This window comes from Lithobates pipiens, unplaced genomic scaffold, assembly GCF_037356315.1.
Source record: "Lithobates pipiens isolate NorthernLeopardFrog02 unplaced genomic scaffold, aLitPip1_a1.2 Scaffold_25, whole genome shotgun sequence".
NCBI classification, from domain to species: domain Eukaryota; kingdom Metazoa; phylum Chordata; class Amphibia; order Anura; family Ranidae; genus Lithobates; species Lithobates pipiens.
Window position 1 is genome coordinate 214,595,171 of NW_027507787.1, and position 144,179 is coordinate 214,739,349.

Here is a 144,179-nt window from a genome sequence, read left to right on the forward strand (position 1 = left end):
TATGAATTTACGAAATTGCGATCATAACGACTGACCCGAAAAATGAAATAAAAAATGAAAAAAGAAAACAAATGAAATGAAAATAAACACATTTGTTTTGGAAACGCACATGTCTAGTCGCAATGAAGTGGTACCTGGACCGACTTCTGTGACGTCAGCAGACAGCGGATTTCAGACCGCTCTCTGCTGAAAACGAGTCATAGGAGTGCAAAACAAACTCCACTCCTGTGACCCATAGGAGAAGTACATAGGACCCATAGGACCCATAGGAGAAGTACATAGGACCCATAGGACCCATAGGAGAAGTACATAGGACCCATAGGACCCATAGGAGAAGTATAGCCAAACGAGCTCAGGCTGGACTTCTCCTTTAAGAACCTTCAACCAGAAGAGGTCAAGAAGAACATTCAACCAATACAGAAAGCAGCCGAACACTATAGGCTAAGAACATGTAACCAAAAAGCAAAATAATATGATCGAGACCTCTGCACAAAAGGTATAGAGATCCCTCTGCTCGCCACTGACAGTTTAATGAATCAACTACTGCAGAGGAAACTGCTATACAGAATTATTACAATGTTGCAGAGATGGAACTCCATTGTTCACCTTAGGCCCCTTTCACACTTGTTGCGACTTGTCCAGCGACTTGGGACTTGATTTCCAATGAGTACCGTTCATATCTGTGCGACTTCAAGTCACACCGACTTCAAAGTGCTACTTTGGCCCTACTTTGATGCGAGCTAAGGTCCATAGACCCCAAGTTTATACAGACATTCCCTGAAATCACAGCAAAATCGTGCGACTTTGAAGCCCCGGTAGTGTGAAAGGGGCCTTAGGTGGTCTGTAAAGGGTCCCAGTTGTCTCTGTAAAATTGTATCAGTTCTGTTTAGCAGTCCACTCTCTGCAGGAACTGATTTATTATACTTAAAGTGGAAGCTCAGCCTAAACTATCTAATGTTAATCACTTGCTGACCATCATTATACTGTGGCAGGTTGGCTCTATTGCGCGAATCGCCATAGCTGTACATCGGTTTGCGCAATAGCTACAGTGGGCGCACACATGGCGCAGGAGGTGCACGCGTGCCAGCGGCTCTGCGCCAGACCCGATTGCTCCACAGAGAGCCAGAAGGGGGATCTGTCAATGTAAACAAACAGATCCCAGTTCTGACAGGGGAGTTCAGAGTGATCGCCTGTTCCTAGTGAAATGGATATTTCTCCTATCCTCATATTGATTAGTGGTTCCAAATTAATAATAACTACCGCAGTAGGGAACAGACACAAAAGATACGCTCAGCATCTTTCCAAATAACCGTTCTCCCTTATTATGACGCATTTAATGGTTTTTATACACATGATTACGTAGGTATCACATTAATATTACAATTGTATGTTTATGGTAACAAGGGGCGTTACATAGGCAGGCTAATTCTAATCAGGACTCGAAAGAATGCAAAACATGTACTGAAAACATTATTAGTGCCGTGTGCACAGTGAGGGCATTGTGCAATACATATAAAATAGAATGCAATTATATACAGAACCTACAAATTTCCATTACACCAGTGATCAGGAACAGCAATCTCTCTCCTCCTCCAGTAAGTTCCCTTCCCCGACAGTTAGAAACACCTCCCAGGGAACACAAAACCCCTTGATCGCCCCCTAGTGTTACACAACTCCGAACTGTCCCTGATTTGGAGCAGTGTCCCTCTGTCCCTATTGCCTCCTAATTTTTCCCTCATTTTGGTCTGATCCTCATAGTTGTGTATAAAATGCACTTTTTATCTTTCAAAAAGTGTTTACCAGTGCGCAACCTTTCATCCAATTTCTAAATTGCTGCATTTTTAAATGTTAACAGCAAATATAAAGGAATGGTAGTGGTAAAAAGAAAAAGTCCTTGTGGATTGAATTAACCTTTTTTTTGGTTACTTCCCCTTTAAGGGGCTGTGTCAGAGGGGCGTGTTCTATGCCTACATAGGTTTGCAAGTAGATGTCCCTCATTCCCATCTCAAAATGTTGAGAGGTATGGTGTTAACCTCTTCCCTGCCAGTGTCAGTTACACAGTAATCAGTAAATTTTTATAGCGCTGATCGCTGTATAAATATCACTGGCCCCAGAAAAGTGTCAAAAGTGTCCGATCTGTCCACCGCAATGTCGCAGCCCCACTAAAAATCGCTGATCGCCGCCATTACTAGTAATAAATAAATAATAAAAATGCCGTAAATCTATCGCCTATTTTGTAGACGCTATAACATTTGCTCAAACCAATCAATATACGCTTGCTTCAATTTTTCTTTCCAAAAAATATGTAGAAGAATACATATCGGCCTATATCGGTAATGAATAAGCGATAACATTTGCGTGAAACGCGTCTACCTCTTTGTCCCCTGCTCCATCTGTCAGCCACTTGTCATATGAAGCTTCAATAAAAGGATTTTTGGTAGTGCAGCCGTGTGGAATTATTTCCTGATGTTACACAGCATGCGAGCTGGGCTAGCACCTGACTAGTGTGTGTGGGGATTACCCAGAGACTCACTCACCTGGAGAGGCTTTGCTTGTTACATATCGGCCTAAATTGAGGAAGATTGAGGAGAATTTTTTTTTATATATATATATATATATATATATATATATATATTTGGGGATATTTATTATAGCAAAAAGTAAAAAATATTGCTTTTTTTTCCAAAATTATCACTCTTTTTTTGTTTATAGTGCAAAAAATAAAAAAACACAGAGGTGATCAAATCCCACCAAAAGAAAGCTCTATTTGTGGGAAAAAATGGCTTATGTAAACAAGGCGAATCCCCGTTCTGCACAATGACATGTCAGAGATCTTCTGTTCCTAGTGATGTCTGTCATGTCCCATTGAGCCCACCCCCCCCCCACAGTTAGAACACACCCAGGGGAACACACTTAACCCCTTGATCGCCCCCTAGTGTAAACTCCTTACCTGCCAGTGTCATTTTTAAATTGATCACTGCATTTTTATAGCACTGATCAATGTAATAATGTCACTGGCCCCAAAAAAGTGTCATTTGGGGTCAGATTTGTCTGCCGCAATGTCACAGTCCTGCTAAAAATTGCAGATCCCTGCCATTACCAGTAAAAACAAAAAAAAATTCCGACAACTTTGTGCGACCGTGTTTATGCAACACAAGTTTCGGCCAAAATCCACCAGAAAAAAATCAGACGGATTTTGTGGTCGGAATGTCCAACCGTGTGTATGGGGCATTGGTCTTCAATTTTGTTTATGAACAATGTCGCACGACCGCGCAATTGTCAGTTAAAGTGACGCAGTGCCGTATCATAAAAAATGGCCTGGTCATTGAGGGGGTAAATTCTTCTGGGGCTGAAGTGGTTAAACATACCCTCAGCCACACATACCCTCAGCCACATAATCTATCTAGCCTTGTACAGAAAAAAAATCGCTATACTTACCTATTCTGCAGCTGCCCTGGTCCGGTCCCAGGCTGAGCTGTCAGTGTGTAGGAGAGGCAGCCTGATAATGGAAGCAGCATAGTAATTCTATGGGTTACGTCACTTCCCAGACATCTCCCAGCTGTTGTCGGCTTTTTCCAGACTTGTGCAATTCGTTCGGTTCCAAATTCGTTTTTTAATGAATTTTGACAAATTTGTTCATTCCGAAATTTCCAAATTTTTCCATTTCCGAAATTTCGAATTTCACAGTGGGGATGGTGTGTTCAGGGTGATGTGCAGTGTCATGCCGCGTACACACGATCAAACAAGCGGGTGGAAAAGTCCGGCAAACTCAAGTCCGCCAAACAATCCCCCCCGTGTGTAGCCTCCGGCATACTTTTTTGACCCGAAAGTACGGCGGACTTAGAATGTAGTTTTACACTCCAATCTTCCCGCTGGACTCGCATTTTGGCGGACAATCCGGCTGTGTGTATGCCAGTCCGCCGTACTTTTGAAATGAACAGACTTTTCCCGCCCGGAGAAAAGTCCGCTCATTTCAAGCGGGTCTCCAGGTAGGCGGGGCCCGCGAAGGAGACGTCGCTGCCCCCCGCCGCCTGGTATGGACTTAAAGGGGAACACCAACTCCGAAAAAAATCGGCGTGGGGGTCCCCCCAAAGTGCACAACAGACCCTTGTCCGAGCACGCTACCCGGCCAGCCAGGAAAGGAGGGGCGAGCGAGCGCCCCCCCTCCTGAGCCGTACCAGGCCGCGTGCCCTCAACATGGGGGGGTGCCTTGGGGAAGGGGGGCCGCGCGGCCCCCCCACCCCAAAGCACCTTATCCCCATGTTGATGAGGACAAGGGCCTCTTCCCGACAACCCTGGCTGTTGGTTGTCGGGGTCTGCGGGCGGGGGCTTATCGGAATCCGGGAGCCCCCTTTAATAAGGGGGCCCCCGGATACCGGCCCCCCACCCTATGTGAATGAGTATGGGGTACAATGTACCCCTACCCATTCACCTGTAAAATAAAGTACAAAAAAAACCCACAACACACAAGATAAAATACTTTATTGCACAGCTCCGGGGGTCTTCCGTCTTCGGGGGTCTTCTCGCCGGACTCCTCCGCTATCTTCTTGTAGCTCTTTTACTAGCGGAGGAGCCCGGAATTCTTCTTCGTCGCCGCGGCCTCTTCTTCCGACTTCGGGGGTCTTGTCCCCCTCTTCGGTTCTTCTGCCGGGCCACCGCGCCTTCTTATAGCTCTTTTACAGGCGGTGGCCCAGTCTTCTGTTGACTCGACGTTCTCTCTGGCCGCAATGCCAGGGACGCGCTGCGCTGTGACTTATATAGGGACAAGGGGCGGTGTCACATGGGTTGATGTCACATGGGTTGGTCACATGGGTTGATGTCACACGGCGACAGTCCCAGCATCCTCCGGGACTGTGACATCGTAAGGGGGCTGGGTCACCATGTGACACCAACCCATGTGACATCAACCCATGTGGCACTGCCCCTTGTCCCTATATAAGTCGCAGCGCAGCGCGTCCCTGGCATTGCGGCCGGAGAGAACGTCGAGTCAACATCTCCAGGAGAAGAAGAGGAAGAAGAAGAATGGAAGGCGGCGGCGGCGACAGAAGACCGGGCCACCGCCTGTAAAAGAGCTATAAGAAGGCGCGGTGGCCCGGCAGAAGAACCGAAGAGGGGGACAAGACCCCCGAAGTCGGAAGAAGAGGCCGCGGCGACGAAGAAGAATGCCGGGCTCCTCCGCTAGTAAAAGAGCTACAAGAAGATAGCGGAGGAGTCCGGCGAGAAGACCCCCAAAGACGGAAGACCCCCGGAGCTGTGCAATAAATTATTTTATCTTGTGTGTTGTGTTTTTTTTTGTACTTTATTTTACAGGTGAATGGGTAGGGGTACATTGTACCCCATACTCATTCACATAGGGTGGGGGGCCGGTATCCGGGGGCCCCCTTATTAAAGGGGGCTCCCGGATTTCGATAAGCCCCCCCCGTCCGCAGACCCCGACAACCAACGGCCAGGGTTGTCGGGAAGAGGCCCTTGTCCTCATCAACATGGGGACAAGGTGCTTTGGGGTTCCCCAAGGCACCCCCCATGTTGAGGGCACGCGGCCTGGTACGGCTCAGGAGGGGGGGTGCTCGCTCGCCCCTCCTTTCCTGGCCGGCCGGGTAGCGTGCTCGGACAAGGGTCTGTTGTGGACTTTGGGGGGACCCCCACGCCGATTTTTTTCAGCGTTGGGGTTCCCCTTTAAGTCCATACCAGGCGGCGGGGCCAGTGACGTATCCTTCACGGGCCCCGCCTACCTGGAGACACGCTCGAAATGAGCGGACTTTCCTCCGCGTGTGTGGGTGAGTCCGTTCATTTCAAAAGTAGGGCGGATAGTACGGCGGACTTAGTACGCCGTATTAGGCCGCTGAAAAAGTGCCGTGTGTGGGCAAGTAGCCCGTTCGGAAAGTCCGACGTACAGTCTGGCGGGAAGTCCGCCAGACTAAGTACTTCGAACATACGGCTACGTGTGTACGCGGCTTTAGTTTTCTGCCACACATAGCGTTTTGCTTTTAAGCCAAAAAGTTCAATTTTGGTCTCATCTGACCAGAGCACCTTCTTCCACATGTTTGCTGTGTCCCCCACATGGCTTCACGCAAACTGCAAACGGGACTTCTTATGGATTTCTTTCAACAATGTCTTTCTTCTTGCCATTCTTCCATAAAGCCCAGAATTGTGGAGAGCACGACTAATAGTCATCTGGTGGACAGATTCTCCCACCTGAGCTGTGGATCTCTGCAGCTCCTCCAGAGTTACCATGGGCCTCTTGGCTGCTTCTCTGATTAATGCTCTCCTTGCCCAGCCGGTCAGTTTAGGTGAGCAGCCATGTCTTGGTAGGTTTGCAGTTGTGCCATATTCTTCCCATTTTCGGATGATGGATTGAACAGTGCTCCATGAGATGTTCAAAGCTTTGGATATTTTTTTTTATAACCTAAACCTGCTTTAAACATCACAACTTTATCTCCGACCTGTCTGATGTGTTCCTTGGCCTTCATGATGCTGTTTGTTCACTAAGGTTCTCTAACAAACCTCTGAGGGCTTCACAGAACAACTGTATTTATACGGAGATTAAATTACACACAGGTGGACTCTATTTACTACCGTATTTATCGGCGTATAACACGCGCAGGCGTATAACACGCACCCCAAGTTTAGGAGGGAATTTAAAAGAAAAAAACTTTTAGGAGAGAAGTTTAAGGAAAAAAAAACTTACATTTAAATGCCCATCAATGCAGCCTTATCAGTGTCATTTGCAGCCTTGCATTGCGGCCTTGTCAATCATTTGCAGCCTTGTCTGTGGCTTTGCCATTTAAAAATGGCGGCGCCGCCGAGATACAGAGCAGATGTCCTGTGTATCTCAGCGCTGCTCGGTAGTTCTCGGTCGCTCTCAGCGGCTTTTCGGCTATTTTCGGCCTTTCTCTGCTATTTTCAGCCACACTCGGCCGTTTTCGGCTTTCCGAAAGCCACTGAGAACGGCCGAGTGCGGCCGAAAATAGCCGAGAATGGCCGAAAAATACCCAGAAGCCGCAGAGAGAGGCAGAAAGGGTTAGAAATAGTGGGGGATCGGTGTATAACACACACCCCCGATTTCTTCCTGATTTTAGGGGGAAAAATGTGCGTGTTATACGCCGATAGATACGGTAATTAAGTGACTTCCTTGGTTCTACTAGATTTTAGTTAGCGGTATCAGAGTAAAGGGGGCTGAATATAAATGTACGCCGCACTTTTCACATTTTTATTTGTAAGAAAATTTAAAAACATTTTCTCATTTTCCTTCCACTTCACAATTATGTGACACTTTGGGGTTTATTTACTAAAGGAAAATTCACTTTGCACTAACAGTGCACTTGGAAGTAAAGTCTCTGTAGATCTGAGGGGGACATGCAAGGAAAATAAAAAACAGCATTTTAGCTTGTATATGATTGGATGATAAAATCAGCAGAGCTTCCACTCATTTCAGATCTACCCCTTAGACCCCTTTCACACTGGGGTGTTTTTACGGCGCTTTAGCGTTAAAAAAGCGCCTGTAAAGCGCCTGAAAGAAGCCGCAAACTGCAATCCCAATGTAAAAGCCCGAGTGCTTTCACACTGAGGCGCTGCGCTGGCCGGGCGTCAAAAAAAGTCCTGCAAGCAGCTTCTTTGCATCCTACAGCGCCCCTTCCCATTGAAATCAATGGGAAGCACCTGCAAAACGCCTGAAAAGCACCTGAAAAGGGCTTTTAGCAGCAGCGCTTTGTGGGCGCTTTTAACCCTTTATTTGGCCACTAGCAGGGGTTAAAAGCGCTCCAATAGCGCTCGAAAGATGCTGGTAAAACACTGCTAGTTTAAGTGGCGCTTTACGAGCGTTTTTCGTGCGCTGACATTGTGAAAGGGCTTTTAAAGCACTCGGGCTTTCACATTGGGATTGCAGATGAGGCTTCTTTCAAGCGCTTTACAGGCGCTTTTTTTAACACTAAAGCACCTGAAAAATCGCCCCAGTGTGAAAGGGGTCTTAGCTTTAGGGCGACTGCACTTCCAAGTGCACTTGCAGTGCAAAGCGGATTTGCCTTTCGTAAATAACCCCCCAATGTGTTGGTCTATAACAGTAGAAAAAAATAATGCCGTGTAAATCTGCATATACAGTGCCTAGAAAAAGTATTCATACCCCTTGACATTTTCCACATTTTCTCCAAAATCGTAAATGTGTTTTATTGGGATTTGATGTGATAGACCAGCGATGGAGAACCTTGGCACCCCAGATGTTTTGGAACTACATATCCCATGATGCTCATGCACTCTGCAGTGTAGTTGAACATCATGGGAAATGTAGTTCCAAAACCTCTGGGGTGACAAGGTTCACCATAACTGGCTTATCACATCAAATCCCAATAAAACACATTTACGTTTTTGGACAAAATGTGGAAAATGTCAAGGGGTATGAATACTTTTTCTAGGCACTGTATATGCAGATTTACGCGGCATTATTTTTTTCTAGAAATTCATTCTTTAGTTTAGAGTTGTGTCTCTTATTATTTCATTTTCTGGTTGAAGGTTCTTAGCCTATGAAGTTATTTTCTCTATTGGTTGAATGTGAATGCTGAGATCCTCACCCTGTGAATGTGTAATAAAGAGACCCCTTTGTCTCCGGATGTGGCAGAATGACCTACACCTCCATAAAAGCCCCGTCCCTCCGCAGTGCCAGAAGGGCAGAAATTAGCGCCATCCTCTATATAGTCGAAGGGGGATTCTTATTATTTATCCCTGGATAGTTTATAGACAATGTTAATTTGTATGCTGTCCCCATTGTGAGCCCGGAGATTTATGGAGGTATATGAGACTTGTCATAATTGACTTAATTCCAGGGAGACCCCTGAAACCTTCAATTTCCTGTAATAAATTAGGTGATGAGATGAGGGATTGTGAAAACATCAAAATGACATCAACCGCATAACCCCCCCCTCCGATGACTGTGTGCTGCTCCTGCCTGATGGGAAGAGCCAGATGTGCTTCAGCCTCAACCGCGTCTGATTGATATTTACTGCAAATCCTGGTGACAGAGTAGCAGTGAGGTTTGTTCCCAGACATGTGTGCTAACAGTCTCATTTAAATGGTGAGCTGGTTTAGCTTTCTGCTATACTATACAGGGTTACCCCATATAGAGTCCTGCTTGTAACAGCCCATTCATAAAATGTAGGCCACAGTATGGAGCCTGCAGTGTCTGAGGAAGTTCTCTCTGCTTGTCACAGCCCATTCGTAAAATGTAGGCCACGGTATGAAGCCTGCTGTGTCTGAGGAGGTTCTCTCTGCTTATCAGAGCCCATTCGTAAAATGTAGGCCATGGTATGGAGTCTGCTGTGTCCGAGGAGGTTCTCTCTGCTTGTCACAGCCCATTCGTGAAATGTAGGCCACGGTATGGAGCCTGCTGTGTCCGAGGAGGTTCTCTCTGCTTATCACAGCCCATTCGTAAAATGTAGGCCACGGTATGGAGCCTGCAGTGTCCGAGGAGGTTCTCTCTGCTTATCACAGCCCATTCATAAAACATAGAGCACGGTATGGAGCCTGCAGTGTTCGAGGAGGTTCTCTCTGCTTATTACAGCCCATTCATAAACTGTAGGCCATGGTATGGAGCCTGCAGTGTCCGAGGAGGTTCTCTCTGCTTGTCACAGCCCATTCATAAAATGTAGGCCACAGTATGGAGCTTGCAGTGTCCGAGGAGGTTCTCTCTGCTTATCACAGCCCATTTGTGTCTGAGGAGGTTCTCTCTGCTTATCACAGCTCATTCATAAAATGTAGGCCATGGTATGGAGCCTGCGGTGTCCGAGGAGGTTCTCTCTGCTTATCACATCCCATTTATAAAATGTAGGCCACGGTATGGAGCCTGCTGTGTCTGAGGAGGTTCTCTCTGCTTATCACCGAGAGAGAATTCAATGATTGAGTTGAAGCCGGTCACGTGACTGACAGGTAACATGGCTTGCTTTTCCTTATCTGCTTCCGGACAGCTAACCACATATATACTGCGGCAGGGCGGGCCCGGCTGTGCAAAATCACATACCTGTACATGATTTTATGCATGTGATCTGGGGCGCGCACACGTGCTGCCATGGCGCTGCTCCTGCTGTGATTGGACACAGCGGGAGCCAATCAGCGGGTCCAGTGTCTGCGACGGCCACCGGGATCTGCCAATCGTTCTAAGGAGAGGCAAAACGGTTGTCTGCCGATGTAAACAAGGAAGACCGCCGTTCTGTGAGGGAGTAAAAGAGAGATCTTGTGTTTCTGGTAAGCAGACACACGGATCTCTCTTTTCATCCAGTGCATCCCCCCCCACCAGTTAGAAATCACTCCCTAGGACACATTTAACCCCTTGATCGCCCCCTAGTGTTTAACCCCTTCCCTGTCAGTGTCCCTTATACAGTGACAGTGCAATTTTTTTTAGCACTGATCATTGTATTGGTGTCACTGACCCCCAAAAAGTGTCACTTAGTAACTACCATTACTAGTAAAAACAATAATAATAATAAAAAAATCCATAAATCTACCCCATAGTTTGTAGACACAATGGGGGTCATTTATGAAAGGCAAATCCACTTTGCACTGTAAGTGCACTTGGAAGTGCAGTCGCTCTAAATCTAAGGGGTAGATCTGAAATGAGGGGAAGCTCTGCTGATTTTATCATCCAATCATGTACAAGCTAAAATGCTGTTTTTTTATTTTCCTTGCATGTCCCCCTCGGATCTACAGCGACTTTACTTCCAAGTGCACTTGCAGTGCAAAGTGAAGTTGCCTTTAGTAAATAAGCCCCTATAACTTTTGCGCAAACCAATCAATATACATTTATTGGGATTTTTTACCAAAAATATGTACCAGAATACATATCGGCCTAAATTGATGAAGAATTTTTATATATATATATACTGTATATATGTTTATTGGATATGTATTATAGCAGAAAGTTAAAAAAAAAAAAATTTCTTTCAAAACTGTCACTTTTTTTTTTTTTCTTGTTTATAGCGCAAGAAATTATGGTGCTCAAATACCACCAAAAGAAAGCTCTATTTGTGGGGAAAAAAATTAATAAATTGTATTTGTGTACAGCGTCACACGACCGCGTAATTGTCATTTAACCGCTTCAGCCCCGGAAAATTTTACCCCCTTCCTGACCAGAGCACTTTTTGCGATTCGGCACGGCGTCACTTTAACTGACAATTGCGCGGTCGTGCGACGTGGCTCCCAAACACAATTGACGTCCTTTTTTTTCCCACAAATAGAGCTTTCTTTTAGTGGTGTCTGATCATCTCTGCAATTTTTATTTTTTGCGCTATAAACAAAAAAAGAGCGTCAATTTTGAAAAAAACGCATTATTTTTTACTTTTTGCTATAATAAATATCCCCCAAAAATATATATATATAAAAAAAAATTCTTTCTCAGTTTAGGCCGATATGTATTCTTCTACATATTTTGGTAAAAATAACGCAATAAGCGTATATTGATTGGTCTACACAAAAGTTATAGCGTCTACAAAATAGAGGATAGATTTATAGCATTTTTATTAATAATTCTTTTTTATTGATAATGGTGGCGATCTGCGATTTTTATCATGACTGCGACATTATGGAGGACACATCGGACACTTTTGATACTATTTTGGGACCATTGTCATTTATATAGCAATCAGTGCTATAAAAATGCACTGATTACTGTGTAAATGACACTGGCTGGGAAGGGGTTAAACACCAGGGAGTGATGAAGGGGTTAAGTGTGTCCTAGGGAGTGATTCTAACTGTGGGGGGATGGGCTTTCACTGACATGACAGCGATCACCGCTCCCGATGACAGGGAGCAGTGATCTCTGTCATGTCACAAGGCAGAACGGGGAAATACCTTGTTTACATAGGTACTTTCGCGTTCTGAGGCTCCGTGACACAATTGCCGGGAGACCCGACGTCCACCGGTCCAACGGACACAGTCATGTGCACCTGCTAGCCCCGCCAATTAAAGGGGACACACAGGTATGCCCATTTGCCCACTGCTGCCATTGTGCTGACGTATATTGCGTAAAGCAGTCGGCAAGTGGATAAAATAGCACAGTGCCGTATTGCAAAAAATGGTCTGGTCAAGAAAGGGGGTAAAGTGGTTGTAAACCTTAGACATGAAATAAGAACAAAGCTTATCCCTCTATAGTGTGTACTTGTCTCAATCCAGAGCACTAAGTGTAATTTCTATCTGCTGCTCCATTCCTCTGCTTTCAGCATGAATCACTTCGGGGAAGTTTTCCTGAGACCAAGAGAAAAATGGTGACAGGGGAGGGAGCGCTATAAGATTGACACCCTCAGCTCTGTTGCTATGTGATGTGTTTTCACACAGGAGATATTTGCCAAAAGACAGGCACCGCCGTCTACAGCGCATGCTCCGTAGACAGCGGCGTGCGTGCCGCTGTTAACAGCGATGTGCCTTGAGTGGCGGCTCCCGTGCACATGCGCGGGAGTGGCGTCATCGCGGCTCCGTCTAATCGCAGCGCCGGAGCAGCGAGATGCACCAAGAAAATGGAGGCTCCGTACACAAGGGGACAGCGGTGACTTCGCTGGCTCCTGTGTCAGGTAAGTGACACATAATGGACTACTATGCGATGCAGGGTCGTTTTGGACAGTGTTACTTTAATTGACTAAAGTGACTAAAACATTTTAGTCGACTAAATGAATACTATTTTAGTCGACTAAAATACAACTAAAACAATTGAGATTACTAAAATATGGCTAAAACGAAAATGCCATTTTAGTCAAAAGCCTATGACTACAACTAAATTGCAATTACTGAAATGTACTGGAGATTTAGTCGACTAAATACCACTAAAACTGAAACAATTGCAGAAGACTAAAATGGGACTTAAACTAAAATGTCATTTTAGTCCTAAGACTAAAATTAACACTGGTTTTGGAAGCCAAACCTCCCCAAAAGATGCTGTTTGCAGGACTTTTTCTAACGACCCGCAAGCGCACCGCCCTGGGTGTGAAAGAACTCATCGCAGTGCATGGGAGGCAGTTTTTCTTTGACGCTCGTATTTCTAGCGCTTAAACGCCTGCAAACCGCCTCGGTGTGAAAGGGTATATGTCTAATAGAGGGGGAAATCTTCCAGCGGGGACACTAGTTCTGGTGACACCCAGGGATTCCCTCACTTTATAGGGATTTCCTCTGACTTCCTGTAGTGGCTATAGGAGAGGAGGTGGGGAGAAATCTCCTCAAACGAGACACAGATGTAAAAAAAAAAAATATATATAAAAAAAAAAAAAAAAAATATATATATATATATATATATATATATGTGTGTGTATATATATATATATATATATATATATATATATATATATACACATTGCAGAGGTTATAACCCTCCTTTACTCTATGTATTATTATACAGGTTTTATATAGCGCCAACAGTTTACTCAGTGCTTTTCAACATGAGCGCTATGTCTCTATGTAAAATGTAAACAAATTGTCTGTAGTTCTACTTTTATTTTGCCAATGACTGTGAAATCACCAGCAGCACCAATGCAAATCTTGCAGACCTTTTTTCCTTTGCACTGCCCGCAGAACATACTAGCAGCCATACACAAGGCTGAGCCTTACACTCATCCCCCCCCACACCCTTGGCGCCTGCAGCACTGAGATACAAACGAGCTGCTCGGCGCTCGGCTGGCCACGTCTGGCCGGTGTAGAGGAGGCGGGGCTGCGGCTTCCTTCTTCCACTTTCTAGTGGCAGCTCGATCGCTCGGCGCTCCGTCTCTTCTTCCTGGTTCCTGGGCACAGCATGGCGGCGGCGGTGCTGGAAGCCGGTTCTGTGGGTCACTTCGAGGAACTGCTCCAGAAGAGCGACAAGTACGTGTGACTGACCGGGGCCGATAATGGGGGGTGATAATAGGGTGTTGTCCTTGAAAGGAGGCTGTGTGCAGTGTAAGGGGACATGGTGGAGCACAGAGGCCTGCCATAGATCCTGACACCACCAGACACTGGAGCTGTACTGGGAGGGATGGGGGGACACCAGTACACCTCCGACCACTGGAGGGTGTGATCAGATCATGGACAAGACTACACACCTTACAATCTGATTGTACAACCCACCTTAACCGCTTCAGCCCCGGAGGGTTTTACCCCCCTTCCTGACCAGAGCACTTTTTGCGATTCGGCACTACGTCGCTTTAACAATTGCGCGGTCGTGCGACATTGCACCCGAACAAAACTGACATCCTTTTTTCCCCACGTATAGAGCTTTCTTTTGGTAGTATTTGATCACCTCCTGCGTTTTTTATTTTTGTGCTATAAAGAAAAATAATAATATTGGGACTTCAACATTATGGCGGACACATCGAACACTTTTGACACATTTTTTTGTCACCATTGTCATTTATACAGAGATCAGTGCTATAAAATTGCACTCATTACTGTGTAAATGTCACTGGCAGGGAAGGGGTTAAACACTAGGGGGTGATCAAGAGGTTAACTGTTCCCTGGGAGGTGATTCAAACTGAATCACTGGCAGGGAAGGGGTTAACACTAGGGGGCGATGCTGGGGTTAAACGTGTGGTCTAACTGTATGGGGATGGGACTGACTAGGGGAAGAACAAACGATACGTCTCCTCTCCCCTGGAAGCGCAGGGATTTGCGTGGTTCTCGTGCACGTCATCAGAGACGATCGTGCCCGCCGGCCACGCAAATCGGGTCTCCTGCCGTGCAGCAGGTGTGCCCTCTGGTGGCAGCTAAAGGTTAGGAGGTACCCATACGGGATTGTGCCCCAGTATATATGCCTCAGCCGGTTGGGAACCAGTTAAACAAAAAAATAAAATAAAAACAAGACATTAGTATAATATTAACCTCTTCCTGCCCAGACTATAGCTGAAACATGGCTACAGCATGGGCCTAAATTGCCAGGAGGGCGTCCATGTACATCTTCCCGTGCATGAGCCGCCTGCACTCCCCCTGCGGGGCCCTCTGATCAGCGGGTCAATGAGACTCGGGTGATCACAGATCGGAGTAATGAGTTGATCCCGGCCCCTTACCACATGATCAGCTGTCAGCTAATGACAGCTGATCATGTGATGTAAACAGAAGATTGTAATCACCTATTTTTTTTTTTATGCTCCCGCTGTCAGCATGAGGAGAAAACAAAAGCTGATTACCAGCTTCTGTCAGACGGACATCGGTCCCACACATGGACCTCCACTGCTGCTAACCAGTGCCCAACCAGTGCCACCTCACCAGTGCCCACCAATGAAGGAGAAAAATTACCTGTTTGCAAAATTTTATAACATACTATGTAACACTTTTTTTTTTTTTTCCCCAACATTTTCAGTCCTTTTTTTTTTTTTTTTTTTTTTTTTAATAACCCAGCAGTGATTAAATACCAGCAAGAAAAAGCTCTGTGTGGAATTTTTTTTAAAATTTTTATTTCATTATTATTTCATTTTGGGTACAGTGTTGGATGACTGCACAATTGTTATTCAATGAGTGACGGCGCTGAAAATTAGCCTGAGCAGGAAGAGGGCACCCATTAAGCAAGTGGTTAAACGATAAGTTCAGAATTAAAAAAAAAAAAATACTAACATATTTTTGCAGGTAAAAAAAACAAAATGCATTTATTATTTTACTAGGCGCCTGGAAAGCATTACACTCATGATCAGCAAATCGCTGATGCATGCAGGACTCCTGCAGACTTGTCTGTCTGCTTGTACTTCATATGGACGCTACCCACGTATGCATTCACTTCTGCACACGAGCTCGGTCAGATGGGGCGCATTTAAAAAAAAATAAAAAATAAAAATTCTTATTTTACCTTTTATTTTTACCCGGTTTAAAAAAAAAAAAAAAAAAAAAAGTGTCACTTTTATTCCTATTAGAAGGAATGTAAACATCCCTTGTAATAGAAAAAAAGCATGACAGGACCTCTTAAATATGAGATCTGGGGTCAAAAAGACCTCATATTTCATTTTTACACTAAGATGCAAAAAAATAAATATGAATAAAAAAATGGCCCTTTAAGAGCTATGGGCGAAGGTAACGCTTTGACGTCCTTTCCGCCCTGCAATGATAGGGGACGGGTGGGCGCTATCTTCCCCTTACTCCTCTCCATACCCAGCAAGGGATAAAATCCGATCACCTCCTCTACTGCCGATGGCTCCAGTAAGCGGCGGAGGGCACCTGAGCATAACGGGGGGGGGGGGACCTCTCCCTCCGCCGATTAAAAGTGATGTTGCGGTGAATCCGCCGCAGAGACCACTCTTATCAGAAACTGGACCACCGGCCAGAGAAGAGGATACCGGGCTTATGACAGCTAGCTGCTGCCATAACAATTATATTCCACTTCAAATTTAGGACGTATATCGGCATTCGGCGGTCCGGAAGTGGTTAAATAGTTCTACTTGAAGGTTAATTTTCTTTTTATTAGTTCACTGACTTAAAGTGGTTCAGAAGATTTCATGTTTATTAAAAAATAAATAAAAATCATACTTGTGTCCCCTGTGTAATGGTTTGGCACAGAACAGCCACAATCCTCCTCTTCTTGGGTCCCCCGCCAGTGGTTCTGTCCACTTCCCCCGGTTGAGTGCCCCCATAACAGGCTGCTTTCTCTGGGGGCATTTGTGCATGCTCATTCCCAAGTCACCTCTGTGTGTCTATGGGACACACACAGCGTGGCTCAGTCCCACCCTGCTCTCTTCTCACTGGCTGTGATTGGCAGCAGTGAGAGCCAATGGCTCCTGCTGCTGTGTGTCAGCCAATGAGGAGGAAGAGTCCTGGGTGAACCATTGCTCCGGTGCACATCACTGACTCGAGATCAAGCTTAGGTGAATATTCTATGCGTTAAAGTAAAAAACCTTCTGTATGAAGCTCCCCCCCCCCCTCCACCCTTATAGTTACATGAGCCCCATCTCAATCTAGGTATCCAGAGCAGCGGCACTCTCCGCTCTCTCTCCTCATTGGACATCGAGGTAGAAGCGGGAGCCAGTGAGGATTGAGAGGGGGCGGGGTACAGCAACATTCTGTGTGTCAATGGATACACACAGCCAGCTCTGGGGTGAGCCGGCATTAGTGTCCCCAGCGCAGCAGAACTCAGCAGGGAGGAGAAGCCCGGAGCTCCAGCAGGGGACCTGAGATGAGGAGGATTGGGGCTCCTCTCTGCAAAACCATTGCACAGAACAGATAAGTATAAAAAATGTGTCTTTAACCACTTCAGCCCCGGAAGATTTGGTTGCTCAATGACCAGAGCATTTTTTGCGATTCAGCACTGCGTCGCTTTAACTGACAATTGCGCGGTCATGCGACGCTTTACCCAAACAAAATGGACGTCCTTCTCCCCCCACAAATAGAGCTTTCTTTTGAAGGTATTTGATCAACTCTGTGGTTTTTATTTTTTGCGCTATAAACAATAAAAGAGCAACAATTTCGAAATTTTGTACTTTTTTGCTATAATAAATATCCACAAATAGCTTTTTTTTAGAAAAAAAATATATATATATATATTTTTTTTCTTAATTTAGGTCGATATATATTCTACATATTTTTGGTAATAAAAATCGCAATAAGCATATATTGATTGGTTTGCAAAAAAGTTATAGCATCTACAAAATGGGGGACAGTTTTATAGCATTTTTATTATTATTATTTTTTTACTAGTAATGGCGGCGATCTGCTATTTTTATTGTGACTGCGACATTATGGTGGACACTTTTGACATATTTTTGGGACAATTGGCATTTATACATCGATCAGTGCTATAAAAATGCACGGATTACTGTAAAAATTACACTGGCAGGGAAGGGGTTAACACTAGGGGGCGATCAAGGGGTTAACTCTGTTCCCTGTGTGTGTTCTAACTGTGGGGGGAGGGGACGGACTAGAGGGAGTGACAGATCATGGTTCTTAGCTATTAAAAACTCGCGATCTGCCTCTCCTCACAGAACAGAACGGAACAAGGATTTATGTATTTACACACACGCGCACACACACGCACACGCGTCCCTGTTCTGCCTCTCGTGCTGGCGGTCATTGTGACTGTAGGCCATGAGCATCAGCTCCCCCGTAGCGCAGCGGGTGCCTGCACGCCTCTGCTATCACACTTAAAGGAGCCAATGTATAGCTACTTTGGCTCGCAGGAATGTGCCGACCTGCCACACTATGACGACGGCGGCTGGTCGTTAATCTATGTAGTCTTTTTGTGTACATTACATCAAGAAGATTTATCTGTAGCGCCCTGAGGGTTTGATGGTAACGGTTGGTATTTTTGTTTTAGATCTCTGCTTGTAGTGCATTTCTGGGCACCATGGGCTCCTCAGTGTGCACAGATGAACGACGTTATGGCTGAACTGGCCAAGGTCCACCCTGAAGTCACGTTCGTAAAGGTATGATGGCACTCATGGCTTGGAACTGGATATAAACCTGGCTTTACCCAGCAGCAGTTTGCATCTCCTAACATTAAAGAAGAATTCCGGGTGTGGATATTTTAAACATAGTTACAGTGGTTATAGAAAGTCTACACACCCCTATTGAAATGTCAGGTTTCTGTGATGTAAAAAAAAATGAGACAAAGATAAATCATTTCAGAGCTTTTTTTCACCTTTTAATGTGACCTATAAACTGTACAACTCAGCTGAACAACGAACTGAAATCTTCAAGGGAAGGGAAATGAAAAAAATAAAACAATTATGTGGTTGCATAAGTGTGCACACCCTCTTATAACTGGGGATGTAGCTCTGTTCAGAATTTAGCAATCACATTCTAATTTATGTTAAATAGGAGTCAGTACACACCTGACATCATTTAAAGTGTTTCTGATTAACCCCAAATAAAGTTCAGCTGTTCTAGTAGGTCTTTCCTGACATTTCTTAGTCCTATCCTATAGCAAAAGCCATGGTCCGCAGTAATCTTCCAATGCATCAGAGGGACCTCATTGTTAAAAGTTATCGGTCAGGAGAAGGATACAAAAGAATTTCCAAGGCATTATATATACCATGGGACACAGCGAAGACCGTCATCATCAAGTGGAGAAAATATGGCACAACAGTGACTTTACCAAGAACTGGACGTCCCTCCAGAATTGATGAAAACGGGTCAGGGAGGCTGCCAAGAGATCTACAGCAATATTAAAGGAGCTGCAGGAATATCTGGTAAGTACTGGCTGTGTGGTAGATGTGGTAACAATCTCCTGTATTCTTCATATCTGGGCATAGAGTGGCAAGATGGAAGCCTTTTCGTGGCAAGATGGAAGCCTTTTCTTGCCAAGAAAAACATCCAAGCCTAACAAAATTTTGCAAAAACGCATCTGAAGTCTCCCAAAAGCATGTGGGAAAATGTGTTCTAATCTGATGAAAGCAAGGTTGAACTTTTTGCCCATAATTCCAAAAGATATGTTTGGCACAGAAACAACACTGCACATCACCAAAAGAACACCACACCCACTGTGAAGCATGGTGGTGGCCGCATCATGCTTTTGGGACTTTTATTTTATTTTTCTTCAGCTGGAACAGGGCCCTTAGTCAAGGTAGAGGGAATGATGAACAGATCCAAATACCAGTCAATATTGGCACAAATCCTTCAGGTTTCTGCTAGAAAGCTGAATATGAAGAGGAACTTCATCTTGATGCATTATAACGACCCAAAGCTTACATCCAAATCAAGAAAGGAATGGCTTCACCAGAAGAAGATTCAAGTTTTGGAATGGCCCAGACCTGAATCTGATTGAAAATCTGTGGAGTGATCTGAAGAGTTGTGCACAGGAGATTTCCTCACAATCTGACAGATTTGGAGTTTTTCCAAAGAAGATTGGACAAATATTGCCAAGGCAAGATGTGCCATGCTGATAGACTCCTACCCAAAAAGATTGAGTGCTGTAATAAAATCAAAAAGTGCTTCAACAAAGTATTAGTTTAAGGGTGTGCACACTTATGCAACCATATTATTATAGTTTTTATTTGCACTTTACCCCCCTATAAGATTTCAGTTTGGTTTTTCAATTGAGTTGTACAGTTTATAGATCACATTAAAAGGTGGAAAAAGTTCTGAAATCATTTATCTTTGTCTCGTTTTTTTTACATCACAGAAGCCTGCTGTTTTAACAGGGGTGTGTAGACTTTTTTTATATCCACTGTTTATGGTCCTTATTGGATGTATATACCATACCTGGCCGATGGCCCTGAAAGCTGGAAATCACTGAAGTAGGAACCATTACTCCGGTGATGTACACTTTGCTTTTGGGTTTTGTGTTGAGCAGCCGCTCCGATTGAATTCTGAACACAGAAGGTTGGCTGCTCGGCATGGGCGCCAACAGATGAATGGATCCAAAGCATTTTCTGATTGGACAAGGTGGACGGGTGAGGCAGTGGCTCTTTGTTCTCCACCTTGTCCGATCAGAGAATGTTTGTTTAAAATTCATTCAGTAAATGCAAAGCATTCTCTGATTGGTGCCCATGCTGAGCTCCTGTGTTCAGAATGCATCAGGCCAGCTGACCAACACGGGACCTTGAAGCAATAGCAGATCGCTGGATTAGCTGTGTGGTAGGGTTGTCTACTTCAGTGCTTTCCAGGCACATCTCTCAGTTATGGTATATACAAAAATATAATACTATACCTGGAATTTATCTTTAACCACTTGAGTCCCCAGGCCCTTCTTTCACTAAAAAAAACACCTTTGAGTGTGAGAGCGATTTTTTTATTTTAGCGATGCCTTGTTTGACACAGTCAACCTTGGTGTTTGTATTCAATCGTAATGTATTTTACATTGCAGGTAGGACTTTAGTTTACTAGCAAATTTGGATGCATATATTTTATTTCCTTTTTTTTTTTTTTTTTTTTTTTTTTTATTCAAAAAAAAAAAAAAAAAAAAGGAAAAATGTTCTGTTTGCATAATTTGTGCAAAGTCTATTGATTAAAATGATATCACTTTAGTGCAGCTTCTATGCACACAGAATGGGTACATTCAAAGTGAAGACATGGGTTCTACTTTAGGAAAGTTTTATTCCCCTTTTCAAAACTATATTGTGATGTATGTGGGGGAAAAAATTGTTTGCATAAATTGTTAAATTCCATTAAGTTCTGACTAATTCAGGTGACTGAGGGCACAAATTGGCTTGATGGCAACTTTTTCACTGGTTTTGCAGTTGCTGCAAATTCAAATGACAGTGTGATTATTTAAATGAACATTTGATGCAACGTTGTTGTGACATGGGGATTTATTTTGTGATGGATTTTTATTTTTTTATTTTTTTTTAAATGCAACAGCCGATGCATTTTAGGCTGGATTCACACCTATGGCAGTTTTGGTGCTTTTTGCATTTTGCAGATTTGCACGACAGTCCATTTATCATGGTTTCCTATGGAACACGTTCTGTAGTGCGAATCTGCAAAATGCAAAAAGCACTAAAAACGCCATAGGTGTGAATCCAGCCTTAACCTCCTATGATGATTTTGTTCACTTTTAGCTTCTGGGTTCACTGGGTTTGAGCATGACAACATTGCTGGCACTGTCTGGATTTACGAATTCATTTACACCTTGTGCAGGCGGGTGTGTTAACCTGCCTGTCCAATCTCTTTCATTTTCTAGACGTGACTGTATTTAATATTGTTCATTCTAAGACACTGTATGGTAGTCCTTTTTTAATATATAAATATAGTTTTGGTTTTACTGAAGACACAAAGAGTGATTTTTGTAATACTGGAGGGTATTGTGTGTTTTTGTTTTTATTCTCTTGATTTTTTTTATTTTTTTTTTATTTTTATTATGGGCTTTTCAAATGAGGAATAATAAAGGGTTGGGGGGATAAACACAAAACCAGGTAGAGGGTAAAAAGCATAAAGTATTTGCATCCATCAACATTTACAATTGTTAGCACAATTTTCTTAAAATATTGTTTGTCTCTCAATCCGTTTGCCCAAGCGAATACTCTACTTACCATTATGATGGTGTTTTTGTGACTCCCCCCCCTTTTTTATTTATTTTTTTATTTTTTTCTTTCACGTTTTTCATCCTTGATGCTCCATACTTTTAACAATAGCGTAGAACAACTATTCTCAAATCGGGTTCCACCAGAGGACGCTAGCGGTACCTTGAGCTGTGGCTGATTGACCTCCCATTTGGTGGTGCATGTGTAGTTCTGGGGATAACGCCACTTAATAATAATTTAGTTTATTCAGCATGCAATGAAGCATTAAGTATCATGGGGCTGTATGTTCTGCAATATTAAACTTTTTGGTAAACTCATTCACTGAATGCAAGCTGAGATAACATGCACTGCATTGATGCATTCACACAAGGTCACAGTAACCATGAGATAAAACAAAGTTCAGGAATATTCCTTTATCCCATTGTTTTGCAAATCTATGTACACTACAAACTGTATGATTTGAATCGATTTCCCCAAGACAACGTCAGCTTGTGACGAAACGCACATCAGGAGGTTTGATGCGCTGATGTCATCGCGCTGTAATGCAGTGGACGGGTGTTTGCAAGTCGGCCGGCTGTTTTCTTGATGATTTTACTCTCCATTCTTGTAAGTGCATTTTTTTAGTTTCAATATATTTTTATTGTTATTAAGTAAAATAACAGGTTACAAAACATATCAACAACAATTGAAAGTAGGGCAAGATGCCCCCCTAAAGACACACGATTCACACTGGCAAGGCATATAAGGAGAACACAAGTAAGCGAAACATATCCCCCTCCCCCAGACCCAGGTTGCAACACAGGAGACATGAGAACAAACCCGGACCACCCCGAGAAAGAGAACGCGTGTCATCAAAGACACGCTCGATAACAAAGGATCAACGAGGCCCCACCTCAAGTCACGGGGACCCGGAGATCCCTCCACAGTACCCTCCACCAGAGGCCGAGGCGGGCCCAGGGAAGATCGCCCTGCCGCCCCAAATGGGATCACACTGCGACTGGGCACCTCCCCAGGGCCCCCCCCACCCCCCAGCGAAAGGAACTGGCCAACAAACCTCAATGGTTCTGTAAACTAAATAGTACAAGTGAGAGGTTTGAATTATGCAACTGCACAAGGCACACGCGATATATACTCAATTTCTGGGAGGGAGAGCAAAAGAACATAGTAGAACAAAAGAAAAGTTTCCTTGCAGTGTAAAGACTAGGAAAACCAATAATTGAAATGTTTACTAATCACATTAAATATTTGCAATCAAAGGGAGCATCCCCTACAGGAAGGGGTAAAGGAAGTATAGGAGGATAAAAAAGGATAGACAAAGAAAATAAGAGCAGGAAAGGTAGAGGAAGGGTAAAGGAGAAGGACAAGTAGCGTAGAGGAGTAGAAAAGGAAGTAGAGGGCGGTGTAGAAGGTCATCTGGAGAAGTGAGCCACAGCCAGTAGTACAGCTATTTCAACGTGGAAGGGTGATCCCAACAAAAGATGCCCAAGGTTCCCAAATGTGATAGAATTTCTCAGAACGATCCAGGATTACACCGGCCATTTTTTCCTGGTTCATGATCCAGGAAATTTTTTTCTTTGCTGCTCTGGGTGAAACATTAGGTGTTTTCCAGGCTTTTGCCAGGGTGAGTTTGGCACCTAGTAAAATAAAGTGGATGAGGCGTTGTGTATTCCTGGGTGTTCCCGAGACTGGGAAGTTGAGAAGTGCAATGAGGGGGGATGGAACGATAGTCTGTGAAGCAATAGTGCTTATCCAGGAAAAAATTTTACGCCAAAAATGTCTCACTCTAGGGCAAGACCACCAAACATGAAACATATCACCTCTAAGGTCACAGCCCCTGAAACATAGAGGAGATGTGGACGGAAAGATGTGAGCAAGTTTCGTGGGTACTAAGTACCACCTGGTAATTACTTTAATGCTCGCTTCAATGAGACCGGTATTCATGATACCCTTGTATGAGTAGGAAAAATTCCTTTGCCAAGTCTCTAGGTCCCAAGATTGGGCTAAGTCATCCTCCCAGGCCAACATGTAAGAGGTTTTGGACTGTTTACCCGAGAGTGCCCTGTAAATCAGTGAGATCCCACCCCTCTGCTCGATGCCTTGCCCACACCATTGTTCATAAGGGGTAATTTGTGGAACGTCTGTGAAGGATCTATATTTTTTGTGAAGAAATGCGGATATCTGTGTAAATCTGAAGAATTCAGATCTGGGCATGTCTAGTTTACTGATACAATAGGCCTTCGTTAGGGGGCCTAAAGGACGAAGAAAGTGACCTATTCTGTAAAGCCCTTTGTCTAGCCACCACCGGAACGCTTTGATGTCTAGGCCTGGGTGGAAGTCTGGGTTGTGAAATAAGTGCTTCAGGGGTTCTAAAGAAGAAATTAGGTGTGCATTGCCTTTAATGGAGTCCCACAAAGTGAATGAATGGGATAGCGTCGGCGACATGATCGGGGGTCTAGATTTTTTGGGGTTCCATAGAAGGAAATCGAGGGTATGAAGCGGGACTGCCAATCTCTCAACGTGTATCCAGTCAGGGTGTTCCCAACGGGAGTAGATTCTGGAGAGTTGAGAAAGTTGAGCTGCTTGGAAATACCAAAGCAAGTTTGGCAGACCCAGTCCCCCCTCAGTTCTTAATCGATATAGGACCGATTTAGCCAGTCTGCGTCCACCTTTCCCCCAAATAAATTTGATGACTTTGGCTTGGAAGAGCCCAAGGTGGTTTTTATTTATTGGTATCGGAAGGGTTCTAAAATAGTAAAGGATACGCGGGAGTAATGTCATTTTGATGGCGTTGATCCTTCCCAGCCAAGTCATGGGAAGACCCGACCACTTTAGGAGATCTTTCTCTAATGCTTTGTACAACGGCGGGTAATTAGCTTGGTAGAGGAGGTCTATCCTTGGTGTTAGTTTAATTCCCAAATATTTAATATATGAGTTGGTCCATGAGAGTTTAAAGCTATCTCGAAGCCTAGAGATGAGTGAGTCTGCAAGATTAATGTTAAGTGCTTGAGATTTGCTGTAGTTAACCTTGAGGCCAGATACCAAGCCAAAGTCATCTAATAAGCGGCATAAGTTAGGGAGCGTTGTGAGGGGAGAGGATACAAAAAGTAGGATGTCATCCGCAAACAGTGCGCATTTGTGAGTTTGGGAGCCACAGGTAATACCTTTGATATTGGGGTCGTTTCTAATAGAAATCGCCAGAGATTCAATCGCTATAGCGAAGATAAGAGGGGATAGAGGGCAGCCTTGTCTCGTCCCCCGTAAGATATGAAAAGACTCAGAGTAAAATCCCTGCAGACGGACTTGGGCTGAAGGGGTTGAGTAGAGAGCCCTCAGAACATTGATAAAGTGCTCGCCAAAGCCCCAACGCTGTAAAGTGGAGAAGATGAACGACCAGTTAATAGAATCAAATGCTTTTTGTAGGTCCAAAGAAAGCAAACAGCCTTGTCGGGGAGCTCCTTTGTCCCAGTTGGAGTTTAGGATAGAAATCAGATCAATGGCTCTGCGCGTCTGGTCAGAACCCTCTCGGCCTGGGATAAAGCCTACCTGGTCTTTATGGATATACAGACTAATGAAAGAGGCCAGGCGGTCTGCAAGGATCTTAGTCAAAATCTTTAGATCATTGTTAATGAGGGAAATTGGTCTGTAGTTGGAGACAGCACTAGGGTCTTTGTCAGGTTTAGGAATAACCGTCACATATGCCACATTAGAAGAAGCTTCTAAGGTACCCCCTCTCCGGAGCTCATTGAAAAAACGAGCAAGGTATGGGGCTAGAGTGGTGGAAAAGGATTTGTAGTAAGGTATAGAGAAACCATCTGGGCCAGGAGCAGAGTGGGGTTTTAATTTTTTGATCACAGCACAGACTTCCTCCTGTGAGATAGGGGCATCTAAGATTTGGCGATGGGAAGATTTCAGAGTTGGGTTTTGTACCGTATCGAGGAACCTATCGACCTGCGCTTGCGTTGGGCAGTCTTTATTACTATAGAGGGCTTGGTAGAAAGAATGGAATTGTTCCATTATGCGTTGTGGATTTTGAGAGAGGGTACCACCCTTTATTTTGATTTTAGGGAGAGCAGTGTGTTTGATTTTTGGAGAAAGTCGACGAGCTAAAAGTGTTCCCATCCGATCTCCCTGGCAGTAAAAACGGGATTGATTCCAGCGGATCCATTTCTCAGCTCTAGTAGTGAGTGCTAGGTTCAAAGCAGCACGAGCTGCATCCAGGTCCAAGATGGAAACCTCGGAGGGGCGAGCCTTGTGCCTTTTAGATAGGGCCGCAAAGTCCTGCTCCAATCTGACAATATCAGATTTTTGTGCTTTGTTAATTTGAGAAGCAATTTGGATAAGGTGTCCCCTGAGAACCGCCTTATGAGCAGCCCAAAGGCATGAGGGTCCAACCTCCGGAGTGTCATTGACTTGAAAATAAGCTTTAATTTTGGTTTCAATCTCCGCCTTCCTGCCCGGATCGCTCAAAATAGATTCATTGAGGCGCCATCTCCTACTGGGTCGAGCCACTCCAGAGCGGCGAAATACTATCACCACCATAGAGTGGTCCGACCAGACTACGTCTTTAATGAAAGCTCTGTTTGTTAAGGGTATGGTATGGGAGGTAACCCAGATGTGATCTATTCTCGAGAAAGATTGGTGGGGACTGGAGAAATGGGTATAATCCCTCAGGGATGGATTCATTTCCCTCCAGATATCAATCAGCCCATGTTGGGAGATTAATTTGGCTATACGCAGACTTTGTTTAGTGGGTCGAACAAGGCGTTTACCCGGGGGACGTGCCTTATCCATGCCCGCATCAAAGGCCGTATTTGAGTCACCCCCCAAAGACTACAGTCCCCTCCAATAAAGGTGACACGGTGTCTAGAAGATTCTTAAAGAAGGCATATTGACCTCTGTTGGGGGCATAGTATGAGATGAATGAGTAGAGATGACCATCCAGCTCTCCAATCACTAGGATAAATCTGCCTTCTGGATCTTTAAGTTCTGACTTGAGAGCGAACGTACATCTGTTAGAAATAAAGATACCCACCCCCTTTGTTTTATCGTCTGCATTGGCCAGTGAAAAATTAGAGAATTTGGAATGTATAAAAGTAGGATGAAAGCGTTTAGGGAAATGGGTTTCTTGTAGGAGTGCTACATCAACTTTTTGGGAGTGAAAAGATTGAAACATTTTCCGACGCTTGGCCGGGGAATTTAGGCCTTGGGCATTATGAGTAATAAGCTTAAGGGGAATTTTGTCTGGATCAGTTACCGCCATCGAGCAGAGGAGTGGGAATACCCCGATACACAAAGGCACTTACCCGTAGAAGATTTATGGACCAGGATAAAAGCAGACCGGTGAGTGACTCAACGAGCATGGATGAAGACCGTGTCCTCCCTCTCCAGATGACCTTCAGGGGAAAGAAAGAGCAGAGAGTGAGCAAGAAAAGGAGATAGAGAGGAGCAGAGAAGGTAAGAAGGGGGACAAACATGACCCCCGATGTGGGCGGAAAGAAATACCGCCTGCAAATAAAATTTAGACACCTCCCCAATCTCAATCCCAAAGGGGATGAAGATAGGGAGTAATCCTGACCAGTGAAGGGTCAATACCGAGTTCACTAGGCAGGATGGGGTGCATGAGCACCGCCCTAGCAAGAAGGACCAACTAAACGTTTAAACATTACATAACTGTCAAAAAAGGGCCCCAGAACCAACGTTAACATTAGAAATCGTTTAAGTCTCCCCAAGGATCAGGAGAGAATAAAGAATTGCAAATCAGGAGAAGTAAAATATTTGAGTGCGGCAACCTAAAATTGGAACAAAAGGGTTAGCTAGTTCCCCCCAACACAGATGAAGACCCTGAGTGTTGTTCCCACCCACATGGTGAGGTATAATCTAGGCACAGTTCCTGCTCAAGATCCCCCAGAGGGAACTAGTAACCCCCCAAAGTCTCAAAACTTGTACTGTAGGTGGATCATAGTGAGTCAAGGATGGACGTTATCCTTCGATTTCTTGTGTCTTGCGGGTTTCCACAACGAGTTCAGTGGACTGGATGGACTGGAGGGAAGTTGCCTTTTAGCCGAGTGAGGAGAGGGCTCCTGTTGCATAGCGATTGGGTCGTGAGAGATAAGGCCGAGTCGTAAGAATAGCTGTTCCCCTTCTGGAAGAGAACTAAAGGTGTAGGGTTTGCCATTGAACAACATCTTCAATTGAAATGGGAACAGCCACCAATATTTGATGTCCTTATTCATAAGGATTTGAAGTAGCGGTTTCAAGGTGCGTCTCTTTTGAATGGTGGAGGGAGATATATCAGCAAAGACTTGTATTTGGTGACCCTGAAAAACGATTTTGGACATGGATCTGGATTTCTTCATGACTGCTTCTTTCACTGTATAGTGATGAGGCTTTACTACAATATCTCGAGGCAGGCCATCATCCCTGGGGGGCCTGAGGGCCCTGTGAGCCCTATCAAGCTCTAGATGGTGTTGTGGGGTGTCCGGGAGCAGATCTTTAATGAAGGCCTGTATTGTCTCAGGAACGTCCTTGTAGGATTCGGGGAGTCCCCGTACTCTAAAGTTGCACCTCCTATTTCTATTTTCAAGGTCATCTATTTTGGCATTGGCGGTATCCAGTTGTTCTTGTAAGACTTGTAGGCAAGCAGAATTTTGATTTGTTCTGGAAATCGTCGCTTCCAGGTTGGATTCAATAGTTTCAATGCGAGATCCGATGTTCTGAAGGTCTGCTTTGATGTCATTTGTTATTTTGGTGGCCGTATTTTGTAGACCCCTGTCCAGAAGGTCTGCGAATTTAGCAAAGAGTTCAGTCATATTGATCGGCTGCAGTAGACCCAAGTCTCCAGTCTGAGCTGGAAGTTGGGGCTGAGGGAGGGTAGCTCCCAAGGGTGGAAAATCCATGTCCGGGAATGAATGTTCCAGAAGGGAAACTGTGGAGGCTGGGGAAGCCATTTCAGGACAATCAAGACTCGACTGTCGTTGCAGGGCAGAAGAGGAAGAAGCTGCCAGCTGTGCCCCGTTCGTGTAGGCCGCGTCCGAGTGGTGAGGCCCAGCCGCCATTTTCGCCTCTGTCTGGGAAGAACGGGTTATCTCATAAGTCGGCTCGAGGTTTCTCCTGACAGCCCCGGCATACATTGGGGAGATCCCTGATGCAGTTACTATTCAGTGAGTAAGTTGTGATGCAAGCGTTGGCTCTCTGGGTACCGTTAGCAGTCCTGAACCGCCAGGGCGGGACGGAGCTCCAGGACTAAGCTGCCATCCTCGGAGCTGCCGTGCATGCGCCCTCTGGAGACAGGGCTAGAAGATGGCCGGAGACTCCTTCCCCCCACCACACCAGCAGAGTAGGGAAAGAAGAAAAAATGAACAATAGGCCATAGGGTGTAGCAAGATGGGTGTAGCAAGATGGCCGATTTCAGTCAGCACAGGCCTGGTTCAGGGCCAGGCCTGAGCAAAGATACAGTGTGGGAGTTCGAGAGGTAGGTGCTGTCTAGGGGGAGACCCTGTAGGCATAGGAAGCGGGTAGTTGAGTAGCGGTCCGGATATGATGCCCTTCCGCGGGCGTCCGCCTCAGGAAAGTCTGGGGATCCGCAGGCCGTACTAGGCCGCACTAGGCCGGGACCAGCTACGGCCTCCTCGTTCACCCCCGAAGTCCGAACGAGACACCGGAGCGTTCAGGGAGGGAAGATCAGGAGAGTTGGAGGGTGGATGGCAGTCCCCTACCGTGTGATGATGTGGGAAACTCAAAAATTTGTTAGGCCTCCGGAGCGGCAAGATGGCCGCCGCGAGCTCCCGTTGTCGGCCGTCCTGCGACCAGATGGAGGGGTATAGGCACCTGATATAGTCCCCAGTAGCTACAGTGTACTCCCAGGAGTAATGTGCCTATAATTTGGGAGTCGGTCGGTGCAGAATACAGGAGGATTGCGATGGATAGAGCTCGGGTTGTGCAGAGCTCCCTCAGAAAGCGTCCATCGCCGAGCACTTCCGGCCGTAAGTGCATTTTTTTATCTTTAATAAACCTTATACCTTTTACCCTATGGTGAGTCTGTTTACATTTTTGGGTAACGCTTGACCTGTCTCACTTGACTGGCTGATGATCGAGGCTCGCTGGTCGCCTGGTGCCTAGCCCAAGACTCTTGTTACCAATCACCTGTGAATTGTTATATCGACACTCCTCCGGACTGAGGCCCTGGCTAGGTTTATAGCTGCAGGCTCCTAAGGGCTTGCCTTTTGGTAAGCACGCGCTCTATGTGGTGAAGGTGCCCTGTCCCATTGTGGTGTTTATTACAAGATTCTACAATGGTGCACATTATATGGATTGAATTTGTGCAACACACAGGCTAATGTCGTGTTGGAAGTTCCTACACAATCATTGTGTGTTTTTTTTTTTTTTTTTTTTTTTTTTTTTTATTTATTTTTTTTTTTTTCTTGGACTATATTTACATCATATTTTATTTTTTTTCAACTTTTTATTAATTTTTTTTTATTTTTTTTTTATTTTTTTTTTTATTTTTATTTTTTTAGCGCAGCTTTACTTTACTCTGATATCCCTGTTTTATTAACCTGACCGCTTATTATTCTACATAGGAAGCCTTCATTTTGATTGCAAATATTTAAAGATTCTAACTGGCAGCAAGAATAAGTCCTTACATTTAAAGGGCACCTGTCATTTCAGATCCATCATGGCAGCGCCTGTTAGCGGGCATCCACTCGCCTGCTGCCGCCACGTCCCTCACCTTGTTGTTTCACTGCCACATCACCAGCCGTCCCATTAACGTGAATGGGACTGTTGGATAGTCAACAGCGGGTCAGAGGAGGAGCCTCTGCGGGACAGAGATGACAGTTGCTCTTTAAAAATTATGATTTATATAGAGTTGATTTAAATCGAGCCTTTTTACTAGGGATTTAAATCAAATCCACCCTGGAAATGAGACATTTTTTGCATTGACCATCAATGCAAGAGGCGTGTTCCTCACCGACTCCAGATATAGTGAATTTAGCAGGCATCAGGGTGGATTTGATTTAAATCCATAATTTTTAAAGAGCAACTGTCCTCTCTGTCCTGCAGTGGCTCCTCCCCTCACCAAAGCCCCCCAACAGGACTGATAATTCCTTTATTTTTTTTTATTTTTTTTTACAATGCTTTCTTTTTTTGGTGGGGTGGAGCTCGGCTGAGAGTGCCAGTGTGTTGTTTTTTTTTAAATGTATTACAATTAAATTTTTTTTGTATTTTTTTTTTTTTTTTTTAAGAATTTTAATATTTAAAGCGGGAGTCCGCCGGGACTCCGCGTTTTTTTTTATTTTTTTAAAGCCAGCAGCTACAAATACTTTTAAAATAGTGACACTTACCTGTCCAGCGCGCCCGCTATGTCGGCACCCGAAGCCGATCTCTCGATCGTCTCTCGATTCATCTTGGGTATGGGAATCAGGAAATGGAGCCTTTTGGCTTCATTTCCCGGTTCCCACTGCGCATGCGCGAGTCGCGCTGCGCAATGAGGACGGACCCGCTGCCTCTGGGATCTGTCGCATCTGCTCCTGATGAGTGGAGATTACATCCACGAAACGCGTAGAGCTACATTTGATGCTACAGTGATAATTACTACGGCCCGACGTTACTTCTAATTAATTTTTAATATTAATTCAGTACATTTATGTTTACATTATGTGATTACAAACACAGGTACCGGATATGTCGCCCTGAGGCATTTTTAGGTTATGCTGTTGCTCCACATACTATTTACTGTTCATATATGTTTTTTGACTTTATGTGTCTTTACATACACCTTGATGTCTCCATATAACACATTTTGTGCCCTACAATGGCACATGTATGTATGTATATATATGAATTTACTCTGTATCATATATTATGGATTCAATTAAATTACCTTTTTCTGACCCTCACACTTCAGCCGCTTCATTTTAAAGTCCCACTTTTTTTCCCTCCTTATTGTGCTAAATACCGGGATGGAGGCGCTAACCCGTGCCTCATTTAAAGTCCCAAACTGCTGCGCCTACTGGGATCTGTGTGTTTCCCAGCAGGCAGCGGGGGACTTTCGGAAAGGGGCGTAATCTATGCCCCTTTCCGCAGAGAGCTATCCCGGAAGTGGGTGCAGATACCTGTACTGTACAGGTACCTGCACCCCCCTCCCCCCTGAAAGGTGCCAATTGTGGTGCCGGAGGGGGGGAGGATTCCAATGAGCGGAATGTCCACTTTAGGGTGGACCTCCGCTTTAAAAGGAAAAATTTTAAAAATAATAAAAAATAAAATAAAAACCACACTGACACCTCACCCCCCCCCCCCCAAAAAAAGAAAAGAAAAAGTGGCATCGGGACAACCCTAGTACCACTGGTGGCCCTCTACATAGGGTGCAATGATTGGATTCCCCCAACCAGCCCAACATCACATAAATTAGAAATTTTTGCTAGCAGTGGGGTTCTTGAATCGTAAAAAAAAAAAAAAAAAATATATACTTTGCATCACAGCTGCTGCAGCTAAAAGTAAAAAAAAAAAGATAAGAATTGACTAATCAACATTACAACAATGGATAGCAGATGACAATATGCCAGATGCCAAACATATTCACAATGGCATTACACCGCTCAGGACTTGCCCACATAAATACAGATCTGAAATACTTAGGCATCGTGTAGTGCCACATTGTGTTCTGACATCCGATCAATTGGATCAGATATGATGTAGCACGCTGTATTCTACATACACAATACCAAACTTCTGGGGGGACCCTGGGCAGAGACGAGAGGTGCTGGCGGAACATCATCCATAGCAGAGCTGCCATGGACAAGATATAAGGAATGCCAGCGCCACCGACTTATAAGTCCAGTATAGATTTATTCGTCTTGGTCAAAGAACAGAAGGCGAAGCTAATGCATTTGGGGGTCTCACAACTCCTCCATCGGGTCTTGAGTGCTGGCAGAGTTTAAAGAAAATACTGGATTAAAAAAAAAATTGAGGATTAGCATAGCGGTCAATGAAGGTGCCAGTCTACTAGGACCCAGAGGAAGACTCACTATGGGGTATGGGGCTGTCCTGCAGTTTCTAGTCCCTCCAGGACCAGAAACTGCATGTTGGATCAGTCAAGATTTTGGCAAATATACAGCATAAGGGCTCGGTGTAGTCTCCCAACATTGGGGAAACGTGCCATCTTGTTACATAGTAGGTGAGGTTGAAAAAAGACACAAGTCCATCAAGTCCAACCTATGTGTGTGATTATATGTCAGTATTACATTGTATATCCCTGTATGTTGCGGTCGTTCAGGTGCTTATCTAATAGTTTCTTGAAACTATCAATGCCCCCCGCTGAGACCACCGCCTGTGGAAGGGAACACATCTTTGCCTCTTTTACATTAAAGAACCCTCTACGTAGTTTAACCACTTCCATACAGGGCACTTATACACCTTCCTGCCCAGACCAATTTTCAGCTTTCAGCGCTGTCGTACTTTGACAATTCCGTGGTCATGTGACACTGTACCCAAACTAAATTTTTATCATTTTTTTTTTACCACAAATAGAGCTTTTTTTTGATGGTATTTGATCACCTCTGGGCTTTTTATTTTCTGCTAAACAAATAAAATAAAAAGACCGAAAATTTTGAAAAGGTTTTTTTTTTTGTTTCCGTTACAAAACTTTGTAAATAAGTAAGTTTTCTCCTTCACTGATGGGCACTGATAAGGCGGCACCGATGAGGTCGCACCAATGAAGTGGCACTGATGGGTACTGATAGGTGGCATTGTAGTGTAAAGTATTGTACTGATGGATGCCAATCAGTGATGCCCATTGTGGGCACTGACTGGCATCCCTGGTGGTCTAGGGTGGCATAGCTGGTGCTGGGCATCCCTGTTGGTCTGGTGGCGTCCCTGGTGTTCCAGTGTGGGCATCCTGGGGGGGGGGGGTTCCTGCTCTGTTAATCGATCAGCACAGACCTCTCACCGACCCCAACCCCCCCCGTCCCCCCGTCAGAGGAGCAGCCAATTGGCTCTCCTCTACTCGCGTCTGACAGATGCGAGTGAGGAAAAGCCGGTCACCGACCCTTCCTATTTACACTGTGATCAGCCGTGATTGGATCTAGTAATTTTTTTTTCTCCATCTGACGGGGGTTATAACTAGGAATCAACCGATTTATTGGCGGCCGGTAGTCCCATTTTTTTTTAAGTATTGGTCACAAACGTACCCTTTCTTCAAGGGGTTGCAGGCATCACCCTGGTACCGTTCTTTTGAGCGGACGGTCAGCTTTATTGTAATAACCGTTTGGCTGTTATTAGAAGCAGCGGGAGGGGACATCTCCCTTCCGCCTCTTGCCCGGGCTCTCCTGTCCACTCCGGGAGGCCAGAGCAACCAGCTGGCACGTCCGCCAACTGGCCAGAGACCTGAACAAAGCCGATGCTTCATTTGAGTCTCAGATCCGGTAACCCGGAAGCGATGTCAGGACATCACTTCACAGATTACTGGCATCTTAAAGGCGCCAGTTTTAAAAAATAGAAAGTATTCAAAAACGCTGATCTTGACGTTTTGAATACTTTCAGGTGCAGAGGAGGAGTTTGGGGTCTTATAGACCCCGATCCCACCATAAAGAGTACCTGTCACTGCCTATTACTGTCACAAGGGAGGTTTACATTTCTTGTGACAGCAATAACAGTGATAAAAAATTTACAGAATATCGGCAGACCATATCGGCCTGAGAGGTGGCCAAAATATCTGTATCGTATTGGCACCGAAAAAACGATATCGGTCGAACCCTACATATAACCCTCCATTATTCCATCCAAAATGGGGGGGTGGGGAAAGTTTTGCCTATAGTTACACTTTAGAGATTAAAGTGGTTGTAAACCCTTAAAAAAACAAAAAAAAACCCTGCAAGACAAAAGCATAATGAGCTAGTATGCATAGCATACTAGGCCATCGCCTGCAATAGCCACCGATTTGACATGTCAAATCGCATGCCAATGCGACCCAATGGGAATGTGGGCTTAGGGAGAGGTGTATTCTGAGTGTGTGTGTAGGACCAGAACAGGAGAGTTCTTAACCTGTTGCGGCCTGCGTAACGCACATGTGCAGTGGAAAATGGATGGCCTTGAAAGCCCACACACCACGCATGCGTTGCTGAGAGCATGCTCAGTTCACACTCCTGGAACAGAGATGGAGCTGTCAGAGACACAAATCTGTCCCCATTAGCAATCGGTAGCTGGAAGGATCGGCTCCTGAGTATATGACAGCTAATTACAGTGGTCACATGATCACTGATCCTTCCAGCCCTTTGGGTGTACAAGACCCCACTAAAGGGATGCTGTGCAGGAAGGGGGTTAAAGTGGTTGTAAACCTCAGACATTAAACATAATCAAACCATATTCCTCTATAGCAGAGGTTCTAAGCGCCTGTCCTCAGGACCCACTAAAGCCTCGTACACGCAATCGGATTTTCTGATGGGAAATGTTGGATGTCAGGCTGTTGGCGGAAAATGTGACCTCGTGTACGCTCCATCGGACAATTGTTGTCGGACTTAATGCAGACAAATGTTGGATGGCAACTGTCATCTCTGTCCCACAGCAGGGGCTCCTCCTCTGATCTGCTGTTGACTCACCGACAGTCCCATTCACTTGAATGGGAAGACTGGTGATGTGGCAGTGACACAGCAAGGTGAAGGACGTTGGCGGCAGTAGGTGAGTGGATGCCCGCTAACGGGCACTGCCATGATGGCTCTGAAATGACAGGTGCTCTTTAAATGTAAGGACTCATTCTTGCTGGTAATTCAAATCTTTAATATTTGCAAACAAAATGAAGGTTTTCCTATTTAGAATAATAAGCTGTCAGGTTATTTTGTGGAGCAGTTGAAGAAATGGGATTATTGCGGTGCCCATCAATCAAACAAAAGCAAATTAATTTTTAAATAAAGGCAAAATGTATGGAGTACAAATTCAAAAATTAGAATTTTTTATTTTATTTTTTTATTTAATACAATAAAGAAATAACCAAAATACATAGACTGGGTACACAAGGATCATTGGATTAAAATACACGTCTAACACATCTAATTGGTCAGAGATGGTAGCGACCTTGTAGCTACTCCGTGGTCAAGAGTATCCCAACATGTTTCGCCATTACAATGGCTTCTTCAGGGGAACCAAAACTTGACCAAAGAAAAGACTAGATAATAAGCTAAAGGAACATAACAGAAAAAACAAAACCATTAGAAAAAAATCCGGGTTGTGTGCTGCTTGGCTTTTAGCTAAAGAGATCTCACAATTGGATAGAATTTGATTGAAAATTATGTTCACCCATTGTGCTCACTGAAATTATGTGTATTGATCTAAAAAAAGACACTAGATGTATACATACCCCTGAATCAGTTCTCAGCACGAGATGGATGGGGCAGTCTCCTCGGGTAGAAAGCAATCCAGCCTAACAGACCACCATATGTGACAAGCTGTCAGGTTAGTAAAACAGCGATATCAGAACCAAATCAATCATACAGTTTGCAGTGCACATATAGATTTTCAAAACGATGGGATAATGGAATATTCCTGAACTTTTTTTTTTTTTTTTATCTCATGGTTACTGTGAAATTGTGTGAATGCATCAATGCAGTGCATGTTATCTCCGCTTGTAGAGCTTGGATTCATTGAATGAGTTTACCAAAAGTGTAAATATATTGCAGAATATACAGCTTCATTCTACATAACTGAGCTCCATTTCATGTGGAATAAACTATTACTGTATCTTGAATAGAAAACGATTTTTAGATTGATTTGAACTCCAAAAGCATTTTATTAAAATAAATTTGATACAAATCATCAGTTTGATTCTTTAAAAAAAAAAAAAAAAAAAAAATCATCTTCTCCTTCCTTTTTTTTTTTTTATCCACCCTGACTGCCAGCCAGCACATTTTGCTGCATTTTCCTGTGGGCATGGTAAATGTAGGTCCATGTACATGAAGCCTAATGAATGCAGGCTGGGGAGAGCGGGCAGGTGAAAAGAGCGTTCTGAATTTGTGTGGGGGAGGGGGGGGGGGGTGTGATGGATGGGAGAGGAACAATATAACGGGGGGGAATAGATAGATCAGCAGCAGGAAGGTGCGTTCTGTTTGTACTAAAATAAAACTTCTCGGCCGTGTGAAAGTTCTGTGATATTCGTCAGCCGCAGCAAAGGTGTAGTTTGCCAAATGATGTACCTAATAATAAAAATTGGCGTCCAATTGAGAATTAATTGCAAACTGTCACACTGGGTCAAAGAACAGTCGCAACTAATAATAAAAAAAAAAAAAAAGTTTACAAATTTTTCTGAATGGGGAAAAACCATTGATCATTATCTGCAGAGTCTCTCTTCTGGTGACTAAATTCTGCCGCTCGACCACAAAATCTGAGTATTCTCATCTGATTTTGTCTTTTTTTTTTTTTTTTTCCTTGTGTATATTGACCGACAGAACTAAATCTTCAATTGCATGCTGCCATTTGTCTTTAAAAATGACCCAGCTTTATTGCTCGCTGCTCTAACAAGAGCTTAGCTCGGGAAGCAGCGTTGTAGCGCCAAGGGTTAAGCTTAAAATTTACTAGACATCAATAGCTTATTGAAGAAATACTCCTTTCACCCTTCTATTTCTTATATTTTTTTTTTTTTGCTTCATAATTTGCAGAGAGCTGCAAATGTCAGCCTTGATGTACTGCCTCTCAAAATTAGTCAATAGAGCAAACAGCTAGAATTGCTTTGGGCAGAAAATAAGCAGTGTAATCATGACATAACTGGGGTCAGTGATTTATGGATTTCAATATAGTAGTAGCTGCATATGATTGAAAATTTACTAGGTCACTAGTGCACCAAAAGGGGAAAAAAAAAAAAAAAATGTTTTTTTTTTTATTTGCCGCCTGGGGGCATTGCTGGCAATGTGCAACAAAATAAGAACCCTTGAACCTGTTTTGTCATAGTGCAAGCTCAGTGGATGACAGGGCAGCCTGGCGAGCCTCATTTAAATGCAAATGCCTCACAAACTTTTGCATTCGACTCCCTTTTTAAGTATCCCGACTATCCCTGCGAGGCTTTTCTAAACACACGCCATAAAAAGGGACATGAAAATAAAATTGCTACTTTTTTTTTTTTATATATATTTATTTGTTTTCATCCTTCTTATTTTTTTATTTTTTATTATTATTTGAAGCTTGAAGCAGAAGCCATTCCTGAGGTGTCGGAGAAGTACGAGATCACCTCCGTACCAACCTTCTTGTTTTTCAAGGTAAGATGGAATGATCTGTAAAGTGTGTTATTTGGTTCTCCTTGAGCAAGACAGCAATGCAGCGTATATTTAATAATATTGTGTAAAATATAGAGTGCTGGTTATATTTTTATGTATTTTATAAATATACGAAGAGCCATGATTGTTCATATCACCCTAGAACTGGGGTAGGCAACCAGTAGCCCCCCCAGCTGTTGTGGAACTACATTTCCCATGAGGCATTGCAAGGCTGGCAGTTACAATTACTCCCAGAGGCATGATGGGACTTGTAGTTCTGCCACAGCTGGAGGGCCCCAGGTTGCCTACCCCCTGCCCTAGAAGAACCTTCAGGGCTCTTTTACACCCGATGCGGTTGGGCTACGTTGGGAGCGATTTCCAGCACGACCCCTCTACATAGACAAAACAAAAGCCCTTGCTTCCTATGGTGTCAGTTCACACCACAGCATCACATGCAGTACATTTTTCAGTGCAGCGGGTTTTGACGCAAACTACTACATTGCAACACCGCTGCGTTGAAAAAAGGTACATGCGCATTGGCCGCTCCCTGGAAGTCTTTCTCTTGGCAGCAAAAAAAAAAAAAAAATGCTGGATGCTGGTAAATGTTTATACTGCGTTTAGCAGAGTCAGGCACTTGGGCATTTAAAGGGGTTGTAAACCTTCGAGGTTTTGCACCTATGCATTGAGGGGAAAAACCTCCTGTAATGCTGCAGCCCCCCCAATCCCCCGTTTTACTTGCCTGTACTTTCTCTATCTCGTTCTGGGGAGGAGCACAGCAGCAAAAGCCGGTGTCTCATGTCCTGGATGGATGGATTGCAGCACAGCCATTGGCTCCCACTGCAGTCAATCAAATCCAATGACTCAGAGGGCGGGGCCGAGTCATAAATTCGGCTTCTATGGACGCCAAGTGAATGACTCAGGAGCACGCCCGCCAGGTAAACCCCCCCCCCAGGAGAGCGCATCTCCCAAGGGTTTATCTAATGCAGTGAGGAGCCGCTGAGGGACCCCATAAGAGGATGATCGGGGCCACTCTGTGCACAGTGGAGGTAAGTATGATATGTATGTTTTTTTACCTTTACAATCACTTTAATGCTAATGACTACAGAGAGGAGAGCAGCGGTCTGACGGAGGCAGGTAAACTGACCATGGTAATCGGGGATCAGCAGCCTGGAATACTGTTGTCGGCACAAAGAGGGGGCCACAGGAACTGGCAGGATCAACCAGGTTTTTTGGAACATAGAGTGGGGTAAATGACACAGCACAAGCACTGTCCTGTCTATCGTGCTTCAAAGGATCCCAAGGGAACTTTTTTTTTTTTCTCTCCTCTGTTCATATAATAGGATGTTGGCATTATGAAACAATCACTGACATTTTCTATTTTATTCCATTTTGAGTTACAGAGAAGGTCTTTTGCTAGAATTATTACTCTCGCTCTAACAATCGCAACAATGTGTGGTTTGAACACAGTTTACCTATGTGGGAGTGACTTGCGTATGCGTTCGCTTCTGCGCACAAACATGGAGGGACAGGGAGCTTTACATTTTTTTTCTTAGTCCTTTAACTTTTTATTTTTTACACTGCTCTTTTAAAAAAACAAAAACAAAAAAAACTGGATCACTTTTTATTACTATTACAAGGAATGTAAACCTCCCGGAGGCGGAGACCACTTTTATCTGAAAGCGAACCGTCCGCTGTTTATAATAAATTTTATATATTTATTATTATATTTAATATTTATTACTATTATAATAATATTATATAGAATATACCGGGGTTATGGCTGCTATCTGTGATCTGCTATCTGCTGCCATAACAGTATTCAATGTCAAAGTACTGACGTGTAACGATGGCGGGCGGTCCAGAAGTGGTTAAATGTAATAAAAAAAAAAAAAGATAGATAGAGATAGAGATATATATATATATATATATATATATATATATATATATATATATATATATATATATATATGTATATGTATATGTATATGTGTGTGTTCTGCTTATCAGGGCTGTGCAATGGTTTTGCACAGAATGTCCCTGGTCCTCCTCTTCCGGGGTCACACGCTGGCGCTTCTTGCTCCCCCCTCCACCCCCCCCTCGAGTTGCACTCATAGAAAGCCACTTGCCATGTCGGTGATCATGCAAGCTTGCTCTCGAGCCCCACTCTCTGTGTGTCCATTGACACTGTTCGTCTTCAGTCAAGATCCTTCTCTTCATCACTAATAGAGCTGGACTCTGCAATTTTTAGCTGTCCAGTGCCGCCATCCTCTGCCTGACTTTTGGATAGCTGCATCCAGACCACGTTGGACAGTAGAGCTGGGTGATTTTCTCCTCCTTTTTTTTTTTTTTTTTTAAAACCTCGATTCACGATTCGATTCAAGGTGTTTTTTTTGTTTTGTTTTTCTGATGGACACCGTGCCAGTCCTGAGGAGCTGCGGGCTTCGGCCTAGTCCACAGCGTCCTGCCTCGTGCTGGTGGAAAAAAAAATATCTAAAAAATAGATTTGCTGAAAATTTGAATCTATTTGACCTCTCAATTCGATTCTAGATTCAAATCGATTTTTTTTTTTTCCCCAACCCTACTGCACAGGAATTCAGGGCTAGCCTGGAAGTGACCATTGAGTACTGGGTTATGAGAATTTATTTTTTTGTAGAACGGATATAACATTCCAAGGTATTTAGTAGGAGGCATGGTGATACGGTCTCCAGTGCAATTGTTTGCAGTTTGTTTTGTAGTTGTTTGACTTTTTTATTTTTATTTTTTTACACATACAGGGGCCGAAGCGATACAGTGTTGCCATAGTAACCCTATACTACTCTGGGGTGGTGATCATGATTTATTTATTTTTTTTATTCACTATGATTGCTTATAACTGAATTTTACAGTTCTAAGCAACCATTTTGTGATTAGCTGTGATTGGCCCTTTCTGTACCATGTGACCACTGTGCCCATTGTGTACAATTGTCATGTGATCTGCTGTGATTGGCCAACAGAGATCACATGGTACCAGCAGATGGTTGGGTACTGTAATCTGTTATCGACGGATGCAGTGGAATGCATGGCGGAATGTGGTCTGATCCTGTGAGGACTTCATATGATATCCTCCCAGGAAAATAGGGCTCCTGCCTGGCCATCATGTTACAGTGTGACCAAAAATGTCATATATTGCAGCTTATCAATCAAAAGATGGGATGGCTGCATTCATTTTCTTTCCCCCCCCGTGCGCCCCTTTGTTTTCACCCGGTGTTCTGGCCAGTAACACACCTCCTGTATTAGAGCGCCCTCACTCTGGATGAAGGAACACAGGGGGCACAGCAGCATTGTCAGTCTAGGAAGGAGGGGAGTGTTAAATGTACTAACATATTTAGCTACACTAACAAACTGAAGCCACACTCCAGTTCACTCATTTTTAAATCGGTTACAGCAACAGTTTTTTCCCCCCCCTTTTTTGGGATAAAGGTTTCACTTGAATAAATAAAAGATTATTGTAAGCATCCCTGCCAGTGGTAAATGGTTTGTCGCATCCCTGCCAGTGGTAAATGGTTTGTCCCATCCCTGTAACCGATCCATCTGGAAGAGAGTTTGTTCTTTTAAACAATAATAGGCCAGATCACCAGGTGACAATAAAAGAAAGAAAAGCTAAAAAAAGGAAACAAATGCAGCCGTCACATCAATGAGGCTGCAATGTAATAAATGTTTGCTTTTGGGTTTAATGCCGCTTTAACAGCCTTGGGGGTCGGTCCACACTGCTGCGATGTCGGACATCACATGTGATTTGCACCGCACTGCTGTGCAAATCACTTCCGATGCCAATTCAGCCATACAGATTATATGGCTGAATTGGCATCGCATTCGGACCAAAATCACGCAGGACCTTTTTTTTTTTTCTGGTTCGCACCAGAATCGTATCGCATGGGTGTCTGAATTGACAGTTCACGCCACGATATGCGAAACGATCGGGGGGTGTCATTACCTTTCTATTGACACCTGCAGCGGATCGGATAGGGCAGTGTGGACCACCGGCGGGTGACATGCGATGCCGGAACCTGTACGGGATTTGCACGGGATCTCTGCATCGCAGCAATGTGAGCCGGCACCAAGAGACTGAATAAGAGACGTTTGTTGGGGTTTATGAAAACTTTAATGTGATGTGCGCTCTGCTCCGTGCACACTGCGATTACAAATCGCTGCTACGACAGCAGTCTGGCATTTTGCCTGTAGAAGCAGCTCAATTTTATCCTGTGTGTCCGTACTCATTCGGTCGTTTAGAGGCATGTTTTAAGCTCAATGTTTTAAAGGCACCAAAAAAAAAAAAAAAAAAAAAAGTTTGTAGATATAAAAAGAAAAAAAGATTTGGGACTTTATATGTCCTTTTTGGTTTGTGTTTTTTAATTGGGGGGGGGGACCCCCACTAAACACGCCTAAACGTGTACAAAAAGCGTGATTGTATTTTTATTTTTTTCTGCCAAAGGAACTGGTGGGGTTTTTTTTATTTATTTATTTATTTATTTATTTTTTAAAGCCCCATGTGAATAGCGCCTAAAGGTTGTAATATTTCCATATCGTGTGATTTTATTTATTTATTTATTTATTTTTACCTGCAAAGGTAATGACATAAGTTGTTAGAAAATATGACTAAAACAAAAGTGTTTTCCATGATTTTCGTTTTTGTGGAATGTTTCCATGTATTTACTTGTTCGCAGCAGAAATCGCCATAACTTTACAGCTTATATATCCTGTGTTTAATGGGTTTATATCCCCCTCTAGTGGGCATTTATGTATATTACCTTTTCTCACTTGGAGTTGTGTGCTTCTTTTATCTTCTTGCTTTACATTCAAATTTTTTGCTTTTCCTTACTACTTTTTATTTGCACCCATTATAAATGATTTATGGAAAGTAATGAGCGTTATCAGTCCATATATTAACAGGCATGTGAACATCATACACCTAACAAGCTTTGGGTATCGGCAGTTGTTTATATTTTATTTTCTCGAACGCTAATTAGCAATTAAAAGCACCTCCATGAAATGGCAGTGATACAATACACTTGGAGACTTGCGGCCAGTGGGAATCGCTGACGGGAAGTAGAGATCCCTGTTGAGTGCTCCAGTTCATTGACTCTCCCTTCTATTTCTTCTATGCCCCAGTCTTTGGAGGTCTATACAAGGATGGCAGGGAGAGGGCAATGCTATTCCTACAGTATATCTGTGTGTGTGTATACACACACACACGCACGCACGTACGTACACACACACACACACACACACACACACCGTACACGTACACACACACACACACACACACCGTACACGTACACACAAACACGTACACACACACACACACACAAACACGTACACACACACACACACAAACACGTACACACACACAAACACGTACACACACACAAACACGTACACACACACAAACACGTACACACACACGTACACACACACAAACACGTACACACACACACAAACACGTACACACACACACAAACACGTACACACACACACAAACACGTACACACACACACAAACACGTACACACGTACACAAACACGTACACACGTACACAAACACGTACACACGTACACAAACACGTACACACGTACACAAACACGTACACACACACAAACACGTACACACACACAAACACGTACACACACACAAACACGTACACACACACAAACACGTACACACACACAAACACGTACACACACACGTACACACACACACACGTACACACACACACAAACACGTACACACACACACACAAACACGTACACACGTACACAAACACGTACACACGTACACAAACACGTACACACGTACACAAACACGTACACAAACACGTACACAAACACGTACACAAACACGTACACACACACACGTACACACACACACGTACACACACACACGTACACACACACGTACACACACACGTACACACACACGTACACACACACGTACACACACACGTACACACACACGTACACAAACACGTACACAAACACACGTACACAAACACACGTACACAAACACACGTACACACGTACACAAACACACGTACACACGTACACAAACACACGTACACACGTACACAAACACACGTACACACGTACACAAACACACGTACACACGTACACAAACACACGTACACACGTACACAAACACACGTACACACGTACACAAACACACGTACACACGTACACAAACACACGTACACACGTACACAAACACACGTACACACGCACGCATACACAAACACGTACACACACGTACACAACACACGTACACACACACGTACACACGTACACAACAGTAACACACGTACACAAACACGTACACACACGTACACAAACACGTACACACACGTACACACACACGTACACACGTACACACACACGTACACACACACGTACACACGTACACAAACACGTACACACGTACACAAACACGTACACACGTACACAAACACGTACACACACGTACACAAACACGTACACACGTACACAAACACGTACACACGTACACAAACACGTACACACGTACACAAACACGTACACACGTACACAAACACGACACAGTACACAACACACGTACACACACACACGTACACAAACACGTACACACGTACACAAACACGTACAAAACACGTTACACACGTACACAAACACGGTACACACGTACACAAACACGTACACACGTACACAAACACGTACACACGTACACAAACACGTACACACGTACACAAACACGTACACACTACACAAACACGTACACACGTACACAAACACGTACACAAACACGTACACACACGTACACAAACACGTACTATACACAAACACGTACACAAACACGTACACAAACACGTACACAACACACGTACACACACACACGTACACACACACGTACACACACACGTACACACACACACGTACACACACACGTACCACACACGTACACACACACGTACACAAACGTACACAACACACGTACACAAACACACGTACACAAACATACACAACACGTACACAAACACACGTACACACGTACACAAACACACGTACACACGTACACAAACACACGTACACACGTACACAAACACACGTACACACGTACACAAACACACGTACACCGTACACAAACACACAGTACACACGTACACAAACACACGAACACACGTACACAAACACAATACACAATCACGAACAACACGTACACACACACGTACACACACACGTACACACACACGTACACACACACGTACACAAACACGTACACAAACACACGTACACAAACACACGTACACAAACACACGTACACAAACACACGTACACACGTACACAAACACACGTACACACGTACACAAACACACGTACACACGTACACAAACACACGTACACACGTACACAAACACACGTACACACGTACACAAACACACGTACACACGTACACAAACACACGTACACACGTACACAAACACACGTACACACGTACACAAACACACGTACACACGTACACAAACACACGTACACACGTACACAAACACACGTACACACGTACACAAACACACGTACACACGTACGTACACACACACGTACACACGTACGTACACACACACGTACACACGTACGTACACACACACGTACACACACACGTACACACACACGTACACACACACGTACACACACACGTACACACACACGTACACACACACGTACACACACACGTACACACACACGTACACACACACGTACACACACACGTACACACACACGTACACACACACGTACACACACACGTACACACGTACACAAACACGTACACACGTACACAAACACGTACACACGTACACAAACACGTACACAAACATGTACACAAACACGTACACAAACATGTACACAAACACGTACACACACACGTACACACACACGTACACACACACGTACACACACACGTACACACACACGTACACACACACGTACACACACACGTACACACGTACACACACACGTACACAAACACGTACACACGTACACAAACACGTACACAAACACGTACACACGTACACAAACACGTACACACGTACACAAACACGTACACACGTACACAAACACGTACACAAACACGTACACACGTACACAAACACGTACACACGTACACAAACACGTACACACGTACACACGTACACAAACACACGTACACACGTACACAAACACACGTACACACGTACACAAACACACGTACACACGTACACAAACACACGTACACACGTACACAAACACACGTACACACGTACACAAACACACGTACACACGTACACAAACACACGTATACACACACATGTGCATATATTATATATATAATGTGTGTGTGTATATATATATATATATATATATATATATATATATATATATATATATATATATATATATATATATATATATATATATAAAAATGTGTATATACACAAAATGAGCTAACTTACTGGTTAGTTTTTTATTTTATTCATTAAAGTAATTAAAAAAAAAATAATAAATAAAAAAAAGTGTATGTATGTTTGGTGGTTCCAAGTAATTTTCTAGCATAAAAAAAAGCATTTTTTTTTAAGTCAGCAGCTACAAATACTGCAGCTGCTGACTTTTAAAATATGGACACTTACCCATCCAGCGCGCCTGCGATGTCGGCACCCGCCATCTTCAGTATGGGAATCAGGAAGTGCAGCCTTGCAGGTTCACTTCCCGTTTCCCTACTGCACATGAGCGAGTTGCACTGCACAATAAGGACGGTCCCTGCTGTCTCTGGGATCCATGCGTTCCCAGGAGAGAGCGGGGAAGGGACAAGAAGTGGCGTAAATACCTGCCGAATCTGAGGCTATCTATGTCCGGAAGTGGGTGCAGATACCTGTATTATACAGGTATCTGCACCCCCTCCCCCCTGAAAGGTGCAAATTGTGGCACCAAAGTGGGGGGGGGCGGGTTCCGATGAGTGGAAGTTCCACTTTAGGGTGTAGCTTGGCTTTAAGTGGTTAAACTTTTTTTTTTTTTTTTTCACTTGCAGAGGAAGTCTATTCCATTGACAAATTGTTACAATGTTTATACTTAAAGAGGAAGTAAACCCTGATGGGTGTTACTTCCTCTTTCATTCCCTGCAAAGGTAAAGCATAATGGACTACTGTGCATTGCATAGTAGCCCATTATGTGTCACTTACCTGACACAGGAGCCAGCGATGTCACCGCTGTCCCCTGTAGTCCGCCGCATCCATCTTTTCGGTGGGGTCTCGCAGCTCCGCCGCTGTCATTCGGCGGAGCCGCGATGATGTCACTCCCGCGCATGCGCACGGGAGCCGCCATGCGCGGCAGCTCCGTTGTTGGAAATGCCGTGTTCAGAGCGCCTGCGCGCCGCTGTCTAGGGCGCATGCGCCGTAGACAGCGGTGCCTGTCTTCGGGCAAATATCTCCTAAACCCTGTAGGTTTAGGAGATATTTCTTGGACCTACAGGTAAGCCTTAATCTAGGCTTACCTGTAGGTCAAAGTGGTTTGTAAGGGTTTACAACCACTTTAAGTTCAACTGATAAAGAATGTTGCCATTCTTTGCAGACTGCCCAGTTTTTCTCTTCCTTTCTTTTGAATTTATTTTATTGGGATTTTATGTGATAGACCAACACAAAGTGGTACATAATTGTGAAGTGGAAGGAAAATGATAAATGGTTTTCAACATTTACAAATAAATATGTGAAAAGTGTGGTGTACATTTGTAATTACAGCTGCAAGTCTTTCTGGGGATGTCTCTAGCAGCTTTACACATCTAGAGAGGGACATTTTTGCCCATTCTTCTGCAAAATACAATACAGGGGGTCCCGGGTTAAAAACATCCGACTTACAAACGAAAGGAGACAGCAGGAAGTGAGAGGAAATCTACCCCTAGGAAGGGAAATTCTCTCCTGTAAGACAAATTATGGGAAAAAAGGTGTCTCCACTGAAGCTTTATCACCAATCCTTGTTTCCACAACAACCTAAAATTTATCATTGGGTGAAATCTTCTGAACAGGGGCACAGACAGCAAAACAAATGTTACAGGGAGGGGGTTAAGCCTTCCCTATGCTATCCCAGAAACTAAATAAAATATTTTTTTGGTTTGAGCTACACTTAAAAAAAAAAAAAATAGTACCTGGTCCAACTTAAAAACAAATTAAACTACAGAACAAACCTACATTCCCTATCTTGTTTGTAACCTGGGGACTGCCTGTATCTCACAAAAGTAAGTACACCCCTCACATTTTTGTAAATATTTTATTCTATCTTTTCATGTGACAACACTGAAGAAATGACACTTGTGTACAGCTTGTATAACAGTGTAAATTTTCTGTCCCCTCAAAATAACTCAACACACAGCCATTAATGTCTAAACCGCTGGCAACAAAAGTAAGTACACCCCTAAGCGAAAATGTCCAAATTGGGTCCAAAGTGTCAATATTTTGTGTGGTCTTCATTTTCCAGCACTGCCTTAACCCTCTTGGGCATGGAGGTCACCAGAGCTTCTCAGGTTGCCACTGGAGTCCTCTTCTACTCCTCCATGATGACATCACGGAGCTGGTGGATGTTAGAGACCTTGCGCTCCTCCACCTTCCGTTTGAAGATGCCCCACGGATGCTCAATATGGTTTAGGTCTAGAGACATGCTTGGCCAGTCCATCACCTTAATCCTCAGCTTCTTTAGCAAGGCAGTGGTCGTCTTGGAGGTGTGTTTGGGGTCGTTATCATGTTGGAATACTGCCCTGTGGCCCAGTCTCCAAAGGGAGGGGATCATGCTCTGCTTCAGTATGTCACAGTACATGTTGGCATTCATGGTTCCCTCAATGAACTGTAGCTCCCCAGTGCTGGCAGCACTCGTGCAGCCCCAGACCATGACACTCCCACCACCATGCTTGACTGTAGGCAAGACACACTTGTCTTTGTACTCCTCACCTGGTTGCCACCACACACGCTTGTCACCATCTGAACCAAATAGGTTTATCTTGGTCTCATCAGACCACAGGACATGGTCCCGGTAATCCATGTCCTTAGTCTGCCTGTCTTCAACAAACTTTTTGCGGGCTTTCTTGTGCATCATCTTCTGGGACGACAGCCATGCAGACCAGTTTGATGCAGTCTGCAGCGTATGGTCTGAGCACTGACAGGCTAACCCCCCCACCCCTTCCACCTCTGCAGCAATGCTGGAAGCACTCATATGTCTATTTCCCAAAGACAACCTCTGAATATGACGCTGAGCACGCGTACTCAACTTCTTTGGTCGACCATGGCGAGGCCTGTTTTGAGTGGAACATGTCCTGTTAAACCACTGTATGGTCTTGGTCACCGTGCTGCAGCTCAGTTTCGGGGTCTTGGCAATCTTCTTATAGCCTAGGCCATCTTTATGTAGAGCAATAATTCTTTTTTTTTTTCCAGATCCTTAGAGAGTTCTTTGCCATTACGTGCCATGTTGAACTTCTAGTGACCAGTATGAGAGAGTGAGAGCAATAACACCAAATTTAACACACCTGCTCCCCATTTACACCTGAGACCTTGTAACACTAACAAGTCACATGACACCGGGGAGGGAAAATAGCTAATTGGGCCCAATTTGGACATTTTCACTTAGAGGTGTACTGACTTTTGTTGCCAGCGGTTTAGACATTAATGGCTGTGTGTTGAGTTATTTTGAAGGGACAGCAAATTTACACTGTTTTATACAAGCTGTACACTCACTACTTTACATTGTAGCAAAGTGTCATTTCTTCAGTGTTGTCACATGAAAAGATATAATAAAATGTGAGGGGTGTACTCACTTTTCTGGGATGGTGTGTGTGTGTGTGTGTGTATGTATGTATGTATATATATGTGTATGTGTGTGTGTGTGTGTGTGTGTGTGTGTGTGTGTGTGTGTATATATGTATATGTGTGTGTGTATATATATATATATATATATATATATATATATATATATATATATATATATATAATTTTTGAAGAATTTAGATGGCTTTTAGGACCCCCACAATATTTGTGGTAGTAGCTATATGTTCTTTGATAACTGGTCATTACTACTTTAGTATGTCAGTAATGATATGCTAAAGAGGAGGAATGACTCCACAGGGGTCCAGCAGAGACGGTGACTCCAGAATGATGTGTTTTTCCACAGGAGGGGATGTTTTATGTCTTTTTATGTAACGACAGGTCTACCGATTGTTTAACCCCTTCATGCCTGAAGGTAAAACAAATCCTAATGCCTAAACCCAGTTTAGCAACTTTGCCATGTATAAGTATAACTGTACATATCATCCCAACTACTTGGAGTATCCAGGAGAATTACACTTTGGTTTTTTTTTTTTAGGACCTGCGGTGACCCATATTATTGGGTATCTTTTTATTTATTTATTTTCTTTATTTTTTTTTCTTTTATGATCAAAGAAACCTTGTTGAAATAGTAAAAAGTGTACAGTTGCTGTATATTTCTTGCTGTTACCATAACCTACCATCAAAATCTCAAATACATTTTCTTGCTCCTGGCAATCGCAAAAAGGAAAACTGGCCCAAAATAAAATAGAAATTAAACTTTTATTTATTTATTTATTTTTTTTCATTTAGCTGAACATTACTTATTACTATGACCTACCACCAAAAAAGCCTGAAATAAATTCACCTGCTCCTGACATTCACAACGATAATACAACATGTTTGTATATTATTTAATGCACAGCGGTGTCGTTTATTCATTCACACAAATCTGTGACTGAATGAACTCGGTGAATGAAGAGGGTGTTGATGAGCACTCTGGTTCATCCCTCTTCCTGCACTTCCGTAATTGTCTGCCGTACAGGAGGTAAGCTGTATTGAGTGTCGCTCTTTTTTTTGTTTATAGCACAAAAAATAAAAACTGCAGAGGTGATTAAATACCATCAACAGAAAACTCTATTTGTGGGCAAAAAAAGGACGTCAATTTTGTTTAGGTACAACGTCGTACCACTTGTCTGCTAAATTGACGCAGTGCCGTATCACAAAAAATGGCCTGGTCATTCAGCAGCCAAATCTTCTGGCGCTGAAATTGTTAAAACACAATTTGTTTTTGAAAAATAATAGTTTAATTTTAATGCAAAAAAAAACAAAACAATATGGAACCACATTTTTTGGTAAAATATAAAAGATGAAGTTACACCAAGTAAATAGATGCCTAACGGGTCATGCTTTAAAATGACAAAATCTGGTGGATTGGCAACAAACGACAATAATTAAAAATCTCCATAGGCGATGCTTTACATTTTTTTTTCCAGGTTACGTATTTGAGTTGGAGGAGGTCTAGGCCTAGAATTATCACTCTTGCTAAAATGTTCACGTCGATACCTCACATGTGTGGTGCGTACTCTGTTTACATATGTGTTCGCTTCTGCACAAGAGCATGGAGGGTTGAGGGCACATTTCATTTTTTTATTTTTCCTCATTCCCAGCTTAGTGACTGAACTGTAGAAGCTGATTGGCTACACAGCTGCATCAGATTCTGAGCGCTTAATTTAGAGTCCTTTCACATCGGTGGTCCACCTGGCGTACTCTGCTTTGCTCAACAGGGGATGGATTCGCTGGTTCCTGCTAAGCAGGAGGATGACAGGTCCATCTCCGCTCACTGTGCAGGTACCGACCTTTCAGAGTCCCGCTCTCCTCTGTGGGGAGATGGGATGAAAATGGACCGCCTGTCCGTTTTCATCCGATCCGCCAGATGGATGAAAAATGGGGTCACCATCCATCTGGATTTCACGGACTGGATCGGATAGCGGCGGTTGTCAGCAGACCTGTCACTGCTGACATCCGCCGCTCCATAGGAGTGATCGGAGGCCCCAGTTGGATCCGCCTGAATAACCAACAGACTCAATTGGAAAGTCCGTGTGGAAGGGGCCTTATAGTAAATCTCCCCCACAGTGTACATTGACCATGTCTTTTAACTCTGACCATGAGCTTTGACCCTGACACTAACCTAGGTCAAGCCCTGAGCTAGCCATTTTTCTCTTTTGTCTTTTATTTATTTTTATTCTATATTATTATATTTTTTTTACACTCTAAAGATACAATGTATCTTTTTCTCCATTCAGGGGAGAGAGACTGTCTCAGGAGGGTGTTATTGAGTGATCACTGATATAGCCATTCACAGTCTATCACAGAGACCATGTGATTCGGAGCTGGTCCTCCCGATTCCCAGTCATTATTAGTAGGAGACCCAAAGCGGTTGATAACAGTTCAGTCTCTAAGCTGGGAATGTGCTAAAAAAAAAAAAAAAAAAAAATGTAAGCACCCTCAACCCTCCATGCTCTTGTGCAGAAGCGAACGCATATGTAAACCGAGTTCGCACCACACATGTGAGGTATCCACGTGAACATTTTATCCCTAGACCTCCTACAACTCTAAAATATGTAACCTGTAAAAAAAAATGTAAAGCGTCGCCTATGGAGACTTTTCAATATTGTAGTTTGTTGCCATTCCACCAGCTTTTGTAATTTTAAATGACGTGTTAGGTACCCAGAAATTTTGGCTGCTGAATGACCGGGACATTTTTTTGCGATTCGCCAATTGCTTCGCTTTAACTGACAATTGCGCGGTCGTGCAACGTTGCACCCAAAACAAAATCGAAGTCCTTTTTTTCCCACAAATAGAGCTTTTTTTTTTTTGGTGGTATTTGATCATCTCTGCGGTTTTATTTTTTGCGCTATAAACAAAAGAGCGCCAATTTTGAAAAAAAAAATCCACAATATTTTGTACTTTTTGCTATAATATCCCCCCCCCCTTTTTTTCTTTTGCCTTTTCAAAAAAAAAAAAGTTTTTTTCTCTGTTTAGACCGATATGTTTTCTTCTACTTATTTTTGTTTAAAAAATAAATAAAAAATTGCAATATATTGATTGGTTTGCGCAAAAGTTATAGCGTCTACAAAATAGGGGATAGATTTATAGAATTTTTATTATTTTATTTTTTTACTAGTAATTGTGGCGATGCGACTGCGACCTTATGGCGGACACATCGGACACTTTGGACACATTTTTGGGACCATTGCCATTTATGCAGCGATCAGCGCTATAAAAATGCATTGGTTACTGTAAAAATGTCACTGGCAGGGAAGGGAGGGGTTAACACTAGGGGGGCGATCAAGGGCTTAAGTGTGTTCTAACTTTTAGGGGGAGGGGACTGACTAGAGGAAGTGACAGATTGTGATTCCTAGCTAATAGGAACTCGCGATCTGTCACTCCTCACAGAACAGGGATTTGTGTGTTTACACACACACACACACACACACACATGTCCCTGTTCTGCCTCTTGTGCCCATGATCGCTCGTGGCCGGCGGTCATGGCGACCATCGGCCACAAGCATTGGCACCCCCGCTGTGCAGCGGGCACGTGCGTCTGCTATCCCGATCCCACAAGCCAACTTTTAGTTACGACAGCTCGCGGGATCGTGTCGACCTGTCGCAGTAAAATGGAGACTGGTCGGCAAGCGGTTAAAAACCGCTGCACAAATTCTGTGCGTGACATGTCACGTAGCAAAGAAATACACCAATTGCCATTTTATTCTCCAGGGTCTCTGCTAAAAGAATAAAAAATAAAATAAAAATAAAAAAGATCTATATGTTTTGAGGGTTCTAAGTAATCTAGCAAAAAAATAATATATTACCAAAATTACCAGAAAAGGCCTGGTCCTTATGTGGGTAATAGTGTATATGAGGTATTTGTAGTGCATCTCATGTTCCTGAGAAGCTGATGTCAGATTATGTTGAACCATGTAGTACCCTGGAGTAATACATTGCTTGGCTGTGTTTTTACGTTTGATGTTCTGACTTTTTTTTTTTTTCCATCACCTACAACCTCTCAGCATGATGTATCTTGTCTCTCAGAGTTCTCAGAAGATTGACAGGCTAGATGGGGCTCACGCACCCGAGCTGACCAAGAGAGTCCAGCGCCATGCATCAAACACGGCTTTTCCCGCTGCCCCCAACAGCTCTCCCAAAGAGGACCTCAACGTCAGGCTTAAGAAGCTGATCAATGTGGCCCCGTGTATGCTATTCATGAAAGGATCTCCCCAGGAACCCAGATGTGGTACGTATGTCCTGCTTTTTTGTCATATATGGGCAGAGCAGACAAGTTTTTTTTAATTTATTTTCTCAATTTAACTTGAGCTTTATAACTATGGCTTTTATATATATATATTATAATAATTTTTTTTTTTTGTGAGGCAATGGTGGCAACACATTGACAAAATTGAATCTTAAAGCGGATCTTCAATGCATCTGAGCACCATAAACCAAAAACGCACTTTAATTCATTTTTAAGATTCAAAGCAAACTCGCCCATCCATCCATGTCTCCCATGCTTTGGTTTGTTGAGAAGCCACTTTGAAAAAGACTTTGGCCATCTTCAGTAAGGGCAGATAATTCATGTAGCATTTACTTCCTGGAATCAATCTGCCCTTAGCTCAGGTCTTCAGGCAGGAGGGTGTGCTTAGCTGAGAAAGGTCCTTCTGAAGACTGCAGGGATGTAAGACATCATTTGCCTAGGCCTGGAGACCAGGAAGTAACTGAAGAAATGTAAAAAAAAAAAAAGTTTAAAACAAGTAAATAAATGCTATATTTTCCTATCTGTTTACTAATACTAGCTGCATAAGGATTAAAAATAATCAGTGTTGATTGTGAGAGGGTAGTTCCACTTTAATTGTCCAAATAGAGATTCTATATGCAAAAGTCCAATGGAGCATACACACGGTCGCATTTTCTGACCAAAAGCTCTCATCGTTTTTTTGCTGGCCGAATTTCCGATCCTGTGCATTAGACCCTTTTCACATAGATGACAGTCTTTACTACCCTTTGAAAAGTGATCTGCATTGGCTTGCTTTTCTGAGTGAAGTAGAACTGCTGCTTCCAAGCATTCAGGAGGTGAACTCTCGAACTCTCGAACTCTCGAACTCTCGAACTCTCGAACTCTCGAACTCTCGAACTCTCGAACTCTCGAACTCTCGAACTCTCGAACTCTCGAACTCTCGAACTCTCGAACTCTCGAACTCTCGAACTCTCGAACTCTCGAACTCTCGAACTCTCGAACTCTCGAACTCTCGAACTCTCGAACTCAGAGAATGTTATTCTTTAAACCCAAGGGAGATTTTTGAATTATTGTGTTGCAACTGCAAGCCTAGCATTTGGCAAGCCAAGTAAATTTGCCACTCCCTTTGACAGCCATGTCTGAAAATTACATCTTGGAATTTTTTGAAAAACAAACGATTTTCGAAAATTTGTTCGAAATTCGACCATGTATGGCCTGCATTACTTTTGTATTTGGACTGTTGTCCTAATAAAAACATTTTCCACCCTAAGTGAGGCACCTGGTGCACTAAGGCTAGGTGGCCTCCATCCCTGATTTTTTTTTTTTTTTTTTTTTTTTTTTTCCCCGTTCTGGAGATTCACCCTCACTATTTGTCCTATTTACCATTATTAGTGAAAGTGAGAGAAAATACCAAATTTTGGGTTGTCCCCAAAAAATTTAAGAGGAGAAACCTTCCAATGGGGACACTAGTTCTGGTGACCTGGGAGACCCCAAGAAATTCCTTTTTAGTTTGCAGGAATTTCCTCTCACTTCCTGTTTTTGTTATGGGATAGGAAGGGAAGGGAAATCTCTCCAATGGGAAAAAGATGGCGAAAATAAATCTGACAGGTTATAACCCTCCCTTGCTCTATCCAAAATGGGGGGGGGGGGGGGGTTTCTATAGTTCTACTTTAAACCTATTTGGGGAAACAATTATTTAATTATTTTGTATACAAATTATGTAAAATACATCAGTTTATAAAGGCATAATGGCGGCAGAATGGCACTCCTGCACAAATCGCCATAGCTGTACGGCGGGCACTTAGTATAGGGGGCGCATGCACGTGTGCACGCTGCATCCCTAAGGAGCCAATGCGTGTGCCCGGTGGCCACGATGTCCGCTTGACACTTGTGATCGCTCCTGACAGAGCGAAAACAAGGATTTGTGTTTGTAAAAACATTAATCCATGTCCTGACGGAAGAGGAGACAGACAGTGTGTTCCTAGTATATAGGAACAATGATCGGTCTCCTCCCAAAGTCTGTCCCATCCCCCACAGTTAGAGCACACAGGGAACGCATTTAACCCCTTGATCACCCCCTAGAGTTAACCCCTTCCCTACCAGTGACATTTACACAACAATCAGTGCATTTTTATAGCTCTGACTGCTGTTTGTGTCCGTGGGTCATAAAATGTGTGAAGTGTCCGATTTGTCCTCTGCAATATCGCAGTCCTGATAAAAATCGCAGATCGCTGCCATTACTAGTAAAAAAAAAAAGTTAAAAAATAGAAAAAAAAATGCTATAGATCTATCTCCTATTTTGTAGACACTATAACTTTTGCGCAAACCAATCGATTTACGATTTTTTTTTTTTTCAATTTTGGGATATTTAGTATAGCAAAAATAAAAGTGTTTTTCAAAATTGTTGCTCTCCTTTTGTTTATAGCGCAAAAAATAAAAACCATAGAGGTGATCAAATACTACCAAAAGAAAACTCTATTTGTGGGGAAAAAGGACACTTTTTTTTTTTTTTTTTTGGGTACAACATCGCATGACCGCGCAATTGTCAGTTAAAGCGTCGCAGTGCCATATCGCAAAAAATGGCCTGGTCAGGAAGGGGGTAAATTCTTCCAGGGCTAAAGTGGTTAAAGGCTTTTTTTGATTGGTGGTCTGGATGACAAAATTCTCCTGTTTGCTCAGTTCTACCTTTATGTAATGTGAAATTTTCACAAGGCTTAGGAAATGTCCTCTCTTCTTACCATCAAAATCCTTAATGCTGAGTTCACACCTATGAGATGGATGCGGATTTCCCTGTATCCAATTCTCATAGCAGGAGAATGTGACTGGCTCTCTATGGAGCCGGTTCACATATCTCCAGGGGGGCTGCGGAGCGCACTGCACAAAAAACTCTGCATCTTTGGCTCCGTTTCAGGGTCGAATTCAGGCAAAGATTCGGCCCTGAAATGGAAAACAGCGATGCACAGCATTCCTGTGCGATTCCGTGGCCGGATTAGGTGTGAATTGAGCATGAAATGGGGGGAGAAGGATCCTTTTAGTTTCCTAGATGCCTAAAGACATGTTTTCCGGTATACTGAAGCCACCAAAGATTTGAAAAAGGAGCGCAGCCTGTTCTTCACTTCCTGGGAGTTCAAATGAGTCTAAAAGCTACAAAAAAAATTGACTGAAGGAGAAATCTAGTGAACGTCTCTTCTTGTAACTTTGTCCTCCGAGTCCCTGTGGAATGCGTTCTAGGGAAACGTTTCTTTCTATGAGAAAAAAAAAAAGTATAGATTCTTCTTTAAATAGTAGCTATTGAGCCATTTTATCAGTCCATGTATCAATCTGTGACCTCTCTGATCATACAGTATTTCACAAAAGTAAGTACACCCCTCACATTTTTGTAAATATTTTATTCTATCTTTTCATGTGACAACACTGAAGAAATTACGCTTTGCTACAATGTAAAGTAGTGAGTGTACAGTTTATATAACGGTGTACATTTGCTGTCCCCTCAAAATAACTCAACACACAGCCATTAATGTCTAAACTTCTGCAACAAAAAGGAGTACACCCCTAATGGTAAATGTCCAAATTGGGCCCAAAATGTCAATATTTTGTGTGGCCACCATTATTTCTCTTTCGTTCATTGACGGACACAGCACTTTAAAGGGGTTGTAAAGTAAAAATTTTAATTTTTTTAAAATAACAAACATGTCATACTTACCTCCACTGTGCAGCTCGTTTTGCACAGAGTGGCCCCGAACCTGCTCTTCTGGGGTCCCTCGGCGGCTGTCTCTGCTTCCTCCCGCAGGTACTTCTCACGTTAATGCGAGCTCCCTCGCATTGGTGAGAAGCACTGTGGGCGCGCTCCCGTGATACAGCCGGCGGCTATAGCCGCTCGCTGTATCACAAGGCCCCGCCCCCCGGCGCGCTGCGTCATTGGATGTGATTGACAGCAGCGCGAGCCAATGGCTGCGCTGCTTTCAATCCATCCACTCCAGCCAATCAGCGGCCAGGCTGAGCGGCGAAGAGGACGGCGGGGGCGAGCGCGGGATTTTCGAGGGGTCAGGTAAGTAAAACGGGGGGACTGGGGGCGCCAGCAGTGTGAGATGTTTTTTCACCTTAATGCATAGAATGCATTAAGGTGAAAAAACATTTACCTTTACAACCCCTTTAATCTTGACCTTAGGGTTATATCGCCACTTTTAGGAGAGGACTAGGCAGAACACATAAAAAAACAAGCACAGTACTACCCAGAGGGTGGTCCTACTGGCTATAACCCCTTCCCAACAGCTCCGTTTTTTTTCTGCCTAGTCTAGGCCTTCCGGCTCGTCGGGTGGCCCTGTTTGGGGCAGTACAGGACTTACTGCTGCATGGGATGATAGTACCTGTACCGATGTCTGAAAGGTTTCAGGGATTCTACTCCAATCGGGTTGTAATCCCACAGAAGGAAAGGGTCCGTCTGGTCCTGGATTACAAGGCCCTCAATTGTTCTGTGAAGGTTCAGAGGTTCAGGATTGAATCCGTTATGTGGTCGCTGCACACCAAAGGTTCCTGCGATTTTGTGGTCGGGGACAAGCACTACCAGTTGGTAGCCCTTCCCTTTTGGCCTAGCATTGACACAAGGGTCTTCACCAGGTCCTGGCTCAGATTCTGGCATTGCTGAAGCAACAAGAGTTCACGATCGTGGGTTACCAGGACGATTTCCTCCTGAGGGCGGCTTCTGCCTCAGGACTAAGGGAGGAGGTGGCGATCACCACGCAGACTCTTCAGGAGTTTGGCTGGGTGTTGAATCTCCAGAAGTCTGTGTTGCTGCCGACCCAGTGCCTTTAGTGCTTGGGATTGATTCTAGATTCCCCAAAGGCCAGTCTTTCTTCCTTCAAGCAAGCTGAAGCTCTCCAATCCACGGTGCGGTTACCAATGTCCCACAGGTGGTCGTCGCTGCGTTTCTGCATGCTGGGCCTCATGGTAGCCACTTTCGAGACGGTGCCGTATGCTCAATTCCACACTTGACAAAAACAAGATACATATGCATTTTTGTATAGTGTGACTTCTCCTGACTATCTTCCCCTGAGGAAGGGACGCTAATGTCCCGAAACACATCGGGCTGTCTGGATGTTATGAGAACACAATTTGTCAATTTTACCTATGTTTATTGGGTTTGATACAACTTTGTAATATGTGTATTTATTCCAATAAAATTATTTTGTAAAAAACTTTAATTTTTGTTGCTCTAAAAGTCCCACCTTGCTGGTGGGTATTTCTCTTGCTTCTGGTAAATAAGGGATGTTGGCAACTTTAGTGATATAGGTGGATGTTCTTTCTTTTTTATTGATTCAATTCCACACTTGGGTCTTGTAGAAAGAGATCCTGTCCAAATGGGACAAGTCTCCGACATCCCCGGATTATCAAATCCAGGTGGGCCAGCTAGCCAGGGCTGCGTCTTTCTGGTGGCTGAGGTCCCCGGCCCTTTGGTCTGGGAAATCGTTCCTTCCTCTTCATTGGACAGTAATCAGGACGGATATCAGCCGGACTGGCTTGGGGGGGGGAATTTTTGGCATCCAGTCGTCCTAGGGTTGCTGGAGCACAGACCTTGTGTGAAGCTGTAATGCCTCACATCGGCTGCGGTGCCGACTTCGCTGTACTCCAGGACAGTTAAGTGTCCTATTATTAAAAGTCAGCAGTTGCAGTCGTAGCTGCTGGCTTTTAATTTTTGCAGCGGCGGGCGGACCTCCACTTTAAGGGCACTTTCAGTGATGATCCGCCCCATGGATATCCACTTGCGATCCCCGCTGAGCAGGAAGGTGAAGGGTCTGTCTCTGCACACTGCAAAGGGGCGGACCTGTCAGAGCGCCGATCTCCCCTATGGGGAACCGGATGAGGACGGACCGCAGAGTCCGTCCCCCCCAATCCGATGACGTATGGAAAAGCAGGTTTTTCCTCCGTCACACTTTTTCGGATCGGAGCGGGTCGGATGTCAGCGGACTTGTCACCGCTGACATCCGACACTCCATAGACCTCTATGGGGCATCCATTCAGGTCCACCTAAAAAACTGACAGGCGGAACTGAACGGATCGGCCGTGTGAAAGAGGCCTAAGTCAGAATTGATTTGTTTTTAGTATAATTATATGTGGTTCGTTTTTTTCTTAGTGCTGTCTTACCTCTGTAATGCCTCCCAAGAGGAAGCACAGTGCAATATTTTTTATTTGTCCGAGTAATAATAGTAAGTTTTTGTTTATTCATTCATTCGTCTTAGTACCCATGCAAAAACCAAGTCCTGTTTATTTTGTCCCAAAGCATGGTCTCCACTCGCTGCCTCCTTAACCCGTACAATTGAAATCCAGGCCATTCATCTTGCTAGTCTTCATCCCATCACCTGGAGCTCCAGCAAAGCTTTCTGGTGGGGCCGGTCCAGTAAAAATGATTGAATGTATTGGAAACAGAATAACCAAAAGCAATCAGCCTTCAGCTATTTACTAATGAACTCCCAGATGAATGACGCGTTGTATCAGAGTGTGTGTTTCACTCGGGGCTGTACATGAACTTAACACTTCTCTGGCAGTAGAAATAAATAAAGAGCTCACATCACACACACGCACCTTCACCGTATGCAGACCGCGGCCGTTCCACCGCACCGCCGAGAGGGGAAAGCCATATTTTAGCTGCGGGTGGGGGAATGGAGGTCACACAAAGGCTAGTCCTGTACTGTGAGTTGTAAATACAGTTCTGCTTAGACAAAGGGGGCTTTTTAATGAAGGCTCTTTCATGTAACAGTACATGTGGTCAGGTGTTTGCAAATAACGCCATGCGATTTTGTAGAGATGAGACCTTGTTTTCATTTTTCTTGTTTTATGCCCAAAACGAATGACTGTAAATGTATGTTGATAAAAGAATAATGACCTGTAAGGATCGGAGTATGTGGGCGATTAATAGTCATGTGTCAGAAATATCACAAAAATCCCTACTCGCATCTCAAACTGAACCTTTTCCTTTATCCACTTCAGCTCTGGAAGGTTTACCCCCCCCCCCTTCATGACCAGGCCATTTTTCTGATACTGCACTGCGTTGCTTTAACTAGTTCCTGACCGCCCACTGCAGTTGTACTGCGGCAAGTTGGCTCCCCTGCGGGAATCTCCATTTTACGTTGAGCGCATACGTGGTGATTTGTGGGCACGCGTTCGCTCCATTCACGAACTGGGGGAGCCAACCAGCCTGTCCAACGGCAACCCACGATCGCTCCAGAGACATGCAGAACAGGGATCTGTCAGTGTAAACTAACAGATCTCCATTCTGTCAGGGGAGGGTAGAGAGATCACCTGTTCCTAGTGATTAGCAGCAGCGTTTTCTCTCTACTTGTCAGCCCAGCACCCATACAGTTAGAAACACCTCCCGGGGGACACTTAACCCCTTGATCGCCCCCTAGTTTTAACCCCTTCCCTGCCAGTGACATTTATACAGTACAGTGGCTATTTTTAGGACTGACCGTTGTATAAATGTCAGTGGTCGCAGTAAATCGCAGTCCCGATAAAAATCGCAGATCACATTACTAGTATAAAAAAAAAAAAAATGCCATAAATATATCCCCTGTTTTGTAGACGCTATAACTTTTGCGCAAACCAATCAATATAAGCTTATTGCAATTTTTTTTTATTTTTTCCAAAAAATATTTTGAAGAATACATATCGGTCTAAACCGATAAAGATTGTTTTTTATTTGGGGATATATATATAATAGCAAAAAGTAAAAAAATATTGTTCGTGTTTTTTTTTTTTTTTTTCATAGTGCAAAAAATAAACTGCAGAGGTGATCAAATAGCACCAAAAGAAAGCTCTATTTGTGGTGAAAATAGGACATCAGTTTTGTTTGGGTACAACGTCTCATGACCACGCAATTATCAGTTAAAGCAACGCAGTGCTGTATCACAAAAAATGACCTGGTCATTAATGGGGCAAATAGCCTGGTCCTTAAATGGTTAACTGACAATTGCGCAGTCGTGTGGCGTTGTACCCAAATAACATTGATGTCCTTTTTTTTTCCCACAAATAGAGCTTTCTTTTGGTGCTATTTGATCACCTCTGCGTTTTTTTTTTTTATTTTTTTTTTAATAGTGCAAAAAAAGGGCATTTTGAAAAAAAAATTTTACTTTCTGCTATAAAACATATCCAATAAAAGTAAAGAAAAATCCATGTTTTGACAAGGAGACACCCTCCCCCCCCCTCCCCTGCCAGAGCACTCCTGTCAGCGCTCTCAGCCATTGGCTGTTCTAGAGCCAGTCGGCTGTTGGTTTTCCAGCATGCTCGTCAGACAGAAGGCTGGCCTGACTGCCATACACATGTCAAATGTTGGCTGTTTTTTTTTTTTTTTTTTTTTTTTTTTTTTATTGAACCGACCGATGTGGCCGGTCACTGACTCCTCCCAGATCAGATTTTTATCACAGTGCAAGATTTCATGAGCCAGATTACCCAATTATTTGCCAACTTGGATCGCAGAGGCTACAAGTGCTCTCACATTCCCTCTCCTAAAGATTCTTTGTCTGATTTGCCCATGGCTCTCGTTTCTAAGTCGGACACAGAAACGTATTCCGAGTTGCTTCAGTCCTTGACTAATGAGCTTGTGCAGATAGTCGGAAAATCTACCTCTAATACAGTGGTTCTCAACCTGGGGATTGAATGATGATTTGCCAGGGGTCACCGAATCCTGGGCTGTTCCTGAAGCCCGTACCATTCTCCCAGCCTTTTCACGGCCGCCCTGCTGAGCTGTTCCTGAAGCCCCCGCGGCCACCCATTTAGCCTCTTTGTAGCTGCCCATTCAGTTCATGGCGTAGAGACTAGAGGTCAGCTCACTGATGAGGCATGTGAAGTGGGAGGGGCTGAAGGATATCTCCTTATTTCTGCATAGATGTCACTGCTTAAAAAAACTACAGGAGGGGGCGGAGACAAAACCAGTCACCTTACACAAGAAGAGAGCAGAGCTGTAGAAGGGGCCCAACAGGTTGGCGGCACAGTGGTGTAGTGGTTAGCACTCTCACCTAGCAGTAAAAATGGTCACTGGTTCAAATGCCAACCACAACACTACCTGCCTGGAGTTTACATGGTTTCCTCTGGGTACTCCAGTTTCCTCCCGCACTCCAAAGACATGCTGGTAGTTTAATTGGCTTCTGTCCAAAAATTGACCCTAGTATATGAATGTGAGTTGGGGACCTTGGATTGTGGACACTTTGAGGGTAGGGACCAATGTGAGTGTGCGATGTATGTGTGGAGTGCTGTGTAAATTGACGGCACTATATGGATACCTTTGGTAATATAATAGATGAGTATCTTAATGAGACACAATGTACAGGGATAGGGAAAATTGTAGATACTAAAGTTGAACTGGATGGACTGGTGTCTTTATTCAACCTTACTAACTGTAACTATGCTACGAGACATCACAAAGTCGGAGACAGTCTAAGTAACACTACCTGTGATTATAGTTGCCATTAAAACTCCTCACTACAGTTCTGAGATCAGCAGATGACCCTTATCAAGAGCACCTACGTTGGCTGATCAGAACTCCCCTAAGTACTGCCACTCATCCCAGCTGCCCACCACCCCCCACCAAGGCGTAAGAGAAGGAATAAAAATAGAGAATACATGGAAAGGAGAGAAAAAAGGGGGGGGGGGGGGCGCAATGTAAAAGAGAGAGAAAGAATAGGAGAAAGAACTAGAAAGAGCTAGAGAGAGGGATGGGGGGGGGGGGGCAAAAAATTGGGATAGAGAGAGATAAAAGGGAAAGAAAGGAGAATGGAGAGAGAGAGAGAGTGATGCATCCTAAAATGTACCATATGGAGTTTTAATACTGTACTGAGTGGAAGGGACTCGGGGAGTGCTAAATGTCCGTGGGTTACGAAACGCTACGAAAATAATTTTACTGTTGGGGGTCCCCTCCACTTGGGAAATTTTTATGGAAGGGTCAGGGCACGAGAAAGGTTGAGAACCACTGATCTAATGTGTTTCCTGGGATCCAGCACCATTTATTTACTGGTGGCTGATAGGAATTATTCCTGACCCACAGCGAGTGTTTGCCATGAGCTTCCAAAGCCCCCGCTAGTTTCAGAGGACCACTTTCTGAATGTAACAATCCATACTTTAAGAATCAAGCTGAGAACATGAGCAGACAACCACAAGCATGATAAATATTGTACTATTACTTAGAATTAATGGACAGTACAATTTGCAGGTCACACCATGGGAGGCCAATGTGTGAAACTTTATACTTGACTTCTGTCATCGTAAAAAACGTGATTTGTGTCTTGCAGGATTCAGCAGACAAATCATAGGCATCCTTAACAAGCATAAGATCCAATTTAGCAGTTTTGATATATTGTCTGATGAGGAAGTGCGGCAGGGACTAAAGACCTTCTCCAACTGGCCCACTTATCCCCAGGTGTATGTCAATGGAGAGCTAATTGGAGGACTGGACATTGTCAAGGTGAGTAGAGGCAATGACTCCAGTGTCATTCTATTGGCAGGATACAAATGCAGTACTTAACCAAGGCTCTCATTTACAGGAGATGGAGGCATCAGGGGAGCTAGATACGGTGTGTCCCAAGGCCCAGAGTCTGGAAGACAGGTAAAGACCCTCCTTTTATATGAAAAACAAAGACCTTTCCAAGAATACATGATAAAAAACGACCAACTGTGGGACTTTTAAAGTGTCGATAAAGGAATGAAAAATTTTGTATTTTTAATTATAAAAATATTTTATTAATGTCAATAAAAACATTTTTCATAAAAAACAAACCAAAAAAAAACACTTATTTGCATGTCAAATTCAAATCATATATTCAGTACAGGCACTACTCACTTTACATGTTTTGCTTCGAGTGAGCTTCTTCATGAGATTCTAGAGTGCTGTATGAAATTACAAGTATGCAAACTTTACACAGTATGACGCCTAGGCATTTTGATTATTGAATATTTCCAGCAGACGACTCCATGTCATGAGCATAACCACAAGGGGGCGATGTACACAAAATAACTGGATCCTGAATGAATGTTGATAGGATAAATAAAGTTGAAAAGTTATCATTCAAGCTAGTATATTGGCCTGAAAGCATTGACAAATTTGCTGGGTGTGGATATAGAGGAGCAGGATCCAGCTTTATTTTGGAAATCCCTCCACTAATAAACCCCCGGGAATTTAGTTATCCCACTGGAAGTGGCATCCAGAATGGCTTGCCTGCCGGTAGTATTAAGTTAAAAATGCGCAGGGAGAGGAGAGATAATACCCTCTCTCTCAGATCCTCTCATTCCTTTATTGACACCTTAAAAGTCCGACAGTTGGTCGTTTTTTCATGTATTCTTCATAAAAAATGGAATGTGGTGTCCTCTCTGACCAGGCAACACTTTATCTTTTTGAAAGAAATTTCCGAGCTGCGACCAACCGAATTGACCTGTCCAACATTATGCTTTCAAAGCGGGTTTAGTTGCACACATTTGCAAATGCATGTGTGAGCCACAGAGCCCTGGCAAGGCCCCCCATTTTCTGTGGACCTAAACTCTAACTTTTGTGAGTTTCCAAAAATGGAAGCACATGGATTTAAATGGACAGGTGTAGGGCAGATAAACCTGGAGGGGAGCTCACCCCTCCTTAAAGGCGCAGGGGCACAATGAACACCCAGCCCATAGCACTATGGCAGCAAAGGTGTCAGTGCTTTGCCTGGCCAATATAATTCATAGTACAAACAAGTGGTTACTGCCCCCCCCCCCCACCTACAACTGGTCACTGCAGCAAGGAGCATTGGAAAGGCAACGCATATAATAAAAACAAACATTTCCAAGCTCAACTGACCAACCAAATTGACCTGTCCAACAGTATGCGTTAAAAACGGGCAGAATATGGAATCCTTGGGGTAGTCCAAGTTTATCTAGCCATCCAGGAAAAATCAATGCCCTTTTTTTTAGATTAGAATTTCAGGGTATACAGTATCCCACAAAAGTGAGTACACCCCTCACATTTTTGTGAATATTTGTCATTTCTTCAGTGTTGTCACATGAAAAGAAATGGTAACTTTGCTACAATGTAAAGTAGTGAGTGTACAGCTTGTATAACAGTGTACATTTGCTGTCCCCTCAAAATAACTCAACACACAGCCATTAATGTCTAAACTGCTGGCAACAAAAGTACACCACTGAGGGGAAATGTCCAACTTGGGCCCAAAGTGTCAATATTTTGTGTAGCCACCATTATTTTCCAGCACTGCCTTAACCTTCTTGGCAGTGGAGTTCACCAGAGCTTCACAGGTTGCCACTGGAGTCCTCTTCCACTCCTCCATGATGACATCACGGAGCTGGTGGATGTTAGAGACCTTGCACTCTTGCTTCCGTTTGAGGATTCCCCACAGAGTCTCAATAGGGTTTAGGTCTGGAGACATGCTTGGCCAGTCCATTAGCAAGGCAGTGGTCATCTTGAAGGTGTGTTTGAGTCTGTTTATCATGATGGAATACTGCCCTGTAGCCCAGTCTCTGAAGCAAGGGGATGCTCTGCTTCAGTATGTCACAGTACATGTTGGCCTTCATGGTTCCCTCAGTGAACTGTAGCTCCCCAGTGCTGGCAGCACTCCTACAGCTCCAGACCATGACACTCCCACCACCATGCTTGACTGTAGGCAAGACACATTTGTCTTTGTACTCCTCACCTGGTTGCCGTGCCACACGCTTGACACCATCTGAACCAAATAAGTTTAGCTTGGTCTCATCAGACCACAGGACATGGTTCCAGTGATCAGTGTCCTTAGTCTGCTTGTCTTCAGTAAACGGTTTGTGGGCTTTCTTGTGCATCATCTTTGGAAGAGGCTTCTTTCTGGGATGACAGCCATGCAGACCAATTTGATGCAGTGTGCGACGTATGGTCTGAGCACTGACAGGCTGACCCCCCCCCCCCACCCCTTCAACCTCTGTGGCAATGGTGGCAGCACTCATATGTCTATTTCCCAAAGACAACCTCTGGATATGACACTGAGCATGTGCACTCAACTTCTTTGGACGATCATGGGGAGGCCTGTTCTGAGTGGAACCTGTCCTGTTAATCCACCGTATGGTCTTGGCCACGGTGCTGCAGCTCAGTTTCAGGGTCTTGGCAATCTTCTTATAGCCTAGGCCATCTTTATGTAGAGCAACAATGCTTTTTTTTCAGATCCTCAGAGAGTTCTTTGCCATGCCATGTTGAACTTCTAGTGACCAATATGAGAGTGGGAACCCCAAATTTAACAAATCTTCTCCCTTGTAACACTAACAAGTCACATGACACCAGGGAGGGAAAATGGCTAATTGGGCTCAATTTGGATATTACTTTTGTTGCCAGCAGTTTAGACAATAATGCAGGGGTAGGCAACCCCCGGCACGGGTGCTGCAAGCTGCTCGCAAAGCCTCTTTTGCCGGCACTCGACTCCCTCTCCATGGGCAGGGAAGTCTCAGTGAGACACTAACAAATTCCCCACACTGCACCTGCACTGAGGGGGAGGCACTGCGCCCCCACACATTGTAAAAGATGGGAAACATCGTTTGGTTCTCTAACTTTGCTGTAGCTGCGATTGTCAGCTTTTGTGATGGGGAAGAGATTGGGTGCAGTTCTGCTAGGGAGGTGGTACCTTTTTCTATGAGGAGGACTGTCATTGGCCCCTGCTAAAGCCAGTCGCAGTCCTGTTAGCCCCGTCCACCATCTGGAGGAAGAGGACTCGCTTGGTTGCCACTACCAATCTCAGAAAGAAGAGATTTCACTGTGATTGAGAGAACCACAATCGGGTGACAGTTTGTGGTTATGTGTCCCTTTAAGCCAGAGCCAGTATTCAGCGCAATGAAAACCACACGCAACTTTTGCTGCGGCGCAGAGTGACATACTTTTTCTCACCTGCAGAGGCCAACTTATCCTGCACACAGGCCCACTGCTTTCAGAAAATACCCCTGACCTGAGCTCATCATTGCGCATCCATTCCAGATGCTTGTATATGACATCCCATACATCACGTACATCCCATATCGTCACATACATCCAATACATCCCATACAAGCACGTGGACTGGATGCGAGAGGTTGATCGGCAGGATGAGTGTGCAAGGACAGGTAATGTGTCATCTCTGCTTCCTTTCACCACTCTGCATATCACACGTATCATGGATGAGAAGAGGGTACTACAGTGGAGCAGATGAGCAGGAGGATACAGCGGTGGGAAAAATTAGCAGGAGGGGTTCAGAGTGGGGACAGAAGAGCAGGAGGGTACAGCGGTGGGGCAGATGTGAAAAGAGGTGTATTGGTGGGACAGAAGAGCAAGGGGGTACAGTGGTGGGAGGGATGAGAAGGGGGTTCAGCGGTGGGACAAAATGAGCAGGGGGTTACAGTGGTGGGACAGATTTGCAGGGTGGACAGTGATCTGAGGTGTGAAGGTGTATGAATTGGGGCTGGTCTGAGGCGAGAGTCTAGTGATGTGACTGGCCTCAGGTGATACACACAGATGGAACAAATCTACAGCCCTACATCTATTCAACGTGCAGAATATACACAGAATATCTCACATTTGAAAAGCAGGAGGCAGGGAGTAGAAGTTACATCAGTGAGAAGAGCTTTGAAAGCTCCCCTCCCCTTCATACAGCACAAAGGAACAGAGCTGAGGCTGTCAATCAGACCGTGCCCTCCCCGTCACCATTTATCTCTTGGTGTCAGGAAAACTCATCAGAAGTGATTCATGCTGATGGCAGAGGAATGACACAGCAGACAGAAATTACATTTCGTGCTCTGGTTTGAGTACACACTATAGAGGGATATGCTTTGTTCTTATTTCATGTCTGAAGTTTACAACCACTTTAACCAGTTGCCTCCACCAGTTGGCTTCATAGGATGGCATCCCAGAACGTCCGCTCTCGCGCTCCCAGCGGCCTCCCCATGTTGCTAGGACATGGTGCGACCCCCGATTTCTGTAAAGAGTTGTGTCCATGGCTCTTTAACCATGTGATCGGCTGTGTCCAATCACAGCCGGTCACATGTAAACACGAAGATGCCGGTAATCAGTGGCATCTCCTCGAAGGGGGACATCTACACATGTAATCGGGGCGATCATCAGTGCCCTGATGCCAAGTGTCGCCAGTCAGTGCCCACCACTGCCCACAAGTGATGCCAGTCAGTCCTGGCTATCAGTGCTGCCCATTGCTGTCTATCAATGCCCATCACTACCACCTATCCATGCTGCCTATCAGTTCCCATCAGTGCCACTTAACAGTACCCATAAGTGTAGCATATTAGTGCTTCCTCATCAGTGCTGCCTCATCAGTGCCCATCAATACCACCATCATCAGCGCACATCAGTGAAGGAGAAAAATTACTTAGTTACAAAATTTACTGACAAACTAAGTAAAAATATATATTTTTCAAACTTTTTGGTCTTGCCACCAAAAGAAAGCTCTATTTGTGTGAAGAAAATGATAACAATTTCATATGGGTACAGTGTTGCATGACCGCGCCATTGTCATTCAAAGTGTGACAGCGCTGAAAAATGGCCTGGGCAGCAAGGGGGTGTGTATGCCCGGTAGGGAAGTGGTTAAGAGATGTGATTGACTGATGTGGTATACGCACAGTGTAAACAATGGTGCACAGTGCCCTATGTATACATAATCGCATGAGACGATTGGCTTCTGGGACAAGTTTTCATTTGTGAAAGTCGCCTGTTTTGCGCACTGTCAGCAGATTTCCCGTACCTGGTGACCAGATTACCCAAAATTCGGTTTAAATGGTAAAATATCGCCATAAAATCTTTCATTACTTAACATTCTATATTTTTCCAGACTCAAAGCACTTATTAACAAAGCTCCGGTAGTTCTCTTCATGAAAGGCAGCAAGCAGGTATGTGTGTATATATATAGGAATATGTAACATAGTATTACTGTATATGATTGTTTCTTCAGAAAGGGTTTAATAAACATGAGTGCTTTACCTTTGCTGTTTCCTATGTGCCTCCAGGTGGCCAAATGTGGATTTAGCCGTCAGATCCTTGAAATCCTCAATAACACGGGGTGAGTCGTGGAGCGTCTGCGGTTGGAGAGATGTAATTGATACCGTGTTTCCCCGAAAGTAAGACACCCCCGATTGTAAGACGTATCGGGAGTTTCAGAGGGGTCGGCTAATATAAGCCGTACCCCGAAAGTAAGACATATGTCTTACTTTCGGGGAAACACGGGGGTATTGCTGCCTCCAGTGGCGTACTAAGAGTGGGACGGGGGTGCGGGCCGCACCGGGTGCCACACCCTGGGGGGGTGCCAGGCCAGCGCCCTCCCCCTCCGACTGAAGAGACAGCGCCGTTCTGATCAGTCTCGGGCAGCGGCTGTCACTCACAGCCGAGCAGAGTGAAGCCGCCTCCCCCTCCTCTTGTATGGCTACACAGTGCTGTCCATAAAGGAGAAGGAGGGGGAGGCGGCTTCACTGAAGCCGCCTCCCCCTCCTCCTCCATACACAGCACTGTGTAGCCATACAAGAGGATGGGGAGGTGGCTTCACTCTGCTCGGCTGTGAGTGACAGCTGCTGCCCGAGACTGATCAGAACGGCGCGACGCAACCACAGAGAAGGGGATTATTGCGCCAGGTCCCGGATCACTGACGACAGGTGTCACTGGCTCTGTGTCCTCCCGGTACAGGTCAGTGCTGATACAGAGAGAGACCAAGGAGGGGGGGGGAGGGGGAGGGGGGGTGTGAAGAGATTCTCTGCAGCTCTTACGGTATTACCGGTATGTAACTGCAAGATGCATCTGAGGAGGACTACAAGTCCCAACATACCGGGCTGTGTGGGCTTACAGTTCTCCTCTGCTGAGCATAGCAGCTTTGTATGCTTGGACTTGTAGTCCTCCATAGTGCAGCCTTGCATGCTGGGACTTGTAGTGAGGTGTTTTTACATTTTAAGGTGGGGGGGGGGGTGCCAGGCATAGGATGTTAAATTTATGGTTAAAACAAAAAATTCGACAATTTTTTTCCAATATAAGACATACCCCGAAAGTAAGACATAGTGGGGCTTTTGGGGATAAAAAGAAAGTAAGACACTGTCTTACTTTCGGGGAAACACGGTATGCTTTGTTTGCCTGTAGTAAATACTAGGGATGAGCCGAACACCCCCCGGTTCGGTTCGCACCAGAACTTGCGAACGACCCCCGCGTTCGGTACGAACGTTAGAACCCCATTGAAGTCTATGGGACTCGAACGTTCGAATTGGAAAGTGCTAATTTTAACGGCTAATATGCAAGATAGTGTCCTAAAAAGGGTTTGGCGACCTGCCTCCTGCCTCAGGGGACATGGGTCACTGCAAAAAAAAGTTTTAAAAACTACCGTTTTGGCGGGAGCACTGATTTTAATGACGATTAAAGTGAAAAAAAAAAAGTGAAATATTCCTTTAAATATGGTGCCTGCGGGGTGTCTGTAGTATGCCTGTGAAGTGCCACGTGTTTCCCATGTTTAGAACAGTCCCTGCACAAAATTACATTAAACGGAAATAACACCATTTAAAACTGCTTGCGGTTTTAATGTTATATCTGGTTCCTGCAATATGGTTGAAAATCATGGAGAAACATGGCATGGGTAGCCCTCCCTGCCCATTACCAGCCTATTTGGGTCTTGTACGCATATTAAGGGGAACCCCGTACCCATATTAAAAAAAGGAAATGCGTGTGGCCCCCAGGCCCTATATACTCAGAACAGCAGTATACAGGCGGTGCAAACAAGACAGGGACTGTGTAGGTTTGTTGTGTTGAATCTGTTTGTCATTTTCAACCGGTACATTTTTAAAGTGTAGCTCCAGTCAAAAAAACTATCTTTAAGCTTTTTGGAAAACATAGGGAAGGGTTATCACCCCTGTATAATTTGTTTTGTCGTCCATCTTTTTTCATCTCACTTGCTGCTGTCTCCTTGCGTTTGCAAGTAGGAGATGTTTGTAAGTTGGATGTTTGAAAGTAGGGGCCTGCCCTATATTATAGCGGTATGTACTGGGTACAGAGCACGCAGACAGCACGCACTATCTCCTAACACTACTGACTGCAAGCTCTATTATTAACCACTTGTTAGCCCAATGTTTGCATAAAGTGAAAGATGAAGTTATGCTGAGTAAATAGATATCAAACATGTCACTCTTCAAAATTGCACATGCCCGTGGAATGGCGCCAAACGTCGCTACTTAAAAAATCCCCATAGGCGACGCTTTAAATATTTTTTTACTGGTTACATGTTTTGAGTTGCAGAGGAGGTCTAGGACTAGAATTATTGCTCTCGCTCTAACATTCTCAGCGATACCTCACATGTGTGGCACATGCGAGCACATGGGGACATGGGCGCTTTAATTTTTATTTTATTTTTTTTATTGTTCATTTTACTTTATTTATTTTAGTTTGACATTTTTTTTCCCAAAAATATATTTTTGATCACTTTTATTCCTATTACAAGAAATGTAAACATCCCTTGTAATAGGAATATGGGGTGACAGGTCCTCTTTACAGTGAAATCTGGGGGGTCAATATGACCCCACATCTCACCTCTAGGCTGGGAAGCCTGAAATAAAAAATAAAAAAAAGATTCTGGCTTTGATCGTACTGGCGAGTTGGTAGAAGCACCGGAGGGCGGTGAGGGGTGGGGGGCGTCTATGGCTGGGTATTTCAGGGTATCACCGAGTATGGCTGGGTATCTCTGAGTATGGCTGGGTATGGCAATTTATGGCAGGGTATTACAGAGTATTGGCGGGGTATTGGCGGGGTACTACAGAGTAATAGCAGGGTACTGCAGAGTATTGGGGGTACTGCAGAGTATTGGTGGGTACTGCAGAGTATTGGCGGGTACTGCAGAGTATTGGGGGGTTACTGCAGAGTATTGGGGGGTTACTGCAGAGTATTGGGGGGTTACTGCAGAGTATTGGGGGGTTACTGCAGAGTATTGGGGGGTTACTGCAGAGTATTGGGGGGTTACTGCAGAGTATTGGGGGGTTACTGCAGAGTATTGGGGGGTTACTGCAGAGTATTGGGGGGTTACTGCAGAGTATTGGGGGGTTACTGCAGAGTATTGGGGGGTTACTGCAGAGTATTGGGGGGTTACTGCAGAGTATTGGGGGGTTACTGCAGAGTATTGGCGGGGTACTGCACTGCAGAGTATTGGCGGGGTACTGCACTGCAGAGTATTGGCGGGGTACTGCACTGCAGAGTATTGGCGGGGTACTGCACTGCAGAGTATTGGCGGGGTACTGCACTGCAGAGTATTGGCGGGGTACTGCACTGCAGAGTATTGGCGGGGTACTGCACTGCAGAGTATTGGCGGGGTACTGCACTGCAGAGTATTGGCGGGGTACTGCACTGCAGAGTATTGGCGGGGTACTGCACTGCAGAGTATTGGCGGGGTACTGCAGAGTAATGGCGGGGTACTGCAGAGTATGCACTGGTACTGCAGAGTATTGGCAGGGAATTGAGGGGTTAAATTCGGTGAGCAGCGATGTGGGCACTGCAGATGCAGCCCACATCGCTGCTGACACCGATCTCTTTCCCCTCCGCTGTACCGATCGGTACAGAAAGGGGAGGGAGGAACAGGCGTCATAACATGACGCCGGTTTGTTTCCAAGTGATCACTCCGTCATTTGACGGAGCAATCACGTGGTAAACGGCCGCTATGAGCGGCCGTTTACCGTGATGCGCCGGGTCCTATGGACCCGGCGGTCACGGATGCTCTCGAGTGCGCACACCTCGGGGCACGCGAGAGCAGAATTCTGGGAGGCCGTTAATTAACGGCCTCTCTGAGTTAAACAACCGCCCTGAAGCCGTTAATCGGCAATGGGCAGTTGTTAAGTGGTTAAAGCTAGATCACTAGCTATATAGGTGAGGTGAATATAGTGGTGTATACTGCAGTCAGGGCACAGACAACAACCACTACACAGCAGCAAGATAGGAAATCAGCCAAAAACGATTGGTGTGTACTGTGTTGAAGGTACACAGAACACCCACTGCTTCAGATGCAAAGTAACACACTACAGGAGGCCGCCTTAAAGGCGGCCTTATATAGTGTGGGGCGTGCACTACACAGCCTGAGCTATGATTGGCCACAGGCAGGATGCCTGTGGCCAATCATGGCTCTCCTCGCTGCCGGCGCTGCGATTGGCCAAGCATGCGGGGTCACAGTGCATGCTTGGCCAATCATCGGGCAGCAATGCACTGCGCCAACGCAGTGCATTGTGGTCCGCGTGCGCGTCACTCGAATTTTGACGCGAACGGCCAAAAGGTTCGGAATTCGCCGAACGCACGAACAGCCAATGTTCGAGTCGAACGTACGTTCGACTCGAACACGAAGCTCATCCCTAGTAAATACTAATGTGCAGCTCCTGTTATTGACAACGTGTCATTTTTGCCCATCGGAGCAATTTTTCTTTATAGGCGGTGATTTATTCTGTTGTGCTGTTTTCATTTGTGTTACAGTTTAATGGATTGAAATTCTGTTGCATTGCACAGTTTTTGTTATGACTTTTTCATGTCACGTTGCAGAGTTTTCTGTACTGATGTGAGCGATTAACACCTTAAAGAGCTTACGCCATTTTTTTATTTATTTATTTTTTGGAATGGGCACACAGAGCTGTGACTTGGGTGCCCACATAGCAAGCTGCTTGCTGTGGGGGTACTCTGCAGAAGGGAGGGGCCAGGTAGGCATCTGAGGAAAGGAGGATCCGGGGCTGCTCTGTGCAAAGCCAACTACACAGAGCAGGTAAGTATAACATAACATGTTTGTTATTTTTAAAGAAAAAAACGATCCTTTAGTATCACTTTAGGACTTGGTTGACCTTCAGCAACATTTCCTATGAAGCCCCCTATGCAATTTTCTATGTTCTGAATAGTACATAATTCCTCCTTTTTTTAAATGCTGCACCCCCTACCATTACACGTTCAGCTGGGGAGGGGGGCAGGCACCTCTGCAAAAACATCTGCCTTTGATCCCCTGCCATTCCCTAGTGGCTACTGTGGCTGCTCTCTCCTTTTCTAGCACAGTTTGCAGTGATTGCTAGGGGATGCACAATTGGGGCATGCAGCCTGTTCTGCAAAAGATTGGGGCGCCAGTGGATTATTTTTTTTCCTTTTTATGGTACTTCCCCCCCTCCTCTACAATGAACTATTTTTGCTATCCCATAGGGCACGGGTCACCAAATGTTATAAACAAAAGGCCAGTTTATTGTCCTTCAGACCTTGGGGGGGACCAGACAAGCTGTTTAAGGCACTGCCCCCAAAAAGTGTTGGCTTAAAGACCCCTTTCACACCACACCGCCCATTGCGTCGGCGGTAAAACTCCGCTATTTTTAGTGGTGTTTTACCGCCGGAATTGCGGCGCATTTTGGCCGCTAGAGGGGCGCTTTTACTAGCCAAGAAAGGGTTAAAACCGCCGGCAATACGCCGCAATAGCGGCGTTTTGCCGGCGGTATTACAGCGCTGCCCCATTTATTTCAATGGGGAGCAGCGGTGGAGGAGCGTTAAACACACCACTCCTTCACCGATCCAAAGAAGCTGCTGGCAGGACTTTTTTCTGACGTCCTGCCAGCGCACCGCTGTAGTGCTTTCACACTACACATAATGGTGCAGCTTCTTTAGGGGGGATTGCAGGTGCTATTTCTAACGCTACAGCGCCTGCAAAACGCCCTGGTGTGAAAGGGGTCAAAGAGAAACTCAATTTAAAATGTATTTTTAAAGTGTTACTAAACCCAGGACCCTGCATTCAGTATACAGTATCTAGGTGTACACAGAACATGGAAATGAAATGGTTTTAGTAAATATAAACTGCTAAATACCTTTTCTCATCAGCGGTATGTAGCAGTCTTGCGATTTCTATCAGTGTCTGGTTAAAGCTTGTAGAAAGAGTTTTCATTCTCCCATGATTGTCTTATGAGGATCGAAAGGGGAAAAAACTGCACTAAGAATAAAAACGCAAAAAAATTATTATAATTGGATGGACCAGTCCCAAAAGCGGCAATTTAAATGTGAGCTATATCACAAACGTAATGGAGAGGAGCAGAATTGCGCTAATTACAGTCCATATATCCAGTTGCAGGGCATGACAGTTCCAATACTTGCATGTGGCTGAAAAACTTCAAAGAAAGACACCACACTGGTGTAATCAGAGATGAGTGTCCCACCACCTCATAGAAAATACACTTACCAGATAGCAAGCAAATTTGGGCGGATGGCTTTAACCCAGCCCAGGCCTTTGCTTTCCGCATTTAGGATTCTGCATACAAGTTGATACGACTCTAAATTAGATACCAAGAAATCCGAAGCTCCGTCAGCGGGATGGTGGAGAGGTCACACCTCTGAGAGGAGGACAGGAGCGAGCAAGTATATCCATTGTTTAGTATGGAGCTACGGATTTCTTGGTATCTAATTGAGGGTCATATCAACCTGTATGCAGAATCCTGATCGCGGAAAGCAAAGGCCTGGGCTGGTTCAAAGCCATCCGCTCAAATTTGCTTGCTATCTGGTAAGCGTATTTTCTATGAGGTGGTGGGACACTTATCTGTGATTACAGCTAAGCTAATAAAAGGGTCTGGATGATATTAGTTATGGGGAAAGGTTGTGATCACTGAAGTTATTCTCTGTGGAGAAAAGACGCTTGAGAGAGGATATGATTTCAATTTATAAATACCGTACTGGTGACCCCACAATAGGAATAAAACTTTTTCATGGAAGGGAGTTTAACAAGACACGTGGCCACTCATTAAAATGAGAAGAAAAGAGGTTTAACCTTAAACTGCATAGAGGGTTCTTTACTGTAAGAGTGGCAAAGATGTGGAATTCCTTTCCATAGGCGGTGGTCTCAGCGGGGGGCATCGATAGTTTCAAAAAACTATTAGATAAGCACCTGAACGACCACAACATACAGGGATATACAATGTAATACTGACATATAATCACACATAGGTTGGACTTGATGGACTTGTGTCTTTTTTAAACTACGTCGAGGGTTCTATAAAAGCGGCAAAGGATGTGGAATTCCCTTCCACAGGCGGTGGTCTCAGCGGGGAGCATCGAAAATTTCAAGAAACTATTAGATAAGCACCTGAACGACCACAACATACAGGGATATACAATGTAATGCTGACATATAATCACACACATAGGTTGGACTTGTGTCTTTTTTTTTTTTCCAACCTCACCTACTATGTATTTCCAAGCATGGGGTCCTAGCTACTGATATTCGAATAGGCCATGACATGCAGATGAATGTTCAAATCCTGACTTATTTTTTTTATTTTAAAAAATGGTGGGTTTTACAGGTCTTCATTACATGTATGTTCTGCATAAAGAGTCAGTATTTACACGGATGGGACTCTGCATGCGTAGTTGCTTTAATTATAAAGTTCTCAGATACTTGTATAACACAATGTGTGCATTGGGTTTTTAGTGTTTATAAGTTCATCTATTAATATGTTCCCTTTTTTCTCTTTTTTTCCCCTCCAGTGCAGAATATGACACATTTGACATTCTGGAGGATGAAGAGGTGAGCTGGAAGAGATTGAGGGCCATCATTACACATGTTGGAGGTTTCTTTATGGCAGCTGTACTAGGACTTGTTTATAGATTTCAGTAGCTGTGGCTTGGTCCAGGGTGCCCAGGGCTCTAATATAAAGAAACTTTCTATCATTCAAACGTGCTAATGAATCTACACGTTCAACTTTTTTTTTCCATAAATTAGGAGTGAAGTTGATTAAGCTGCTGGTATTAGGGGTGCTCATCTTCACTGGTCTCATGATTCGATTATGATTGTCCTATCCACGATTCAATTCCGCGATGCATCACGATTGCTGCACGTGGTTTTTATCCAAAAATTCAAGCAGTCAGAACTCAATTTTTTTTCATTTTCTCTTAGCACAATATACTATTTGAGGAGGGTAATTCTCATAAGCATCCCAAAAGAGGGCTTTAAGTTATTCACGTCCACTACATTACAGAGAGAAAAACAGAGAGGCTTCTTTACTGTAAGAGCTGTGAATATGTGGAATAGACTAACTTTCACAAACGAGTTCTGGGTTGCTCAGTAGATTGTTTTAACAAAGACTTGAAACGCATTCTTGTCCTAAATACAATAAATATAAGTGATAGTGAAATAGGGGTGGTGGGGGATGGGATCAGACAGAGGGAGGGATAGTGGGATGGATGGGATTAGTGGCAGAAGGATTGATGGGATCAGTGGCAGAGGGATGGTGGTATCAGGGGCAGAAGGATGGTGGGATGGATGGCATCAGTGGCAGAGGAGGCATGGTGGTATGGATAGAATCGGTGGCAGAGGAATGTATGGGATCAGGGGCAGATGGATGGGGGTTGGATGGGAACAGTGGCGGAGGGATGGTGAGATGGGTGGGAACAGGGACAGAGGGATGGTGGTATGGATGGGATCAGTGGCAGAGGAGGGATGGATGGGATCAGGATGGTAGTGAGGGTGGAATGGGGATCAGTGGCAGTGGGAAAGGGGCAGAGGGCTGGTGGTATGGATGGGATCAGTGGCAGAGGGCTGGTGCTATGGATGGGATCAGTGGCAGAGGGCTGGTGCTATGGATGGGATCAGTGGCAGAGGGCTGGTGCTATGGATGGGATCAGTGGCAGAGGGCTGGTGCTATGGATGGGATCAGTGGCAGAGGGATGGTGCTATGGATGGGATCAGTGGCAGAGGGCTGGTGCTATGGATGGGATCAGTGGCAGAGGGCTGGTGGTATGGATGGGATCAGTGGCAGAGGGCTGGTGGTATGGATGGGATCAGTGGCAGAGGGCTGGTGGTATGGATGGGATCAGTGGCAGGGGGCTGGTGGTATGGATGGGATCAGTGGCAGGGGGCTGGTGGTATGGATGGGATCAGTGGCAGGGGGCTGGTGGTATGGATGGGATCAGTGGCAGGGGGCTGGTGGTATGGATGGGATCAGTGGCAGGGGGCTGGTGGTATGGATGGGATCAGTGGCAGGGGGCTGGTGGTATGGATGGGATCAGTGGCAGGGGGCTGGTGGTATGGATGGGATCAGTGGCAGAGGGCTGGTGGTATGGATGGGATCAGTGGCAGGGGGCTGGTGGTATGGATGGGATCAGTGGCAGGGGGCTGGTGGTATGGATGGGATCAGTGGCAGGGGGCTGGTGGTATGGATGGGATCAGTGGCAGGGGGCTGGTGGTATGGATGGGATCAGTGGCAGGGGGCGGGTGGTATGGATGGGATCAGTGGCAGGGGGCTGGTGGTATGGATGGGATCAGTGGCAGGGGGCTGGTGGTATGGATGGGATCAGTGGCAGGGGGCTGGTGGTATGCATGGGATCAGTGGCAGGGGGCTGGTGGTATGGATGGGATCAGTGGCAGGGGGCTGGTGGTATGGATGGGATCAGTGGCAGGGGGCTGGTGGTATGGATGGGATCAGTGGCAGGGGGCTGGTGGTATGGATGGGATCAGTGGCAGGGGGCTGGTGGTATGGATGGGATCAGTGGCAGGGGGCTGGTGGTATGGATGGGATCAGTGGCAGGGGGCTGGTGGTATGGATGGGATCAGTGGCAGGGGGCTGGTGGTATGGATGGGATCAGTGGCAGAGGGCTGGTGGTATGGATGGGATCAGTGGCAGGGGGCTGGTGGTATGGATGGGATCAGTGGCAGAGGGCTGGTGGTATGGATGGGATCAGTGGCAGGGGGCTGGTGGTATGGATGGGATCAGTGGCAGGGGGCTGGTGGTATGGATGGGATCAGTGGCAGGGGGCTGGTGGTATGGATGGGATCAGTGGCAGGGGGCTGGTGGTATGGATGGGATCAGTGGCAGGGGGCTGGTGGTATGGATGGGATCAGTGGCAGGGGGCTGGTGGTATGGATGGGATCAGTGGCAGGGGGCTGGTGGTATGGATGGGATCAGTGGCAGGGGGCTGGTGGTATGGATGGGATCAGTGGCAGGGGGCTGGTGGTATGGATGGGATCAGTGGCAGGGGGCTGGTGGTATGCATGGGATCAGTGGCAGGGGGCTGGTGGTATGGATGGGATCAGTGGCAGGGGGCTGGTGGTATGGATGGGATCAGTGGCAGGGGGCTGGTGGTATGGATGGGATCAGTGGCAGGGGGCTGGTGGTATGGATGGGATCAGTGGCAGGGGGCTGGTGGTATGGATGGGATCAGTGGCAGGGGGCTGGTGGTATGGATGGGATCAGTGGCAGGGGGCTGGTGGTATGGATGGGATCAGTGGCAGGGGGCTGGTGGTATGGATGGGATCAGTGGCAGAGGGCTGGTGGTATGGATGGGATCAGTGGCAGGGGGCTGGTGGTATGGATGGGATCAGTGGCAGAGGGCTGGTGGTATGGATGGGATCAGTGGCAGGGGGCTGGTGGTATGGATGGGATCAGTGGCAGGGGGCTGGTGGTATGGATGGGATCAGTGGCAGGGGGCTGGTGGTATGGATGGGATCAGTGGCAGGGGGCTGGTGGTATGGATGGGATCAGTGGCAGGGGGCTGGTGGTATGGATGGGATCAGTGGCAGGGGGCTGGTGGTATGGATGGGATCAGTGGCAGGGGGCTGGTGGTATGGATGGGATCAGTGGCAGGGGGCTGGTGGTATGGATGGGATCAGTGGCAGGGGGCTGGTGGTATGGATGGGATCAGTGGCAGGGGGCTGGTGGTATGGATGGGATCAGTGGCAGGGGGCTGGTGGTATGGATGGGATCAGTGGCAGGGGGCTGGTGGTATGGATGGGATCAGTGGCAGGGGGCTGGTGGTATGGATGGGATCAGTGGCAGGGGGCTGGTGGTATGGATGGGATCAGTGGCAGGGGGCTGGTGGTATGGATGGGATCAGTGGCAGGGGGCTGGTGGTATGGATGGGATCAGTGGCAGAGGGCTGGTGGTATGGATGGGATCAGTGGCAGGGGGCTGGTGGTATGGATGGGATCAGTGGCAGAGGGCTGGTGGTATGGATGGGATCAGTGGCAGGGGGCTGGTGGTATGGATGGGATCAGTGGCAGGGGGCTGGTGGTATGGATGGGATCAGTGGCAGGGGGCTGGTGGTATGGATGGGATCAGTGGCAGGGGGCTGGTGGTATGGATGGGATCAGTGGCAGGGGGCTGGTGGTATGGATGGGATCAGTGGCAGGGGGCTGGTGGTATGGATGGGATCAGTGGCAGGGGGCTGGTGGTATGGATGGGATCAGTGGCAGGGGGCTGGTGGTATGGATGGGATCAGTGGCAGGGGGCTGGTGGTATGGATGGGATCAGTGGCAGGGGGCTGGTGGTATGGATGGGATCAGTGGCAGGGGGCTGGTGGTATGGATGGGATCAGTGGCAGGGGGCTGGTGGTATGGATGGGATCAGTGGCAGGGGGCTGGTGGTATGGATGGGATCAGTGGCAGGGGGCTGGTGGTATGGATGGGATCAGTGGCAGGGGGCTGGTGGTATGGATGGGATCAGTGGCAGGGGGCTGGTGGTATGGATGGGATCAGTGGCAGGGGGCTGGTTCTATGGATGGGATCAGTGGCAGGGGGCTGGTTCTATGGATGGGATCAGTGGCAGGGGGCTGGTGGTATGGATGGGATCAGTGGCAGGGGGCTGGTTCTATGGATGGGATCAGTGGCAGGGGGATGGTGGGACCAGTGGTAAAAGAGGCTTGGTGCGATGGATGGGATCAGTGGCAGAGGGATGGTGGGGCTAGAGGGATGGTGGCCTGCTCGGTACCTGGCTTGACACACAAAGGCTGCTTTGCAAGCGTCACCTCCGCTGGCTGGGTTCCTGGCTTGACACCTGCTGAAGTTTCCCAATTCTTCACCAGCCCTGGTTGTTGAGAATACTTCTCTGGCACTTGCTTCAGCTACTCACTGTGGTCTCTGGCAGTAAAAACTGTCACTTCTAGTTGGACTGCAAGCTGCAATCCCAACCTTACACTGCTCTCTTGCTTCTGGATAGGCCCTCAGACAGCCCAGCAGCCAGATGTCCCCAGGATAGGGCTCAGGCTCTGGCCTAGCAGCCAGGGCAGCAAAACACACGTCCACCCAGACAGCCGTCCAGGTGGCACAGAACCATGATCACCTGACCTCAACCAAATAAATAGGCTCTCCCAGCAAGCCAAGGGACTAAAGAAGATGGTATATCTCAGCCCATTGGTTGATTCTTAATCTGTCCTTGCAATGCCCTTGTCTTATCTAATGTCACCAGATACCCGGCCATCTAGTGACAGAGGAGAGAAGTGCAGCAATTCCAGAATTGGGGTGGAACCAATTGATCGCCTATCAATCGGCCAAGGCAACTACACCAGGCAGGCAAATTTTCTAGCAGCCCTTCCTAAACATCAGGGTGTGACATTGGTTTTGGTAACCTGCCTAAATATTCAGTGGTGGTAATAAAAGGCAAATTCTCTGATGGGAAGACAGTGGAGAGCTGAGTTGTCTCCTGGATCTTTTATATTTCGAAGACTTCAGAGCTACAATCTCCCCCTTTAGGAGTGCCCAGGTTTGCTGTAGAAAAATAATCTCGCTCTTGCCTCTGTGAACTCAAGTAAATGAAGTATCCAACAGTGAGTTGGACCCCCTTAATGACAACTGATAGACATAGGACTGAAAAACGGAGACCCCAATACCAAGGCATCCGGGAGGTTATAAGAAGTTGGGGGATAACATTCAGCAAACTGAATCTCTTATAACCTTACAGTGGCTTTTACCGTGTTTTTTTTTTTTTTTTTCATTCATTTTTTTAATAGCCTTTTTATCCATCATTTCTTAAGGTTCGACAAGGATTGAAAACCTACTCTAACTGGCCAACGTACCCACAGCTCTATGTAAAGGGAGAACTTATTGGAGGCTTAGACATTTTAAAGGTAAGCTTTTATTTTGCGGATTAGGTTTGCCCACAAGACTTCTTTTTTTTTTTTTTTTTTTTTTTTTTAAACCCCCCCCCCTTTCATTTCCTGTTCCATAGCCAAAACAGGAAATCCCTGCAAATCTCTTGGGGACCCCCAGGCCTCCAGAAATAGTGCCCCATTGGAAGATTTACCCTCTATTATTTTTGTGAAGACAACCTTTTGTGAATTTTTTTTTTTCTTTTATTTTCAATGATAATGGTAAACAGAACAAATAGGGTGAATTTAACATAAGGGGGGCACAGACGGCGATAAAAACTGACAAGTGTTCTAACCCCTCTCCACTCAATCCAAAACTAAAGAAACATTTTTGCAATTAGCTATACTTTAATGCCAGGCAGGTTTGGCGGGGAACAAATTTACCCAATAGAAATTTCAATTTACAGTCTTATTACCGGTCTCTAACTCTTATCCTTATGTAAACAATGGCACCATGCAATAGCGAGTGAGAACTCCTCTCTTCCAGCACTGGACTCTCTAGCAAGGTCTTCAACATTCAACACACCTGAGTGTCAAATGCCTGCACCCCCAGCCCTGTGCTGTGGTTTCTTCTGCCAATTCCTACATCACTACAGGGCAGCAGTGATGTAGGATCTGGCAGGAAAAAAACAGAATGCGGGGGGGAACAGGAATTTTGCTCTCCTGGAAGTTTTGTTCAGTGGCCGCAGCACTGTATGACAGAAGTTTTACCTAATCTAAGTAAGTAACCATTCAGCCTTGTATTGCAGGGAGCAGGTTTTTATTAATTTTTTTTTCAGATTTTTTAAGGGAATGCAATATTTATTTTTAACACTTTACGTCCACCTAAAATTTACACTTAACCCGACGCCCCCCCCCCCTCCCAACCACAGATTAAAGCGGTTGGAGGAACAGTGGTGTAGTGGGTAGAACTCTCGCCTAGCAGTAAGAAGGGTCGCTGGTTTGAATCCCAACCATGACACTACCTGCCTGGTGTTTGCATGTTCTCCCTGTGCCTGCGTGGGTTTCCTCCGGGTACTCCGGTTTCCTCCCACACTCCAAAGAGTAGGTTAATTGGCTTCTGTCTAAATTGGCCCTAGTATATGAATGTGAGTTAGGGACCTTTAGATTGTAAGCTCCTTCAGGGTAGGGACTGATGTGAATGTATATGTAAAGCGCTGCGTAAATTCATGGCGCTATACAAGTACCTTAACCACTTGCAGACCGGACCATTTTGCTGGTAAAAGACCAGACCACTTTTTGCGATTCGGCACTGCGTCGCTTTAACTGACAATTGCGCAGTCGTGCGGTGTGGCTCCCAAACAAAATTGATGTCCTTTTTTTCCCACAAATAGAGCTTTCTTTTGGTGGTATTTGATCACCTCTGCGGTTATTTTTTGCGCTATAAACAAAAATAGAGCGACAATTTTGAAAAAAAAACGCATTATTTTTTACTTTTTGTTATAATAAATATCCCCCAAAAATATATAAAAAAACATTTTTTTCCCTCAGTTTAGGCCGATACATATTCTTCTACATATTTTTGGTAAAAAAAAATCGCAATAAGCGTCTACAAAATAGGGATAGTTTTATAGCATTTTTATTAATAATTTTTTTTTCTTTTTTTACTAGTAATGGCGGCGATCAGCGATTTTTATTGTGACTGCGACATTGTGGGGGACCCATCGGACATTTTTGACACATTTTTGGGACCATTGTCATTTATACAGTAATCACTGCTATATAAATGCAGTGATTCCTGTGTAAATGACACTGGCAGTGAAGGGGTTACTCAATGGGTGGCAGTGTAGGGGTTAAGTGTTCCTAGGGGTGTGTTACTAACTGTGGGGGGGTTGGGCTTTCATTTAGTGAACACTGATCTCTGCTCCAATCACATGGAGCAGAGATCAGCGTCACTAGTTGCTAGGCAGAATAGAGAAATGCGGTTTACACGGCACTTCCTCCATTCGGCCGCTCCGTGAGACGATCGCGGGAATGCCCGCGGCGATCGAGTCCGCGGGTCCCGCGACCGGACTCACAGGGGTCCCGACCAGCGCGGGAGCGCGCCGCCGGCGGCGCGCCCCCGATGGCAGGGCGGCATTGAATATTGGACGTACCTGTACGCCAATATGCCTGCCCGTGCCATTCTGTCGACGTACATCGTCGTGCGCTGGTCGGGAAGTGGTTAATAATAAAGGCAGAAAGTTTTATTTTTATTTTTTTTTTTTTTTTTTTTACCTTTTATGCATGAAGGTAAATAACCTGCTTGATCGTGATCTTGTTGGGAATGGGAAGTGTATAGGAGGAGGATTTTTTATTTTTTTTGTTGTGTTTTTTTTTTTTATACACTTGTGATTATTTGTAACAAATCAAAATGGGATCAATGCTCAGCACTTTTAACCTCGTCCTTCACCGCTGTTCAGTGTTGATAGCCATTGGGACTAGCCATCAAATTCAATAGGAAGTGGAAGTAAGCAGGAGAGGCAGGGCCAAATGCCAGTTTTTGAAAATGAAGCTGAAATTTTGCAGAAACGTCCCTTTCTTATGGGCTGCCATGTGCTAAAACATATGTGCACATACCTCTGGCCAAATTTAAAGCTGAACTATATGCAGGTGTAAATGACACAAATGAATCCAGGTTTGTAATCCTTAATACAGCATGAAATATATATATTTTTTAATGGAAGCGTTGTAAGTATCTGAATATGTTCTGGTAGCCTCTTGCAGTGTCTGAGCTTGGGTGGGAGAGGAAGAAGCAGCACAAGAAGCCAATCGGTTCATGTGTTGGCAGAGAGCTTGCTGGGAGGAAAGCAGAGTTACAGAGAATGAGCTCTGTGTTGCTTTTTCTTTCACTGCTCAGACACAGCCTGGGCTCAGAGTAAGTGAATTTAATTACACTGGCCATCAGACTGAGGAAATTTTTTACATTTTATCTTTTGATGGGCTTTTTTGTTTAGTTCAAGCATTTTCATAGTGCTGCCCTTTTAATCATGTTCTACCTACAGTACCAGAATGAGCCTACTAATTTTGGCTTTGGTTTTCCAACAATGTCTAAATACTTGGTGTTTTTCCTCCCCACACAGGAGTTGAAGGAAAGTGGAGAGCTGGATTCGGTGCTGAAAGGTGGACAATAATGTACGGAGGAGCGATAGATGGGGCAAATTCCAAGCATGGATCTTTCTGAACTGCTGTGGCTCTCTAGGCTTGTATACAGACCTTGTGAACTCTCTGCCCTCCCTCTCTTCAATGATAGGTCACAGCCTGTACAGGATACAATATGTAATTAGCAGTAGAGATGACAGTGCTCCTGAGCGTTTATGTAAAAGTTATCAAACTTCAGAAATCTTTTAATTTAATAAAACAGTGTTACAAATACTTGTTGTTACTGACTGTACATCATGTCCAGAGTGATACACATCAGATATGGCCAAATGCTACATTATACTCTTCCCCATAAAGCTATAGGTTAATTACAACCAAAATTGTAAATCAGTGTGTGTGTGTATATATATATATATATATATATATATATATATATATATATATCAGCTCACGCTAAAATAATTTATAACACACGGCTGCACTTAAAAAAAAATCCCTGAATACTGGAAAGTAGCCAAAAATAATATAAATTTTGTTGTCAGTTAGACCATATCAGGCTCAATCAATAGTGACCACAGTGATAGTCAACTCACCGTAGAGCTACACGATTCTGGCTAAAATGAGAATCACGTTTTTTTTTTTTGTTTTTTTTTCCTTAGAATAAAGATCACGATTCTCACGGCATAACATCTTTCACATTACACACACAAACATTTTTTAAATAGGGCTAACGTTATGATTTTCGTTTTTTTAATTCATTGATGTGCATTTTTTCCCAAAAAATTGCGTTTGAAAAATCAATGCGCAAAAACCGCGTGACATAAAATATTGCAACAACCAATTCTTTATATATATATATATATATATACACATTTTTTTTTTTTTTTTTTTTTTGGAGGTTCTAAATTTCTAGCAAAAAATAAAGAAAAAAAGTATCAGAAAAAGGTTTAGAATTTAAGTGGTTAAACTTCCCTCATGTCAGACCAAAGTTAATTTCTTTGATCTAAGAAGGAAAAGTTACAATGTTTATAGTTCTCTACCAGCTAGGATAGGACAGGGGTAGGCAACCTTTTGAGCAGTGTGGCAAAAAATGTTTTCAAACAAATTAAGCATGCCGTTTTTATTACAAAAACATGTCAACTTCACACTCTCAATCACAAAAAGGATTTTTTATAAAGTAAATGCTTTCGATTACTAGAATAGTAGTGAGAAATTAACATCCTGCACTCTCGCCTCAGATCAGCCCTAATTCACCTGTTCATTTGTCCCACCACTGTACCACCCTGCTCTTCTGCCCCACCACTGTACCACCCTGCTCTTCTGCCCCACCACTGTACCACCCTGCTCTTCTGCCCCACCACTGTACCACCCTGCTCTTCTGCCCCACCACTGTACCACCCTGCTCTTCTGCCCCACCACTGTACCACCCTGCTCTTCTGCCCCACCACTGTACCACCCTGCTCTTCTGCCCCACCACTGTACCACCCTGCTCTTCTGTCCCACCACTGTACCACCCTGCTCTTCTGTCCCACCACTGTACCACCCTGCTCTTCTGTCCCACCACTGTACCACCCTGCTCTTCTGCCCCACCACTGTACCACCCTGCTCTTCTGCCCCACCACTGTACCACCCTGCTCTTCTGCCCCACCACTGTACCACCCTGCTCTTCTGTCCCACCACTGTACCACCCTGCTCTTCTGTCCCACCACTGTACCACCCTGCTCTTCTGCCCCACCACTGTACCACCCTGCTTTTCACCACTGTACCACCCTGCTCTTCTGTCCCACCACTGTACCACCCTGCTCTTCTGTCCCACCACTGTACCACCCTGCTCTTCTGTCCCACCACTGTACCACCCTGCTCTTCTGCCCCACCACTGTACCACCCTGCTTTTCACCACTGTACCACCCTGCTCTTCTGTCCCACCACTGTACCACCCTGCTCTTCTGTCCCACCACTGTACCACCCTGCTCTTCTGTCCCACCACTGTACCACCCTGCTCTTCTGTCCCACCACTGTACCACCCTGCTCTTCTGTCCCACCACTGTACCACCCTGCTCTTCTGTCCCACCACTGTACCACCCTGCTCTTCTGTCCCACCACTGTACCACCCTGCTCTTCTGTCCCGCCACTGTACCACCCTGCTCTTCTGCCCCACCACTGTACCACCCTGCTTTTCACCACTGTACCACCCTGCTTTTCACCACTGTACCACCCTGCTTTTCACCACTGTACCACCCTGCTTTTCACCACTGTACCACCCTGCTTTTCTGTCCCACCGCTGTACCCCCCTGCACATCTGCTCCACCGCTGTACCCCCCTGCACATCTGCTCCACCGCTGTACCCCCATGCTCTTCTGTCTCACCGTTGATCCATCTTCTCAACTGTCCTAACACTGAACTTATCTGCTCATGTGCCCCACCACTGTACCGCCTCTACCTCTGACATGGTGAAATATCTTTCTCACACTAGCAAATTAGTAACTGTGATAAAAAACTCAAAATTATAATAAATAAAACAAACTTGTCATCCACATAAAAAGTGTCACTTAGTGTCCATATTTTTCATTACTCAAAATGCTTCTGTGAAATGGATCTCAAAAAACACCAATGCGATATATCAACATAAATGTCCAAAAACAAATCAAAAATGTTTTTCAAAGAAAACAAACGAATAAAGGTGCACTGTTCCCAGTTTTCCTTAATAATGACATCCAATAAAGCGCTTCTGCGTTCCACCAGTGCTCAAAAGTGGAAATAATGGCCTTTTATCAAATCTAAATGATCTCCAGATTGTAAGAGACCATTAACTGCGTGAGTTGCAGAGCTTCCTTCCACCTCCCAGGTTCCGCTGGTACTGTGTGGAAGTGGATCATATGTTCAACTATAGATGCCTCAATATCCACACCGGATCTCGTTATGAGCTCTTCTTAGTCTTGGACCATGTTGTATATAGAAGGAGGAAGACTCATCGTGCAATACATTCAAAAAAGTATTAGTTCAATAAAATGAATGCACTTAAAACAATTCGATAGAAAATGATCGGTAGAGAGAGGGTTCCGACTGCGGCTTACACCGCCAAGTACAGAGCACAGTAATGTCTAGGCTCCCTCTGGCGCGTTTCTCCGTATAAGGTTACATCTGGGATTAGAGATTCTTATTGTTTTTTGTTTTTATTCCCTGTTACAATTGTGCTAGTGTAAGCAAGATATTTCACTACGTTGAGTTGTCTATCACTGTGGTTACTATTGATTGTCTGATATCTTCTAACTGACAGATCACTTTGATTTGATTTTCTCATATTATATTTGGGAATTCAATGAAGCCTGGTAAGGTTAAAAAGTACTTTTTGTTTAAAAGACAAATGTAAACAAAATAAAAAATACTAAAATTACAAACCCAGTGTTAAAAATGGGCTAAAATCAGTTCTAGAAACTGGTTTCCATCGGTATTGCGCTCATTAACCACTTACAGACCGGACCATTTTGCTGGTCAAAGACCAGACCACTTTTTGCGATTCGGCACTGCGTCATGTTAACTGACAATTGCGCGATCGTGCGACGTGGCTCCTAAAAAAAATTGACGTCCTTTTTTTCCCACAAATAGAGCTTTCTTTTGGTGGTATTTGATCACCCCTGCGGTTTTTATTTTTTGCGCTATAAACAAAAATAGAGCGACAATTTTGAAAAAAACGCATTATTTTTTACTTTTTGTTATAATAAATATCCCCCAAAAATATATAAAAAAACATTTTTTTCCCTCCGTTTAGGCCGATACGTATTCTTCTACATATTTTTGGTAAAAAAAAATCGCAATACGCGATTGATTGGTTTGCGCAAAAGTTATAGCGTTTCCAAAATAGGGATAGTTTTATAGCATTTTTATTAATAATTTTTTTTTTTTTACTAGTAATGGCGGCGATCAGCGATTTTTATTGTGACTGCGACATTGTGGGGGACCCATCGGACATTTTTGACACATTTTTGGGACCATTGTCATTTATACAGTAATCACTGCTATATAAATGCAGTGATTCCTGTGTAAATGGCAGTGAAGGGGTTAACCAGTGGGTGGCAGTGTAGGGGTTAAGTGTTCCTAGGGGTGTGTTACTAACTGTGGGGGGGTTGGGCTTTCATTTAGTGAACACTGATCTCTGCTCCAATCACATGGAGCAGAGATCAGCATCACTAGTTGCTAGGCAGAATGGAGAAATGCTGTTTACACGGCATTTCCTCCATTCAGCCGTCCCGTGAGACGATCGCGGGTATGCCCGCGGCGATAGAGTCCGCGGGTCCCGCGACCAGACTCACAGGGGTCCCGACCAGCGCGGGAGTGCGCCGGCGCTCCCGATGGCAGGGCGGCATTGAAGATTGGACGTACCTGTACGCCAATATGCCTGCCCGTGCCATTCTGTCGACGTACATCGTCGTGCGCTGGTCGGGAACCGGTTAAAGAATGCAACATATAAAAGCAATACTGTACCAAAAAAGTGAACGTAGAGTGTTAACGCGTTTTTGGAATTATCGTGTGTCTGCAAATCTTCTTTACCCAGTAAATCTTTTGAGGAAGGGTTGCCTTCTATTTGTTCATAATCAGTCTTTGTCTATTGGGGTCACAGAATTCAGTTCTTTAGATACAGTAGGGGTTATACTGCCACCTATAGGAATAACTGGACACTGGCAAAAAAAAGAAAAGCTGCTGTCAAGCCAGGTATAAGCCCTCCCACTTCAAGCATTTTTTAGGATTTGTTAGTGTCCTAACAAATGGAGATCTGGATGGAGGTCTATTCTCTATTAAGAAAAGTTTCACTATTTTTATCTAGTCATTTTCTCTTTTTTTTCCTTCTTGCCATCGCCACTACAAGGCAAGTCTCTGAGCTGGCAGCCTTATCATTGTGCAGAACTAGAAAGGGTTCTTTACAGGATATGGTAGGTTTGAGACCTAGAGCCTCCTTCCTTTTAGGCGATTTTGGTCTTTCACCTCAACCAAGACATTGTTCTTTCACTCTCTTACCTCAGTATATCAAAAGGAAATTGCTCTTTACTACCTGAATGACACAATCTCCTTCATTCAGTCACAGTACGCAGTGCATTGTGGGAGTGTAATAATACATCCAAGGAATGGTGGAGAGCGGAGGCGTAACTAGAACCTTCAGAGCCTCGGTGCAAGTAACTGCACAGGGCCCTTCCTGCTAATCCAGAGGCCCTTTTCTCCTGTCATAGGGCCCTTTTTTATGGTCCCGTAGTGGGATCCTTTCACATGTTCTGCAGTGGCCCCCTTTCTTGCTGTCTTGGGGTCGCCCCCATGGTGGCAGAACACCAGGGCCCAGTCGCAAGAGTGATCTTTCCTGTCCTGGCAGTTCTGCCACTGGTGTCAGTGGTTTTTATTTTTGTTACTTTATCTAGGGGCAGAGGATCCAAGGTCAGTCATAGTAGGTGGTTGGGTATAATTTATACTTTGTTGACCCTCATGGGTTCCTTTGTCTCTTCTGCCCCCCCCCTTCAGGGGCTTGTAGTTCGGCCTTCTCTGGATCCCCTTCCCCCGTGACTGGTGTATGGCCCAGCAAAAGTTCCTGAGGCAGGGGCATGGCGAGCTTGACACTGCGCATAGACCTGGCTGGAGGGGCAGTAGGGTTGACATACAGAGGAAATGTCACCCCCACTGCCTCTCCTATCCAGGTGCACAGGGAAGCCGCATGGGGCCAGGTCACAATTGAGACCCCTATAGCTACGCCCCTGGTGGAGAGGACAGGATGGGTTGAGAAAGTGACAAGACAACCACTCAGGGCAGTATCTGGCGCCTTGAAGGAGACACTGTCAGGATGATTTTTTTTTACCAGAAGCAGCTGCAAACAAGAGACATTGGGGTTGATTTACTAAAACTGATGAGTGCAAAATCTGGTGCGGCTGTGCATGGGAGACAATCGGCTTATAACTTCAGCTTTTTCAATTAAGCTTTGGCAATAAAACCTGAAAGCTGACTTTTCATGCAAAGCTGCACCAGATTTTGAACTCCCCAGTTTTAGTAAATCAATCCCAATTGTGATAGGAGAGCGTAAAGATATGCGTTCATCCGTTTGGCTGCTTTTCCTTTCGTGGTCCAGTCACAGGCTGGGGCAGGATGAGACCTGTAAGTGTTTCTTAAATATGGCAGAGAAAAATCAGGTCTTCCCCCCCCCCCCTCAATCAGACAGTCTGTGCAGTGTGGCAGATCTGTGTCAATCTCAGAACTTGATAAATGAATATAAATCTTTTGCCAGGTAAAACCGTTTCCATATACAGTATGAATCTCATCTGTGAATTTAGCTTACTGCCTTACCTGCTGCCCACACCTTTCTTTTGCAGTTTTTTTCTGCTGGGAATAATTCTCTCCCTGTCCCCATGTGCCAGGCTTGGTTGCCCGAAAATCCAGCGCTATTGCATTTTAGGAAATTGACTAATTTCTATTGTGTTCAGATCCTTTCAGTGGCTAAGCAAAGAGAAGGCAAGTCCTTTATGAACAGCTGGGGAAAATGACAGTTCAAGGAGAAGTCCAGCCTGAGTTTTTTAGGCTGGGCTTTCTCCTATGGGTCAGAAGAGTTCAATTTGTTTTGTGATCTGTTTTCAGCAGAGAGCGGTCTGAAGTTTGCTCTCTGCTGACGTCGCCAATATCAGTTGAGGCACTGTGTCATCCAGGCGTCAGAATCTGGATCCGCCAGGAGCCTGGAGTGATCAGAGGCCGCTCCCCGCCCCTCCACAGCTCAGCGCTCCAGTGAGCATGGAGGACCAGAGCAGGAGAGATGCTGACTGACAGGCAGCAGATCTCTGCTTGGGGAGGTGAGAGAACTGAGCTATTGGCGGTGTTCGATCGCTCGGTTCAGAGATGCCAGGGGACCTCTGTAGCATCGGTCTGATGCTACATCCACCTAGTTAAGTAATGAAAAGAAAAAAAACATACTTTACTTTTAAGTGAACCCATTGCTTTGCTCTGCATGAGCACAGCTCTTGTTCACTTAGGCTGGATTCACACCTATGCATTTTTTGTGCTTTTTTTCAGATTTGCACTACAGAACGTGTTCTATAAGAAACCATGATAAATGGACTGTAGTGCAAATCTGCAAAAAGCACTAAAAATGCATAGGTGTGAATCCAGTCTTAAATCATATGCTATTTCACCTCTTGACAGGTTATCCATTTGCAAGACATTAAAGTGATTACAAAGTCTTAATTTTTTGAAAAAACAAACAAAAAATAATAAACATACACTTGCTTCCTCTGTGCAGTTGGATTTGCACAGAGCAGGCTGGATCCTCTTCTTCTCGGGTTCTTCTTTGGTTCTCCTGGCCCCTCCATCCAGGTTGAGTGCCCCCACCGCAAGCAGCTTGCTATGGGGGCACCTGAGCCGAGCTACAGCTCTGTGTGTCCATTCAGACCGTTTGGCCCCATCCCCTTTATCTCCTGATTGGCTAACTGACTTTAACCGCCACTGAGCCAATAGCACCGCTGCTGTGTCTCAGCCAATCAGGAAGGAAAGTCTTGGATGGCCGAGGGACTTGTGGACATCACTGAACAGAAATGGAGCTCATGTAAGGGTTGGGGGGGGGGGGTGCTGGGGAGGCTGCTACACACAGAAGGCTTTTCTATCTTGATGCATAGAATGCATTAAGATAAAGAAAAAAAAACTTCTGCCTTTACAATCCCTTTAACCCCCCCCCCCCCCCCCCCCGGCGGTATTCCTCAGTCTGGCTCGGGGTGAAAATTTTGTACCATTAGCGGTAACCCCGAGCCAGACTCGCGACCGCATCGCTGAATCCAGGGAGAGTTTACTTACCTTCTCCCCTGGACCCAGCGATGTCCTCCGCTCGATTCATCACATCGCGGGGCTCCGTTCCCTGCGAGCGTTGCGACACACGGGGACGGAGAACAGCGCCAAATTCAAAAAGTGAAAAACACACATTACATACAGTATAATATAATCTTACAGATTACATTGCTGTATGTAATTATTTCACATCCCTTTTGTCCCTAGTGGTCTGCCCAGTGTCCTGCATGCAGTTTTATATTATAAAAACTGTTCTTTATGCCTGGAAACTGGAGATTGTCCATAGCAACCAAAACTGTCCCTTTACATCAAAAATGGTTTTAGACCAGCTAGAAAACAGCGATAATAAATTGTAATCACTCGCAGAATTGAGCGATAGCGATTTGTGGGGAGATCCGCCATCAAATACTGAAAAGTAATGACAGTGACAATTCTGCAACTGAGCAAAGTTCAGTGTTTTTGATTTGATTACATTATTGAATCATTTTTATTATTATATTATTATTTGGTACAAATATTTATAGTTATTTGTTATATTATAATTTATTATTTCATTTTTCAAATTTTATCATACCCGGGATGTCTGCTAGACTCTGGTTTGGACAGATTTAAGTGAGTTGTTCCTAAGAATTACAGGATTACAATATAAAACGCCAAATTTCCATGCAAAATAATTGTACCACTTTCAACACCTAAAATCTTAAATAATTATACTGCCAGGGAGGTTAAAGGCTTGTTCACACCATGTCTGGTAAACGGTGTTCTGCAGGTGTGCAGAAAAAAACAGCTCAACAGAAAGGGCCCTTGCACACAGGGCTGTCCAGCTGCAGTGTGACCCTTTCTATGCATTTGGGGATGAGGGTCCGGATTGCAGGTGGGTCTGGACCCTGCACTTCTCTCTCTCCTGAGAACACTGCAGCTGGAAGGCCCTGAGTGCAAGGAGCTGAATAGTGTGAGCAAGTCCAGAAATGAAGTGACTGGTGGAAAGTCATTAAAGTGACCCTGTCTCATATCTAAACCCTGGTATAAGGTACCTGCAAGGAAGAGACTGAATACTTACCTCTCCTTTCTGCATTGCTGAACACCCCTCTAATTGGTAGAAACAATCCCCAGAGGTCCGCTAGGAAGCTGAGACTTCCAGAGTCACCTACAGCTCTCACTGTATGCTCTTTTTAACCACTTTAGCCCCAGAAGATTTTCCCCCTTAATGACCAGGCCATTTTTTGCGATTCGGCACTGTTTCGCTTTAACTGAAAATTGTGCGATCGTGCAACATTGCACCCAAACAAAATTGACGTCCTTTTTTCCCCACAAATAGAGCTTTCTTTTGGTGGTATTTGATCACCTCTGCGTTTTTTATTTTTTTGTGCTATAAACAAAAAAAGAGCGACAATTTTGAAAACCCTTCACACGGATGTGCACTAAAATACACCAATGTGAATGAGGCCTTCTTGTTAATTGGTAGACTAGGATTAGCTCTGGTTTCCTCATTTGTAGCATATTGACTTTATTGCATTGTGGATGCAGAATTGGTTAAAAAGAGGTTCATCTCTGGATACAAAATGTTTCAAATCATCAATTCTAAAAGGAAAAGAACCATTATGAATATTTCAGAAGTTATGGAGCACAATCCAGTCAGCTCATCAATGGTTTCCAAAACAAAGAATTGTGTCCACCGCTGGCCATTACTTTCTTATTAACCACTTCCCACCCGGCCAATGCATATATACGGCCGGGTGGGAGCCATCTACTCCTGATAGGACGTTCAGGAACGTCCTTCAGGAGTAGCGGGATCGCGCGCCCGCGCAGCGGCGCGATCCCGATGTGCTCGTGTCACCCGGACACGGCACATCTCAGATCGGCAGGTGGGCTCTGTGATTGGCCCTCCTGATCACATGACGGCCGTGTCCAATCACGGCCGTCATGTGATGTAAACAAACAGCCGGTTGCTAGGCAATCGGCTCTCCTCTCCTCACACGGAAGTCACCGCTGAGGAGAGGAAAGCAGAACGCTGCAGCCGGCTGATGATCAGTGAGTATGGGCTGCTTTTTACAGCTTTTTACTCACTGATCATCAGTGTAGTGTAAACACACAACACACCACACAGTACAAACACAGTCCCCACATATGTCCCCAAAACACACATGTCCCCAAAACATACATGTCCCCAAATAATAAAAACACATGTCCCTAATAATAAAAACATGTCCCCCACATATGTCCCACTAAAATCACATGTCCCAATGATTATCTGCACACATATGTACGTGATCACCTGCACACATATGTACATGATCATTTGCGTACATATGTCCCTGATCACACAAACCAATTATTATACACTTAACGGAATTTTTTTTACCAAAAACATGTAGCAGAATACATTTTGGCTTAAATTTATGACAAAATTTGATTTTATTGGATTTCTTTTCAAATATAAAAAAGAAAATATTGTTTTTTTCCCAAATTTCTGCTTTTTTTGCGCTTATATCGCAAAAAAAAAAAAAAACGGAGTCGTGAATAAATAACACCAAAATAAAGCTCTATTTGTGCGAACAAAATGATAACAATTTCATTTGGGTACAGTGTAGCATGACCGCGCAATTGTCACTGAAAGCGCTAGAGCGATGAAAGCTGAAAATTGGGCTGGGAAGGAAGGGGGTAAAGTGCCCTGTATTGAAGTGGTTAAATAGAGTGTCAACTTTTCCTTTTAACATGAATTGGAAATGCAGTTTATAAAGGTTCCCACAAGGTGGTGCTATTGCTAAGACTATACTAAATACATGCAGTACATAATCCAGACTCCAGATGTCAGCCTTCCCACACAGTTGCAATAATTGTTGAATAGTTTATTTTTAGCCAACAACTTTTAAACAAACTAAAACTGGAGAGTACAAAATCTGGTGTAGCTGTGCATGGTAGCCAATCAGCTTCTAACTTCAGCTTCTTCAATAAACCACTTCATAGTTGGTGAGGTTGAAAAAAAAAAAAAGACACAAGTCCAACCTATGTGTGTGATTATAGATCAGTATTACATTGTATATCCCATAGTTACATAGTAGTAATCTATCAAGTCCAATCCACTTCAGCCCCAGAAGATTTACCCCCTTAATGGGCAGGCCATTTTTTTTTTGCAATACAGTGCTGAACCACTTTAACTGAAAATTGCAAGTGCGGCACTGTATCCAAACAAAATTGGCATCCTTTTTTCCCCCCCACAAATCGAGCTTTATTTTGGTGGTAATTTTATTTTTTTATTTTTTTTGCACTATAAAGTGCGACAATTAAAAAAAAAAAAAAAAATACTTTTTACTTTTTGCTATAATAAATATCCCCCCCCAAAAAAAGCAAACAAATTTCTTCATCGGTTTAGGGCAATATGTATTCTACATATTTTTGGTAAAAAAATTAAATTATATATATATATATATATATATATATATATATATATATATATATATATATATATATATATATATATATATATATAGTGATCAGAGCTACAAATAGCCACTGATTACTGTTTAAATAACACTGGCAGGGAAGGGGTTAAACTCTAGGGGTGATCAAGGGGTTAAGTGTGTCCTAGGGAGTGATTCTAACTGGGGGAGGGGGGGTGGGCTTACTACAACATGACAGAGATCACTGCTCACGATGACAGGAAGCAGTGGATCTCTGTCATGTTGCTAGGCAGAACAGGGAAATGCCTTGTTTACATAGGCATCTCCCTGTTCTGCCTCTCCACACCGCAATCGTGAGGCCGTCGCCAAACATCGTGTTCCCGGGACCCGCAGGCACGCGCGCCCGATAGGCAGCAAATTCAAAGGGACGTATAGGTACGCCCATTTGCCTGCATGTACATTCTGCCGACATACATCTGTGTGTGATGGTTGGCAAGCGGTTAAACCCACAAGTTGTTTTTTTTTTTTACGACTACTATTTATTTATATCGGCTTTTGAAATTCACAAATGCAGCAAGTTAGAATTTGGCAGAAAGATTTAGCTCTGGGAAACACTTTTTGAAAGTGCATTTCCTATACAACTATATAAATCAGACCAAAATGAGGGACAAATGGCTTTATAGTGTTCTCCGGTATTCTCCTTGCTCAATGAGCCTTCATCTACATTCACACCGAGTGGAGTTTATTTCTGGTGATTTTTAAGCATTTTATTCAGGCGTTTTACATTCATTTTTGTATGTCTGCGTCCAAGTGCACCGGTTACCATTTGCCACATATAGGGCCGTCCATTAAATGGGTTGTAAACCTCCGTGTTTTTTCACCTTAATGCATCTTGTGCATTAAAGAGGAGCGCCACCTTAAAAAAAAAATATTAAAAGCCAGCAGCTACAAATACTGCAGCTGCTGACTTTTAATAAATGGACACTTACTTGTCCAGGGTCCCCGCAATGTCGGCAGCAGATGATGAGCAATCGTTCGTCTCTCAGCTGCCCCCGCCGCCATCCTCTGTCAGGGAATCGGGAAGTGAAGCAATGCTGGACTCAGGAGCTTGCCTGCAAGGTAACCCCCCCGGGAGAGCGCTTCTCCTAGGGGGGTTATCTGATGTGGGGAGGAGCCGCGAGAGCCGCAGAGAGACCCCAGAAGACGAGGTTCGGGGCCACTCTGTGAAAACGAGCTGCACAGTGGAGGTAAGTATGTTGTTTAACCCCCCTGACGGTATTCCTGAGTCTGGCTCGGGGTGGAATTTTTATACCAAGAGCGGTAACCCCGAGCCAGACTCGGGACCGCATCGCTGGATCCAGGAGGATGTTTACTTATCTTCTCCCTCGGATCCAGCGATGCCTCCCCGCTGTACGAGCGAGCCGTGTCTCGCTCGATCTATCACGGAGCCGATCTCCATTCCCTGCGAGCTTTGCGACGCACGGGGACGGAGATCGGCGCCAAATTCAAAAAGTGAAACACACAGTATACATACAGTATAATGTAATCTTACAGATTACATTGCTGTATGTAATAATTTCACATCCCCTTTGTCCCTAGTGGTCTGCCCAGTGTCCTGCATGCAGTTTTATAATATAAAAACTGTTCTTTATGCCTGGAAACTGGAGATTGTCCATAGCAACCAAACTGTCATTTTACATCAAAAATGGTTTTAGACCAGCTAGAAAACAGCGATAATAAATTGTAATCACTCGCAGAATTGAGGGATAGCGATTTGTGGGGAGATCCGTCATCAAATACTGAAAAGTAATGACAGTGACAATTCTGCAACTGAGCAAATTTCAGTGTTTTTGATTTGATTACATTATTGAATAATTTTTATTATTGTTATATTATTATTTGGTACAATTATTTATAGTTATTTATTATAATTTATGATTTCATTTTTCAAACTTTATTATACCCGGGATGTCTGCTAGACTCTGGTTTGGACAGATTTAAGAGAGTTATTCCTAATTTTTTTCATGCAAAATAATTGTACCACTTTTAGCACCTAAAATCCGAAATAATCATACCGCCAGGGAGGTTAAAAAATAAAATAAAAAAAATTAACCCTTACAATCACTTTAAGGGTGCACGGGTGCCGCCCCTCTATCCTCGCCACCCCCCTATATGATTAATAGATTACATGAATCAATCCACGGGCGTGCAGTCACCCCCTATTCATGTGTCTGGCCCTTTTCAGGGTACCGGGCACATGAATTACATCAGCAGTTTTTTTTTTAAAGCACCTGATTAAAGCCATAGGCTCTAATAGACTTCAAAATAGGGTGGACTCGTAGTGCAGAGCATTGCACTCAGAGCTCATTCAAGTGTGTTAGAAAGGCGAGTATTTATTTGCCTTTCTAACACTATATCGCTTCTTTGCCAATCAGGAAGCGCGGGTCTGATACCCGTTTCCCGATTGGCTGAAAGGTCAGGCGATCCCATTGGACGCCTAGGAGGAGGAGGGGGATGCACAGTGAAAGAATCCACACCACAGGAGGAGGAAGAAAGCTACCAGACACTCTGACCACCCGCCCGCTTCCTAGATGGGGTGAGTGCGGGGCTTTGATGTCCTGACTGTTCTCCGTGGGGGTTGCTGCTGGCGGGATGGAGAGGTGGGGGCTGTTTGCTGCTCCCCCAAAAGAAAAAAAAACACCAGCCATCACTGATATAGGGCATCCCCCTAATTTTTGGTGGGCTGTCACAGTGAAAACGTGAAAGGTGGTGTGTTTTTGTGCGTTGTCGAAAAATGCACACTTTTGCACGAGTTCCTGCACCACACCTGGCATGAACAAGCTCTCGGATTTCAGGAGTTTGTTTCCTGGGATGAGGAAGGAAAGGAGAGGTATTCTTCAGATCTAAGCTCAAAAACAAGCGGGATCGAAAATCTCCCCCCCTTCCTGACCAGAGTACTTTTTGCGATTCGGCACTGTGTTGCTTTAACTGACAATTGCGTGGTCGTACGACGTGGCTCCCAAACAAAATTGGCCTCCTTTTTCCCCCACAAATAGAGCTTTCTTTTGGTGGTATTTGATCACCCCTGCTGTTTTTATTTTTTGCGCTATAAACAAAAATAGAGCGACAATTTTGAAAAAAAAAACGCATTATTTTTTACTTTTTGTTATAATAAATATCCCCCAAAAATATATAAAAAACATGTTTTTTTCCTTAGTTTAGGCCGATACGTATTCTTTTACATATTTGTGGTAAAAAAAATAAAAAATTGCAATAAGCGTTTATTGATTGTTTTGTGCAAAAGTTATAGCGTCTACAAAATAGGGGATAGTTTTATGGCATTTTTTATTAATAATTTCTTTTTTTTACTAGCAATGGTGGCGATCAGCGATTTTTATCATGACTGCGACATTATGGCAGACACATCAGACAGCTTTGACACTTTTTTGGGACCATTGGCATTTATACAGCGATCAATGTTTTAAAATTGCATTGATTACTGTAAAAATTTCACTGGTAGTGAAGGGGTTAACCACTAGGTGGCAGGGAGGGGTTAAGTGTGTCCTGGGGGAGTGATTCTAACTGACTGGAGGATGGGCTTGTGTGACGTGGACACTGATCGCTGCTCCTGATGACAGGGAGCTGTGATCTGTGTCCTGTCATTAGGCAGAACAGGGAGATGCCGATGTAAACAGCATCTCCCCGTTCTGTTGAGCTCCGTGACGCGATCGCGGGTATCCCCGCGGCAATCGAGTCCGTGGGCACGGTTTCAAATTAACGTACGGGTACATTACTTTGCCCAGCCGTGCCATTGTGCCGACGTACAGCGGTCGGCAAGTGGTTAAATCAATTTTTGCATTATATATTGCATTATATACATACTGCAATGACATGTGCAATTAATTTTTTCCCAAATTAGTTTTTCTCAAGTCATCTTCCAGGACGGCACACCTGAGAGATGAGAGGCTCCTCCCTACAGGAAACACAATCAATCGACAACTGTTTTAAGTCCCCACCCTTCCCCTTGATCCTCAGTTTTTGATTGTGTTTCTCCCTACACAGCGAAACTGTTTGTTTTTTTCCAAATGACCCGAAGCCTGGGGCTGGTGGTCTCCCCCTGGGAGCCAGACCACAAGCTTGGGAAGCCTCTGGGTCTGGTAGGATATTCTTGTCCTTCCTGGGGGGTTCCCCTATCTTTTCCTCAGGGGGGGCAGCAGAAATTGGAAGAGCCCCCCTGAGAGCGGAAGGACCCTGGGTACACTGGTGTACCCAGAACTTCAGGGGCCATTATCCTGTCTCCCCTCCTTACCTGTACAGGTGGCTGTTCAGACGGGGGTGCTGGCCATCGGTTCTTTCCAGGGGGATCATGTCCCTGACTCCTGGGTCCCCGGTAGCTCGCGTGGGCTGCCGGAGAGGGCGTGGCAACAAGCACCCGCGTCGTTTTCAAACTTCGGGAAAATGGCGGCGGCGTTCTTACCCAGGAGGGAAGGCTGAGAGTCAGTAGGAGCAAGCGCCCACATCCTCCTTTCTCTAGAGCGAGGAGGCACCAGTTACTACGGTGGATGTCTGTCTTAACCACCTCAGATGGGAAGATGGGAATGAGGAATGGAAGGCATTGCCCCCCCCCCCCCCATGTATATAGACTGACTGGTACAGTGCAGGACACAGCCTAACCTGGCACCTCCCTATGGGGACAGCAGTTGGGGGGCAGCACTTTGGCGGCTATCCTCCTTGCGTGTGGACCATAAGGATGGAAAAGCAAGCCCGCTGGCTGTGGCAAAAAGAGGAAGACGACAACGGTGAGGTAAGGTAGGACAAGTACTTTCCTTTTGCTGTGGGAATTTAGCTGCAAAATCCCCAATTCCATCCAGAGGGTTTCTGGGCATTTGAGATCTCACCTGGGGTCTGGATTCAAATAGCCCTTAAGCTTCTGCTAAAAACACCAGCTGCAGCTCCCTCTTACATCAGAGAAGCTGTATGGTGGACAGGTGGTGCAGAGGAACGAGTGTGCCTAAACCACCTCAGATGAGAAAGAGGTAGGTAGGCCATTGCTCCCCCTTCCCCATGTATATACTGACTGGTGCAATGCAGAACCTGGGGTCGGGATACAAATAGCGCAGACGCCACTGCTAAAACCACCAGCCACAGCTCCCTCTTACAGCACACTGTGGTTATCGCAGCAGTAGGTTGCCAGCCTCTCCCTACATGCCCAGTTGTGGTACATTAGTAGGGATGATAGCATACAGAGGGGACCTGGTAGATACAAAGTTACTTACAGGCCAGGTATACCACTGAACAAGTTATTAATTGGGCAGTGGTTGGTGGATTCAGAAGCTCCCCTGGTCAGCAGGTGCACTAGGTTACCGGCCCTATTAACCCAGCTGCTAGGAATCTGAAGTTGCTTCACGATGTTTAAAAGCTGACCTAACATTCAAGGATGGGCAGAGACCAAGCTACTGTGGCACAGTAGGGTTTCCCTTGTGACAGATCCTCCTTTTGGGGGTTGCTTGCTATAGTTAACTTTCATAAGCTCCAACCTCCCACTCCACCTTTACACTGTGGTTATATTATAGTGTATGATGTAAGAAGAAACTTTTTTTATTGGTTTGGGCTACAATCCTTTTAATTGAGGATTTTCTATGCAAGAGCTACATAATTGCTTGTTTGAAGCCTGCAAATAGCTATTTACCCCCCCCCCCCCCCGTCTTAAATTGGTCTCTAGGGCTGGGCTCATTGAGACTTTAGTTGCTAATCAGCACCACCTGGGTTTGAGCTGGCTAGCGTTTGCTCAGTCTATGGAGGTAAGGTAGGACAACAACTACTAATAGTAGGGTGTCCAACCATTTTAGGATTTGTTCCTTCACTGGTGGTGAGATTTAGTATCTATAGCCCAGGCTATGCCTATGAAATAAATTGCCTGTTGGTTATTTCATAAAGGGATAGACCATGACTCCTCATTGGCTGCACACCAGTAGATCAGTAGTGAAAGTTTGTCCTTGCTGGGATGTTTTTGTGGCACAGCAGAAATACACATTGAGATTTGTGACATCTCTGCTTATAATGGCTATATTGCTGTACATCAGAATGTACTACACTGAAGCTTGTTTGCTGTCCTTTATATACTAAAGGTACTGCTTTGTTTGGCTACAGATCAGAAAAATACAACAGTGAAGGTGGTCTGTACTTTCTGGTTTTGTGCTGCACAGCAGAAATGCACATCATTGAGTTTGGTGACATCTCTGCTCATAATGGTTTTATTGCTGCACATAAGACATACACAAGATTGAGGTCTGTCTGTGGGGCTCTGTGTCCTGTTTTACTGCCTTGTTGGTTACTTATCAGAAAGGCAGCAGTGAAGTCTGATGGTCCTGATTTGCGTGGCGTTGTGCTGATTCAGACAGTGCTATTAACGGCAATGGCTGCCGAGTTTAAACATGCGATTTAACATGTTGAGTCGCATGACAAATCATTTCAATATGGATGTGCTATCTCTATTCATAGTGTTTTATTTTTGAACATCAGATATATACAGCATTAAGGTCTGTGAGGTTTTGTGTCCTGTATTACTGCCTTATCAGAAAGGCAGCAGTGAAAATTGATGGTTCGAATTTGTTGGGCTACATAGCAGAAATACAAATTGAACCCCTGCCAGGTGTAGTACATATAATGCCTTTGGTAATCCGTGTAGCACCACAAAGTGGTGTTGTGATGATTTTAGCCATGCGATTTGACATGTTGAGTCGCAGAGCCAAATCACTTCAATATGGATGTGCTATCTCTATTCAGAGTTGTTATATTGTTGCACATCAGACATATACAAGATTGAAGGTTGTCTGTCCTTTATGTCTTGCATATACTGCCTTATTGGCTGCATATCAGAAAGGACACAGCAGTGAAGATTGCTTGTCTTTTTCTGATTTTGGTTTTGCTGCTCAGCGGAGAGACACATTGAGGATGGTGGCATCTCTGCTCAGTATTGGTATATTACTACACATCAGACATACACAAAGATTGAATGTTTGTGTCCTGTATGTCCTATATTTACTGCCTTATCGTTTGTATATCAGGCACAGCAGTGAGCAGTGTTTCTCATGGATCTACCTTTCTGCATCTTAGGGATACACAGCAGGGGTTTGTTGGCTGCAATCCTCCAGGGAGTCACAGCATTGGGTCCCCTTACTTGTTCGACCTGAAAATTGCAATTTTTTTCCCTGCGACCTGTGTAATCTTGAGGTCTGTGGATCCAGGAATCAGGGACTACTGGTGTCGCACAGACACAAATGGTACCCATTGGAAGCCATAGTATATGACTTCTCATGCGTCTTGCAGTCCCAAGTCGCAGTTTTGGTCGCACGGGTGTGGGAACCCTAAACTTATCTGTCCCTTCTGATTGAGGTTTTGCTACACAGCAGGAATACTCATCATGGCGTTATTGTTTTATTTTGCAGCTGACCAGAAAGATTGCAGCTGTAAAGGCTGTCTGTCTTTTTCCTCGGTGTCTGCTTTTATGTTGTTGCACAGCAGAAATACTCAAGATTGAAGCTTGTTGGTGCTTTCTGTTTCAGAAAAACGCAATGCTGCAGGTTGCTTGTGTCCTTTCTCAGTGTTGGTTCTATCTGAACTACACTACGGAAGTGCATGACAGAAAGGATTGTCTTGTGTTCCATATTTTACCCTGTGGCATAGCAGAAATGCACAACACGGGAGTTGGTGTTCATATTAATCTTATAACTGTGGTGGTTTGTCAGAAATACACAACATAGAAGTTTGGGTCTTTCTGTCTTTATATTTATAGCCTTGTTTTGCTGTACATAGGTAAAACACAACAGTAAAGGGGGTTCCTGTCCTTTCTGTATTTATATATCAGTTATGACCTAGCTAGCTGCACTAAAGAAATACGCAGCATTTAGGGTTTGCTTGAGTCTTAATGTTTTTACGTCTTGGCAGCACATCAGAAAACCAGACTGTGAGGACTGTTTGTCTACATTGAGGTTCAGATTTGTGTCTCTTCCCATATTTGATATATTGGTTTTGCTAGTCACACTCAGGCACACAACATTGTTGTCTATGCTTGTGTCCTTTCTGTCTAAATCTATTGTGCCGTGCCCACAATCTATGATCATTTTATTTGTGATATTAATAATGCATGTATCACCTTTTTGTATTTCAGCCTTCTTTTCCATGGAGGGGCCGGGAGTTCGGGCTGCAGGTGCCACATGTCAGAAAACCTTGACCACTTACATTCAGGGATGCCAGAACCATTTCCTAGGGTTGAAGCCCTGTAGGGTTATGGGACACTGGAGAAAGGGGATAATGAATCGCCCTGTTTAGTAAGAACTTGGAGAGTTCTGTTCAGAGGAGTATTAGGGCCTGAGGATGAAGTATAAAGATGTATACCCGATCGAATAGGTTTCGGCTCGGTGCATGGCCTTCATTTCGCCCTTTTAGCAAAACTAGACGTAGCAATATGGGTAGTCTACTCCTGCTAGGGACTTTCATCTCCTGAAGTAGGCTGTCAGGCGTAAGTAAGGACATAGATTGGGCATGCCTTAAACCCAGGGTTCAAGCTTCTGTTAATCTATTTCCCTTAAGTAGGCTTCCCTTTAGTCTTTTGCTGACAAAAATAAAAAGGAACAAAAAAAAATAAAAATTGTCTGTCGTGGCCCCCCCCCTTTTTTGCAGTTTTATTTCCCTCAACAGGGTAGTGTTAAGACAGGCCCTCTTATTGATTAATGTAGTGTCCTTGTCTTACACAGGTCTCTTATTTACCTTTTTAGTGGTTCTAAGTAGCACCTACAGGCACAATAGGCCATGGTTGTTAGATGTGTGAGATAGGCAACATTGCTAACCTACAAGTTTAACATGTTTTCTGATTCCATTTTTAAGAGCCCATTTCACCTAGATACTGCATCCGAAGTGGAAAAGGCAGGAACATCTGTGGAGCAGACCTGCAGATCAGCCGCATGATCCAGCTAAGATGCCTTCATCAAGCATATGAGCGTATGAAGTGGAGGTAAAGCTCACTGCAGAACCAAGGTTCGCCAAGAGGGTCTTGCAGTGGCCCCACCCTAAGGTAGGCCTGAGGTACTTGTTTATCCTCTCAGGTGTGCCGTCCTGGAAGATGACTTGAGAAAGGTACCAGTTACTTACCGGTAACTGTCTTTCTGGGAAATCTTCCAGGACGGCAGGCCTACTTCCCGCCCGTTGGAGGAGGGAAAATTCTAGAACACTAGAAGGTGAGTACCTATGAGGAATGATTTCCCTTGTGAACCTGGTTCAGGAGTTACTTCTCTACAAACTGAGGATCAAGGGGAAGGGTGGGGACTTAAAGTTTGAAAATGACGCGGGTGCTTGTTGCCACGCCCTCTCCGGCAGCCCACGCAAGCTACCGGGGACCCAGGAGTCGGGGACATGATCCCCCTGGAAAGAACCGATGGCCAGCACCCCCGTCTGAACAGCCACCTGTACAGGTAAGGAGGGGAGACAGGATAATGGCCCCTGAAGTTCTGGGTACACCAGTGTACCCAGGGTCCTTCCGCTCTCAGGGGGGCTCTTCCAATTTCTGCTGCCCCCCCTGAGGAAAAGATAGGGGAACCCCCCAGGAAGGACAAGAATATCCTACCAGACCCAGAGGCTTCCCAAGCTTGTGGTCTGGCTCCCAGGGGGAGACCACCAGCCCCAGGCTTCGGGTCATTTGGAAAAAAACAAACAGTTTCGCTGTGTAGGGAGAAACACAATCAAAAACTGAGGATCAAGGGGAAGGGTGGGGACTTAAAACAGTTGTCGATTGATTGTGTTTCCTGTAGGGAGGAGCCTCTCATCTCTCAGGTGTGCCGTCCTGGAAGATGACTTGAGAAAAACTAATTTGGAAAAAAATTAATTGCACATGTCATTGCAGTATGTATATAATGCAATATATAATGCAAAAATTGATTTAACCACTTGCCAGGAGCCTCTCATCTCTCAGGTGTGCCGTCCTGGAAGATTTCCCAGAAAGACAGTTACCGGTAAGTAACTGGTACCTTTTAACGAATTTCTACAAATTCGTTAATTTGGAAATATCCGAATGAATGAAAACCCGTTTCGAAAATTCTAATATTTGGGAATTTGAAAATCCAAAAATTCAAAAATCTGAAATAACTAACTAATAATAACTTAACTATTAAATTATAGGTATTGGTTTTTCCTTTCAAATTTAGCTGTTAGTGAACGTAATGAATACAAATTTATCCCAAGTTACAAATTATCCAAAATAATGAATGCCGCATCTAAATGAATGGAACGTAGCAAATTAATAATAGTAAATAATAATAATAAAAATGTTATTATTAATTTGTTCCATTCCATTTGTTTAGATGCGGCATTCGTTATTTCAGATAATTCGAAACTTCGGATAAATTCTTATTCTTTACGTTCACTAATGCCGCGTACACACGACCGGACTTTTTGACAGCAAAGGTCCGATGGAACGAGTCCGTCGGACAATTCGATCTTGTGTGGGCTCCATCAGACCTTTGCTTGCCAAGAATCTGGCGGACTTTAGAAATAGAACATGTTTTACATTTTTCCACCGGAACTCCACCGGACCGAGAAATTCGTTTGTGTGTATGCTAGTCCGACGCACGAAAACCGACGCTAGGGCAGCTATTGGCTACTGGCTATGAACTTCCTTATTCTAGTCCGGTCGTACGTCATCACGTTCCAATCCGTCAGACTTTGGTGTGATTGTGTGTAGACAAGTCTGTCTCGGCGGAACTCCGTAGAAAAGTCCGATGAAAAGTCCGGTCGTGTGTACACGGCATTGGTTAGTTATTATTTCAAATTTTCCTGCTTATACGAATGACCCGAATAAACGAAAAAAAAAAAAAAAAAACGAATGACATGAAAACTAACAAATTTTGTGCGCATGTCTATCATATTCCTTATAATACACTTGTCTCATGATTATGCTTGTAAGCAGTGCAATCCAACACATAGGAATACAAAGCCAGACAAAAGGGGGAACGTGTTATACCCCGTACACACGACCGGACTTTTCAACATCAAAAGTCTGACGGAATGATTCCGGCAGACTATTCGATCGTGTGTGGGCTGCAACGGACTTTTGATTTGCAAAAGTCTGACAGACTTTAGAAATGGAACATGCTTCAAATTTTTCCGCCAGAACTCTGCCGGACCCAGAAATCCGCTCATGTATGTGCTAGTCTGACAGGCTAAAACCGACGCTAGCGCAGCTATTGGCTACTGGCTATGAACTTCCTTATTCTAGTCCAGTCATACATCATCACGTTCGAATCCGTCGGACTTTGGTGTGATTGTGTGTGGCCAAGTCCGTTCATTCGGAAAGTCCGTCAGAACTCCGTCGAAAGTCTGCCGGACTTAAGTCATTATAGACCCCACATCTCTCCATAAAGAGGGCCTGTTACGCATCATTACTATTACAAGGGATGTTTACATTCCTTGTAATAGGGATAAAAGTGATAAAATTTTTTTTAAGAGAAAGTAAAAGAGAAAATAATTTTTTTTTATTAAAATAAAGAATAATTATTATTATTTTTTTTTAAAGTGCCTCTGTCCCTGCGTGCCCGCGCACACATATAGCGAAAGCATACACAAGTTGCGCCCACATATGTATATGGCAGTGAAATCACACATGTGAGGTATCGGCACGTGCGTTAGAGAGCAATAACATACCTCCCAACATTTTGAGATGGGAATGAGGGACACCTACTAGCAAACAAATTGTAGGCATAGGACACGCCCCCTAAAGGAGATTTAACCAAAAAAAAAAGGTTTATTAAATCCACAAGTTTTTTTTTTATTTTTTTTTACCACTACTATTCCTTTATATTGGCTTGTACCAATGCAGCAATTTAGAATTTGGATGAAAGGTTTAGCTCTGGGAAACACTTGTTGAAAGATAAAAAAGTACATTTTATATACAGTACATCTATATAAATCAGACCAAAATAAGGGACAAATGAGGAGGAATGAGGGACATTGCTTCAAATCAGGGACAGTTGGGAGCTGTGCAATAATTCTAGCCCAAGACCTCCTCTGTAACTAAACATGTTACCTGTAAATATTTTTAAAGCGTCGCCTTTGGAGATTTTTAAAGCAGATGTAAACCCTCCTTATTGTTTTCAGCCAAGGAAGCTGCCATCTTGGCCTCAGTTTAATCTTCAACTGCCATAATGCTGCACATGTGATCAGTTATGACACCAGCCATTGGGTGGTTGGACAGTTACATTGAGAGCACAACCAATGGGACAGTTAGCATTTCTGGCCAATGTTTTTTTTTTTAACTATTAAATTGATGGGTTTACTTCTGCTTTAAGTACCGAAGTTTGGCGCCATTCCACAAGTGTGCGCAATTTTAAAGTGTGACATGTTAGGTATCTATTTACTTGGCGTTTCATCATCTTTCACATTATATAAAAACACTGGACAAAAAAACACTTATACAAAAAAACTTTACTGTTTTTTTTCCCCCCAAAAAAATGTGTTTTAAAAATCGTAAATACTGTGTGAAATAAAAAGTTGCAACAACCACCATTTTATTCCCTAGGGTTTCTGCTTAAAAAAAAAACAAAAAAAAACAACATATATAATGTTTGGAGGTACTGAGTAATTTTTTAGAAAAAAAAAAAAGATTTTTACATGTAAGTGCCAGAATTGGCCCGGATGGGAAGTGGTTAATAATGAAAAGTACCTGACATAGACCAGTTGGATTCTAGCTAAAACATTTGCTGAGAAAGTCGTGCTATGAAAGGTTGCGTCTCACTGGTTACTTTCTGGTCTTTGGAGTTCAAGGCTTATTGCAGCCATGATGTAAAAATTTTCAGAAGGTCCTCTTCTCATGTTTTAGATTACGGGCTGCTTTCATATCTTAGAACAAAATCCAAGAGCCTGCCTGAGGTCACAATGTAACGGGAGACACGGCTTTGATTAGAGGAGTCATAAGTGTCATATCACTCAAATATCTACATAAGTATGCGCCACTAGAATCTGTAATAACTTCACAAGTGCTAATTCCCAGAGTAATTACTACAGGGTTGCGATAGCAATGTCTCCAATTAATTGGCTCATTATTGATATTTTATGCATGTTATTACACAATTTAATCTGCCATTGCCTAGGTGACACCAAGAAGGGGGAATTTGATATCGGGAATCTATAGATGCCCAGGGGCAATTTTCCTATAATAACATTTTCCACCCATGACAGATTTGTTGTACGCACGTCAGCTCCTCAGTTATGGATTTAATTACTTGCAGTGGCTATAAAAAGTTTCCCCCTCTTGGAAATGTTCATGTTTGATTGTGATAGCACATTAAATCTTTTATTTTATTATTTATTTTATTTTTTATTTTTTTACACTATTCAACAGATATAGATTATTTTAATGACAATGTAAAGAAATCTCTGCAAAGTGATTTAAATTAATTACAATAAAAAGGAAAATGAAAAAAACAATCGCAGAGGTATACACGCCCTTTAATATGACACATATAAATGATCTCTAGTGCGGCCAATTATTTTTCAAAGTCATGTAATTATTTGAATTATGTGTGAAGTTAATGGGTTTCTAAAGTGATTATAAATATGATTAGACTGCATTGTTGGGTCTCAAGTCCTACACCATAGAAGCCTTGAGGCTGGACTGATAATGGCCAAATAGCCTCAAACAGCTGTACGGAATACATGGCTCGATAATATTAGGCTATATTTGTACTATCCATGGGTGTGCAACTGGCCAACCAATTATTTTCATTGATTTGGTCACTGTAATAGAAAGAGCAATAAATCTCCAATTCTTGGAAATATGATGGACTGACATGTGAATTCCTTCTGTTTAAACCAGTTCCTGGACCAGCTGCCTCTCAGGGGAGAGGAGCCATATCTGTTGTTCATACTAAGTATGAACAACTATCGGTCACCTCCTCCAGGCAGTCCCATCCCTCCCACAGTTAGAAACACTCCTTAGGACACACATTGATCACCCCCTAGTTTTAACCCCTTGCCCGCCAATGACATTTATACAGTAATCAGTGTCTATTTTTAGCTCTGACCGCTGTGTAAATGTTAGTGGTCCCAAAAAAGTGTCCGATCTGTCCGCCACAATGTCACAGTTCTAATAAAAAAAGTCGCAGATCACTGCCATTACTAGTAAAAAAAATAAAAATAAAATAATAATAAAAATGCCATAAATATATCCCCTATTTTGTAGATGCTATAACTTTTGCACAAACCAATCAATATACGCTTATTGCGATTTTTTTTTTACCAAAAATATGTAGAAGAATACATATTGGCCTAAACTGAGGAAGAAATTTTTTTTTTTTATATAGCGTAAAAAATAAAAATCATAGAGGTGATCAAATACCATCAAAAGAAAGCTCTATTTGTGAGGAAAAAAAAGGACACACATTTTGTTTTTGTACAACGTCGCACGGCCGCGCAATTGTCAGTTGAAATGACGCAGTGCCGAATCGCAAAGAATGGCCTGGTCATTAAGAGGCCAAATCTTCTGGGGTTGAAAGCTTTATTGTGCTCAAAGTGGTTATAGTATAAATACATGTGTAAATAAATAGTCCAACTTCTATGGAGTCAGTATGACAGTGTAACGTACAGTGAGGATTTGAGCATTTGATCCCCTGCTGATTTTGTAAATTTGCCCACTGACAAAGAAATGATCGGTCTATAATTTTAATGGTAGGTTTATTTTAACAGTGAGAGACAGAATAACAACAAAAAATCCAGAAAAATGCATTTCAAAAAAATTGACTTGCATTTTAATGAATGAAGTAAGCATTTGACCTATCAATCAGCAAGATTTCTGTTCCCAGGTGTCTTCTATACAGGTTAAAGGGAGTGCTCTTAATCTCAGCTTGTTACCTGTATAAAATTCACCTGTCCACAGAAGAAATCAGTCAATCAGATTCCAGTCTCTCCACCATGGCCAAGCCCAAGAAGCTGTCCAAGGATGTCAGGGACAAGATTGTAGACCTACACAAGGCTGGAATGGGCTACAAGACCATCACCAAGTAGCTTGGTGAGAGGGTGACAACAGTTGGTGCGATTATTCGCAAATGAAAAAAAAAAAAAAAAACACAAAATAACTGTCAATCTTTCTCAGTTTGGGGCTCCATTCAAGATCTCACCTCATGGAGTTTCAATGATCATGAGAACGGTGAGGAATCAGCCCAGAACTACACTTGTCAATGATCTCAAGGCAGCTGGGACCATAGTCACCAAGAAAAAAATTGGTAACACACTACACCGTGAAGGACTGAAATCCTACAGCGCCCGCAAGGTCCCCCTGCTCAAGAAAGCACATGTACAGGCCCATCTGAAGTCTGCTAATGAACATCTGAATGATTCAGAGGAGAACTGGGTGAAAGTGTTGTGGTCAGATGAGACCAAAATCCAGCTCTTAAGCATAAACTCAACTTGTCCTGTTTGGAGGAAGAGGAATGCTGCTTATGACCTCAAGAACACCATCCCCACCATCAAACATGGAGATGGAAACATTATGCTTTGGGGGGTGTTTTTCTGCTAAGGGGACAGGACAACTTCACCACATCAAAGGGACAATGGACAGGGCCATGTACCCTCAAATCTTCCACGAGAACCTCCTTCCCTCAGCCAGGACATTGAAAGTGGGTCGTGGATGGGCATTCCAGCATGACATGGCCCAAAACACACAGCCAAAGCAACAAAGGAGTCACTCAAGATGAAGCACATTAAGGTCCTGGAGTGGCCTAGCCAGTCTCTAGAGCAGGGATCCTCAAACTACGGCCCTCCAGCTGTTGCGGAACTACGCATCCCATGAGGCATTGTAAAACTCTGACATTCACACACATGACTAGGCATGATGGGAATTGTAGTTTCTGAACAACTGGAGGGCCAAAGTTTGAAGACCCCTGCTCTAGAGCTTAATCCCATAGAAAGTAGAGGGAGCTGAAGGTTTGAATTACCAAACGTCAGCCTTGAAACCTTAATGACTTGGAGAGCATTTGCAAAGAGGAGTGGGAAAAAATCCCTCTTGAGATGTGTGTAAACCTGGTGGTCAACTTCAAGAAACGTCTGACCTCTGTGACTGCCAATAAGGGTTGTGCCACCAAGTCACGTTAGGGGTCAAATACTTATTTCACTCATTAAAATGCAAATCCATTTATAACTTTTTTGAAATGTGTTTTCTAGATTTTTTTTGTTATTCTGTCTCTCACTGTTAAAATAAACCTACCATTAAAATTATAGACTGATCATTTCTTTGTCAGTGGGCAAACATACAAAATCAGCAGGGGATCAAATACTTTTTTCACTCACTGTACACTCTGAAGACCAAACAAAACTCCAAGCAGGCCAATGGAAACATACTTAAAAAGCACAAGTCAGGGAATTGACTCAAAAAAAAAAATTTCACAGAATATTCCTTGGAGTTTGGTTAATTCAGTCATTGAAGAAGAATGGAAAGTGAATGACACAGAAGAAACAGGAGTCCACAATAAGTCAGTGACCCCAAAAAGGATACTAGTAAGAAGGGTCATCATAAGCCCTTGTACACACGGTCGGACATTCCGACAACCAAATCCGTTGGATTTTGTCCGACGGATTTTGTCCGAAACTGTTGCATACACACGGTCGGACAAAGTTGTCGGAAAATCTGATTGTACATAACGTGATGACGTCATTTCATTACGACGGGACTACGTTCAGGCTAGTAGCCAATAGCTTTGGTCTAGGAATTTGATCTGAGCATGCATGGCACTTTGTCCCTCGGAGTAGGCTACACATGATCGGAGTATGTCCGATCATGTTTAAGGGAGAATTGGCAAATTAAAGGCACTATTAACCAAAACTCACATGACATCTCACCTACAGTAAGGCTGAAGGCACCCGGGACTCTCTGAAGGTAGCTGGAAGAAGCTCATACGGTACGAAGAGACTTAAATTGAGTGTTTTTGCCATGAGACCAAACGCTTTGCTTGGCATAAGGCAAACACTGCACAACATTATAATTGCACCATCCCCACCATGAAGCATAGTGGTGACAACATCATGTTGTGGGGATATTTACCTGTATCAGGCCACAAGAAGCATGTGAGAGTAGAATGCATGCAGCAGAATACAGGGAAGTCCTTGAAAACAACTCTGCCAACCAAACTTGTAAGGTAGAGTCTGAAGTGGAGCTTGGGCTGAGGGTCGAGGCATAAGCGTAGTCAGGCAGGACGGGTCAGCAACAAATCTGGCAGAAAGGCACAAAATCAGGATCCAGAAGAATAGTCAAGAACAGGTTGAGGTCATACAAAGTCTGGCAGAGGAAAGCAGAATTGTCAGGTGGAAACATAATCAAGACTCAGGCAGCAGTCCAACGACCAGTAGGTCAAATAGGAAGGCAGCCACCCAGGGATCAAATCCACCCAAACATGCACAGAGCACAGGAAGTCCTGCTATTTAAAGGCTGAGCTGATTACAGATTGACTGCAACTGAAAGACAGGTGGAGCTAACGAGTCCAAGGGTCAGAAGCACTAAGTAGAATACGGTACATGCAAAGGCTCAGATCTTCTTGTGGCAAAGTGAATAGAGCTACAGCACCAAAACCAGAAGGATCCAGTGTCTTGGTGGCCAGAAGGTTCAAGGCCACCAAGACACGTGACAAACCTACACAGGAATGGCTTTAAAAAAAAAATCCAGTGTTAAAGTTCTGGAATGGTCAAAGTAGGGTCCAGATCTCATTCCAATAGAAAATTTGTGACCCACTCATGGTCTCCATGCGACCAGGGATGAAGTGACAATGATGTCACACGCACAGGAGCCACAGCATTCGGAAGAGACTGCATGCTGTCCCTTCAGAGTGCAGTGCGCATGTGCTGGTAAGGTCATCTGCTGCAAAAGCAGCCAATATCTCCTAAAGGGCTCTTGCACATTGTAGCTCAAAGTAACGGCTCTTACAGGCTTTTGAGCTTTTATTATTTTTCTACCTGGAAACTCCCATCCATGTTAAGCAATGTGTCCATGCACACTATGGCCTTTTCAGGCATTTTCAGGCATATGCTCCTACAGGCAGAAGAAAAACCCTCAACAAACTCGCATTTTTGAGAGGAGCTTGTGTACCAAACACCTCAAAGAAGATTGAAAATGCATGAAAACATGTGTTCCAGCTTTTTTTTTGGTTTATACAGTGGTTAAGAAAATAATATCTAGGAGGGTTTGTGAAAACATACGCTTATGCTCAAAAAAGCCCAAAAGGAGCTTGAAGAAGTTTGAAGACGCTTAATAAAAACCTGCACAAGAGCACAAAAAAGCACAAGCTTCTTCAAGCTGAAATAAAAGCTCAAATGACTGTAAAAAAACCTACAAATAAGCTTACCTGTACAGTCAGTCAGGTACAAGTCAGCAAGCTGTGTTTACTATCGCTTTAAGGAAATGTTTTTTTCCAGTTGTAGCATCTCCCCCTTACCCTCCCTTATGCCTACCTGGTTTCTCACTCAATCAGTGCTGTGCCTGTCTGTAGCGGATCTCTCCTTACTCTCAGGCTTTGCTTAGACAGTGGGAGCCATTGGCTCCTACTGCTGTCAGTCAAATCCTGTGGCGAGTGAGGGTGTCTATGGATGCAGGCAGCTCTGAATTGAGCCCTGATGTGTTTCACCACAGGAAGCAGATTTCTATAAGGCAGCACGAAAAAGAGGAGGAGCCAGGAGCGCTCGTGGGGGACCGGAGCTGCTCTGTGCAAATCCAGTACTTAGTAGGTAAGGATAATATATATATATTTTTTTAACCGCTTGCCGCCCACCCACCGTCAAATGACAGAGGAGCAGTGCAGCTCTAGTTCTCGGTGGATGTCATATGATGGCACAACCGAACAGCCACTCCTGTTCACTCGCGGCGGCACGCAGCGTAGGGACTGCAGCTGGGCCGTGTTACTAGGACACAACGCAACGCCGATTTCTGTAAAGAGTCGCACCGCAGGTCTTTAACCATGTGATCGGCTGTATCCAATCTCATTGATTCTTTACGAAACAAATTGCACAAGCCCAGTGCCCTGGCATATTAGTACCTCCTCATCAGTGCCTCCTCATCAATGCCACCTAATCAGTCCTCATAAATGCCATCTCATCAGTGCCCATCAGTGAAGGAGAAAAATTACTTATTTTCAAAATTTATTGACAGAAACTAAGAAAATAAACTTTGTTCTTTTACATTTTTTTTTTTAGTAAAAAATAAAAAAAAACAGCAGTGATTAAATACCACCAAAAGAAAGCTCTACGTGTGTGAAGAAAATGATAAAAGTTTCACATGGTTACAGCGTAGGATGGCCGCGCAATTGTCTTTCAAAGTGTGACAACGCTGAAAGCTGAAAATTGGCCTGGGCAGGAAGGGGGTGAAAGTGCCTCGTAGGCAAGTGGTTAAATAATACTTTACAGTCACTTTAAGAATTAGCTATGAGTAAGCACTCTTGGTAGTGTGAAACGCGTTAGCTATTGTTGCTATGCTGTGACCCACTTTTGTGTGATTCTGCTTCACAAATAAAAGGCATTTGAACTTATCTTGGAGTGCAGCTGTCCAGAGTTCTTCAATTATTTGCACTTTAAGAATTAGGTTAGCCAATAAAGGGTATTGCTTAACCACTTGCCGACCGCCGCACGACAATATACGTCGGCAGAATGGCACGGGCAGGCATATGGGCGTATATATAAGTCCCTGCCTGCCCGCGGGTGGGGGGCCCGATCGGGCCCCCCCCGGTGCCTGCGGCGGTCAGCATTCCTTCGAGAGCGATCCGGGATGAGGGGGCGGCCATTCATTCATGGCCACCCCCTCGCGATCGCTCTCGATGAATGGAAATCCTCCGTGACATCACTTCCTCTCCTGTAATGTAAACACAGGAGAGGAAGTGATGTATTCTCTCCTCCGTGTCAGTATTTTTCGTTCCGGCACCGAGGAGAGAGGTTCGGTGAGTTGCACCAACACACCACACATACAGTAGAACATGCCAGGCACACTCACACCCCCCCTTTACCCCCCGATCACCCCCCCAATTACCCCTGCCCCCCCAGTCACAGTGACACCAATTGCTTATTTTTTTTTTTTTTTTTTGCATTGGTGTCATTTGTGACTGTAATAACTGTTAGGGCAGTTAGGGTTAGCCCCCTTTAGTTCTAAGGTACCCCCCTAACCCCCCCAATAAAGGTTTAACGCCGTGATCACCCCCCGTCGCCAGTGTCACTAAGGCTGGGTTCACATTGCAGCGGTTTATGAGAACGAATGTGATTCGCACCGCACTGCAGTGCAAATCACATCCGATCTCTGTGCGATTCGAGTTCAGCCATACAGATAGTATGGCTGAATTCGTGTCGCACCCGCCGCAAACTCGCACGGGACCCTTTTTTTGGTCCGCAGCAGAATCGGATCGCATGGGTGTTCACACCATGCGATCCGAGTTTGCAGATCGCACTGCGATATGCGAACTGATCTGGGGGTGTCATTAACATTTCACTGACACTCCCAGCAGTTCGCATAGGGCAGTGTGAACTGCCGCCGGGAGGCATGCGATGCGGGAACCCGCCGAGGATTCGTGGCGTTCCCGCATCGCTCCAGTGTGAACCCAGCCTAATAAGCGATCATTTTTCTGATCGCTGTATTAGTGTCACAGGTGACGCTAGTTAGGCAGGTAGGTATTTAGGTTCGCCGCAACTTTTTATAGCGCCAGGGACCCCCATATACTACCGCATAAAGCCCCCTGATTGCCCCCTAGTTAACCCTTTCACCAGTGATCACCATATAACTGTTACAGGTGACGCTGGTTGGTTAGTTATTTTTTTATAGTTTCAGGGCACCCGCCATTTATTACCTAATAAAGGTTTAACCCCCTGATCACCCGGCGGGTGTCATTTGTGACTGTAATAACTGTTAGGACAGTTAGGGTTAGCCCCCTTTAGTTCTAAGGTACCCCCCTAACCCCCCCAATAAAGGTTTAACCCCGTGATCACCCCCCGTCGCCAGTGTCACTAAGGCTGGGTTCACATTGCAGCGGTTTATGAGAACGGATGTGATTCGCACCGCACTGCAGTGCAAATCACATCCGATCTCTGTGCGATTCGAGTTCAGCCATACAGATAGTATGGCTGAATTCGTGTCGCACCCGCCGCACCCGCCGCAAACTCGCACGAGACCCTTTTTTTGGTCCGCAGCAGAATCGGATCGCATTGGTGTTCACACCATGCGATCCGAGTTTGCAGATCGCACTGCGATATGCGAACTGATCTGGGGGTGTCATTAACATTTCAATGACACTCCCAGCAGTTCGCATAGGGCAGTGTGAACTGCCGCCAGGAGGCATGTGATGCGGGAACCCGCCGCGCATTCGTGGCGTTCCCACATCGCTCCAGTGTGAACCCAGCCTAATAAGCGATCGTTTTTCTGATCACTGTATTAGTGTCACAGGTGACGCTAGTTAGGCAGGTAGGTATTTAGGTTCGCCGCAGCTTTTTATAGCGCCAGGGACCCCCATATACTACCGCATAAAGCCCCCTGATTGCCCCCTAGTTAACCCTTTCACCAGTGATCACCATATAACTGTTACAGGTGACGCTGGTTGGTTAGTTATTTTTTTTATAGTTTCAGGGCACCCGCCATTTATTACCTAGTCTCACTAGTGTACCCCTAAATTTAGGGGTGTCTACTTTCCAAAATGGGGTCATTTGGGGGGGGGTTTGTGCCATCTTGGCATTTTATGGCCTTCAAAACTGTAACGCCCTTAGAAAGCCTGAAGGCGGTGCTTGGTTTTCGGGGCCCCGTACGCGGCTAGGCTCCCAAAAAGTCCCACATATGTGGTATCCCCGTACTCAGAAGAAGCAGCAGAATTTATTTTGGGGTGTCATTTCACATATGCCCATAGCATGCGTGAGCAATATATCATTTAGTGACAACTTTGTGAAAAAAAAAAAAAAAAAAAAAAGTTTGTAATTTTCCCGCAACTTGTGGCAAAATATAAAATATTCCATGGACTCAACATGCCTCTCAGCAAATAGCTTGGGGTGTCTACTTTCTAAAATGGGGTCATTTGTGGGGGTTTTGTGCCATCTTGGCATTTTATGGCCTTCAAAACTGTAATAGGTAGTGAGGAGTGAAGTCAAATATTTACGCCCTTAGAAAACCTGAAGGCGGTTCTTGGTTTTCGGGGCCCCGTACGTGGCTAGGCTCCCAAAAAGTCCCACATATGTGGTATCCCCGTACTCAGGAGAAGCAGCAGAATTTATTTTGGGGTGTCATTTCACATATGCCCATAGCATGTGTGAGCAATATATAATTTAGTGACAACTTTGTGAAAAAAAAATAAAAAAAAATTAAAGTTTGTAATTTTCCCGCAACTTGTGGCAAAATATAAAATATTCCATGGACTCAAAATGCCTCTCAGCAAATAGCTTGGGGTGTCTACTTTCTAAAATGGGGTCATTTGCGGGGGTTTTGTGCCATCTTGGCATTTTATGGCCTTCAAAACTGTAATAGGTAGTGAGGAGTGAAGTCAAATATTTACGCCCTTAGAAAACCTGAAGGCGGTTCTTGGCTTTCGGGGCCCCGTACGCGGCTAGGCTCCCAAAAAATCCCACACGTGTGGTATCCCCGTACTCAGGAGAAGCAGCAGAATTTATTTTGGGGTGTCATTTCACATATGCCCATAGCATGTGTGAGCAATATATCATTTAGTGACAACTTTGTGTAAAAAAAAAAAAAAATTATTTTTTTGTCATTATTCAATCGCTTGAGGCAAAAAAATAAAATATTCGATGGGCTCAACATGCCACTTATCAATTTCCTTAGGGGGTCTACTTTCCAAAATGGGGTCATTTGGGGGGGTTTTGTACTGCCCTGCCATTTTAGCACCTCAAGAAATGAGATAGGCAGTCGTAAACTAAAAGCTGCGTAAATTCCAGAAAACGTACCTTAGTTTGTAGATGTGACAACTTTTGCGCAAACCAATAAATATACAGTTATTGACTTTTTTTTACCAAAGACATGTGGCTGAATACATTTTGGCCTAAATGTATGACTAAAATTGAATTTATTGGATTTTTCTAATAACAAAAAGTAGAAAATATCATTTTTTTTCAAAATTTGCGGTCTTTTTCCATTTATATCGCAAAAAATAAAAATCGCAGAGGCAATCAAATACCATCAAAAGAAAGCTCTATTTGTGGGAAGAAAAGGACGCAAATTTTGTTTGGGTACAACATTGCATGACCGCGCAATTACCAGTTAAAGCAGCGCAGTGCCAAATTGTAAAAAGACCTCTGGTCATTTACCAGCAAAATGGTCCGGTCTGAAAGTGGTTAAACGCCAAACTATCTTGGTCATTCATTGTTTTCAATCTGACATGAAAGAGAGGGACAAAGAAGAGGCTTTTCTGACTAGTTAAGGGCCCATGCCGATGGGCTTTTGTTCACTTCAGACGGGTTAATTTTGATCGATCTCAGAAGCATCCAAAACTGATGCCTTTAGCACAAGCCAAAAGGGAGTTGTAGGCATCTCCATGAAGGCCGGAATTCACTGCCATAACTTTAAAATGGAGGAGAGTTTCCATTTATTTTAAAAATCATTTATTTATTTTAAATAAATAAATATCTGCTGTGCTTAGTTTCACTCTAATAAAAAAGATGACAGTAATCATAAAAACAGCAGCTAGAACAGTATTGAAGAAATGGCATCAAAATGCTAGATGGATAAGGTGCAGCGCTTATATAAAAAGTCCATAGAAAATAAAACCAGGAAACAGTTCAAACAATGGTGAGCAGAAGGTAAATGATAGAAGAAACCATCACCGTCACCCAATCACACAGCCTCTTACCCTCATTAGTGGATCCTCATTACAAAGGCCACATGAGCATATGAATTAAAATAGGAAGCCCATCAGTCTCCATATATCCTAATCCTAAGACAGCAAGCTGGAATGTGGGTGCAACAACTGCAGGTAACAGCAGTTACATGTGCAATTAGTTTAGTTCCAGAATTAGTTTTTTTATTAATTTTGACAAATTTGTTAATTCTGAAATTTCAGAATTTTTCAATTTCCGAAATTTCGAATTTTTGAATTTCTGAATTTTTCTAAAATTTCAATAGCTAATAATAACTATTAAATTGTAGGTATTGGAATTTCCTTTCAAATTTGGCTGTTAGGGAACGTAACGAGTACAAATTTATCCAAAGTTACAAATTATCTGAACGAATGTAATGTAATGATCTAATAATAATAAAGAACAATAATAATAAAACTTTTATTATTATTATTATTATTTATTATTAATTTGTTCTATTCCATTTGTTTAGATGCGGCATTTGTTATTTCGGATAATTCGTAACTTCAGATAAATTTGTATTCGTTACATTCACAAACAGCCAAATTTGAAAGGAAATTCCAATACCTCTAATTTAATAGTTATTATTTCAAATTTTACAGATTTTCCTTTTTTTCAGATTTTCGAATTTTTGAATTCCGAAAATTCAGAATTCAGAAATTCAAAAATTTGGAAATTCAGAAATTTTTGGATTTTCGAATTTCTGAAAGGAGCAAAGAAAGAATGAAAGGAAAATAAAAGTTTTTTGGCAGTGCACATGTCTAATGCCACGTACACACGACCAGACTTTTTGACAGCAAAGGTCCGACGGAACGAGTCCATCAGACAATTCGATCGTGTGTGGGCTCCATCGGACCTTTGCTTGACAAAAATCCGGTGGACTTTAGAAATAGAACATGTTTTAAATTTTCCCACTGGAACTCCGCCGGACCGAGAAATCCGTTCGTGTGTATGCTGGTCTGACGGACAAAAACGGACACTAGGGCAGCTATTGGCTACTGGCTATGAACTTCCTTATTCTAGTCCGGTCGTACGTCATCACGTTCGAATCCGTCGGAAAGACGGGTGGACCTAGTCCCTTGAAAAGTCCGGTCGTGTGTACGCAGCATAACAGCTTTCCTTTTCCAAAATATGCTCCAGTAATGATCATCACACATATGTCATCCCATGTAGAATAAAAAGGAGTTAAACCTCACTGCGCTGTATATCAACCAATGTTTTATTGCAGATAAAATCAAGGGAATAAACTCACATTTCCAGCTTGTTTTTGTGTATAAATGCAGCAGTCCCCACCAGCAAGATGGCCGCCGCGTCCCAGTATACACCAGCGTCACATCGCAGACTCCTCCCTACGTTGTTTCGTCACAGAATGACATTGTCAGGGACGTGGCTAGATGGACGCTCTACTGATTTATATATGCAGAACAAAGTGATTGAAAGGCGGAAGTGGGCTGCGCTTCAAATGCCGGATATAATGAATGCCATCACGGCCATCAGGACGACAGCATTACTATTTAAAAATCCCTTTAACCGCTTCAGCCTCGGAAGATTTTACCCCCTTCCTGACCAGAGCACTTTTTACAATTCGGCACTGCGTCGCTTTAACTGACAATTGCGCGGTTGTGCAACACTGCACCCAAACAAATTTTTTGCGCTATAAGAAAAACAGCGACAATTTTGAAAAAAAAACACAATATTTTTAACTTTTTGTTATAATAAATGTCCCACGTTTTTTTTTAAAAAAAAAAACTAATTTTTTCCTCAGTTTAGGCCGATATGTATTCTTCTACATATTTTTGGTAAAAAAAAAACAATCGCAATAAGCGTATATTGATTGGTTTGCGCAAAAGGGATAGCGTCTACAAAATAGAGAATAGATTTATATAATTTTTATTATTATTTATTTGTCTACTAGTAATGGTGGTGATTTTTATCGGGGGGTGTGATATTGCGACGGACACTTTTGACACATTTTTGGGACCACTGACAATTATACAGCGATCAGTGCTATAAAAATGCATTGATTACTATAAAAATTTCACTGGCAGGGAAGGGGTTAACACTAGGGGGCGATCAAGGGGTTAACTGTGTTCCCTTAGCGTGTTCTAACTGTAGGGGGGAGGGGACTTTCTAGAGGAAGAGAGAGATCGGTGTTCATACATTGTATGAACACACAATCAGTCTCTTCTCCCCTCAGAGAACCGGGATCTGTGTGTTTACGTCACGAGCGATCGCGGGAGCCCGGTGGACATTGCATCGGCTCTGGGGGCATGCGCCCCTAGTGGCCACAGGGCAAAATGACATAACATAACGTTGTTTCTCCCAGCCGTTCTGGCCATTCTGCCACAGTAAAACTGCGGTGGCTGGTCGGCAAGTGGTTAGTATATGAATTCATTCAAGAATTAAAAAAAGTAAAAAAAAAAAAATCTATAACTAGAATAGTATTAACCCTTTGACACACACCAAAACGTGCCATTTATTAACCGCTTCCCGACCAAGCGCTGCAGTTATACTGCGGCAGGTTGGCTCCCCTGAGCGAGCCGCCATAGCTATTCGTCGGCTTGCGGGGGTCGGGATAGCAGGAGCATGCGCCCGTTGCACAGCAGGGTTGCCGCTGCTCGTGGCCGACAGTCACGATTGTGAGCAGGAGACACAGAACAAGGACGAGTAAACACACACTTCCCTGTTCTGACAGGAGTGACAGATCGTGTGTTCCTATTAGCTAGAAACCACGATCCGTCACTTCCTCCTCCAATCAGTCAGTTTCCAGGGAACACAGTAAACCCCTTCACCGCCCCCTAGTGTTAACCCCTTCCCTGCCAGTGACATTTCTACAGTGTCAAAATTGTCCGATGTGCTCGGCATAATGTCGCAGTCGCGATAAAAATCGCCGCCATTACTAGTAAAGCAAAAAATAATAAAAATGCTATAAATCTATCCCCTATTTTGTAGACGTTATAACTTTTGCGCAAACCAATCAATATACGCGATTTTTTTTTTTTTACCAAAAATATGTAGAAGAATACATATCGGCTTAAACTGAGGAAAAAACATTTTTTTTAAAATATATTTTTGGGGGATATTTATTATAGCAAAAAGTAAAAAAATAATGCATTTTTTTCAAAATTGTCGCTCTTTTTTTGTTTATAGCGCAAAAAATAAAAACCACAGGAGTGATCAAATACCACCAAAAGAAAGCTCTATTTGTGGGAAAAAAAGGACGTCAATTTTGTTTGGGAACAAGGTCACACGACCGCGCAACTATCAGTTAAAGCGACGAAGTGCCGAATCGCAAAAAGTGCTCTGGTCAGGAAGGGTGGTAAATACTTCCGAGTGGTTAAAAAAATTATAAAAACTCATTACAAAAAATAACATTTATTTCTTTTGTTCAAGACGATGGTACATTTCACAGGGGTCATGTAGACATACAGAATAGTTTCGGTATAGGAGTACATAGGTAAATGTATAACACATATTTTTATTATCATTACCCAGATAGCATATTACAGTATTAAAGGTCAGCATCCTTAGTAACTTTATCCATTACTAGTTTTGAGTAGTACTTTTATAGTTCTCCTAGATTTATGACTTTTTTCAAGAACGAAGAATCTTGATGAAATGGCTTTCAAAAATAAAGAGGAAGGGGGAAGCAATCAAGAAATAAAGGATATAAGGTGGGGAACCAAAGTCTTACTAAACCCAGGAGCCTGCATTCACTATATCTGGTCTCCCACAGTACACAAAACATGGAAATTCAATTATTTTAGTAAATATAAACTGCTAAATACCTTTTCCCATCAGCAGTATATAGCAGTCTTGTGACTTCTATCAGTGTCAGGTAAAGATTGTAGGAGGAGTTTTCATTCTCCCATGATTGTCCTATATGTGCAGGACCCCTGACCATCTGTCTGGACAGTGCTGATTGGCCCTGTGCTGATCACATGCACTCTCCCCAAAAAAAAAACCCAAACAACTCTCTAGCAATACACACAAAACTGAGCATGTGCAGAGTGACCCCAGGGCTCTGTTCTATCAGGAAATGGATTGGGGACAGTGGAAGAAGGGGAAGATCAGAGAAGGCAGGATCAAAAAGCCTTTGTATACAATGCAGAGGATTAACCCCTTAGAAGGTTCTGCAGCGAGTATGACAAGTATGCTTTACTGCATATACAGACTGATTTTACTGTTGTGGGTTAAGTAACATTTTAAGGAGGGTATGGGGAGTAGTGGAAGGGTGTGGGGTAAAGGCATCCGCACAGTTTCCAGTGCAGGCAGGAGTAACCAATTTATTGTCCATGAACTCCTCCTCGCCCTGTTCATGGACTGAGCTTGGGTCAAAGTAGGTGGCGGGCTGCAGGCAGCGGCTCCAGTGTCCTCTCCTCCAGCATGATGGACCCCATTTATGTGGTGGGCAGCGGCTCAGTGTCTTCTCCTCCAGCACCGCTGACCCCATCTAGGTGGTGGGCTGCAGGCAGCGGCTCGGTGTCCCCACCATCCAACACGGCAGACCCCATCTAGGTGGTGGGCTGTGGGCAGCGGCTCTGGTGCCCTCTCCTCCAGCACGGTGGACCCAATCTAGGTGGCGAGCAGTGGCTGTGGTGCCCCCCAACACCAAGCCCCTGCACAGCACAAACTCTACGATGAGTACGTACCCGCATCATGGCTTCAAAAACGGTCGGCAGGTCAGAACGGATTAACAGAACACACTGAAAATCAGAAAGGCCAGAGAAGAGCGAGCTGAAAATCAGAAACGAGCGGGGTCCTAGTTGGAATTTGAACTGAGGATCTCAGGGCTTTAGGGCAGAACTGCTAATCACTAAGCCACTTTTTATAGGAGATCTGATAATACTTCTACTACTACAAGTTGAAAATCAGAGAAGAGTCTGCAGGGCTTAGTGCAGTCATAGCCAAGATGCTATTCCTTTTGTTCATTCTTGAACACTGTCGCTTTGTATGCAGTCTGTGTCTATGGTTAAACATGTGTACCTGTACATCTTCCTACCTACCACTGGGGGGAGCTCCAGCTCCATTTGTCCTGACTTCCATTTCTGAGGAATTTTGTCAGTTCTCACAATGTGCGTGTTCTGGAAGATGACTGCAAAGCAAATTCCCACACAATCCGTTGATAATAAAAATTTAGCGCAATGAATTATTCATTAAAAATCTATTTGTATAGATAACGCAGGTGAGATAGGTTAAGTGCCTCCAGTCAGAACTGTAGCATCTTCCAATTCTTGTTGTTATTTTAGAATGTCCTAGGATAGAAAGATTTCCAGTACAAAGTAACATTACTTTTGTATGAAGAAAGGGTTAAAGGGCCATCCCACCCAAAACCAATGATTTATTCATAGGTAGCAATTCTATTTACTTTTTTAGCATTTCCAAAATAGGTAGAAGGTAACCAGTATCAGCATTGTACAGCACAGTAGCAATGTATTAAGATAATAAAAAAAAAAAAAACTTCTGACTTTACAACCACTTTATATTTGCCATGATTTCTCCCTTGGTAAAGGTGCCTACCCAATGCTCCCACTCTGGTCACTGTATTGGCTTGTACCAGTCCTGTGGAGAGGGCACTTGAATATGGCTAGTTAGACCCAAATGCAGTGGCAGCAATGCATCCCCCCCACTCGCTAGCTGCTGGTCGGTGCTCCGGTGTCCTCTCCTTCAGCAGGGCAGACACATCTAGGTGGAGGGCTGTGGGCAGCGGCTTCCAGTGTCCTCTCCTCCATCACGGCGGACCATATCTAGGTGGCGGGCTGTGGCTCCGGTGTCCTCTCCTCCAGCACAATGGACCCCATCTAGGTGGCGGGCAGCGGCTCCGGTGCCCTCTCCTCCAGCACGGCGGACGCCATCTAGATGGCAGGCTGCGGTCAGTGGCTCCGGTGTCCTCTCCTGCAGCATAGTGAACCCCATCTAGGTGGCGGGCTGTGGGCAGCGGCTTCCAGTGTCCTCTCCTCCAACACGGCGGACCCCATCTAGGTGGTGGGCTGCAGGGAGCAGCTCTGGTGTCCTCTCTTCCAGCACAGCAGACCCCCATCTAGGTGGCAGGCTGCGGGGAGTGGCTCCGGTGTCCTCTCTTCCAGCACAGCAGACCCCATCTAGGTGGCAGGCTGCAGAGAGCGGCTCCGGTGTCCTCTTTTTTTAGCACAGCAGACCCCATCTAGGTGGTAGGCTGTAGGGAGCAGCTCCGGTGTCCTCTCTTCCAGCACAGCAGACCCCCTCTAGGTGTCAGGCTGCAGGGAGCGGCTCCGGTGTCCTCTCTTTTAGCACAGCAGACCCCATCTAGGTGTCAGGCTGCGGTCAGCGGCTCTGGTGTCCTCTCCTCCAGCATGGCAGACCCCATCTAGGTGGCGGGCTGCGGGCAGCGGCTCCGGTGTCCTCTTCTCCAGCACCGTGGACCCCATCTAGGTGGTGGGCAGGGTAGGATATAGACAGGCTAGGCCATAATAGGGGCAGGCTAAGGTAGTATTGGGGCAGGTGGAGCGGCCCGGGGGGCAGTTGTCATCATGACACACAACATTTCTGAAAAGAAAATCTTGGTCGTCAATTTGCTGGGTAAATAAAAGAGAGGCGGCTGTGGTTCAATTTGCTGCCCCTCTCAAAGCGCTGCCTGGGTCCACTGGGGCCCATTGTAGGGCCGGCCCTGAGCGCCGTGCACAACTGCACCTCTTTTCTTCCCTCACTTCCAGGTATCACAGGCTTTGCTGAGGCAGCCAGAGCCATTAGCTCCTGCTGTTGTCAATCTAAGCCAAAGACGAGGGAGCGGGGGCGGGGCCAAGTCCCGCTGTCTGTGTAAATATACGTAGCTCACGAGCAAGCCTGCATAAGTGACCCCATAGAAAACAGCTTTCTTCTAGGGCACCGACCACAGAGGAGGAGCCAGGAGAGCTGGTGAGGGAACCCAAGAAAAGGAAGTTCTGGCCCGCTCTGTGCAATTGCACTGCACACAGCAAGTAAGTATAAACCTGTTTGTTATTTAAAAAAAAAAATGCATTTACAATCACTTTAATGAGACATCAGGGGTCTTTAAGACCCCTGACATCTCACCTACCTTCCTGACTTTCGTAAAGACCAGGGAAAGTGTCACCAGAAACTGGAAGTGAGACTGAAGCCACCGGTAGTGTGTATACCTCCCCCCAGTTGTGACTGCTGTAAGGATTAAAGGACCGTAATAGCAAAAACATATGATTTTTGTGTTCACTGTAAAAATCTTTTCTTTGGGTTCATTGAAGGTCACAGCTGAGATCTTGATCTCTGACCACTGAGTTATAGTTCCACCTTCAAGAGTAGGACTTGTCCCTCAATGAATGAAAGAGAAAGTCCAATTTTTGTATTTATTGTACATACAATTGATATTTTCTCTTTCTTTTTTGAGAGACACGGTCATTGATTAAAGATCAACCATATACAACCTACTCCTGAAGGTGGCACTATAATCCAGTGGTCAGAGATGACCTTCAATGAATGAAAGAGAAACATTGTACTCTGGTAACTGTAGTGTTAATAGTTGTAATTATATTTTTCAGTATATGAAATCATTTTCATATATATATACACACACACACAAACACACACACATATATATATATATATATATATATATATATATATATATTTATATTTATTTATTTATTTATTTATTTTTCACATGTACACATTGGCGAAGCTTCCCAGCAAAAGTGACAGTTCGGACAAACACTGCTGGGGGTGCTCACAATGGACAGCTTTTATTCGTATGTTTTAAATAAGGAAAAATCTGTTGATTTAACGCCTTAAAAATATTAGCTAGAGTTGAAGTCCCTTTTGTTTGTCCCTTAATTCAAGTCTATCAAAAACACACGTTCATCCAAGACCACTGTGTCCACGGGATGAAAACACTGCTGTGTGATTTTGCTGTAGAACAAAAAGCATTGTCATCCTGTTAGAGAACATGGTAAAATTACAGTATCTATGGGCAGAATCAACAGGTGATAAAACTATGTTATGGGTAAACACAAAAACTGCAGTGAAAATTCTAGTGATACGCCGGCAGCATAGATGTCAGAATTAATTTTGTCACAAGTTTTTCTTTAATTACCATAGTTGATTTTGAATGAATATTTTAAATGTGATTTGGCATCTTTTTTCCCCGCAACTGTAACAGACATTAAAACTTGTTTCTGATGTCCATGATCCCTATGTCTCCGGAGCAAAGGGAATCTATATTGCAAATTTGGGCTCCCTGGGAAATATTTTTACAGTCAGATGAAGGGAAAAGGTTGATCGGAGAGGAATTTGAGGATTAGACTAGTTGGTAGTGTGACGTGAATCTTACTCTCCGGTGGGTGGGGGGCGACATACTTCCTTTTTATTTTTTTTATTTTTTATTTTTTTTTTCAAAAGGGAGAAGAAGGAAGAAAGAGGGGAAAAAAAAGAAGGGGGACCCTGGAGTGGAGGGTTGCTGGGGAATTGATAATGTTATTTGTTTGTCTATAAAATTGACAGGAATACATTATGTTTTCTCGTTTTCAAATAGAATAAGCTGCGGTTAGAAAGTGTTTTTATTAAGTAATTCTATGTAAGCATTACTAATAACCTTTGTTATGTATTCCTGCTAAGAAATAAAGAATTAAAAAAATAAATTAATCAAACTTGTTTCTGGTTTTGAATAACACATGAAAAAAATGCATGTTAAATTTGCATGGAAAAGCATTAAAAGTAAAGAAGTGTAAAATGGGTGGGGCCATGATGACATAACAGTAAAGAACCATGAAATGCACGGGGCCTGGGTGACATTGAAGTAAAGAACTGGGAAATGGGTGGAGTCTGAATAATAGAAAAATATGTGTAAAATGGGCAGGGCTAGGACGACAGGAAACTAAAGAACTGTGCAATGGGCGGGCCCAGGATGATATGAAAGTAGAGAAGAAAACGTAAAAAGAGGTGGGGCCAAGATGGCACAAAAGTAAAGAACTGTGAAATGGGTGGGGCCAGGATGACAGGGCAGTAAAAAACGATGTGTGGGGTCAGGGGTACAGGAAGGCAAGGAGGTATCAAATTGATGGGTCCAGAATGACAGGAAAGTATGAAGTGTAAAATGGGTGAGGCCAAGATAACAAGCAAGTAAAAAACTGTAAAATGGGTGGGTCCAGTATGTCAGGACAGTAAAAAACTGTAAAATGGGTGGGGCCAGTATGTCAGGACAGTAAAAAACTGTAAAATGGGTGAGGCCAGTATGTCAGGACAGTAAAGAACTGTCAAATGGGTGGGGCCAGGAGGACAGAAATGAAAGGAAGTGTGAAATAGATTGGGCTCGGATGGCAGGAAAGTAAAGAAGTGTAAAATGGGTGCAGCCAGAATGATAGGAAAGTAAAGAACTTTATAATGGGTGGGGCCAGGATGGCAGGAAAATGAAGAACTGTAGAATTAAGGTGTGTGTGTGGTGTGTGGTGTGTGGGTGGGGGTGGGGATGGCAGAAAAACCAAGAACTCAAGAAAAAGAAAAGAAATCAAGAAAAGTCAAGAACTGTGAAATAAGGTGCCAGAGTGACAAGAAAGTAAAAAACTTTGAAATGGGTGGGGCCAGAATGGCAGGAGAATGGAGAACTGTAGAATTGTGGGGGGGGGGGGGGGGGGGTGAAAAAACAAGAACTGGGAAATAGGTGAGGTCAGGATGACAGAAAAGTAAAGAACTGTAAATTTGGGTGGAGCCAGAATGACAGAACATTAAGAAACTGGGAAGAGGGTGGGGCCAGGTGGACAGTCCTGTAGGGAAGTGTCAGGGCCAGGATGACAGGAACATTGAGGACTGTAGAACGGGGGGGGGGGGGGGGGGTAAATGACAGCAAAGCTAGGAACTGTAGAAATGGGAGGGACCTGAATGGCAGGAAAGTAAAGAAGTGTGAAATAGATGGGGCCAGGATGGCAGGAAAGTGGAGAATTATGGAAATGGGTGGAGCTAAATTACAGCAAAGTAGGGAACTTTAAAATGGGTGGGGCCAGAATGACAAGAAATCAAACTATTGTAAAGTGGGTGGGACCAGGATGACAGGAAAATTGAAAACTGTAAAATTATGGATTGGGGGTAGATGACAGCGAGGTAAGGTACTGTTAAATGGGTGGGCCCATTATGACAAGTAAGTAAAGAACCATGAAATGGGTGGGGCCAGAATTACAGGAAAATAAAGAAGTGTGAAAAAAAAAATTTGATAAAATGAACACATACCAAACACAGATAATAGAGTTGCTGAGTATTTCAAGCTTTGTGTTAGAAAATCAGAAACAGACGACCGCCTGACCAGATAAAAGTTTTATCGTCCTCGTAATACTTTACATTATTAATTGATACAAAAATCGTACATGTGTCTTTCCTTCGACTTCTCAAATATGCAAGAGAATTTATTCCACGCCAGTAAAAAACACTGTTCCTATGTAGATCATTTATTTTTAATTGCACCCATTAATTATGAGTCGGTCTTTGTGAGGAATGTGGTTATATTACAATGATACATCAATAGTGTCAGATTAAAGCTTTCCACTGAGGCATGGAGTTGGGGAGAGATTTTTTATTTTAATTTTTTTTTGCTTGTTTTTCGCAGTTGCTGATCCTGCAAATTTTATACATTGAGTTACAAAGTGATACCAAGGTTTACTTTGGTTAAAGGAACGGTGCAGCTACATTTCTGACTTCATTTAAAAAAAAAAAAAAATTGCCCTTGGAAAATAATTGAGTTTTTAAATATATTTTTCTTGGATAATCTATACATATGTTATCACTAGTGTTGAATAAATTAGGAGAATTTAATTAATTGTTGATTCTCTTGAATATTTAGATCTGCCAAAAAATGTTTCAGTTTTAGAATTCTTTCACTTATGATAACTGAACTCTGTAACTCAGAAGAAGATCAATCTGACTATTCAAGAGAATCAAAGTATACGTAAACATTATCACTAAAATGTTATTAATCTTTAATCTTTAGTATATTTAAAGTAGAACTATGAGCAAAACATTTTTTATTTTTTTTTGGGTTGCCTAAGGGAGGGTTATAACTCCTGTCAGATTTTTTTTATGTTTACATTCACTTCCTGTCCCATAGCCAGGAAGTGAGAGGAAATCCCTGCAAATTAAGGTAATCCATTGGGTACAGCTCCCAACTGTCCCTGATTTTGAGGGACTGTCCCTGATTTGGAGCAATGTCCCTCTGTCCCTCTTTCCTCCTCATTTGTCCCTCATTTTGGTCTGATCTATATAGATGTATATAAAATGCACTTTTTATCTTTCTAAAAGTGTTTCCCAGTGACAAGCCTTCATCCAATTTCTAAATCTTTGCACTTGTAAATTTCAAAAGCCAATATAAAGGAATTAACAGTTTCAAAAAAGGCACTAACTGATCATTTTTTGGTATAATTCTCCTTTAAGGAGGTGTAGCAGGGGGTGTGTCCTATGCCTACATACTTTTGCTAATAGGTGTCCCTTGTTCCCATCTCAAAAAAGTTGGGAGGTATGCATCGGGGCCCCCCAGGTCACTAGAACTAGTGTCCCCACTGGAAGATTTTGTTTATTACTTTTATGGGGACAAAATTTGGGGAATTCTCATTTACTTTCACATCCAAATGATAATGGTAAACAGGACACATAGAAATGGTGAATCTCCCTAATGGGGACACAGACAGCAACAAAAACCTAATAAGTGTTCGAATCCAACTCCACTGCCTTTAGTTATACTTTAACCTCTTGCCGACCGCCCTACGTACATGTACTGTGGAATGGTGGCTTCTCTGCGCAAATCACATACGGGTCTGCGGCGACCTGCTCCCATTGTGATTGGACACAGCGGGAGCTAATCAGCAGGTCCGGTGGACCCGCTATCATTCCCAACAGAGGCAGAACGGTGGTCTGCCTATGTAAACAAGGCAGATCACCGTTCTGTTAGTAGGGAAGACAGAGATCCTGTATTTATGCTAAGCTGGATCACGGATCTCTTTCTTCCCACAGTTAAAGAATCCCCCACACAGTTACAAAGGACCCCCAGGAATACATTTAACCCTTTGATCGCTCCTGATGTTAACCCCTTCCCTGCCAGTGTCATTAGTAAAGTAAGACCCCTTGCCCTGATCCTTCTCTTCTCAGGTCCCTCTTCTGTGCTCCTGGCCCCTCCCTCCTGTTAAGTGCCCCCACAACAAGTATCTTGCTACGGGAGCACCCGAGCCAAGTTGCAGCTCCGTGTGTCCATTCAGACATGGAGCCACAGTTTGGCCCCAACCCCTCTCTCTCCTCATTGGCTAACTGACTTTCATTGACAGCAGTGGGACCCAGTGGCGCCGCTGCTGTGTCTCACCCAATCAGAAAGGAAAGCCCCGGACAGCCGAGGCACTCGTACTCATTGCTGGATGGGACTCAGGTAAGTATTAGGGGGGCTGCTGCACACAGGTTTTTTTTATCTTAATGCAGAATACATTAAAATAAAGTCCTTCTGCCTTTACAACCACTTTAAGGGCTCATTCACACCAGCCCCGTTGGGTTGTGTTGGACAACAGTGCAGAATGCAGTCTCAATGCAAAGCAGGGGCGGCCCATTCATTAAGGGGGCACGGGCCCCGCCCCCTCTATCCACACCACCCCCTATATGGTTAATGGATAGATTCATGCATAGCATGGCCACCACGGCCACCCTCTATTCAGGCATGAAGGCCCCTTTCAGAACACCGGGCGCATGAATTACAGTAGCAGGGGTGATTTTTTGAAGCACCTGATTAGAGGCATCTAATAGGCTTCAAAATAGGGTGGACTAGGAGCACAGAGCATTGCGCTCGGAGCCCACCCAGGTGCTTTAGAAAAGAAAATGAATATTCACTTTTCTAAAACTGAATCGCCTCTCCGCCAATCAGGAAGCACGGTTCTAATACCTGTTTCCCGATTGGCTGAAAAGTCAGTGAATCCTATTGGGTGCCTAGGAGGAGGAGGGGGGTGCACGGCGGAAGGCGCTGTGATCCACACCACAGGAGGAGGAAGACAGCCGCTGGACACACTGCCCGCACGCTTCCTAGATGGGGTAATTCCGGGGCTCTGATCTCCTGACTGTCTTCCGGGGGGGGGGGGGGGTGGCAACCCCCAAAAAGGAAAAAAACACCAGCCGCCACTGATGCAAAGGCAAGGCAAAAAGCCTTTTTTTGTATGGGGTGTGTTGCCACCAATACGGCTATGGGCATAAAGTAGACATGTGCAATTAGTTTCATACAAATTGAAAATTCGTAGGAATTTCCGGAAATTCATACATTTGTACGAATCCGAAATACAAATTTTTATGCATACGAATTCTGTACGAAATACGAAATTTTGTTTATGAATTTCGGATCCAAATTCATAACGAAGATTTGTAATTGTTACGAAAAGTTAACAAGCCTAAAAGTTAAAACCCCAGGAAGTCAGTGCAGCATAGGGATGGTGGGAACCCCTCATAATGATAAATTCATCATAACGAACTTTCGTAATTGTTACGAAAAGTTAACGAACCTAAAAGTTAAAAATCCAGGAAGTCAGCACAGCACAGGGATGGTGGGAGCACGAAACAGAACGTAACGAAAGGAAAAAAATGTTTGACGGCGCCCATGTCTAGCATACAGTTAACCTAGAAGTAAAAAAAGAGAAAAGGGAAAAAGCAAGCACTGCCAAGCATTATCACAATGCATTGCAACGTGCATCCACACTGAACGCAGCATACAGGTCTTATGTATTATGCATTGCGGTGTGGTGTGAACCATCCATAATGCCACGTACACACGATCAGAATTTTGTCCGGAAAAAGCTCTGATGGTTTTCCCGACGGAATTTCAACGGAATTCCGCTCAAGCTGTCTTGCCTACACACGGTCACACCAAATTCCGACCGTCGAGAACAAAGTGACGTATAACACTATGATGAGCCGAGAAAAAAAATGAAGTTCAATGCTTCCGAGCATGCGTCGGATTGTTTCTGAGCATGCATAGGAATTTTACGCATCGGAATTGCTACAGATGATCGGAATTTCCGATAGGAACTTTTTCCATCGGAAAAATTGAGAAACTGCTCTCAAATTTTTGCTGGCGGGAATTCGGCCAGATAAATTTCGATGGAGCATACACACGGTCACATTTTCCCATGAAAAGCTCTTATCTGTCTTTTGCTGCCCGTAATTCCGATCGTGTGTACACGGCATTAGACACAATTACATATATTTTTAAATACAAGCAGTGCAAGTATTTGAATATGATCCAGTAGCAACCTTTTGTGGTCCCTGTATAGTGAGAGTGTGAGAGAACGAAGCAGATAGATGCTCGTCGCTGTGCCTTTTCTCCTTTCACTGTCCAGCCAACAGGGTGGGGGGCAGGTACAGGACAACCTGGGCTCAGAGGAAGTGGGTTGAATGATGTTGGCCATTAGACTGAGGACATCTAGCGACAGAAAAAAAATACTGCGTGGGAAATCTTTGGCTTGAAGTTGAATATTGCAGCAAGAGCTGGGTTTATTTGTATCTTTTATTGGGCTATTTATTTTTATCTTGTAATTTTTTTTAGCTGGATTTCTGCTTTGAATTTTTGTTGTTGTTAGTGGTTCATAGTGGTTAGTGGTTCAAAAGCATAGTTATACACCATGTGGTGATATCCCAGAGGAAGCACATACAAGGTATAAAGGCTTGATTTCAGAAAATAGAGCTTTTTATCCGCATGGGAAGGAGATGAATCTATAAGTAAAGAAGCCCTTTAACAGCTAAAATATATCCGTATTGACTAATGTTGGTTTGTTACATGTAATTGATTTTGAGTTGAATGTTTTTCACATGAAATATGAGAGGTTAATATCTTCATTGATTGCTTTGTAGTGAAACTCCACTCAATATATTGGTTCCTATATCTCTCCTGGTGATATTGATAAGAGTGGAAGCATAATGTGGATCAACACAACCAAGGGACAGAGGTAAAATGAGCAACCTGTCTCCAGCAGTAAAACACTAGAAATCTCTGATAATTGTAAGGTTAACATTTGGAATTATTGGGTTGACACGATTGCTTTCTGCATGAAAAATACAACCAGAAATATTTTTATCTACAGTATAACCAAGGTTTCATTTTTCATTTGAAGAAAAGGATGTGGATGCTCATATTTTCTTACCGTTTTCTTTTCCAAGCTTTTCATAAAACAATCCCAGTGTAATATGTATACTGAAATAAATAATTTTAAATGGCATTTTTTATTATTTGTTTAATTGGCATGTAGTAGGCCAGGGGTGCCCAACCTTTTGAAGAGCGAGGGCCACTTAAGCGAATTGGTAACTGGTCGCAGGCCACAATGAGCGGACCCGGAGGATGACAGGTCCGTGTCCACAGACACAGCCCACTCTAATCTCTGATCCAATCCGATTTGCCTAGATGGAAGGGCCAGATCCCTTTCTATTTTTTTTTTAGGTAGGCGAGTGTAAACAGACACAAGTCCATTTTACATCTGCTGCTCCATAGAGGCGAATAGTAATTCCGATTGGGTCGGACCAATCATGTGAAAGGGACCTAAGGCTGCTTTCACACTGATGCGCTGCGATTTGCCCAAACCGCCGGTCCAGCGCAGTGAACCTGTGGATTTTCTGCAGGTTAGCTGCACTTTGCCGTAAACTTCTATTATATCCTGCAGGTTTGGCGCACTTTCTGAAGACGCAACAAACCCACAGGTAATAACAGAAGTCTGTGGCTCAATGCAGGTAACCCACAGCTGCACTGCACCAGCGGATCATTTTGAAAGCAGCCCAGTAACCACTGAAAAACAGATATATCCATATATACTGTGAATTTAGTAGTAAACTTACCTTTTATAACTGTCTTCCATTCTGGTATCGCTGGCTGTTGCTGTCCTAGGCGGAGTGCATTTGGTATCACTCCGCCTGTGACAGGAGCGGGCACTATACAGGAAGCATTGGCTTATGAGGCTCTGCCCCGCAGCCACTTGCTTGCACTACCAGCGGCTTCATTCACAAAACTGCTGCTCTGGGATGGCGGGTCGGCAACCTGTGATCTGGGCTTGGCAACCTGCCATCTTAGAGCAGGAGGTCGAGGGCCACATTAGAGGGTTCTGCCGGCCACATGTGGCCCCCGGTCCACTGGTTGGGCACCCCTGTTGTAGGCAGATGCAGTCTGTACTCCCCACTGTAGGTGGCGCTAGGCTGAAGTGACAATACACTAAGGGAAGGAAGTTGGGGAGAACTTAGTTCCTCTATGATTTCCTGTAGTCACCAGGAGACAGCTGTCTTATTGGACCCCCACTTCCCCTTGTGAGGTTTCTTGGTTGAGGCCAAAGGTTTGTTTTAAGCCCTTGGCTCCCTGATTTGGTGCAGAGTCTGCGTGTGGTTAGTGTAGGGACAGGTTCCCCCTCTTTTAGGGGCGGTGTTACGGAGAGGTTCTGGAGCAGTAGGGACAGTGCATGCTATTTTCCACTTTGGAAGCCGCTCATTTTGGCTGGGAGCTTCTGTATGCAGCATCCCCCCTAATACTTACCTGAGCTGCATCTCCATCCAGCGATGTTGCACATAACACATATATACAAAAGCCTGTAAAATTGATAACACTTTGTTCTGTCCATCAGATGTCTATGCTGATTAGCTGTACCTGTGCTGTTAAATTTACATGTAAGATGTGTAATTTACATAAGACAATCATATGTGGTGTGCAGGCTAGCTAGCACTCCTTTTTGGTATTGCTGCAGTTATTCGGTTTATTTGACTCAGGCCGCGTACACACGGGCGGATTGTCTGCCCAACTAAGTTCGTCAGACAATCCGACAGACAGTCCGTTCAACTTTTGAATGAACGGACTTGACCACACACGATGAACAGACAGTCCGCTGAAAACGTGCGCGATGACGTGTACAGCACGTCCAATACACTGCAATGCAACCTCGGCCGTGTAAACCCTTTCTGAGCATGCGCCATACTTAGTCCGTCCAACTTGCCTACACACGAGCGGACTGTCCGCTGAAACCAAGTTTGGACGGACAAAACCAAGTTTCAGCGGACTAAATTACGGAAATTCCGAAAGACAAAGTCCGTCGGACTGTCCGCTGAAAAAGTCAGCTGAAGCCCACACACGAGCGGATTGTCCACTGAAACACGGTTCAGCGGACTAAGTTGGGCAGACAATCCGCCCGTGTGTACGCGGCCTCACTGTATCTGTAATTAAGGAAGTTGTTAGTAAGCAGGGAATTCTGGGTAGAATCTTCACAGGAAGTGAAGCAGCCACTGTTCTTTGAGAAGATACTCAGGAAGCAACACATGTATTTCTCAATCAATCACCATCACTTAAAAAGTACATTTTTACTGTCACATCTTGTATTGTATATTGTTGTTTCTGTAATGTATGCTGTATTGTATGCAATATTGTACTTATTGAGGCCTATTTCTGTTATTTTGTAGTTTCACCTGGCTTGTTCTAAGAAAACTGAGATCAAAGAAATATGGTATCTGCAGTTATTGGGACAAGAAGGTTTAGCTATATGTCCTTGAGACAGAACACACTTAACTGTGGCAAAATTAGACTAGAACTAGACGAGAGTGCACTTCCCTATGCACCAAAAGGCTCCTTAACTAAAACCCAACCTTTATTATAAACCATAAAAAGTATGTAAATGACCATATCAGGTATACCTATAGGATGAGGTCAATGCCATTATATATACCAAATCAACATTCTATCTCTACGTGGTAATATTGACATCTACCAAGTTTAAATGGTGAAAACTTCTCTTGAATATATACGTATAGACAATATGAGGGTTATAATTTTCTCCTATATTCAATATAAAGACTCCAGGCTGTATTAGAGGATATGTAATTTAACCACTTAAAGACCGAGCCTCTTTCTGAGATTTGTTGTTAAAAACAGTTTTTTTTGCTAGAAAATGACTTAGAACCCCCAAACATTATAATTTTTTTTCTAACATCCTAGAGAATAAAATGGCGGTTGTTGCAATACTTTGTGTCACACCATATTTGCACAGCGGTCTTACAAGTGCACGTTCTTTTAAAAAAAATACCCGTTTTTCAGATAATGTCACGCTGAGTAAATTGCGCCCACTCGTGAAATGGCGACAAACTTTTACCCTTAAAAATCTCATAGGCATCATTTAAAAAATTCGAATGCTTGTCGGGACGGGGCACGTTTAAAAAAAAAAAATTCTTATTTATTTTACCTTTTTTTTTTTTTTACATTTTTACACTTTAAAAAAATAAATAAATTGTATCACTTTTATTCTTATTACAAGGAATGTAAACATCCCTTGTAATAGAAAAAAAAAGTGACGTTTTGAAATTGTTTCCGCCCTGCAGTGATATAGAGACGGGTGGGGGCCATCTTCCCCTCACTCGTTTCCATGCCCAGCAAGGGGACAGACGCGATCCCCTTCCGCCGCTGCTGATGGCTCCGGTAAGTGGCGGAGGACACCGGATCACGTCGGGAGGGGTGGCCCTCTCCCACCGCCGATAAAATTGATCTCGCAGAGAATCCGCTGCAGAGACCACTTTTATCTTGTAGTGGACTGCCTGCTGAAGATGAGGATACTGGGGTTATGGCAGCTAGCTGCTGCCATAACAACAATATCAATATCCTCCTATCCTAAGTACTGACATATAACGATGGTGGTCGGTCTGGAAGTGGTTAAAGGTCTACTCACCAACACCACCTGGTATCAAGAGATGGGAGGGCATATCTGTTTCTCCTCCCATCTATTGGCCACATATAAAATGGAGATGAACAGAAAAAGAGAAGGTATGCTAGTAAATACTATCTTACTGAAGATATCTTCTGTCTTATGAAATTAACTATTTCTCAGATATTGCACAAAAGCCTGGGCTGTCTGGGACTCTCCCTCCTCATTGGCTAAGACAGCAGTGGGCGCCATTAGCTCCCACTACTGTCAAAGTTGGTGAGCCAATGAGGAGAGAGAGAGGGCGGGGCTGAGCGGCTGCTCCCCATCTGAATGGACACACAGAGCAGCAGCTCAGCTCAAGTGCCCCCATAGCAAGCGGTTTGCTGTGTGGGCACTTGGCAGGTGGGAGGGGCCAGACAAGTGGAGGATCTGGGCTGCTCTTTGCAAAACCATCTGCACAGAGCAGGTAAGTATAAAATGTATTTTTTTAACCACTTAACGACCAGCGCACGACGATGTACGTCCTATTTTTGAAGAGGGATATCTCGGTAACGGCAGCAGCTGCTGCCACAACCGGGATATCCATCTCTTCAGGCGCCGGTCATCTGTACGATAACGGTAGTCTCCGTGGTGGATTCACCGTGAGATCACCGCTATTGGCGGCAGGAGAGGTGCCACCCCCCCTCCCACCGCCCTCCCGCACCTTCCGCCGCTTACCGGAGCCGTCGGTAGCGGCGGAGGCGATCGGGTTCTTTTCCTACCTGGGTATGGAGACGAGTGAGGCTAAGATGGCCCCCACTCGTCTCTATACCATAGGAGGGCGGAAGCAACTTCAAAACATCGATTCCGCCCATACCTCTTAAAGGTATATTTTTTTTAAATGTCATTTTTTTTTTTGCATTTTAGTCCAAATATGAGATCTGAGGACTTTTTGACCCCGGATCTCATATTTAAGGGGACCTGTCATGCTTTTTTCTATTACAAGGGATGTTTACATTCCTTGTAATAGGAATAAAAGTGAACAATTTTTTTGTGAAAAATAAATAAAATCAATTAAAATCAATAAGAAAAAAAAAAAGGTTTTTAAAAACACCCCGTCACGACGAGCTTGCACACAGAAGCGAGCGCATACGTGAGTAGCGCCCGCATATGAAAACGGTGGTCAAACCACACATGTGAGGTATCGCCGCGATTGGTAGAGCGAGAGCAATAATTCTAGCCCTAGACCTCCTCTGTATTGTAAAAAATGCAACCTGTAGAATTTTTTAAATGTCGCTTATGGAGATTTTTGAGGCTAAAAGTCTGACTCCATTCCACGAGCGGGCACAATTTTGAAGCGTGACATGTTGAGTATCAATTTACTCGGTGTACCATTATCTTTCACAATATAAAAAAAATTGGGCTGATTTTACTGTTGTCTTATTTTTTTAAAAAGTGAATTTTTTCCAAAAAAAGTGCACTTGTAAGACCGCTGCGCAAATACGGTGTGAAAAAAAGTATTTCAATAACCGCCATTTTATTCTCTAGGGTGTTAGAAAAAAAACAATATAAAATGTTTGGGGGTTCTAAGTAATTCTCTAGCAAAAAAAAACTTTTTTGAACGTTTTAAACATGTAAACACCAAATCTGAAAAAGAGGCCTGGTCCTTAAGTGGTTAAACAACAAAAAAATAATTGGTTTAAGAAACCAAAGCCTTTATAGTTTAACTGGTTACAACAAGCAGAACAAAAGGCATACTGTACAACGCATTTCGGAAGCCGCACAATTCCCTTTCATTAGGCCTGCATGAAATGGCCGAATGTTAAATGGACTCAAAAATACCCATCACCAGATTGTTCTGCAGGAAGAGGATGTTTTAAACAACAGTTAGTGCTGGTGTTCACAGTGAAAGTGGCACACAAACAATAACAATTTTATACTTTTATGGTGACACTGACCAAGAACAATATTCAGATTAGAACATTAGAGTAAAGGCAGAACTGATCCAAATGTTTTGAAGACATTGCATCACCTTGCAGCCATTTTTTTTAGAACAAGAGATCAGCAGTGGGAGCCTCCATAATTTTGTCATTATAGGTTCCCTTTAATGTCGATTTTCCTAGACCACATCCTAGTAGGGTGCATATTGCTTTTGACTGTGTATTCCTAGCGGTCAAGATTATTGATCCCCTGGGAAGAGTTATGGGGGTTGGGGCAAACGTCTATGGTAAAACAAGTTCATCTTCATCAATATGTACTTTCTTAGAAGATGGCTAGTTTTCATTATGTGAGATGTGCTGTAGTGTTATATATTCCCTTCTATCCATTATAGATAATGCTATGTGACCTTTCCTCAGTCTAGTATGTAGGATATCTATTGTATCCCGTTAATATATCTGCAAGAGATAAGGCAAGGACAGACATTCAGGTAAATGCAAGTGAGATTGCCTACATCAAATAGAACCCAAGACAAATAGCAAATGTAGTGCCTAGACTCAGCATATATTGCACTGTACACTAAACAGATTAAGTGATTGTAATGCCGTGTACACACAACTGGACTTTCCGGCAGACTAGGTCCGGCAGTCTTCCCGACGGACTTTCGGTGGAATTCTGACGGATTTCCGAATGAACGGACTTGGCCACACATGAACGGACTAAGTCCGTTAGTTTTGAACGTCATGATGTAAAACGGGACTAAAAAAGAAGTTCAATAGCCAATAGCTTCCCTTGCGTCGTATTTGGTCCGTCGGACCAGCATACAGATGAACTGTTTTCCCGATAGAAATAGAGTCCGTCGGACAGATTTGAAACATGTTCTATTTCTAGGTCCGTCTGAGTTTTTTATGTGAAAAACGATCGGATTAGCCCACACACAATCACATTGTCCGACGGACTCATTCTGTCGGGCCTAGTCTGCCGGAAAGTCTGGTCGTGTGTACGTGGCATAAAGGATCGTTTTTTTTTTTTTTTAAACAACAAACATATCATCCTTACCTCCATTGTGCAGCTCATTTTACACACAGTGGCCCCGAACATCCTCTTCTGGGGTCCCCAGAGGCTCTAGCGGCTTCTCCCCACATCAGATAGGGAGAACCGCTCTCTCGAGGGGGTTACCTTGCGGGGGTGCTCCCGAGTCCAGCATTTGCATCCATAGATACAAATGTCGGACTCGGTCAAAAACGCCCGCGTCATTGGATTTGATTGACAGCAGAAGGAACCAATGGGTTCTCTATGTGTAAGCATTTTTTTTTATTATCGTTTTTAAGTAAGTTTATGATTTTGTGTTGGGATGCATTCATAGCGGTCTTGGGTAACATTCGACCAACAGGTTGGGTGCCCGTGTTGTAGACTATTTTATCTCTCTAAATGCTTAATTCCTGGAAAAGTGGCAGCTAGTGGTGTGTCCATGTACAGAATGTGAAAAAAAGCCTGGATTGGGTAAATAACTTCTGCTGTCTTTTGATATCTGTACTTTGCATCTCACTCTCAGGCCGCGTACACACGCGGGGACTGTTCTCCCAACTATGTCCGCTGAACAGTGTTTCGGCGGACAGTCCGCCCGTGTGTGGGCTTTCAGCGGACAGTTTCAGCGAACAGTCTGCTGAACAAAGTTTTTCGGAAATTCCGAAAAACTGTCCGCTGAAACTTTGTTTCAGCGAACAGTCCCCTCGTGTGTAGGCTTGTTCGTCAAACTAAGTTCCGCGCATGCTCAGAAAGGATTTACACGCCGAAAGTTGTAATGCAGTGTATAGGACGTCGTATTTTCCGTCCCGTCGTACGTGCCGTTCACGTCATCGCGCACGGTTTCAGCAAACTGTTCGTTCGTCGTGTGTGGGCAAGTCCGTCCATGCTAATTTTGAGCGGACTGTTTGCTGAAACTGTTTGACGGACAAAGTTGAGCGAACAGTCCCCGCCTGTGTACGCGGCCTCAGTGGGACTGTTGATCAGTCCTCAGTCTTTAATTTTAATTTCATGATTTTCTTATGAGGTTTATTACAGTTTATTCCTTTATTCCAGCGCCACTAAACACTTGCTATTCTGCCTCCTTCTTCACTAATTGCTGCCAGCTACGATGATTGACATCCCTTCCTAATTACTGCTTTATAGACACACATAATCACAGTTATTTCACATTGGAACATATAATCATGGTTACTGTACTTTCTCCTCTACCTATCCATTCTTCAATCCACATGAATGTTCTCTGAACCTTTGTTTTTTATTATTTTTTAGTCTGCTTCCAAACCAGCAGATGTTTTGCTGGCACTGATCCTCCTTGGCCTAAAGGGCTGGAAACATTAACTATGCCGTATCTGTCCAATATGAAAAAGACACCCTGCAAAGTGCCATGGCTTCAGTCATTGATAGGAG

The 144,179-nt window shown here is 44.1% G+C and overlaps 1 protein-coding gene across 1 annotated transcript; it reads left to right on the plus strand.

The window, feature by feature from the left end:
* The first annotated feature begins 13,666 nt into the window (after positions 1-13,666).
* GLRX3 (glutaredoxin 3) lies at positions 13,667-86,398 on the plus strand. Its single transcript, XM_077455544.1, has 11 exons — positions 13,667-13,824; positions 18,230-18,338; positions 38,036-38,110; positions 54,018-54,219; positions 64,494-64,666; positions 64,746-64,807; positions 70,011-70,068; positions 70,186-70,238; positions 77,672-77,711; positions 82,931-83,023; positions 86,107-86,398. Exons 1-11 carry the CDS (start codon positions 13,757-13,759, stop codon positions 86,155-86,157), a joined length of 984 nt encoding a protein of 327 aa, XP_077311670.1. The 5' UTR covers positions 13,667-13,756; the 3' UTR covers positions 86,158-86,398.
* The last annotated feature ends 57,781 nt before the right edge of the window (positions 86,399-144,179 follow it).

Coding starts and splice junctions, on each gene's coding strand:
- GLRX3 (XM_077455544.1), top strand. CDS start 13,757: ATGGCGGCGGCGGTGCTGGAAGCCGGTTCTGTGGGTCACTTCGAGGAA. Junction 13,825..18,229: donor CTGCTCCAGAAGAGCGACAA/GTACGTGTGACT, acceptor TTTTTGTTTTAG/ATCTCTGCTTGTAGTGCATT. Junction 64,667..64,745: donor GAGGACTGGACATTGTCAAG/GTGAGTAGAGGC, acceptor TCTCATTTACAG/GAGATGGAGGCATCAGGGGA.